The sequence below is a fragment of the Helianthus annuus genome, chromosome 10 (assembly GCF_002127325.2).
Source record: "Helianthus annuus cultivar XRQ/B chromosome 10, HanXRQr2.0-SUNRISE, whole genome shotgun sequence".
Lineage (NCBI taxonomy): Eukaryota > Viridiplantae > Streptophyta > Magnoliopsida > Asterales > Asteraceae > Helianthus > Helianthus annuus.
The window spans coordinates 48,760,492-48,904,670 of NC_035442.2; the positions used below are offsets into that span (position 1 = coordinate 48,760,492).

Genomic DNA, 144,179 nt, shown 5'->3' on the forward strand with positions numbered 1-144,179 from the left:
TTATTTACAAGTGTTAGAGTTATTTTTGAAATGTTTACAAAATATATTTCGCCATGACTTTATTTACAAATATTCGGAGGTGGGGTTTTCACAAAAATAAACTGTGACACCTGTGTCACTGTGACCGTCAAACAAATGCCAAAACAATGAAATTTTGTATTTCATACTTGGGAATTGTGAAAATATGTGTATCATTTGCACATATCAATTCTTGTTCGATTTCGGGTTTTAAGTCGCTTTCTAGAAGGTTATACACGATCTGATGCGTAAATATAACCAGTTTAATGCAACAAACACTCCGGAATAGTGACATAGGCTTAACATACCTTAAATAACCTTTACATAACTTAGAAATAAGTTTTGGATGGTTTGGTATGCCGAAATCAAGTTTATTCGCTTACAGGGACTATTTGCGTCAACTTGCAAAAGTCTGCCGTTTCGTAAGGCAACGTATAGTCCGGAACTTGATCATAAGTTAAACATACCATATATAACCTAAAAATGGCTTAGAAATAAGCTTTGATAGGTTCGGTGTGCGAAAACATGCTTATATGATCTTACAGGGACTAAAAGTGTCAAAAGCGGCGTAAGTTTGCATTTTCGCGCATATCTTACGTTCTGGATACATCTGGACATCTAAAATTTTTGTACACACTAAAATATTTTTGTTTTAGTGATCGCCATGCAAAAAATTCCATTCGTCGCTTAATTTGGATCGTTTTCGCGTCCGTTCGAGTTTCGTCGTAAATAACCGAACAACGTGACCGTACGACCAAACGAACCGACATCCGAGATATTTTTGAGCATGTTTTGAGTCCCCTATGCTTTAACTTCATTTTAGAGCCTTGAAATGAGGTTAACGGGGTTTAAACGCATCGAAAAAGGCTTTAAACACGTGCAGGGACCATTTCTGTCAATTTTGAAACTTTGCTGAACCTGATACATGCTAGCGTAGCGCGAGCCCTAAGGCCTATGCCCTAGCGCTACGCGAGCGCCTCATCTGGGCAGAAAGTGTGTTTTCAGCATCTGTTTGCAAATTCAGGGGCTGTTTTGGTAAATTCTTGGTGTGTTGAGCAAGTTTAAGTGCTCTCCAAGGCTTTGCACCTGCTCCTAACACTTGTATGGATGAGATTTATTCCTTAATGGCTAAACAAACCACTTGTGATGATCCTAGAGCATCACCACAAGTATAAATAGCCCATCCATTTCATTCATTCCTTGCTCATTCTTCTCATTCTTCTCTTCACATCTGCTTTGGAGCTCTCTCTCAAGCATTTGGGACTTTGTCTTCTTTGTAGAAAAGATAGCAAGGACTATTGTGAGCCTTCTTTCATTCTTTTTCTTGCTTTTTCCTTATGTAGTGCAGAAAGTCAAACACTTTGGCCAACAGTTTGACTTTCGGTTTTGACCATCAATTGGTCAAGTCAAAGTTCAATTGAACTTTGAAACGTGATTGTAATCACGATAGTTATAATCCTTCGCGGTTATAGCTGCTGATTACCACGTTAGCTAGTTGTAGTGTCGAGTCAAAGTTTCGGTCAAAATGCGTTTTAGCACGCATTTTGCCTCGGAACTATTTTAGGGTATCAAAACACTTTGTTTTGATACCAAATCAGTAGGTTAGACATGTTTTGACATGTCTAACACGACACTATTAGTTTGTGCTTGTTTAGGGTCGTGAGGTAAGCGGTCTAAACCACCGCTTAGCCTTTCGAACCCGACCCGTTTGGTCGATCTTTAGGATCCGACCAAGCTTAGTTAGTGATCATAGTTGCATAGGGAATAACCACTGAGGTTATACCTTATGATCACATAGGATTGGTTAGTCATTTGCTTGTTAGCTTGTATGCCCATAGGAAATGACCAAAATGCCCTTTTGAAGCTAAAATCCATATTTTTGCCTATGTGAACATATTTTTGACAAGTAATCTGATTTAGTAACATGTTTAGGGATAATTGGGCATGTAAGACTTGGCATAGCACATAGTTAACCATCCGAACATAGTTTTATGCTAACGACGCCTTATAGTAGCTTATGTTACCATAACGTGTCGAAACGGGTCAAAAGCACTTAGGTAGGCCTTTCAATCAGAATGTAGGGTCTATTAAATCATACCATATGAGTTCAATTACTCATTTGATTTATAGAACCTCATTCTATCCTATCTCCCGATTTAGGTCCGGTTATTTACATAGTTACCTATATAGGGTGCCGTTTGATTCCCTAATCACTCTAGCTTTGCTTGGTTGTTGTTCAAGACTTCTAAGCACCCTCATGTGAGTACATAGTCCCCTCTTTTACTGTTTTCAAACTGTTTTGGGGTGGAACACATGTGCCTACTTGATACTTTCATGTTTCCCATGTTTTTATATCATATACTTACTATGTTCAATAGTACATTATTAGTACACGATTTCATTATGTTTTGCTATGTATGTTCACTTAACATGCTAGCACATTGATTTCCATATACTACATTTTGTCGCATATGCTCATCCAGCATATGGACACATTGCTTTACATTTTAAACCGTTGTAACCATATGATCATTTGAACCGTTGTAACCATTTGATCATATGAACCGTTGGTAACCATTTGACTATGTAAACCGTTAGTAACCGTTGATTATGTGAACCGTTTGTAACCGTTGATTAGATGATCCGTTGGATTATGTGAACCGTTTGTAACCATTTGACTATGTGAACCGTTTGTAACCGTTGATTGACACGAACTGTTTGAATCTGTTTGAACCGTTGGGTTAGGGAAGTGATTAGGTAACGGGGCGGGTATAATGTGTTAAAAGCATGGTGGATACGCCGCTGGTACTTCCTATATATAAGTGCTTTTAATACATTATATATCGTTGCGTTATCTAGATCACTTGGGCAATGGTAAACAAAACAAAGTTGTAATACAAGGTTTTCCAACAATATATTATACTATTCGAGTTTTATTCCATAAACGATTTACAAATCTGGATTTAATTAAACAAATGTTTTGGGGTTAAGAATCATGGCTACGAGATTTTTATAAATTATAACCAATTTGATTTGAGTTGGTTATTTGTGTCGCAATACTATACTTTTCAAAACAAGGTTTTTAAATAAGTATTGCAATATGTAAAACGAGCCATGAATCTGAAACTCATACAAAACCTATGTACTCGCCGGCATTTTTATGCTGACGTACCTATTTTCACATGTGTTTCAGGTACAATAGTTGATGATGCTTGATTGATGATATTGGTGTATTCTCACATAGGAATGGACAAGGCCTTAGCGACTTTAAAACTTGGAAGATAATAGTTGTATTTATCTAATTTGTATCAAAACATTTAGTTCAATAATTCAATAAAACGAAACTATTTATTCCATGGTTGTGAAACAATGATTCTGTTACAACACTCCCCGACGTTTCCGCCACGTTTTGTTGTTTTACGTGGTCGGGGTGTGACAGAAAAGTTGGTATCAGAGCCAATGGTTATAGGGAATTAGGTTATTAGTAATGCTTTGACCTAGACTATAACCTTCCTAGGACCCTAACGCGAGTTTACTTGCGTTTAGTCATAAAACAATACCGTCACTTATCCTTAAGTGACAACCACAACGAGAACATAAATTTGATCTGCCTTGAAAACTAATCATCTGTTCTAGGATGATTTATTATAAGGTTTTGAACCCTTCCAGTTTGACTCATATTTGGCTTAGTGCCTTTTGAGTTTTCAAACTCGTCAAAGTTTGGGTCTAAATAATGTGAACACGTGCAAACTGGAAGAGTGGATGCCTGTACCCTGGGTCTTCTGTCTAAGGCTAGAGTGTTCGTACAAATCCGCAGTATCGGACCAGTCACTCTTACCTGGGAACTCTTGGGGTGAGTGTCCACTTATAGGCGAGCATGTCTTCGCGATACATTATATTGACCCGCTTACTTTGATTAGTCACTGTCTCATTTGTTTGCCTTTGGTAACAAACAAATGGTCACAATCTTCATGCGTTGTCATTCTCTTTTGGCTATCTTTTGCTTGTTTCCTCCTATGCCTTCCATTGTCTTCAAGATGCCTCTTCATCGCAACAACACCCAAATGTCCGAACCAGGTGCTGCAACTACCCAGTAAGTAGGCGTCGTACTCCAGAGGACCGTTGTTTTAGCTATCACCATGACTCGCCTCAGGGATGAAACCGTATAAAGGAGCTGCTCCTTGGTGAAATCAACGTAGCCGTCATCATCCGAATCAAATACCCTGTTTCAAATGTACCCACGGTGGACGATGGGGACATTTGGTTAACATCTGCCGCTTTGCGATCCAAAGCAAAGTTGTTACCAATCCTGCTGCTACTCAACCTTCAAAGTTCTGCTTCATATGTTGCCTTGGCATATCTAGTGCCTCAACCTCATGAACTTTCTACCTTGTGTATCGACGTAAGCACGCCTAGTGCAAGGTGTCGGAACACCTCTCGTTACACAAATTCCAAATCCATGTAGGATCTTTCTATCCTCATAATTAGATCCTTGTGGATGGGTATCGTTCATCGGAGCCCTTAATTGAATTCTTTGTATGATTCAATACGTACATTACAATTCAATAAGGACAAAGCCGAATTCCTATTAAGATTTTCCTATCTTCATAGATAGATTCTTGAAAATGATTAAAGTGCCAAATGAAATCCACGGATTGGATTCCTGGTATGCTTTAAGTATCCGCGTTCAAAGATAACAATTTAAAGGCCAAATTAAACAATTATGTGATTATATGCTTATGTTCTCCCTTTTATGTTTTTGTGATCCAATTTTGTTATCCAAATCCTCGTAGAATCTTCCATATCTTCGTATAAGGGATTCATAGTAGGATATCCAAAGGTACTATCTTAAATCCTTAATGGACTTCTACGTTGGAGTTGAGTCCCTTGGGTTATGAAGTACTATTCCATAATTAGACCCCTTGAGTGGTCTAGTTAAACAGATTGATCCAAAATTCTGGTTAGGAATATCATGTGATGATATAGCTGAAAAGACTCCTTGAGTGGTCTAATTAATGAGATCTTTTGTTGATCTAATTAAAAGGACCCTATGGTAGTCTAGCCACACTCATCACAGGTTTGATTTTTCTTCCCCTACACATTATGAAATGAACTGTGCAGACTGTGCAAGGAATTACGTAATTATGGAGGCCTACATAATTATGGAATTTAGTGCACAGAAACCACAGCGAGTTTTGTCATGCGTCTAGAGTGAACCCTGTTCATTTTCAATTCTGATGAAGCACCCGTTGAAGAAAAATGAACTAGCTACTCATTTTTCACTTCTGAAAGAATATCCGTTGATGGAAATGAATATCCATTTGTTTAATCCTTCATTTCCGTTCTGATGAAGAATCCATTGAGGAAAATGGATCATCCATTCATTTTTGCTTCTGAAGAATATCCGTTGATGGAAATGAATATCCGTTTGTTTAATCCTTCATTTCCGTTCTGATGAAGAATCCGTTGAGGAAAATGGATCATCCATTCATTTTCGCTTCTGAAGAATATCCATTGATGGAAATGAATATCCGTTTGTTTAATCCTTCATTTCCGTTCTGATGAAGAATCCGTCGAGGAAAATGGATCATCCATTCATTTTCGCTTCTGAAGAATATCCGTTGAAGGAAATGAATATCCGTTTGAATATCCTTTTCATTTCTGAATCTGAGGAAGCATCTGTTGAAAATGGATCATCCATTCATTTTCGCTTCTGAAGAATATCCGTTGAAGGAAATGAATATCCGTCTGATTATCCTTTTCATTTCCGTTTCTGAGGAAACATCTGTTGAAAATGACTCCGTCTGTTCATTTTCGTTTCTGAAGAATGTCCGTTAAGGAAATGATAGGATTATGCTTTGCATATCTCTAGGGGTTATTTGACACAAAGTCACAGACAGACTCCTACGAATAAATTTCGGGACGAAATTTCCTAAAGTAGGGGAGACTGTGACACCTGTGTCACTGTGACCGTCAAACAAATGCCAAAACAATGAAATTTTGTATTTCATACTTGGGAATTGTGAAAATATGTGTATCATTTGCACATATCAATTCTTGTTCGATTTCGGGTTTTAAGTCGCTTTCTAGAAGGTTATACACGATCTGATGCGTAAATATAACCAGTTTAATGCAACAAACACTCCGGAATAGTGACATAGGCTTAACATACCTTAAATAACCTTTACATAACTTAGAAATAAGTTTTGGATGGTTTGGTATGCCGAAATCAAGTTTATTCGCTTACAGGGACTATTTGCGTCAACTTGCAAAAGTCTGCCGTTTCGTAAGGCAACGTATAGTCCGGAACTTGATCATAAGTTAAACATACCATATATAACCTAAAAATGGCTTAGAAATAAGCTTTGATAGGTTCGGTGTGCGAAAACATGCTTATATGATCTTACAGGGACTAAAAGTGTCAAAAGCGGCGTAAGTTTGCATTTTCGCGCATATCTTACGTTCTGGATACATCTGGACATCCAAAATTTTTGTACACACTAAAATATTTTTGTTTTAGTGATCGCCATGCAAAAAATTCCATTCGTCGCTTAATTTGGATCGTTTTCGCGTCCGTTCGAGTTTCGTCGTAAATAACCGAACAACGTGACCGTACGACCAAACGAACCGACATCCGAGATATTTTTGAGCATGTTTTGAGTCCCCTATGCTTTAACTTCATTTTAGAGCCTTGAAATGAGGTTAACGGGGTTTAAACGCATCGAAAAAGGCTTTAAACACGTGCAGGGACCATTTCTGTCAATTTTGAAACTTTGCTGAACCTGATACATGCTAGCGTAGCGCGAGCCCTAAGGCCTATGCCCTAGCGCTACGCGAGCGCCTCATCTGGGCAGAAAGTGTGTTTTCAGCATCTGTTTGCAAATTCAGGGGCTGTTTTGGTAAATTCTTGGTGTGTTGAGCAAGTTTAAGTGCTCTCCAAGGCTTTGCACCTGCTCCTAACACTTGTATGGATGAGATTTATTCCTTAATGGCTAAACAAACCACTTGTGATGATCCTAGAGCATCACCACAAGTATAAATAGCCCATCCATTTCATTCATTCCTTGCTCATTCTTCTCATTCTTCTCTTCACATCTGCTTTGGAGCTCTCTCTCAAGCATTTGGGACTTTGTCTTCTTTGTAGAAAAGATAGCAAGGACTATTGTGAGCCTTCTTTCATTCTTTTTCTTGCTTTTTCCTTATGTAGTGCAGAAAGTCAAACAGTTTGGCCAACAGTTTGACTTTCGGTTTTGACCATCAATTGGTCAAGTCAAAGTTCAATTGAACTTTGAAACGTGATTGTAATCACGATAGTTATAATCCTTCGCGGTTATAGCTGCTGATTACCACGTTAGCTAGTTGTAGTGTCGAGTCAAAGTTTCGGTCAAAATGCGTTTTAGCACGCATTTTGCCTCGGAACTATTTTAGGGTATCAAAACACTTTGTTTTGATACCAAATCAGTAGGTTAGACATGTTTTGACATGTCTAACACGACACTATTAGTTTGTGCTTGTTTAGGGTCGTGAGGTAAGCGGTCTAAACCACCGCTTAGCCTTTCGAACCCGACCCGTTTGGTCGATCTTTAGGATCCGACCAAGCTTAGTTAGTGATCATAGTTGCATAGGGAATAACCACTGAGGTTATACCTTATGATCACATAGGATTGGTTAGTCATTTGCTTGTTAGCTTGTATGCCCATAGGAAATGACCAAAATGCCCTTTTGAAGCTAAAATCCATATTTTTGCCTATGTGAACATATTTTTGACAAGTAATCTGATTTAGTAACATGTTTAGGGATAATTGGGCATGTAAGACTTGGCATAGCACATAGTTAACCATCCGAACATAGTTTTACGCTAACGACGCCTTATAGTAGCTTATGTTACCATAACGTGTCGAAACGGGTCAAAAGCACTTAGGTAGGCCTTTCAATCAGAATGTAGGGTCTATTAAATCATACCATATGAGTTCAATTACTCATTTGATTTATAGAACCTCATTCTATCCTATCTCCCGATTTAGGTCCGGTTATTTACATAGTTACCTATATAGGGTGCCGTTTGATTCCCTAATCACTCTAGCTTTGCTTGGTTGTTGTTCAAGACTTCTAAGCACCCTCAGGTGAGTACATAGTCCCCTCTTTTACTGTTTTCAAACTGTTTTGGGGTGGAACACATGTGCCTACTTGATACTTTCATGTTTCCCATGTTTTTATATCATATACTTACTATGTTCAATAGTACATTATTAGTACACGATTTCATTATGTTTTGCTATGTATGTTCTCTTAACATGCTAGCACATTGATTTCCATATACTACATTTTGTCGCATATGCTCATCCAGCATATGGACACATTGTTTTACATTTTAAACCGTTGTAACCATATGATCATTTGAACCGTTGTAACCATTTGATCATATGAACCGTTGGTAACCATTTGACTATGTAAACCGTTAGTAACCGTTGATTATGTGAACCGTTTGTAACCGTTGATTAGATGATACGTTGGATTATGTGAACCGTTTGTAACCATTTGATTATGTGAACCGTTTGTAACCGTTGATTGACACGAACTGTTTGAATCTGTTTGAACCGTTGGGTTAGGGAAGTGATTAGGTAACGGGGCGGGTATAATGTGTTAAAAGCATGGTGGATACGCCGCTGGTACTTCCTATATATAAGTGCTTTTAATACATTATATATCGTTGCGTTATCTAGATCACTTGGGCAATGGTAAACAAAACAAAGTTGTAATACAAGGTTTTCCAACAATATATTATACTATTCGAGTTTTATTCCATAAACGATTTACAAATCTGGATTTAATTAAACAAATGTTTTGGGGTTAAGAATCATGGCTACGAGATTTTTATAAATTATAACCAATTTGATTTGAGTTGGTTATTTGTGTCGCAATACTATACTTTTCAAAACAAGGTTTTTAAATAAGTATTGCAATATGTAAAACGAGCCATGAATCTGAAACTCATACAAAACCTATGTACTCGCCGGCATTTTTATGCTGACGTACCTATTTTCACATGTGTTTCAGGTACAATAGTTGATGATGCTTGATTGATGATATTGGTGTATTCTCACATAGGAATGGACAAGGCCTTAGCGACTTTAAAACTTGGAAGATAATAGTTGTATTTATCTAATTTGTATCAAAACATTTAGTTCAATAATTCAATAAAACAAAACTATTTATTCCATGGTTGTGAAACAATGATTCTGTTACAACACTCCCCGACGTTTCCGCCACGTTTTGTTGTTTTACGTGGTCGGGGTGTGACATAAACGTGATAAATATTTATTCGATAAATATATTTTTCACAACACTGTTTATGATTATTTTGTGAAAATGTATAAATATTATTTTTAGAGTAAAAATAATATTTACTAACTTTGTCGAACCCAAAATAATACAAACGCTTATACGACAAACATATAAGTTACAATGGTAATTACTATTACCATTTAATCGCCAAAACGTAACTTACGCCTTATTCGGAAATATTCATGAATGCGCATCTTGTCAACGTATTATTTTGGAAAATATTATGTAAAGAGAAAATATATTATTTTTGAGAAAAATAATTATATTTTGGAATGAGAAATAAAATATATTAAGTGAGACTTAATATTATAAACACGCATGTATTAATTCCCCCATCCTTGGGAAGGAGATTTACTACCAAGTATATACACGGAACGGTTGTCTAACTGTTTCCCGAAAATGTAAACTATAAAGCTAAGGCACGGCCATCCGTCTAATAGAATTAGCACATGTAGGTCGTTGCGCAGCAGTTGGATATTTGGATTACTTGGTATTGTGACGCACTCACTGTGAGTTCATGTCCCCCTTTTCTCTTAACTGTTTTCAGTTTTATAAACTGCGGGGGTGAAATACATGTTACTATGATTATGAATATGTTTATACATGGTATGGTTAGCGTAAGGAGGTTTGTTACTCAGATCATGTGAGTGGGTAGGCACAACTTGAGGCCATTAATCCTCGTAGTAGGACCGAGGGACAGGAGCGGTAGATCTATCTGGGTGTAGCGAGCCCAGCCCCAGGTCCAGCATAACGGACCTCGGGGTGACTTAGTGCCCGACGCATAAATCCGCTAGGTTTGAGTCATCCCTACTTGCACTTCACACATATCAATGGCCTTGCAAACCATTGGTGATCTCTTTTTTTCCTTATTTGCTACATACCAGATTTTTGATAAAGATAAAGGTTGTTTACGCACTTTCGCATGAACTCGCTCAACATTATTGTTGATTTTTCAACTTACATGTATTTCAGGAAATTAACGATCTGGCGCGGTATGGCTTGTTTTCCGCTGCATTAGGCCCGAGGTCATCCAGGGTTCGAGGCTTGTGACTCTTTCCTGGACAAGTCACAGTCCTTGGATCATGTTTATGTTAAGTTTGCATTTGTAATGTTTAGACAAGTTATGGTTGTTGGGTGTTAACCCATTAAGACAATGTTTCATATTTTTATTTTTAATGGATGATCTTGCATATTTTTAATTCATATAGCTTGTTATGATTAAGCTATGGTATTAAGAAGTCACACCAAATTAACCACGCTTCCGCAAAGCCAGGGTGTGACATCACAACCCTTTCAGAAACCAGACGAGTACTACAAATGTGAATGCCCAGCAAGAAAACCGTGAAAGGAGGATTGTGGCAGTTAATAACAATCAGGGCCAGCCTGGAACTTCAAATCCCAATCGGGCTTTGGCTGTTCAAGCTGATGAGGGATGTGACTGGTCTGTGCAGTTTGGTGAAGGTGATCAAGGAAGTGGAACAGCTTGTTATGCAAAGATCATCAATCACATCGAGCATGTTCATAAAGAAGAGTCCTCTGAAAGTGATGATAGTTCTGGTTATTCTGGAAGTTCTGATGAAGAAGGCTCTGTTTCTGGGGATAATCAATCAGAGTCTGATGTGAAGGAGGAAGCAGGTTCTGGTGTTGAAGATTTATTGAATGAAGCTGATGATCTCATATGTCAGAAATCAATTCTGATCAAGAAGGCTGCTACTACATCCAGGGAAATGGAAAAGTTCTTTTCTGAAGACGGATCTTTTTCTTTTCAAACTGCTTTTATGACAAATGTGTCAGCCTCTTCGAGTCAGGTAAATTCTGAACCTCCTGCTCCTAATGTTTGTGAATCATGTGCTGAAATGAAGCTTGAACTAGAAAAGCTTCATAGTCATAATCAAAATTTGGTTATTGAACTTTCCAAATGCAAAGAGGCAAATATGGCTTTAACTCGGAACGAAAAAGATTTTAAATCAGTAATTGAAACATTAAAGAAGAATGTGTCCGAAGTGAACAAAGTAGTTTACCACAAGCAAGTAAGTATAAATGAATACATTAACATTGTGGAAGAAACTAAGAAGCAATTAGCCATTGCCCAATGCGAGCATGATGCGATCAAACAAAAATTGGAGAGTTATTCTAACTCCCAATTTGTGCTTGATCACATCATCGATGTTCAACAACCAAAAGGAAATCAGAAAGGCATAGGGTATAAGAAATGTCCGCCCCCTTTGATGAATAACTATACCAAGATGCCTGATGAGGAGGAAATGCCTCGGTATGAACCCAGTGTGCCTCTTGATGTTGAGGAGTTTGCTACTGGCCTAGGGTTCAAACCGGACAATTCTTCAAACACATCCTCTAAGCAACAAGAAACTTCATCATCCATGAAGCAAAGTCCTTCAATTATCGAGGACTATGAGACATCGGATGATGAATCAGAAATGGATGTAAGTGATCAGAATAAATCACTTAACAAGATGAAAGGAGTAGTTGTTCCACGAGAGAATCACATTCTTTGTGATCCTGATACTCCTGAGGTCTCATCTGTTAAGAAACAAGTGATTGATTCTGTCAAAGTTGATAAGACATGTGTGTCTACTGTTAAAAGCAGTAATGTGTTGTATACATTGGTTGGAGATGATAAAATCTACTCAGATCACGATTTCCCAATTAAAAATGTAAATCAATCTTTGATTGATAAAGTCTTTGAAGACAACACAAACAAATTTTTGGGAAAAACACTTCCGGGAATTGTTGTAACACAATGTGATCCAATTCCTAAGGCTGAGATTAGAAAACAGTTTGGTAATCAAAAATCTTCAACCACTCAACGACCTAGTGCTTCTAATGGTAAACAACCAGTCAAACGAGCTCAAAAGCATAAAGTCTCTCAGATGAAATCTGAAACAAAAGGAGCTCGATCTCAAAAGAAAGCAAAAAGTGTCAAATTCGTGGCATCCACAGGTACTGATAAGATTGAGACTTTTGAGAATAAATCAAACACAGATTTTGTACAACAAGTCACGATCTTAAAACGTAACATTGATAACAATTACACTCAACGCACAAATGGGTGTGATGAAAAGGCTAGTACCTCAGGTTCCACGAGTTCGACATCTTGTGGTCAATCAAGTTCTCCTAAGTTTGTTGAAAGGAGAACATGTTTTAAATGTGGAGAAATTGGGCACATCATCAAAAACTGCCCAAATACTCCAAAGAATAAATTTGTTGAGAAAGCTCCACCTGAAACAGTTCATCCTCAACGTCGGTCAGTTTCACCTAAACATGATAAACGAACTGTAAAAGAACAAGAAACTAAACAACGACGTAAGAACATGAAAACTGTTGAAAAAGCTTTGAAATCTGAAGTTAAAACAGTTAAAAGGGAACCAAGTGTGTCACAACCTGTAAAACCAGAAGTTTCAAAAACTGTTTACAACACTCAAACTGGTAGGCAAAAATAAACTTGGTTACCTAAGGCGGGTGACAATTCAAGGGGAGCAGTTGTTCTTGAAAACCATCAAGAGATTGATATCACGTTTCGTGATGCTCAGGGACGACCCAAGACCACTAAGGCTTGGGTCCCCATCCTCAACTGATGTTTTTAAATAACATGTGCAGGGTGTTCTAGGAGGAACTATTAATAGTCACTGGATTGTTGATAGTGGAGCATCCAGGCACATGACTGGCGACTTACGGCTCCTATACGACGTGAGAAATATTAGAGGAGGGTATGTCGCATTTGCGGGAGACAAAGGCGGATTCATCACTGGAGAGGGAAGTATCTCCAATGGCATCGTGTGCTTTGATAAGATCAATTATGTTAAGCAAATTGATCATAATCTTCTTAGTGTGTCGCAAATCTGCGATAAAAAATTCTCCGTGCATTTTGATGATGCCGGCTGCTATGTGCTGAAACCTGGATTCAAAATTCCACAAGAATGGATTCTCTTATCGGCTCCGAGAGTTAATGATCTTTATATTCTCGACATGAGCCAAGCGATTACAACATCTGCACAAGTCACTTGCTTTGTCTCGAAAGCCACGGAAAAGGAGTCTATATCTTGGCACAGAAGAATGGGACACATTCACTTGAGAAAGATGAACAATTTGGTGAAAAATAATCTTGTGAATGGTGTGCCTGTGAGAAGTTTTCATCTACAAGATATCTGTGTCTCGTGCCAAAAGGGGAAGCAAACAAAGAAGTCTCACCCTTTGAAGAAAATCAACACTGTCAGCATGCCTCTCGAACGTCTTCATATGGATCTTTTTGGACCTATGAAACACAAAACAACATTCGGAGATGCTTATTGTCTAGTTGTTACTGATGATTATTCTAGATTTTCTTGGGTATCCTTCATGGCACACAAGAGTGAAACTCCTGGCATCCTCAAGGATCTTCTTACAATGTTGGAGAATCTCTATTCGTTGAAAGTGAAGAGGATCCGAAGCGACAATGGAACCGAATTCAAGAATCAAGTTATGGATGAGTTTTGTACTTCTAAAGGCATTCTTCATGAGTACAGTTCTCGTTATACTCCACAACAAAATGGTGTCGCGGAGAGGAAGAATCGGACGATTATAGAAACTGCAAGAACAATGTTAGTAGAGTCGGAACTCCCTATTCAATTCTGGGGGGAGGCTGTATCGGCTGCATGCTACACGTTAAACAGAGTTCTTACAGTAAAGAGACATGGCAAAACTTGTTTCGAACTCCTTCAGAAAAGGAAACCGGATCTTTCTTACCTAGAACCGTTTGGTGCTCCATGTACTATGATTGAGCCGGATGGAAAGTTTGGAGCTAAAGCTATCGAGGGTTTCTTCCTTGGATATGCTACTCCGAATTTTCGTGTTTGGAATCTGGCTACCAAAAAGATTGAGCTATGGAGTGAAGTGAGAGTTCAAAGGTACACGAGTCCTGTTAGGGCTCCGGGTGATCCGTGGATGTTTGATTATGATGGACTATTTGACTCCTTTAATCTGCCAACCTTTGACGAAGAGTCAGCAGCGGCTAGGATGTTGTTGGAAAGTGACAACGTTGCTGTCTCGCCTTTGGTTAGACCTATTGTTGTTGACCCTCAAGCTTCTTCGTCTGTCAACAATATGATTCAAAATGAGGTTTATGAAGATGCTGCTGATTATAATGAATCTTCTGAAGATGATGAATATCATGATGCAGCTGAAGGATCTTCAGCTCCAGCTGCTCCTGTTCAAGGTGCCTCTGTTGATACACCTCATATGCAGAATTTAGACACTGCTGAAGGGAATGCATCCAACTCTACACACATTCCTGGTGTGGAGTTGGTTGTTGATCTTAATCTTAACAATTTGGGTATCAATGCACGTGTGTCAGAAAATCCTGAAATGAGGATTCATGATACCCACCCCCAGCAGAATATTATAGGAGATGTCCATCGCGGTGTGCAGACGCGTAATCAGCTGAGAAACAACCGGAATGCTGGTTTGTATTCAGCTATAAGAGAATCTGGTCTTCAGAATGACTGGTCCTTCGCGTGTTACGTGTCACAAGAAGAACCAAAATCGTGGAAGGAAGCGTTGAAAGACAGTGCTTGGTTGAAGCCATGCAGGAGGAATTGCAGCAATTTCAAAAGCTTGGTGTTTGGAAGCTTGTTGAAAGACCTGAGAACTACAAGAAAATTGGCACTCGATGGGTCTTCAAATGCAAGAAAGACGACCGTGGAGTGGTTATTCGGAACAAAGCACGTTTAGTCGTTCAAGGTTTTCGACAGATCGAAGGGATCGACTACAACGAAGTCTATGCACCTGTTGCACGTCTGGAAGCAATTCGGATCTTTCTGGCTTATGCCTCATTCAAAGGATTCAAGGTTTACCAGATGGACGTCAAAAGTGCATTCTTACATGGTGTGGTTGAAGAAGAGGTATATGTCGAACAGCCTCCAGGTTTTGAAGATCCTATCCATCCCGGTCGGGTTTGGTTGCTCAACAAAGCTCTCTATGGTCTTCATCAAGCACCGCGAGCTTGGGATGCAACCTTATCTACCTATTTGCTGGAGAACGGTTTTCGAAGAGGTCTTATCGACTGTACTCTTTTCATCAAAGAACAAGATGGAGATCTTCTTCTGGTACAGGTATACGTTGATGATATTATTTTTGGTTCTACTAATGATGTCTTGTGTAGGAATTTCGAGCGCATTATGCAGGATAAATTCGAGATGAGTGCTATGGGGGAAATGACCTTCTTCTTGGGCCTACAAGTGCAACAAACTGAGTCTGGGATATTCATCCATCAGACTAAATATGTTGGTGACATCTTGAGCCGGTTCCAGATGTCTGATGCAACGCCCATTGGTACCCCATTGCCACAAAATCACGGAATTACTCCAGACTTGAAGGGTGAAGCTGTTAGCCCCTCATACTACCGCGCAATGATCGGATCTCTTATGTACCTCACAGCATCAAGGCCAGACATAATGTATCCAACGTGCCTGCTTGCCAGATATCAAGTCAACCCGAAGGCCTCACATCTTGCAGCTGTAAAAAGGATTTTTCGTTATTTGAAGGGTTACCCTGACACCGGTCTATGGTACCCTAGGGATAATAACTTTGACTTGATCGCATTCAGTGATTCTGATCATGGCGGATGCAAAATCGACGGCAAATCCACAACGGCTGGATGTCAGTTTTTAGGAAATCGCCTAGTCACATGGCAGTGCAAGAAGCAGACGTGCGTCGCTACATCAACATGCGAAGCTGAATACATTGCTGCCTCAAGTTGTTGCTCCCAAGTTCTTTGGATCCAACAACAATTACGCGACTACGGTTTTGAATTCCTAACTACTCCTATTTACGTTGATAATTCTGCTGCATTACAGATCACTAGAAATCCTGTACAACACTCAAAGACCAAACACATCGAAATCAAATATCACTTCATACGTGATTGCTTTGAGAAAAGGCTAATCGATGTTGTTAAGGTCCACATCGATGACCAACGTGCCGACCTTTTTACCAAAGCATTTGACAAATCAAGATTTGACTTTTTATTATTGGTAAACGGCATTAAGGTCAAGCAAGAGTAAACCAACATCGGAAAATCATTTTTGTGAATACCTTTGTGTTTTAAATTTGTCTTAGTTTATTGATTTTAGGGGGAGTAAATCCAAAAATCTAAAAATCCAAAAACATCGAAAAATTTCAAAAACACAAAAACAATAGAAAAACAAAAATGAGTTTCCTGGCGAGCAAAAGAGAAATTGATAGTACATCAGTGGTCTATCCAAACCTCTTTAAACCTTAAATGAAAAACGATAAGCAGCTCTATATAAGATGTATCGGTAGGCTCACAATCATTTTAAAGTGTGCAGGGTGATATAAACTTAAATCGACTGAAGACCAGGTGGGAACCATTCATTGGCATATGGTCTTAGTACCGAAATTTCGTTTGATAGATTGCCGAGGTTCTGAGATATTCGGTCTTTATGCTGCTTATCATCTGGGTATCATGGTTGTATCTTTTACCGAAAAATAAGGGGGACACAAGTCTAGATCTTCCATGATACTATACATACGTGTACATATTACATACTGCATTCGACCTCAATAAGTGATAAACAATCACATGTCCAAATCAAATAAGTGATAAAATATCACATTTATCCGGGAGTCAAGTTCGTCTCTCTGCTGTACGAAAGTACTGACCTGTTCACGGACTTGCTCCTGTGCCCTCATGCTTATGAAAATCAAGTTCCTCATCAATAAGTGATTATATCACATAGGGCTTGTTTTCAAATCAAAATAAGTGAGAATCTCACATCATATATGGTCAAACAGATGATAATCGGTATACTCACCGGTAAGATGAATCCTCGTGCAAACCTTGATACGGGAATGTGTCGTGATGTGGATGAACACTGGTCGATAAGTATAAATCATACCTTAACGTATCCCCTCGCCATGATTACATCTGATAAGTTGAGCTTAAGTGGACAACAATACCGATAATTGTTATAGGATGCTTATTTTAATGTTAACTAACTGAACAACAAGAGTGTTTTGGCATGACCGTACACTGATATGATTCTCTTACCCTCGAAACTCGCAAAAAGAATGTCTGTATATATTTATTTACTGCTTAACTATTATTATTTTATTTTAAACAGTTTCGTCGTTTGGTGCATATCAACACGACATTAGCGGTGATGTCGCTTGATAACACTCAAAGGATATTAAAATTGTTGACTTTTCAATTTATTCAAAAAATACCAAAAAGATTTTAGGTGTGTTTTAATATAAACTTTATAAAAGCCAAAAAGATTTTATTTCTACTTTATTTTCGATCGTACGATGTTGGATCTCGAGTCTTCGTTACCTGAAACCTATCTGAAAACCGAATTGACTAAATCTTCATAAACGGTCGAAATTTGCAAGTCTTTGAAAGTTAAATCTAAAATTGACAAATTTATTAAACTTTCAAACTGTCGGACGGTGTTTGATTGAGACATGGTCATACGTGTGTCATTTGTTTATACTAACTATTCCAAGCAGTTGTTCTCATTACGCATTTAGATTTCTTGCATGTGCAGATTCTAAAGGCTAGGAGAACATGGTTGATGACAAGCTTCGGAATGAAGACACGACGTGAAGGCTCTCAAAAGATGAAGATGATCGAGTTGTCGCGGACCATCATCAACACCACAAGGATCTTAAGCTTTGAAGACCAAGTCATTCACGAGCATAACTCAAGGGGGAGCTTACGTTAAGGGGGAGTTTGTCAACACACTTCCTACATGATACGGGTAGTTTGTTGATACACTTTCTGCTTTCAAGACGTGAAGACTTTGAAGATCCTCCGACATTGAAGACTTGAAAGGACATTAGAGTCTTGAAGACACGAAGATCAAAGTTGATCAAGATCGAGACAAAGCTACAGCCAAGGGGGAGTTTGTTGGTGCACTTGTGTCTGTACTTTGTCTGTATTCGGTCATGATGTAAAACGATGTCCTTGTTAGTCCTGTAAGTTTGACCAAGTCAACCATCCTCCTGGTTTGACTTGGACAAACAGTTAGATTATGGTTGTATAATGTTTTGTGTCGAAGGATAAGTCATCGAAGGATTGTGAATATCCTTCGATGAGCTCGAAAGATATCATTCGATGGATGGACTTCGAAGGATATGCCATCCTTCGAAGTATATGGATCCTTCGATGGCTTTGTGATCGACAGATGATCTATCGATCAGTCAACTTGATCCTTCGACCATGCAACCTGTGCTGGGTATATATATACCCATGCAGTGTGTTCAATTAGTAGAAGACACAAGAGACAGAAAGATACACTCGAGAGATGGTGAGAGCTTTCTGTCAAGAACACACACACACACTTAGAGAGTTTGCAAAACTGATTTGTAAACATTGTGCTTGTAACCAGAACCTTTCATTCGCATTAATACAAGTGGTGTTAATCGGTGAACCTTGTGTGTCTTGTCTTTGTGCTTGCTTCAACTCGGTTGCACTCTAGCTTGGATTCCGCACTTGCTAGTGTGTTAACATAATAAGGTTAAGGTTTAACCTCATCCTTCGCGAGGGACCTACAATGTTTAAAACACTTAAAGACCCCTGAACAAATTTGTTCAAAACACTTACAAGTACCATCTTCAAAATCAGAATTCAATGTTCAACCCTTTTTCACTTCAAACAAAACAAATCAGAAGTCCAACAATACATAATGAAATTGAAATAATCTTTCGTTACTTCTATTAAAGAGCCTAAAATCCCTATGACAAGGACACAAGTAGCGTATAAAACAAACAAACAATTTTCGATGAAGAAAAGATCACCGACAGCCTGGCGGCGAAGATGACTGACGTCCAACAAATCAGAAGCATGACTTAAAGTCATCTCAATGAACAAATCAAAGTTGAACCCTTTGTCACTTCGATTCTTCGAATCCTTAATCAGCTAATGGCACTTCGAATGGAAAAAAATCAGAATCAGGGAGGTTGTTACCCGTCTCTCGTCTGGTCTCACTTCGTGGGGGTGGGTGGAGGCGGAACAGGGAGGGTAGACTTTAGGGTTTTGATTTCTTTTATTGTCATATATTTAAAAATTAAAAAATAATATAATTTAAAGTTTCGGATATCGGATATCTGAAATATCCGAAAATTTTCAAAATTACTATCCGAATCCGAATTTTCGGATATCCGAAATTTCGGGTATCCAAAATTTTGGATAATTCGGATACGGATTTTCGGATAATTCGGATTTCGTTTCGGATTCGGATTTTTTTGAACACCCCTAGTCCAAAGTTTCCATCAAATCTTGGAAATTCATTTTCTCTTGAGAAGTTTCGTTGTTGGTTACCAAAATGTGATATTTGATTATGAAATCCAAGGGGTGACACATTTCGATTTTCACATGAGGTTTTACATAGTTGTTATAAGAACCTCCTGAACAATAAACATTCTCTTTGACCGAACATTTTCATGATTTTGTTGTCAAAAGGCGTTTTCTGACGAGCACTTGTTTTGTAGCTGAAGTGTCCAGTCTAAAACCACTACAAATATCAAAAGGTTCTTCCTTTTGATCCTCACATTGTTGATTTTGTACTTTTGGTTTGAAAACTTGTTTAACCTCGTGTTTAACAACATTTGCTTTTACCACATTTTGAATTTTATGAACATTTTTCACAACTTGTTTAACTTCTTCTTGTGGTTTGTGACAAAAGGTTTTGCAAGTGCGAAAGCAACAATTTTTTTCCTTTTGAGTTTGAAGGACAGTTCAATGCTAAATGTCTTTTTTCACGACATTTATAACTTTTCCGTTTGTCCACTTACTCAACACTTTAAGCATTCATTGTTTTTTTCATCTTGTACATTCAAATCCTTAAAATTTACAAATCAATTACAACATAAATTTTCATTAGAATAAATTCTAAATCCTTATAACTTCAATTCCATTTTCATTTCCAATTCATTTAAAAAACATTTCACGAACCAAACAAAACCTAGTGGTAATAATATGTATTTCAAATTTAAATAAATAATGCGGTTTCAAAATTACCAATAAGTAAAATAAATAATTGCTGATAGATATACAATTAAGTTATAAGAAGCGAACTTTTAAATTGAGTTTATAAGTAAACTAATATGAAGCACCCCTCGCATTGCAGTGGGGGCAGGGGTTGCGGAAAAGCTTTGATTCACACACACTATAATGACAATATTGAGGGTTCATGCATATGACACCATTGGTCTAGCTTTAAATTTGTGAGGTGCACCTTTACTGAAATAAAAAGGAAAACAATGGTGTTATAAAACCCCACTACACCTTCACTGAAACAAAAAAAAAAGGGAAAAAAATACATATTTAGTTCATGTATGCAAGAATCCATTAATGTGCAATGGCAAAACCAAGTTTAAGGAAAACAAAAGAGAAACCCCAACTAGCAACATATTTAATCACTAATCAAACTAATCTCTCTATATTACCATACTTCTAGCATACTTCCATAGCTTCTACAGGTCAGCAGGCTTCGGGATGTCTAGCTTATCATTTGAACAATTATCATTGTTGATAGGGGTAGGAAGTGCTTGAGTCGGGTTGCAAAGCAAAATAGGGGATGTGGAGAAAGTAGGGGTGTCAAATGCTGACGAATAAGGCGTGTGTTAGATTGAGAATGGACTCGATGCCATCCGTTTTTGTATCGGTCTCTGTTAAAAGTGGATAACGATTCTGAATGTTTTGTAGCATCGTCTACAAACATAACCCTTGAGTAGCTTAAGCTTTCTGGTATCGATTCCCTGACATCCTGCAATTAGAAATAAAAATAAAGAAGATTTCAAATAGAGCTCTAGCCAAGTTCAGGCTTGACTCAGCTTGTTTATATTTCTAGTTTTAAGGTCAAGAAAACCCGATACGACCCCGTGTTTTCAACTTTGACATGAGCCTCCCACCCCATCCATTTTGGCAGTTCTAAATCTTAGAAAACACTTGTACAAAAGTGCCAGTTACTATAAAACTATAAAACTGCAACTTTTTAATGCAGCAATTAAATACGCATACTTTGTTATATTAAATGTTGTGGATGTTGGAAGTTTAGTGTGAATGAAAGTCTCAAGTTGGTAATTCACCTTGTCCCACATTGGTGTGGGAACAAAAAGATAAGCTATTTATAAGGTGCGACCTTAATGAAGCCTTTGAAGTCTTATGACATGTTTTACCACAAGTCCTACCCGCGCGCGCGCAGGGGGTGCAAAAAATGGAACCGGATTTAGTTGAACTCGCGTATGCCCGCACGTCCTGCGGACACGAATGCAGCTCCGAAAACCCGGGCTCGCGTGAGGTTGTTTTTGCACTCGAGACTCATAACCGATTCGTTTTTTTAAGTTTATAACTGAAATGATTATTAGTATTAATGATCATTATTTTCTATCAGTTTAAGTTAAAACTGCCATCATTATGAGAATTATTGTGATCATTATGTATCAGTTTTAACTGCTACACTAATGACCTTCATTATGGTTTTAATTCTCTGCAATGATGGTCATAATTCACTTATGCTTCGGTCACTATAAAAGGAGATCAAGCTGATCAGTTTAGACACACCTCAACAAACTTCTCCTCTCTCAATCTCAGTTTCTGCAATAGAGTTTCTTTTCTTTTCAGGCAAGTGTTCAGGTCCGGCAGTGCGCGGTGCTACTTCGAACCGGCGTACCCTGGGAACAGACGACGAATCTGTTTAAGGGAATTGTGTCAAACACAAGCCCAGTTCACTCGTTTATTATTTCTGCATTTTATTACATTCTGTTATTTCTGTTTCTGATTAATTTTGCAGTACTGATCAGTACCAGTTTTCTAACAAACTTAAACAGAATATCTTACTAATTGTTCCTGCATTTCTTTTCTTTTCAGAATGGCATCCCAGCCCATGCCTACTTCTGTTTCTGCAGTCATGACTGCTGTCATGACTTCCGCTGTTGCTGTCACAACCGGTCTGGTTGCACCACTGCCTAACGCAGTCTCGCATGCTGAGAAACCTGAGAAATTCAACGGTGTGAATTTCAAACAGTGGCAGAAAAAGATGTTCTTTTATCTGACCACTCTGAATCTAGCACGGTTCTTGACTGAAACTGTTCCCCATGTGGATGAAGGGGATATGAATGCTCAATCAGTGAGCGCGGTTCATGCTTGGAATCATTCAGATTTCTTGTGCCGCAACTATATCTTGAATGGTATGGTTGATACGCTTTACAATGTGTATTCTAAAGCCAAGACTGCCAAAGAGTTGTGGGAGACTTTGGACCGCAAATACAAAACAGAAGATGCGGGCACTAAGAAATTCATGGTGGCTAAGTTCTTGGACTTCAAAATGATAGACACTAAAATTGTCATTATCCAAGTCCAAGAACTTCAAGTTATTCTTCATGATATTCATGCGGAAGGAATGGTGCTCAGCGAGACATTCCAAGTTGCGGCTATGATCGAAAAGCTACCACCAAGCTGGGTTGATTTCAATAACTATCTCAAGCATAAGCGGAATGAAATGACCATTGAAGATCTTGTGGTTCGCCTTCACATTGAAGAAGATAATAAAGTTGCTTTGAAAAGGATTGATAATCCTGAAACGGCAAAGGCTAATATTGTTGAGCATGGCCAATCTTTGAAGGGAAACAAGAATGGTGGAAAAGGTGGAAAGAAAGCTCATGGGAAACGCTCCAACCTTGGTCCTAAGGGGGGAGTTAGGAAAAAGAAGTTCCAAGGAACTTGCTATAATTGTCAGAAACAAGGCCATAAGGCCAACGAATGCAAGCTTCCAAAGAAGGAAAATGCTCGACAAGTTAACATGGTTCATGAGGTTGATAACCTCATTGCTATGATCACGGACCTCTCGGTTTTGGTCACGGAAGTTAACTTGGTTGGGCAAAACCACAACGATTGGTGGATTGATACGGGGGCTACCCGTCATGTGTGTTTTGACAAGAACCTGTTTAGCACCTTTAAGGAGGTGACAAATGGTGAAAAGGTTTTTATGGGAAATTCCGCCACGACCGAAATCAATGGCGAGGGGAATGTGGTTTTGAAAATGACTTCTGGAAAGGAACTCACTTTTTCAAATGTGTTGTATGTTCCAGAAATTCGTAAGAACCTTGTGTCGGGGTGGCAATTGAACAAGTTTGGGTTCAAAATGGTGATTGAGTCGGATAAGGTCGTGTTGACCAAAAACGGAATGTATGTTGGTAAGGGTTATGCCCTAAATGGAATGTTTAAACTCAATGTAATAGTTGTGAACGCAATGAAAGAAACAGCTACTAGTTCTACTTACTTGATTGAGTCTTCAAATCTTTGGCATGGTAGACTAGGTCATGTTAATTATAATTCCATTTGTCGTTTAATTAAACTTATTGCATACCAACATTCGATATCGACTCAATTAATAAATGTGAAACTTGTGTAGAAGCAAAACAAACAAAATCATCATTCAAAAAGGTTGAACGAAACACCGAACCCCTCGAGATGATCCACACTGATGTGTGTGATCTAAAGGCAATTCCTACTCGTGGTGGGAATAAGTACTTCATCACGTTCATTGATGATAGTACTAGGTATTGCTATGTGTACTTACTTAAGAGCAAGGACGAGGCTATTGACAAGTTTATCTTGTTCAAAGCCGAAGTTGAGAATCAACTAAATCGGAAAATCAAAATCGTAAGGAGCGACCGAGGAGGTGAATATGTTTCTCCTTTTATTGACGTATGTGCAAAAAGTGGAATCATCCACGAACTCACGGCTCCTTACTCCCCTCAATCAAATGGCATAGCAGAACGGAAAAATCGTACTTTGAAAGAAATGATGAATGCCATGATGATAAGTTCTGGTGTAAACCAAAACATGTGGGGGGAAGCAATCTTATCGGCAAATTATGTGTTGAACATGATACCCAATAAGAAAAAGGATGTAACGCCTTACGAATTATGGACGGGAAAGAAACCACCATATAAATCCTTGAAAGTGTGGGGGTGTTTAGCTAAGGTGGTGGTCACACCACCTAAGCGCCTACTAATAGGACCCAAAACGGTGGATTGTGTATTTATATGATACACCCGTCCTTATGGTCCTTATCGTTTTCTTGTGCATGATTCTAAGAATCCTGGAATATGCAAAGGCACCATAATGGAATCTAAGGATGCATCATGGTTTGAACATATGTTCCCATGCTTAGATAAAAGTGATCTGAATTCTTCTAGACCGGGTGAGGAAATTGTTCCCGAGGGTGAAGTTGAAATCGATGATCCTTGAGAACAATCTAATACCGAGGAAGTTGAAATCAGGAAACGTAAACGGCAAAGGACTGAAAAATTGGCCCTGAGTTTCTTACCTATATGGTAGAAGATGAACCTCAAACGTACCAACAAGCGGTGCATTCCTCAGAAGGACCTCAGTGGAGGGAAGCAATCAAAAGTGAGATAGACTCTATCTTACAAAACCATACTTGGGAACTAGTAGATCTTTCTCAAGGATGTAAACCACTAGGATATCGATGGATCTTCAAGAAGAAGATGAAACCAGATGGGACCATCGATAAATACAAAGCAAGGTTGGTGATCAAAGGATATAAACAACGAGAAGGTTTAGATTACTTTGATACATATTCGCCAGTTACGCGAATAACATCCATCAGGATGGTACTTGCCATTGCCGCCATTAGAAATTTGGATGTCCACCAAATGGATGTGAAAACAGCTTTCTTGAATGGAAATCTAGAGGAAGAAATCTACATGGAGCAACCCGAAGGCTTCACAGCTATTGGGCAAGAAAATAAAGTGTGTAAACTTGTAAAATCCTTGTATGGATTGAAACAAGCTCCAAAACAATGGCACCAAAAGTTTGATCACGTCAAGCTTGATGCTGGGTTCAAAATCAATGAATGTGACAAGTGTGTGTATGTGAAGGACACAACTGATGGATATGTCATTTTATGTCTATATGTAGACGATATGCTCATTGCGGGAAGTGATGACAAAATCATAAAATCTGCAAAGAACATGCTAAAGGCAAGATTTGACATGAAAGACATGGGTCTTGCAGATGTGATTTTGGAGGTCAAAATCATGCGAACCCAAAGTGGAGTTGTTTTAAGTCAATCCCACTATGTGGACAAAATTCTTGAGAAGTTCAATGCAAATGACTCTAATGAAGCTAGAACTCCACTTGACACAAGTCAACATCTAGCCAAGAATAGAGGTGAACCTGTAAACCAGTTGGAATACTCAAGAATTATTGGTAGCTTGATGTATCTTATGAGTTGTACTAGACCAGACATAGCATATGCTGTGAGCAAGCTAAGTAGATACACGAGCAACCCAAGTTCAATGCATTGGAATTGTATCACTCGGTTGCTTCGTTACTTAAGATACACTCGGGAATACGGGTTGCATTATAACAGATATCCAGCAGTGATAGAAGGACACTGCGATGCAAATTGGATATCTGACACGAATGATTCCAGAGCAACAAGTGGGTATGTATTCACACTTGGAGGTGTTGCTGTATCGTGGAAATCGTCAAAAGAAACGGTTATCGCTAGATCCACGATGGAATCAGAGTTCATCGCTTTAGATAAAGCAGGTGAAGAGGCAGAATGGCTACGTCAATTTTTTGAGGATATACCAAGATGGCCTAAGCCGGCATCGGCCATTTGTATACATTGTGATAGCCAATCGGCACTTGGCAGAGCTCGTAGCACAATGTATAACGGTAGGAATAGACATATCAGACGTAGACATAATACGATACGACAACTAATCTCTACAGGAATTATCACTATTGACTACGTGAGGTCAAAGGATAATATTGCGGATCCGCTAACAAAAGGCCTAAGTAGAGAGTTAGTACAGAAGTCGTCCATGGGAATGGGACTCAAGCCCTTGAAAATATAAGTTCATATGATGGAAACCTAACTCAGTAGACTAGAGATCCCAAGAGCTGAGTTCAATAGGAAAACCTAATTGTATGAATTAGTAAGGTCACTGTGGGGGTTAACCCTATGTATATATATAAGGGAGTTTATTGCAAAGCTTAGTAAACCTCCTAGTCCATTCCTAAAAGTGACAAGTGTGAGGCTAAGCCTATGGCTTTTAATGATTCGACTAAAATAGTGAATCAGCTATGTGAGAGAGAAGTGGGGTCGCTTCGAAGGGTATTGTTGGGGCACAATACTTAATGGCTCTCGCAGAACCAGGCATCATGTTCATGACCATAACGAACATAACTATGAGGACTTGACTTTGTCAGGGAGAGTCTTGTGTGAAGTGCATTGTCGTCTCCACAAAAAGATAAGCTATTTATAAGGTGAGACCTTAATGAAGCCTTTGAAGTCTTATGACATGTTTTACCACAAGTCCTACCCGCGCGCGCGCAGGGGGGGTGCAAAAAATGGAACCGGATTTAGCTGAACTCGCGTATGCCCGCACGTCCTGCGGACACGAATGCAGCTCCGAAAACCCAGGCTCGCGTGAGGCAGGTTTTGCACTCGAGACTCATAACTGATTCGTTTTTTTTAGTTTATAACTGAAATGATTATTAGTATTAATGATCATTATTTTCTGTCAGTTTTAAACTGCCATCAATATGAGAATTATTGTGATCATTATGTATCAGTTTGAACTGCTACACTAATGACCTTCATTATGGTTTTAATTCTCTGCAATGATGGCCATAATTCAGTTATGCTTCGGTCACTATAAAAGGAGATCAAGCTGATCAGTTTAGACACACCTCAAGAAACTTCTCCTCTCTCAATCCCAGTTTCTGCAACAGAGTTTCTTTTCTTTTCAGGCAAGTGTTCAGGTCCGGCAGTGCGCGGTGCTGCTTCGAACCGGCGTACCCTGGGAACAGACGATGTATCTGTTTAAGGGAATTGTGTCAAACATAAGCCCGGTTCACTCGTTTATTATTTCTGCATTTTATTACATTCTGTTATTTCTGTTTCTGATTAATTTTGCAGTTCTGATCAGTACCAGTTTTCTAACAGTTGATATCCAATGAAGTTTGAGGAAGGCCAGTACACCGATGTCTTAAGCTATGTAACATGGTTTCTGCCCTTTGTGCTAAATAAGTGCTCTTCTCACCATGAAGAACTAAACCCTTAACTTTCCCGCTCCATGATGAATGGTTGTTTTTCGAATGATTATTTGTAGGCTTTTTGGAATCTTTTAATCCCCATGCATAAATTGCTCCCTCAAGCCAATTTGCTACTTCTAGACTGAGGTGTTCTGATGACAAGTCTAAACAATCAAGGAGATGTTAAGTAGATAACCTTTCTGGGGTAATGTAGTGATATATGATGTCCCCTAAACACGCTTTTCCATTATGTGATGTTACATAAGAACAATTTAGCCAAATTAGACAACATATTAGAAGGTATTAACTATTTAGTTAGAAGTCTATCAAGTCCAATTACCAAATTAGAAATCAAGTAAAATTATGTTGGAACTAATTGTAATTAGCCATTAGACACACTGCAATGATATATGCAATTAACTGTTTAACATAGCAAAAAAAAAAAAAAAATTAGGGCACACATGTAACAAATAACTTGATTAATTATGTCAAATTCTAAAAACGGTAATCACTAATAGAATTTGTTTGTTCCAAGATTAAAGGGTGAATTGTGCATATTGACTGTGATCATTAGTGGGAAGTCGAGGGATGAGAAGATCAAGATTATATTGTGTCATACAACATAGCCAGTCCATCTTGAGCAAGACCGTTCAATCTAGGCAGCAAGGTATGATTCCTTAGATAAGAATACCACCACCATCAACTAAAATATAATTCATTTCAATACAGAACATATGTGCATAACTGGATATATCTCCTTATAAAATAGTACAAATAATGATCATATTCTAGGGTTTATTTGGCCTTAGCTTATCTAGTCATTTACTTCACAAAACTTCAACTTTTTTGTTTAATGCAGAGGTGTATAAACCATATTTTTTTGGCCAAACTGGTTCGGGTCATAAACCTCATTACGGGAAGGGGGTATGCTTAGAAGCACTAATGTAAACTTCCATGTAGAAAGGTGGTAAGTTTGAAGCTGAACCTCAGTGCTCGACTGCTCGTATGTTGAAGGTGCACGTGAGTGCTTTTGGATGCAATGCTTGAATCTGGAACAAAGAAAGAAGCATATGTGAGCGAAAACACTTTGGGCAATAATCTAATAAAGTGTTCAAATAAACCAACTTCTCTAGATAATGATTAATTACTACCCAAATCATCTTAATATTTGGATTATGACCAAGTTATATTGGATCTTGATTGTATAGGCAATGACTTGCAGATTTTAATTCATTCAAATGAAATCTGATCATTATTGTAACAACTATTCTCAGGTCAGTGATTTTGACTTTGTTACACGATGATTCTGGTACAAATTCATAACATAACAAATACTTTCCATTGAGTACAAATATAATATGCAACTTTGAAACATAAGTACATGCTGGGTTTCAAGGGCCATATTAATATCAATTTGGTAAAGTCAACTTCAAACCAGACTCACCTGAGCACAATATACTGTCCTTTCACCCAAAAACATAACTTGTAAACAGTCACAATTCTCAGTCTCCTACCTAACAACATAAAATCACCTTTAGTTATGTTTCAAAGAAAAAATGTAAAGTTTTAATTACATTTGACTTGTACCTGATACAGAGTTGTATGGTTTCCTAAATTAGAAAAAAAACATACATTAATTCATCATATGCATCAATTCGGACCCAAATTTCAGTTATACATTTACCCAACTTTCAGGGAAAAGGCAAATGTAGCCAGGAAAAAAAACGCAAACATGCAAGCGAACTTCCGGTGACCGGAACCCTAGCCGCAAAGACACCACAACCTACAATCCAAAGCAATTAAACATCACTTATGCACAGATCACCAAAACCATCAACACATAAGAAACCAAAGGAAAATCAAGCCGGAAACCAGGCAAAATCTAGGTTTTTGAGGCCCAGAATTCCCCAAAAAATGGCTGCAAGGAGGGTTGCAGGTGTAAACCAACCGTCCAACATCCTTGTGAGACCATCTCCATTAATTTTCAGCAAAATATCGGAACTCATCACAACCATAACATCCATCAAACACAAATGGCACCATCGTAACCATAAATCAGAATAACACATTCCGAAGAGAGACCATCCACGCGAATAGCCATAATTGCCGCCATCAACACCGACACAAACATACGACGGAGACGGCAAAGGGTATCAACTCTAGACAAATTACAACCCACGCCGGAGGCGGCAAAGGTTTTCATCACTGTACCAATGGCCACAAAAGCAACCAGATCATAGCTTTTGGCAACCATAGGTCACCGGGGAACAACACAGCGGCAGAGAGAAGTAAAAGCGATGGAGTGGGGTTTAGAAACCCCAAATAATGTGCAGAAGAAAAATTATCCTCTTCATCAAAAGTTCAAAACACGCGTGGGAAGAAAGTACAACCCACAAAGGAGAGAGTATGACCCGAAACAACAAGAGAAACCCATTAAGCCTACCGTACAACCACCTAATACACAAAGCTGACGCAAATTATAGAGTTATATAATTAAAGATTCAAAATTTTCAAGTTAAACTTTTTATTTGAATATTTTGAAAACTAGTTTTTATATAAATAATTAAAAGGAAACTAGAATAAAAGAAAGGGTAAATTACATGTTTCGTTTTTTATGTTTGTATCGTATTACAATAGATCCCACTTTAACTTCAATAATTACACTTACAATCCTTTCTTTTAGAGGAAAAAAACATTACACCCTAGGTCTTTTAGTACTAACTTGGTTAATTTAAAACGTTAATTCTTGTCACATGCACCTCATGTGATGACGTTTATGTCATTTTACACCCAAATAATAAACATAAAAACTAAAAAACTAAATCCAAAAAAAAATTAAAAAACTATATATAGGGAGGGGCTCATGTGAGAACCACCCTTATTGTGAGAACCTTGAGAACCAATGTAAACACAACCTAAAATAGCTAAAAAAACCTAACCCCCCCCCCTAAAGCTAAATGCTAAAAACTAAACCCCCCCCCCCCAAGCTAAAATGCTAAAAACTAAACCCCCAAAAAACCTAAAAAAATCTAAATTTTTTTAATATTTTTTATGCTCAAATCGCTACTTTTAGTGGCCAAAATTTTTTTTTTGCTTCGAAAAGTAGCGATTTTTATATAAAAAATATTTAAAAAAAAATTTGTGTGATTTTTAGCTATTTTTAGGCATTTTTGATGTGTTCACATTGGTTCTCGCGGTTCTCACAATAAGAGGTGGTTCTCGCATGATCTTCTCCCTATATATATATATATATATATATATATATATATATATATATAAACACAAATACGTAGACCATCCTTTCTCTACCTCATCTTTCTTTCTCTAAATCTTGGTGCCCCTATTCTAACATCACCACCAACATAACAAAAAATAAAAATCACTCTCCTTTTTTCTCATCCCCTCCCCCCCCCCCCCCCCCTCTATCTGTGACAAAATCCCCTTAGACAAAACCACCCCGCTGCCATACCATAAAAAATCACTCTCCATCTTTTTTTCTCATCCCCGGCCTCTCTTCTCTACCTGTGACAGAATCCTCTTAATATGTGGGGGTGGGGGTTGTTTTTGAGAGAGAGAGAGAGAGAGAGAGAACTGAGATAGAGAGATTGAGTTTATGTCTTGTATATATATATATTTTATTTTTTAAAATCTAATTTTATTTATTTGTTTAAATATATTTTAAATAATTAGTAATATTACTAACTTATCATCATGTGTCATACTTAACAGAAAATTTTAACTGGATTAGGCCCAAATGATATGTGTTTTAAAAAAAAAGGATTATAAGTGTAATTATTAAAGTTAAAGAGCATCGATTGAAATTTAATAATGAAAAGTGCAATTTACCCAAAAACAAAAAGAAAAGAACATATGAGAGATTGACTCATCTTCACATGATGGTAGGAACCTTGGTCATCATGATGATTTAAAATCTTTCAGGTTTCAAAGACCCAGTATATAGAAACCCTTTCTTTATCATTCATTTGATTGATGGGTACTTGTTTTATATACAATTGATTTATGTAAATTAATATTTTTTTTGGCTCTATTGTGGGGACCGTGGGTGCTTGTTTTAAATAATTTTTTGTGCTTTATCAAACTATAACACATGTTATAAACTAATAAATGTTAAAAAAACTAGTTGACGTTACCCGCGCGTTGCGGCTGGATGTTGATTATAAAAGTCTTTAGTATCAATATATGAGATGCGAAAATTCTTAGTTTAGCCAAACTTTTTTTCTCATTTTGCTTTATCCGTAGGCTACATGCGCAATTCGTGAATTCTGATTATGTAAACGTTAGCCACTAATATACTTTATATGTCATCTAACGTAGACTGGGTTTTCAATTGTAAATCTACTAGTGGGGAACCCGCGCGTTGCGGCGGAGCCGACAATACACGATAACATGATATGCATCAGGCTATCACGTGGTCAGTGAAGTAACAATGTCATGGGATGTTGTACAACCTAATACAAATATCAAATTTAATCATACAAAAGGTTTATCCATTTAATAGTGTGATGAAAATATCGCATTCCTACAACGCATTGATGAAAATCGAAATCTTGCAGCCTTATTTCTCTTTTGTGTCTTCAATATAAGAAAAAAATGCAATGAAGGGTTCCCCATATTTGTAGCCATTCCATCTTCTTCGTATAAAACTATAGTGGCAAAAAAAGAAAACGATTCAACTCATTTACGTTTGGTTTGAGTTTGTGTTTGTCTTACGTGACTAAAATATGGATACAATTGAACAGATAATTACCTCGATCCGAAGGTGGTTCACTGTGTGTAATACGGTTTCTAGACCAAAAGTCAACTGACTGATCCAAAGAGTTCCTACTTTTATAATATGATGTATTTTATCTAAATTATAAGATATACATAATTAGTCTAACAAAATAGTCAATTTCCTAAGTATATCAATTTTTTAGCAGCAACATAATTTTAAATCTTAATCTTATCTTAATCTATTCATAGAGCAACAAAATGAATAGTGATTTAGACTTTAGAGGTGATGGCAGTCTTCTATTGGGCCGAGTTTTTAAAGGCCACGTGTATGAGTTTGTCAAGCCCACGCATTCAACACCCCACTGAAAACCACTGCTCATTCTCCATTTTTTCAAAAACCCACCACACGCGAGAGAAAGAGGGGGCTTGAAGGAACAAGATCTGGTGGCAGCTAATGACGACGATGATGGTGGATTGATGGTAATAGTGAGGGTTTACAACTGAGACAAAAATCAGCCACTTGATGTAGGGTTTCATGAAGGATTGGTTGTCTGGTAAGAGTTCCGGTGACCTCCCTGCAGAAACAACCAACAGTGGAGAGTACAAGGGTATTTGTAGGGGATTGCGACCAGTGGTTCCATTCCATGGGGTGATTGGTAGATTTGGATGGCTGTTGGCGCTGATTGGTTTACCTTGGCGGTTCCCATTAGAAATCCACCAAACCCACCGCAAAGATGTCCGATTTCCTTTTCTGCACACAATTTACAAAGGGGTTTTCACATTAATAATATTCTCCAATCTTTTTGTTTGATTTGCATAGGCGACAAACATGGGTTAGTCTTTGCATGGCTTTTTTCCCTTTTATATAGAGACACTGTATCTCTTTTGATAGGATTTAACTATTCAAGGGCTATTTCTGCTTTTATACATTATGTTTTAGTGAAATGAATTTTAAAATTTAAATATGCATACCACAATAATAAGCCTTTGTTTTGATATGCTTTTAAAATTTGCATACAAAAAATATATATACAGTAGCAGGCAGATGTACTAAAACAAGCATAATGGCTATAGTTATATAATTCTATCCATTTTCTATTGCATTGATCTTGATTAGTCGGCTTTTTATGCTATAAAAGAGGTCGATCAATAGTGGAAGGCTTGCATTTCTCTTGGGAGATGTAGGTTCAACTCCCACTTTGTGCGGAGTGAGGCACTTGTGAGCAATGACAGGAGAGTAAGGAACCTGAGTTCGATCCTTGAGCCAAACGGGTTTTACTGGTAATTTCACTGTCGTGCCTCCAGGCGGGTGGGTTACCGGGTTTTCCCTTAGAATTGGTGGTGGACTTGGGTTACTCTCGGAATACTCCGTTTGGTCCGGTGGATACCTGAGAGTGCTCGGAATTGATTCTATTGGCCGATAAAAAGATGCCAGTAAACAATTAGTTATTTTAATTATAGAAATTGGTTAATATACATTGCTTTTTGGTTGCTTTATGAATAGAAACTATATATGAAAAAAGTAAACAAATGGTTTTTCCAAATTTATAGGAAACAATAAGCAGGTTGTCTTACTTGGATTTACATTAGTGTTATCAAACCAAATACCATTCATGCAGGTTTAGGAACATATTTAACACGATTTCAATTCAAACAAGGAACACAATCATCCTAGAACAACTTCTGCAGTGCAACCCAGCAAAACACTTGCAACTACGCTTTCTTTGCACTGCCTCAATTACTAGCTGGGATGAACAGACAACTATACTTCATTTAAAGTTGTTCTCATATGATCTATCTGTATAGGTTAGTTTTTGTTGCCTTCGAATTGATGAATATTATTGTTGTGTTCGCTCCTCTCAAAATTGTGTCTTCAGGTAGGTTTGTGCTACGGATCCTCTATGGAACACAAATCGGATTCTTCGTCTTGGGAGCTAGCTTTGTTGCATTAGAGTGAAAAGAGTTGTTGTTTGATGCAGAGACAGAGTTTGCAACAACGCCTTTGGTAGTGGCTTCCTTGGTGGAGGAAGAAGCGAAAATCTGAACAAGGTTTAGGGTAGGTGAGTTGTGGCTCAATTCCTTTGTTTCTTATATCTGATTTTACATATATATGCATAATGAGTATTCATAAACAATCTAGCAGTAATGGTTCAACTACGTCGATTCAGGTTCTAATTTTATACAAATCCTCTCAATCTCATCAATTTACGCCAATGTATTCGTGTGGATGTATAGATTTGGTTGGAGATTTCATTGAATTTTCATTATTTCCTTATGTTATTTTGGTGTAGATGGTAATAGTAGGATAACAGGGGACAATGCAAAATTGTCTTTGCTCAATCGAATATAGAAAAGCCTAAACTTAAGCACGTGAAACACACTTGCTCAGCTTTACTTTGTTGATTGTATTTCATCTGTTGTTGACCGTATTAAGTTAGTATGGTTGACGCTAAAATGGAATGATATATGGCTAATGAACTTTTGTATGAAAAATGTAACATGTGATCATATTATATGCTATTTAGGCCATACCAGAGTTGCATGATCTTCTTCAGGGCATCAAACAAGCTGGAGCAGCTCTGCCAACCCGGCCAAATGCAAACCTTTGAATCTTTTTACTTGGTATGGGCGTCAGATGTTCATTAGTTTAGTCCGCACAACTAGCAACAGCTTCGCCAACCCGGCCAAATGCAAACCTTTGAATCTTTTTACTCGGTATGGGCGTCAGATGTTCATTAATGGTATTTTCATTTTCTTTAAAAATTTGGAATATCTTAAATTATAAAACTGTTAACTTTGGGGTGGAGTCTTCCTGGCATGAGTGGGAATGCACCTATGGATGCTACTAGCAATCTGTATTTCATGCGCAACAACCAACAGTTTCAAGCATTTTTATGTAATAGTGCAAGCTAATCCACACATCTTGCAGGTATTGAATGACACTCTCTTTTATATATATATTTTTATGTGTGTGTATGAATATGTGCACAACCAATGCTCCAAGAGTTGGGAAAGCAAGATTTTCAGCTGGTGCCTCCGGCTAATTTTCTTCCCTCAATTAACGAGCCCGCTGAAGGAGAAGAGTATGTTCTTACTTATAATTGCATTCATGCCAATCTACTTATTTACAGGCAACTGTGGGTTATTTTTTTTATGTCTTACGAGTAACAACGGCTCAAATATGTCAGAAGTATACCAGATTGAAACAGTTTTAAATTAGCCTATTCTGACCCGAACCCGTCTTGACCCATTATTTAATTTCTAATATCCATTATTGAAATACAAGTTAAATAATGGAGTGGGGTTAGTACTCTACGTTTAGGAGGGTGTGAAATCTCTCTCACAACATGTTAAAGATTCTCACCGTTCAAAAAAAAATCCATTATTGAAATACAATTTTGTGTTTTAAAGCTTTTCCAATTAGTGTTTCAGTCGAATACGATTGAAGAACTCATAATATTATATATATAACTAACATTTTGTATATTTTCAGTTGGTTGTTAAGGAGATTGCTGAACAGACCATGAAAAAGCGAGCCATGGTTGAAAGGTTGAAGTGTTTGAAGAAAAGAAGACCTGTTAAAGCTTCAACACCACCAACATCATCGAATATTAGCATATTTGCTATGGCCATCGCAGTTCTTTTTTCATTGTCTTGTCATTTTTCAAGGTAAACATATCTTAGGCATGTGCTATGATTAATATTCATTAATCTCGATGATTGGATGTATTAGAATTCTCTTTTGTGGAGACTCCTTTTTCATATATTGATGTCGATTGGTACATTTTTTTTGTGTTTGATACAATTTAATATGATTTTGTTTTGTTAAAGATGCATTTGTCATGTTATTACACCAAGAATGATTCAATTTAGGATGATCGTGTTGGGTTATAATGTAAAACGTAAATGTTATCATACCAAGAATGATTCGGTTGAGCGCGCCGCAACGTGGCACTATGTATAAAACTAGTTTTAAATAAAATCCTACATTTGATCAAATATTCCATATTGATATAGACGTTTATGTAAGAATGATTAATCATATCTTCGATTTAGTCAAACCTTTCTTGTTTCCTTTTCTTTTCAGAAAACCGTTAAAAAAATATTACAAACCATCTTTTGTTATGAGCAACCAAGTGGAGGTTTCTTTATTAAAAAACCCAAAGAAATGAACTTTAGCAAGATACTAAAGAAAACACGTACACGAAGGAAAAAAAGAAACGACATTTGACATTAACACATGGATCAACACACCCTATCTGTCTATTTAGACACCCTTTGCCTCGTATAGGCCTATACGAGGCGTATAGGGTTACATCAAACTCAGTGTCTGACTCATGTCAGTTTTGGTTTGACTGCTCCTATACGCCCCGTATAATATGCCTCGTACAGGCCTATACGGGGCGTATAGGACCCCTCGTATAGGTCTCATATATGACCCATGCCCCATATATGCCACGTATAGGCCTATATGGGGCGTATATAAGGTTTTTTTAACAACCATTTTATACAATATTAATCGTTTTAGCAAACTTTTATACAAAAAAAAGTTTTCTATAATTAATATGAGTTTTTTTATAATTAATATTAGAGTCATTATAATTAATATGAGTTTTTTATAATTAATATGAGTGTTATTATAATTAATATGAGTTTTTTATAATTAATATTAGTGTTATGGATATTAAAAAGAGAAAACAAAAAAATTAAAAATATATGCCGCATATAGGGCTAGACTGGGCTTATAGTGTGGTCCAAAAGACCATTATAGCCCTGTTTTGCCCTCAGTCTAGGCCTAACTCAGGGGTAAAATGGTAATTTGCGTTATATACATACCCCTCATACAAGCCTGTACTAGGCATATAAGAGACGCAAAAAAGACCAATTTACCCCCAGTCTAGGCCTAGCTCAGGGGTAAAATGGTCTTTTTTGTCTATACGCCCCATATAGGCCTATACAAGGCATATAAGACAAAATATGACATAATCAAAGATTCTCTTGGAAATTGAAAGGTTATACGCGACGTATAGACCTATACGAGGCGTATACGAGGGTGTGTAAATATGGACTAGGGTGTGTGAATATGTAGACCCTTAACAAAACAGGCCTCCTCAAACCTAACCTACTCCACACCTCCCTCCATGTTTAAACCCTACATATTACCTCTATGCCATCCACCAGTAGCATGAGCCGCATGAGCCTTCCTTAATTAACCATCTTACTACAATGTCATCTTCTTCCCCGTTATTACCATAATTTGCCGACAGATCTTCCATCCCTAACAAATAAAAGAGCGAAGTCCAAAGATAAAGGATTGATAAATATGTTCTAGTAATAAAGATTAAATCCAATTGGTTACCTTAAACCAACACTAACGACTCAGGAACTCGCGAATGAAAAGTGAGGTGCGACGGCGTTCATTTGAACCTCCAGTTCTCTATACTATATTATAAAATATTTCCCCAAGGACTTCTTAAAACTTAAGAGGTACAAGTAGAAATGTTTGGTATACAACACACGATACATATATTAATTAGGTTTGGGGGGTAATTTTGTCTTTTTCCCACAAGGAGCATGTTATTTATTATTTGTTACAAATACATGTGTGTATACAGTATAAATATCATTATATATATGGGGCGTTTTGAAAATATCTAATATTTTAATACGTTAATTTAGTTAACCAAGTGTATACATAAACTCTTGGCCTGTTTAGGAAAAATGGAATATTAAAATTATTTGACATACATTTTAAATTAGTTTGCACCTCCAGTTCTTTGCCGATTCGAACAAAAACTTAAAATCCAAACTTTCTGATCGATTTCTAAAAATGACAGGTTTAGTTTGTAGATCAATATATATATATATATATATATATATATATATATATATATATATATATATATATATATATATATATATATATATTAGAGAGTTTAGACGGAACGATCGCTTTATGATATGGTAGTTAATCAGCCAAAGTTAATTGCCCAATGATGGTCATTACTATAATAATTATTACATTCGGTTGCAATTCACCCCTTTGATGGCATTAACTTTTCGGTTACGGAAGAACTGTTAAATACGGCCGGTCACTCGGATGCCATGGTGTTTCTCAAACACTCCATTACAACTTACAAGCATAAAAAGAGATCAACTATATTTGTCGTTTAGTCCTTACTTGTTTTGAATTATGTTGAACCTTCACATTTTCTTTTCAATAATATATATTCAAGCATCTCATGTGTATCATATTTAACATTATTATTACTTATATTAAATTAATGTCCGATGGATGTTATGAAAAAAAGGAGTCGAAGATGTGACAACCGTCATTTTTCCGTATATTCCGTATACTAATTAAACAGTAATCTGTACTGTAATAATTATACATGATCTAGTTTACAAGACAAATGAATTTTTTATTACTGTTATATGCATACAATGGCATTTCAAATTCGTTGCTACATACAACAGATATAGTGCTAATAATGCACAGAACAGAATTGGCACCATTATTAGACAAACAAAAAAAAAATACTGACGATGTTCAGTACATAGACAGACAATATTTTGAGGCCCAGTACGAGCCAGAGACCAAGTGATACACTAGTATAGTGTGTAGGGAAGTAAGGACCACAAAACTGCTTTTCTAGGTGATAGATAAAGTGCATGAAAGTGCCTAAAACACACTAAAAGTGCAGAATTTTGCAGAAAATAACTAAAATTCAGCTATTTTCAGCATTTAAACATCTAATTATAATGCAGAAAAATGGTTTGATGGTCCAGAATACTTTCCTAAGTGTCGGGAAACGAAACTATCATAAAATATAACATAAAGCACACTAAATTGCACTCTTTAGCACTTTAACGAACCGGTAACCAACCGAACAACCGAACATTACCCGGAACACTAAAATATTACTAGAAGCATTGTTTTAATGTTATGAAGCTAGTTATGAACCCTAAACACTATATTACATCTTAAAAATCACTAAACACTAAAACACTAACTATTACTCTTACATTTCAACTTAACCAAGTAACTAACCATCAAGATCCAACTAGAAACCCCCCCCCCCCCCCCACTTTGATGACCGGTTAGGGGACATAGTTCCCACATTTGATTTCTTTGATTATTTTATTAGATCATGTTGGGGAATATACCCACAATTATGCCATATGCTATACTTATGTTGGAAGTTTATAAAAGAGACCTTAAGACTTTAACCCATTTCATCCAACATCTTTCAACAAGCATCACCCCTCTTCTTCTCTTCCATACTCATGGCCCCAATCACCCCTCTTCACACTTCCATTTTCAATCCAATCCCAAGTAATCCAAGGTAATTCTAAGGTGTCTCGGGCCTATCTAAGAAGGTTGTAAGCAACGAAATTGGAAGGACCTCTCTCTAGTGCTTTTATCCACCTCATTTCTTCTCTTGTTCATCCCTAGCCTTGAGCTAGTGGTAAAATCATCTAACTCCATTTTACACCTCATTTAGTTGGTTAAAGAATGATATAAGTAACTAATCTTGAAGAACACTATGAATCTTGAACATGAAACTTAAACATAAGCTTAAAAATCATAAGAAATCATGTTGTTAAGTGTTATTATGCTTCTTGATGATTGATTATTTGTGTTTATGATGTTGATCATAATAAGAACCTTGCTAAATGATGATTAAACACATGATCTAGCAAGTATAAGGATAGATCTTGAGAAAATCATAATGATCATCCTTTATGTAAACATGAACTTGAAAAAAAAAATGAAGTTATTTTTATGTATGATGAAGTATGAAACATGTTATGAATCTTCTAAATGGGTGATTACAAAACTAGTTTTCTCAAGAAACAAAGTTAAATTACAAGATTTATATAAACTTGGTTCTTAAAGAAACCAATCACATTTTTAGTGGTTAATCAAGTGTATAAACATGTATTTAACAAGAAAAATGCAAGAAGAAATATTTTTAGAAAAATATTTTACAAGTTGTAAAGATCTAAATTCTTCAAAAATGATGTTTTTAAATAAACAACCACACTTTAAAGGGTAACTAAGCTTACTAAACACACTAGTAGGTTACTACAAATTTTTGTAAATTTTCAAGTTCATGACATAGTGTAAATTTCATATTTTTGACATATGGTAAGTGTTGAATGAATTGTTGATGAATGGTGATGATTTTAAAAGAAAATGATATGCTTTGAAAGCATAGACACCTCCATTTTTAGGGGAAACTATGGCAAAATTTCTAAAAAAATATAAACACCTAGAAAAATATTTTCTAAACAAGTATTTGCAAGTGAGTTTTAGCTATGGTTTTCAACATAAACTTTGCCATAGATTTTGTTACAAAAATACAAGTATTGGAGGTTGGTTTTTGTAAACAAAAATGGATAAATATATATTTAGAATATATTTTATATTAAGACACTTGTGTGTGATTATGTGAAATAGTTATATTATTTTAGGATTCAAAATAATATAACTCACAAATATAAAGAGTTTACAACACCAAAATAATACCAAAAGTTACAAGGAATAAAGTATATAAGTTACACGCTTAAATATTGACAACCAAACAAGAACGTAACTTATAAAATATTCCGGAAAATACCATTACAAATATATTTTTGGTAAACATTATTTTGGAAACAAAAGAAGTGAAAATATGATTTTTATTATTACAAAGCATATCATATTTTCGACAAAGAGGAAATATATTAGTTTTGGAAGTAAAAATATATTTTCTTAGAATATTTAGAAGATATATGATTTTTTTGAAGAAAAATATATATTTTCTTGACGGTACATTATTTTGGACAAAACAAGTCTACGTATATCTTCTAAGTGAAAACATATTATTTTGGAGACTAAAAATGCAAGAACACAAGAATACAAGAATACATGCGTGAAATACTCCCATCCTTGGGAAGAAAACATGAAAACAAATACTTGAAAAGTATTATAACTCCGGATGACGTAAAGACATAAAGAAAACGTAACTCAAAACATGAATACTAAGGCAAGGCACGGCCGCTCGTCTAATAGACCCTAGCACATTGTAGGTATTTGCTGACGAGATTTGAGTTACGAGTATTGAAGACTCAAAACAGTGAGTTCATGCTCCCCCTTTTCTTTAACTGTTTTTGGTTTTATAACTCTCGGGGGTGAAATACATGTTACAAATGCTTAAACGGTATGAAACGCCTATGAAATACTAGATCATGTGAGCACAATCTAAATACTAAAAATGCCATAAAGTCTTGGTGAAAACTAGTACCAAGCCATTAAAAACATTCATTAATTAGGGACGAGGGTTAGATCTAACGGGTACGGCAGAACCCCACTCGTGGTCACAACTAGTACCTAGTAGTGCTTCGGAGTCCCAGTCGAGGTTAATCGACACAGTCGAGGTTAATCGACACAGTCGAGGGAAATCGACACAGCCGAGGGAAATCGACACAGCCGAGGGAAATCGACACAGCCGAGGGAAATCGACACAGTCGAGGGAAATCGACATAGTCAAGGAGTCAGAACGAGTACTCCGACAAGGAATCAAAACGAGTATTCCGACAAGGAGTCATAACAAGTACTCCTCATGTCCTCACATGCCTTAAAGTTCTTGTAAAACATTCATGTTCATACACGTTTTTCATACCTGTTTACAAAAGAGTCTCTCAAAGATTTACAAGATTACAGTACACAAACTAGACGAATGAACTCGCTCAACTTTTTGTTGATGTTTTCTAAAATTACATGTATTTCAGGTAACAAGATGGATCTTGGACGCATGTGTCGTAGCTAGAAGCTTAGATGTCATCCACTTTTGTTGTTTTGTAACCTAGTCGAGGGTTGTGTTTTAAAAACTTGAATAAACAATGTTTGTAATACTTAAATTTTATGAATGGATGAACATCGTTTTGATCATGTAGTTGTTTATTACGATTGAATGCAATGATATTAAACCAGTCACACATCATACGCTTCCGCAAAAGACAGGGTGTGACAGAAGAGTTATTAAAGTAATGTCCGATGGATGTTATGAAAAAAAAAGTCGAAGAGTAATTCCATTTAATACTATATAATCTCTCATTAACTGATTTACATTAATTCCATCTAATACTTATATCTCTCATTAAGAAGTCCTTGTGGGAAGAAGACAAATTTACCCCTAAAAGATAAATAATACATGCTTTTTGTGATGTATTCTAAGCATTTCTACTTGTACCTCTTAAGTTTTAAGAAGTCCCTAATGAAATGCTTTATAATATATATATATATATATATATATATATATATATATATATATATATATATATACTAGTCTAAGTACCCGTGTGTTACACGGGTGGCTAATAAGAAAAATAAATACTTTAACATTGTTGACGTAAATATTTTAATTATATGTACGTTGAAATATTAAGGAAAATGATAGAGAGTACACCAAATAATTGAGATTCTTTGTTGTAGTTCCGGTACTTGCTCGAAAAATAAAAAAAAGGCAAAAGATTTAATTTTTATACATTGGCACAATGGGCCTAAATGGGTCAGATTGTCTATCGATCCGTCTTGGGTCACATAAATGGAACTGTAACATCCGATTTAATGCATACATACATACATAATTACATACATAATGTAGATATGCCTTGTATCTTACATACATATACATACATAGGAAATTATTGTAATGGGCTTGGGCTAAAACAAACAATCAATCAAAACTAAACTGATATGTACACTTTTCTCAGAATCCCATATGTAATTTTTTTTAAAGAAAACCCTTATTTTTTTTTGTTTAATAAATGTAGAAAAAAAAGAACCAAAGATGTATGCTAGAAATTTTTCTAAACAGAAAAGGTAAAGATCCTATAACTTCAATTTTCTACCACTTGCTGCTCATTTCTATAATAAGAAACCAAAAGAACTAAGACTAAAAAGTCAAAAGTCAACCTCATGTTCTTGCCTAAAAAAGTCAGCAGCATCTCTAATCTCTATTATTTGGGTTGCCTTTGCTGCTCCAGTACTCCAAACATCTGTGCTCTGGATCGAGAGCCTCAATCGCCTGAAACAAACAACATTATTGAACAACAATATTAGTGAAATAACACAATTTTTGTTATCATTTTTCAAAACTAATTATTCATTTAAAGCTTCCAAAATGTGGACATATAAGTGTTTCAAAAAACTATATACCTTCATAATGGGGGGAGAAGATAACCCAAACATTTCAAGCCCATTAATGCTATGTAGAGGCTTTAAGGCCCGAAAGTAAGCAACATAAACTCCTGAGAACTTATCATCCTTTCTCAATTCTTGTTCAGATAGCTCCTTTGAAGCATATTGTCACTTTGATGATCACGAATAGAGGTGTAACCCTAAATCGGCTTAGAAACCGAACCCGACAACCCTATCCAACCCGAACCCGGGTTGTACCCGATTTATAGCCAACGCGGCTTGGACCCTTTTCAACCCGTAGAGTAGTACTCGGTTTGGATTTTTTAGCTACCCCGATCTTCTTCGACAGTTTATAACCCGCATGAAACAACCCGGTTTGTCAAATCTGTTTAAACCCTATTTAATGAACCCGCTCGACAAATAAGTAAACAACTATTTTACACACGGGCATCAATAGTGATGAAGAACAAATGCTAAACTACAAAAAAAAGTGACAATATGCTAAACTACAACTACGTTGAAGAAGATGAATTGTTTTGCAAAAAGCAAAAAAAAAAAAAAAAGTAACGATATTATGTTTTAATTATAAAATTATAAAAATATATAAAATATTTTAGTTATTTATGTTTATTATATTTTGTAAAGATTTTTTTAATAGGGTTGAGTTTTACAAACCACCCGAACTGGTTTCATAGGGTTGAGTTTTACAAACCACTAACCCGGGTTGAACCCAATCCGGTTTCACTCTCAACCCAGCTTGACATTTTTAATCTTCACTTCAACCCGGTTTGAACCTGGTTCAAGTTCAAACCCTAACCCGATTTGTTATTAGAAATGTAAACAGTTAAAAATGTAAGGTGCACCCGGTTATCAACAAAAACAACTTTTAAGAACAGACTTTTGATATGTAATGAGCTGTTTCTAAATGAAGTATGTTGAGAAAAAATATTAGGTTGTTTTTTTATGTGAATCTTTAAGTTATAAATATATCTGCAAATGCAAGACTTTTTTAATGTTTTATGTGAAAAAAGAATAGAAATTAGACACTCACAAATGCAGCAACTGAACCTATAGGATTCAACTAATCAAATTATGGTTACCTTCTAAACAATCTTCCTTGTAATGGAATCCAATTCAAGACATAAAAAGCTTTTTCATGAGTAAATCTATTGTAAGCGTTGTTTGGATGTAAAGTTCATTGAAGCAACATGTAATACAATTATATATTTCATGCTTTTTGTCAAAATACTTAATTTGAAAACAAACATCCAAACACCTAGACCAAAATCAAAGCATTTGTATTTTAAAACATCACGACAACTATCAATATTTGCAAATACTAACTGAAACTAAATGAAAAATATAAGCTAAATATACCTGTAAGTCTTACTTTTTTATCAAAAGAATTCACTCCAGCAGATGCATTGGCTCTTAGTTGATGTTTATCATCAAATGCTTTAGCTTTATATTAATGGCATCTTGCCTAATTGCTTAACCATTTGCCTCTCAATGTCCCACCTATGGAGCCACCCCATTGCTCGTCCACCAATGTCCCACCTATGGAGCCACCCCATTGCTCGTCCACCAATATCACTGATTCAGTCATTGATAATCCTTGGACAAAAGCTTGTTCAAATATACATGAGATTACACACATTAAACCCTAGTCATTAAAATATGAAAATATAATAGTAAGATTTACAAAAATACTAATCATATAATAAAAGGTTAAAATGGTTCATTGGCGATGGGGTTTGCGCCTAGATGCGCTTTGCGCTTAAGCGCGCTTAAGGCACGCTTTTTTAAACCAAGGTTTGACATTCACCTATATTTTCACATCGCGGCCACACCTGAATGAACTCCAAAATCTTCAATCTTGCTTGAAGATTTTCGTTTTTCGATATGATGCGTGTCTCTATTAGCATCATGATCGGGCTCTTTGTAATCCTGATCATAGGTTCTTCGATCCCTGCTTTCTTTTTCAGACCGCTTTCTCTGGTCCTTGTGAAACTTCATCGATGTTTTGTCATCCTCGTCAGCATTTAGATCCAGCTTGGGATGCGAACCGTTGATCCGATCTTGTCGGCTGCCTCCTCGTGGCTAATGTCATCACAAAGTCACAGCCTTAGTCACTTATGATAAATCAACATAGTGAAAAACTTGTAAAAATTAACTACATTACCTTGATATCCATTTGCGCCTGTTTATGTGGACCCATTGCAGAGCTCCGTTGTTCATCGTAACGGTGTCGTCCCAACGAAGCATTATGCGCGGATGCGGCGGCAGATGCATCTGGCATAAACTTTGTGAATTCGTCTAGAAGATCGGGTTGATCGTCAAAAAGTGCAGCAACTTCATGGTAAACTTCATTGATGCCCTTTTGTTCTTTCCGATACATGTTCAACATGTCCAAAAACGACTTGTATACATGATCATTGTTTTGGAAACGTTTCTCCAAAAACGACTTGTGAAATTTAAAAGCAAAACCTAACAAAATATACGAATGGTATATAAAATTGATAACATAAAACTTAGATAAATCTGAACAAAAAGGAAATTCATGTTTACATACCGGTCAAATGTTGATTTTTATTTAGCCAATTGGATTTTAACACCTCTAACTTTGAAGAGTTGGCCGATAACACCCGCAACTAACACTTTGATCTGTGACACCCGAAACTTTTAATTTTGTTTGTCATTTCACCACTCAGTTAAAAAATGACTAACTGAGTTAGTCTTCCATCCTACATGGCATCATTAATCCTACGTGGACTATATGACGTGGCTAAGACATGTTATAAGAAGCAAAATGTGAGGGACCCTGGCATTGTTCATCTGTTCGTTTTGGAGGGAACGATCAAGGAGGGCGACAGTGACCTAGCTTCTCTAAATCAAAAATCCATCAAGTTTAAACAACGATCAAGGTAAGATTTCACATGAACTAGTAGATTATGCAATGGGGGAAACGATTGATGTTATGCTTTGGTATGGTGGTTACATTGAGTTAGGTTTTGGTGTACCACAGTATGTTGGGGGTGAATCTAGGTTAATTAAAGTTGATGTAGACCACATTTCATACTTTGAGCTAGCAGATTATGCATTGGAAACGAAATGCTATAAATCAAGGAACTTTCATATGTATGGGTTAGATGCGGATGATGGTGAAATTAGGCATTTTTGTGATGATAGAGATGTGTTGGAGTTGGTTAAGAAGGTTTCTAATTAGAGTGAAACATTTATGGAAGTATTTGTTCAAGAACGTCAATTGAGTGCACCTGAAGCCCACTCCATTTCTACGCCAATTAAACCTGATACCCAGCCCAACCCTGTTACCTAGCCCAGTAACCCTGTTACCCAGCCCAGTAAACCTAAAGCCCAATCCAGTAAACTAAAAGCCCAATCTTCTAGGGTTTCCCCTGGATGCAGCTCTAACTCAATAGGTAAGCAAGCAGACAAGGATAGTGAAGATAGTGAGTTCATCGTGCAAGATGAAGAGTCAAATTCTGATGATGAAGATTATGATGAACTAGTTGAGACCAGTGATGAAGAGGAAGCTGCAGATGATGTACATGGATTAGAGTCAGACAAAGAGGATGTTGAGTGGATACAGTCACAACATGCAGTTAGAGAGGCAAACAAGATACATTTGGAAGCCAAAAAGAAAGTGCTTGATGAGGTAGTACATGAAAGACAAACAGAGGGTAATTTGCATGAAACTGAGGGTAATTTGCATGAAAGTGAAGAGGCAAGGGTAGATGGAAACAGTAGTTACGAGGAATCTGACGGGGAAATTTTAACACCTGGTGATAGTGAGGATGATGATATCATGGGCAAGAAGTACAAGGAAGCAGTCCCATCTGTAGGTGAACATACAAATTGGAAGAAATTTATTTGGAAGGTGGGAATAAGGTTTGCATCAAGGGAGGCCTTTAAAGAGGCAGTGAGGCAGTACTCAGTAGCTAATGGTAGGAACTTGTACCTTGCAAAGAGCGAAAAGACTGCATGTGGCCGTATTGTTGTCAATTGTGTTAAAGGGTGTTCATTCTTTATACATTGTTCACTTCATAAAGGGAAAGAGTGTTACTTGGTAAAGAGAGTGAAGCATACACATACCTGCCAAAGAAGCATGGTAAAGAATAGACAGCTAACTGCAATGTTCATAGCTAATGAGTTCCTGCAAGTGTTTAAATCCAAGCCCAACTGGTCGGCTAAGGAAATCATATTGGCTGTGAAACATAAGTATAAAGTAATAATCACCAAGTGGCTGGCCTACAAGGCTAAAGCATGTGCCCATAAGAAACTTCATGGATCAATGAGGGATCATTATAGCAAAATTGGTGCATTCATGGAGATTTTGAAAAAAGTAAACCCAACATCAACATTTGTGCTTGTTACTGCACCACCAGGTTTCATTAACTTAGATCCCACAACCACATGTGAAACTTTTTTCAGACTCTTTGTGTGTTTTGATGGTGTGAAAAGAGGATTTCTAGCTGGATGTAGGAAGGTCTTGTGTCTAGATGGTTGTTTTCTAAAGACCTTCCTAGGAGGGATGTTGTTAACTGCAGTTGGCAGAGATGCTAATGATCAGATGTATCCAATGGCATGGGCAGTTGTAGATGGTGAAAATAACGATAGCTGGGAATGGTTTATGGAAGAGCTCAGGAAGTGTTTGGGTGTAAGTGATGGTGGTGAGGCATGGACATTCATCTCAGATCAACAAAAGGTAGTAGCCATTGTCAATTATTACAATGAACAATTATGCAAATTGGCACGAGAATTTTAAGGATGAGGAGCTCAAGGAATTGTATTGGAAAGCTGCAAGAGCATACTGTGAACATGATTACCTCCAAGCCATTGATGAAATGAGGGCCATAAACCAGGATGCAGTAGAGGCAATCTTAAAGCAGGATCCCAAAGCATTTAACAGGTGCTACTTGAAAACTCACACTAAATGTGATGTCATAGTAAACAACATGGCAGAAATATTTAATGGTTATATCATAACTGCAAGGTCAAAGCATATTATATACATGCTAGAGGACATTAGGGTTCAAATCATGAGTAGGTTAGTTATCAAAAGAACTGAAATGGAAGCGAAAGATGTGGTCATTTGCCCCAATATCCAGGAGAAACTTGATTTCTCAAAAGATGCAGCCTTTAGGTGTGAGGTATACCCCTCATCTTATCAGGTTTTCCAAGTTAGAGATGTTGATGATGTTACAGTTGACTTGGAAAATAAGACCTGCACATGTAGAATGTGGCAATTAAGGGGGTATCCTTGTAAGCATGCGTGTGCTATGGCTGGATTTTTGCATAAGAATGCTGAGGATTATATTGACCCATGTTACCACTAAGAAACATACATGAGAACTTATGAGTACTCAATCCCACAATTGCCTAGTGAAAAGTTTTGGCCGAAGGTTGATTATCCAATGGATCCACCTCCAATCAAAAAGGCACCTGGTAGGCCTAAGAAAAACAGAAAGAGGGACCCACATGAGGATCCCAAGAAACCAGGCAAACTGACTAAGCATGGGGTTGTAATGACATGTGGGATTTGTGGAGAAAGAGGTCACAACAAGAGAAAATGCACAGTTAAAGGTGAACTCAATATATTCAGTTGGTTTATTGATTATATGATTGTTTCCTAAATTTGTTTAATGTTAACAGATTCTCAAAATGCGGCAGAAATCGGAAGGAAAAAAGCAAGTAAAAGGGGAAGGCCAACTAAAAGAGGAAGGCCAAGTAAAAGGGGAAGACCAACGGAGAAGGCTGCAGTTAGTTAATATGTTATGAATGGTTAATGGTTAATCTTTTGTTGGTTGTGTAATGACTATGTAAACTTATGACTATGTAAATTTATGACTGCTGTGCTGAATCTTTTGAATGGTTAAACTGGTTAAACTCATTTTGTAGTTAACTTATGTCTGCACATGTATGGTCACAGGGGTAGAATGGTCATTCTGCAGTTAACTTATGTCTGCACATGTATGGTCACAGGGGTAGAATGGTCATTCTGCAGTTAACTTAAACTCATTCTGCAGTTAACTTAAAGTCATTCTGCAGTTAACTTATGTCTGCACACTTGTTTTGGTCTGCATATATGGTCACAGGGGTATAATGGTCATTCTGCAGTTAACTTATGTCTGCAGTTAACTTAAAGTCATTCTGCAGTTAACTTATGTCTGCACACTTGTTTTGGTCTGCATATATGGTCACATGGGTATAATGGTCATTCTGCATACTCTGCAAACTTGTTTTGGTTTGCACATGTGGTTTCAAATGGTCTGCATGGTCTGCACACTTGTTTTAGTCTCCATATATATGGTTACAGGGGTATATGGTCATTCTGCATATATATGGTCACAGGGGTATATGGTCTAATGGTCTGCATATGCTGTATTGTTTTGGTCTGCACATGTGGTTTCAAATGGTCAAATGGTCTGCACACTTGTTTTGGTAGTTGTTTACTTGTTTCAAAGTCAAAGTCTCTTTTGGTCTGCAAATGGTCTAATGGTCTGCACATATGGTACAAATAAAGACATCAAAGCCCAACTTCACTACATTGTTTACTTGTTTCAAAGTCAAAGTCTCTTGTGGTCTGCAAATGGTCTAATGGTCTGCACATATGGTACAAATAAAGACATCAAAGCCCAACTTCACTACATTTATTCACGTCAAAGAACTTACAATAAAAAACAAGTTAAATTCGATACACTATGTAAAACAACATGGCAATGATAACAAACAAACTAAACACAAACTGCTGCTTCAACATGAATTCTTTCGCACAAATTTGTCGTTTCAACATATTGTTCTCTTGAGATAGCAAGTTGTTCCGCAATTGCAAATTATATTCATTCCCGGTCATAGCATCACTTCTTGTAACTGCACTTGAGCTGCAAGTTGAATGAACTTCGAATAATTTGTCGAAATCTTTTTTCCACATAAAGAACTTGCAGTCGTCTCGCTACAAACTAACATCATGTCGTCAGTTCAAAAACAAGTTAAATTCAATACATGGATACACAAGACTTACCGGCCATTGTGAGCAACCGTAAAATTCAGCACCACATCGAACACTTCTCCTTCCTGCTACGCGAATAACAGCTCTGATCTCGTGATGACAATACAACTTCCCATCCATGTCCACCTTGAATATTTTAGGGATTTGGATGGTATTACATGAAGAGTTGGAAGAAGTAGACATGTCGATCAGCCAATAAGTTGAAGGTTTGCTCTGATCTCGTGATGAGCAAATTAGGGAGCAAATTAGGGTTTGGATTTGTGATGTGTGTAAAATGCAACATATAAATTACATCAAATGAGGCATAAAACTAACCCTTTTTAAGTACTAATGTTGGAAAAAGAGTGCTTTTGTCTTCCTTTTGTATTTTTTAGGATTAAGTGAGCCCAAATTAACAAAAGAAGCAAAAAGACAACTAAATCTAACATAAATACAAGAAAAGGAAGATAAGTGGAATGCCCGACCCCTCGACAGCATCCTCCCAAGCAAAACAGAGAAAGCAGAAGACTGAACACGCCCCGTGCTCAGCCAGCACGGGACCGTGCCCAAGAAGCAGCAGAAAAGACAAACCTATAGAAGCTTCTATTGCCCACCCCGGGGCCGTGCCCAGTGAACATGGGGGCGTGGCGAAAGTACTGCAGGCGCATTAATTGTAATTGCGAATTACAATTAATGAGGAGAGAGATTGTCAGACGGGCACGGGGCCGTGTGCAGCGGACACGGGGCCGTGCCCAGGCTCCTGTTCAGCCTATAAATAGGAGTGCTTGGTTTCATTGCAACTCATCCCTTGGCACACCACCTCTCTCACACTTCATCCACCACCCCACCACCACCATAACACCATCATCCACCACCATCATCCATTGTCCATCATAGAGTGTGTGAGTCGTCTCGGGATCCAAGATTGATCGTAAGAGTTCTTGACAATCAAGGCCATGTTTGCCTAAGTCTCTTACATCACTTGGTGAAGGCAAGTGTTTAGTATAATACTTTTTATTTTTAATCTTTTGCACTTTTTAATTGGTTTTGTATTAATGACTTTAATAACTAGTTGCTTATGTTGAAGGTGACTTTTCCTTATCGTTTGTCCGTGGTGTCTTGGCATTCTTTTACTGTCTATATAAAATAAAAGATTTTCACCATTTATATCTCCACGGTCTATATGGAGGTATGTTGGCTACCTGGTCGGGGGTTAAGGGAACGGTTTGGTAAGGGTCTTGCCCTTGTTCAGCGTTTAGAGGTCCTGCAAGGGACCTGGGTCAAATTTAGTAGGATCTCCTTCAATACCCATAGGTATTGGATGGCGGGGATCCAAACTCTTTGACCCCCTCATAAGTTAACTACCATTAATACTATAACCCGGCTATTTAGGACTATATCCCTGCTGACTCAGACTACTTAGTCGAGGGTAACGTCACCTCCAAAAGAGGGGCCTACCATAATTTGCATTAATAACTTAATTCATTATCTTTCAATAATCCGACCCTTTAGGATTGTATCCTTGCTGACTCAAACTACTGGGTTGAGGGTAACGCCGCCTTCAAAAGAGGGGCCTACTACAATAACTAAGATAATCTCTTAAACAAGTGCAAAAGTGTGAAAATAATCAAAGGTTATACTAATACACGAGTCGGATCCAAGTGATTCATCTTGTCTATCTGTTTTTATTTTTATTTTATTTTTCAGCATTTAGTTAGTTTTTATTTTCTTAGTTTAAAAATCTTTTCCAACATTTTGATTTGGTTAGACGTTGAGGATAAACCGGTACTAAAAGCTCTTGTGTCCTTGGACGACCTCGGTATCTTACCAACACTATACTACGTCCACGATGGGTGCACTTGCCCATATGTGTGTTTAGTGTTAGTGAATATCGTGTTTTATAAATTTAAAACTTGGCTAAAGTATAAAAAGGGCTTAAAATATACATCTAAAACATATACACACTGACACGCATCAAGTTTTTGGCGCCGTTGCTGGGGACACAAGGATTTTAAGAAAGCTTAAAATCGACGGCCTAATCAGTTTTTCAAAACCTTTTTAAAACGCGCGCACATTTTTCTGCATTTTAGTTTAGTTTGCATTTACAGTAGCCTGAACACGGGGCCGTGCTCACTGAACACGCCCCCGTGCTGCATATTTTTAGTTAGATACCCAGATACAGAGACTGAACACGGGGCCGTGCTCACTGAACACACCCCCATGCTCAACGAGACCAGTAACTTTAATTAAAACGCCCAGATACAGATTCTGTACACGGGGTCGTGTCCATTGAACACGGGGCCGTGTCCAGCTTCTGTTTCCATTTTTATTTTTTGTTTTTTGGTTCCGAGAGTCAGTTGTGGTCTGTTGAGTGATCCGTATGGATCAATACTCAGGAGGTTACAACTACACCTATGAGGAGGATGATTATATGAGAGACTATTGCACTAATTGTGGTAACCCGCACTCGGTACAATATTGTAACTTGTTTCAACCGTCCACTTCATACAACCACTATGAGGAACCCAGGTATGAGCCATCAACTTCATACACATCCTATGTAGACCCAAGGTATGAACCTTCTCCTCATACTCATATTTTGATGAACCAAGGTATGAGCCTTCATACTCATACTTTGAAGAGTCAAGATATGAGCCACCACCTTCATACACTTATTATGAGGAACCATGGCGTGAACAACCCACCTCATATGAGTACTATGAAGAACAAAATTACGACCCTTATCCATTATATACTTATAATGAAGAACAATGGTGTGAACCATCTACTTCATATGGGTACTATGAGGAACCAAGGATCGAACAACCGGATTCAAGCTTTAAGGATCCCGATCCTTTCTCTATCACTGAAGTGACCGATAGGATATTAGAACACATTAAGACTATCGAACGTTGCATAAAAGAATCTCGCGCAAGGGAAGAGGAGTCCCGCGCAAGAGAAGAATTAAATTGTAATAATAACGTGGAGATAGTTGAAAATGTAAAAATGGAAGAACAAATAAGTGAAAAACCGACACATGAGTTAAACAACGAAAGGGGTGAGGTCGATAACGTTAAATTACAAGAAAAGTCTAATTTTGAAGAAATTAATCTCTTGTCACCTTCTTTTGAAAATCATTGTTTAGTTACCCTCATGCTAAGTTTTTAAAAGAGCTAAACACTAATACTAAAATTGAAGAAATGGTAAGTGTTAGGTTAACTAATGATCAAACTTCGCTAATAAAAGAAGATCCTTTTAAAATTAACATTACACCGGTTCCATGTTTCTTTAAAAATTCATTTATTAGTAATATCACCATTGATAAAGATCTTTGTGTTAACATAATGCCAAACTACATTTTTGAAAAGCTAAGTATTAGTGATTTTGCTCCACTTCAAATACCCGTTTTTCTATCCAATCGGAAAGTAATAAAATCAATCGGTGTAGTTGAGGATGTCTTGGTTCAAACAAATCAAATGGTTATTCCAACCGACTTTGTCATCCTCGATGACGCTCCTCTAGTCTTGGGAAAACCTTTTGTAAAAACTCATGAAGCTTTGAAAAACCGGAAATTTAACAATCTACCTCTTCAATTAGGGGCATTCAAAAGGAACATAGATCTTGAGCGTTCAATCAAATATCCTTTTGGCAATAATGACCCCCTAATTGAAGATGAAGATGAGCCACCCGATACAACTGAAGAAGATGACCACTTTGTTGAAGAAGAGGTCGCCATAGAACAAACCTTTAAGGTTCTTGACCTAGATGAACCACAAAATAAGGTGTCTCCTAAAGACCCACCCATTGAGCTCAAAGAACTCCCTAAAGGTTTGGAATATGCTTTTCTAGACAAAGGTGGTAATTTACCTGTAATTATTTCGTCTAAATTAAGTAGCGTAGAAAAAGAAAAATTAGTTAATCTTCTTAAAAAACACAAAAATGCGATCGCTTGGAAGCTTGTAGATATTAAAGGAATAAATCCTTCCATGTGCACGCACAAAATTTTAATGAATGATGACTACAAAACAGTAATACAACCACAACGAAGAGTAAATCCCAATGTGCAAGAAGTGGTTAAAAATGAGGTCATCAAGCTACTTGACGCCGGACTAATCTATCCTATCTCCGATAGTCCATGGGTAAGTCCCGTTCAAGTAGTCCCAAAGAAAGGAGGCATGACGGTAATAAGTAATGAAAAAAATGAATTAATACCGACAAGAACCGTCACAGGATGGAGAGTTTGTATAGACTACAGACGATTAAATGAAGCAACAAGGAAAGACCACTTTCCTTTGCCCTTCATTGATCAAATGTTAGAACGACTATCCCGTCATAAATTTTACTGTTTCTTGGATGGTTTTTCAGGTTACTTTTAAATCCCGATAGCACCTGAAGACCAAGAAAAGACGACTTTCACATGCCCCTACGAAACTTTCGCCTATCGACGCATGCCATTCGGTCTATGTAATGCACCTGCAACATTCCAACGTTGTATGGTGGCCATTTTCCATGACATGATAGAAAAGACAATGGAAGTCTTCATGGACGACTTTCTATCTTTGGAGACTCATATGACCAATGCCTCGATAAACTTGAACGAATGCTATCCCGATGTGAGGAAACTAACCTCGCCCTTAACTGGGAAAAATGCCATTTCATGGTAACATAGGGAATAGTACTCGGTCACCAAATCTCAAGCGAAGGAATGGAAGTTGATCGAGCAAAAATAGAAACTATTTCTCGATTACCTCCACCATCCTCCGTTAGAGCAATCAGAAGTTTCCTAGGGCATGCCGGATTTTATAGAAGGTTTATCAAGGACTTTTCGAAAATTTCAAGACCTCTAACAAAATTACTTGAAAAAGATGCACCTTTCATCTTTGACAAAGAATGCAATCAAGCATTTCTAACCCTCAAGGAAATGCTAGTCAATGCACCTATCATGGTAGCCCCTGATTGGAAATTTCATTTCGAAATCATGTGTGATGCAAGTGACTTTGCTGTTGGAGCAGTCTTGGGACAAAGAAAAGAAAAGCATTTCCACCCAATTTATTATGCTAGTAAAACACTTAACGATGCACAAGAAAATTACACAACTACTGAAAAAGAGTTACTAGCTGTGGTATTTGCTTTTGATAAATTCCGTTCTTACCTTGTTCTTTCTAAAACTGTAGTCTATACAGATTATGCAGCTATCTGATACCTCTTCAAGAAACAAGACGCAAAACCCCGTTTGATCAGATGGATTTTACTCCTCCAAGAATTCGACATTGAGATCAAAGACAAAAGAGGAGCAGAAAACACTGCTGCAGATCATCTTTCGCGCCTAGAAGACCCAGCTTTGGAGGCAACCAGGGACGAACAGATCAACGAAAAATTTCCCACAAAATCCTTGGAAATGGTGGAAAGCAGACAAGAACCATGGTATGCCGACTATGCTAATTACTTAGCTAGCGGTATAGTCACCAAATGATGGCCACATCATCAAAGAAAGAAATTCTTCGCTGAAGTAAAGCATTACTTTTGGGAAGACCCTTATCTTTTCAAAATGTGTGCCGACCAACTCATCCGAAGGTGTCCATGGTGGTGAAGCACGAAGAATTCTCCGTCATTGTCATGAAGGTCCATACGGAGGACATCATGGTGCCGCTAGTACTGCATGAAAGGTATTTGATTCAGGATTTTATTGGCCAACCATTCACAAAGATGCCCAAGATCTTGTAAAGACATGTGATGCTTGCCAAAGATCATGTAATATTTCTTCCAAGAACGAAATGCCTCAGAATGGCATTCTCGTTTGTGAAATTTTTGATGTGTGGGGGCTCGATTTCATGGGACCTTTCCCACCGTCAAAAGGAAACAAATATATACTTGTGGCGGTTGATTACTTGTCTAAATGGGCAGAGGCCGAAGCTCTTCCAACAAACGATGGAAGAGTAGTGGTAAAATTTCTGAAAAAATTATTCTCTCGTTTTGGAACACCAAAAGCTTTGATAAGTGATAGAGGTACCCATTTTTGCAACCATCAACTCGAAAAAATCTTAACAAGGTATGGGGTCTATCACCGGGTCTCAACAGGGTATCACCCTCAAACAAATGGACAAGCCGAAGTGACTAACCGAGGTTTAAAACGAATACTTGAAAAAACCGTTGGTTTAAATAAAAAGGAATGGGCTGATAAATTAGATGATGCTTTATGGGCTTTTCGAACTGCTTATAAAACCACTATAGGCACAACCCCATATAAGCTCGTCTATGGAAAAAGTTGTCACTTGCCAGTAGAAATAGCTCATAGGGCCTACTGGGCAATAAAAAGCGTAAACTTAGACTTAGAAACTGCAGGTAAAAATCGATTCTGTCAAATGAATGAATTAGACTAAGAAATTATGCATACTCTAACTCCGAAATTTATAAGGAAAGAATGAAAAATTTACACAAGCCTAATGAATTTCGAGTAGGAGACCAAGTTCTGTTGTTTAATTCACGACTTCGATTATTTCCTGGTAAACTAAAATCTAGGTGGTCAGGACCTTTTTCCATCACCCATGTTTTTCGTCACGGTGCAGTAGAAATTAAAGCTCGAAATGGTATTCCATTTAAAGTCAATGGCAACGGCTGAAACTCTACCGAGGATCCATTGAGGATGAAGAGGAAGAGATCTCACTTCAAACGGTTAACGAATGAAAAGCACCCACATCATACCTGATATGTTACGGACAAGTGAGTATACATCGAAACCGGTAAGTCTTCTAACCATGTTTTCGGAAAAAGGGGCACTCACACGAGCATAAAAAAATAAAAAAAATAAAATTTTGCACGGCACGGGGCCGTGTCCGCTGGACACGGGGCCGTGTCGACGCAACTGTCGGGATAAAACCCTCTTTTCCTAACAGTTACCTCATTCCACACGCCCCGTTTTGCCGAAAACGCTCTGGTTCAAGGCGATTTTCCGCAGATTTCCAACGTTACCTCCACGTTTAACAACATCAACGTATGATTCTATCATCATTAGTAGTTAGATTAGTTACTTGCATGTAGTTAAACATCAAAAATTTGGGGAAAAATCTAGGGTTCTTCAAGTTCATCCGGATCGAACTTCAACTTTTTGATATAATCTGTTAGTGTTAGTTTAGATTAGTATAATGGGAAGTAAATACACTTATATTGTTGATAAATTTGCCCGATTTCTCACAAAAACCTCAAACCCTTGTTTTTGAACCGAAAAAGATGAAATTGAAAGGGTAAACGGGTTGTTTTGGGAAAAACGGCACTTGGGGTTTCATTTTCGGGGGAAACCGCTCCTACTTGGCAAAAAATTTTCAGATTTTCGGAACCGGGACGAAAAATGAGGTTTTTGAGTAACAGACGTCTGGACACGGGTCGTGCCCGCTGAACACGGGGCCGTGTCCAGCCCACTGTTTGCAGTTTCTTTTGAAAATCTCACTGTTTCGTGCTAACTTTTGGTGTATTCTTTCAGATGTTGAAGTTCACAAGGTTTAACGCGAATGAGCTCGACGCTAGGGCAAGATACGAGTTACTTCAAACAAGGCCCGAGGAGTACCCCAGACAAGCATGCACGGACCTGTTAACCTTGGTAAACCAGCTGGACCGATTCAACAACATCGTTACGGGACCACTAAGAGTTGCATTAACCACTCGGCTTCGGTCAGTGCATCGGTGCACCATGGAGTTCTATAGTACTTTTACCTTCACTTCAAGGTGTGACCCATTCGATAATGAAGGGGTTGCATTTTGATGTGGTGGGACGAATTACTCAATCTCTATGGCACAATTCGGGTCAATAGTGGGACTGTACGCGGAAGAAGATTCGGGGAACGAGGAAAATACCGGGGGATTACGAGATTTGGATGAAAATGAACGTCAAGCCGCATGGGCCCAAATCGGTGAAGGAATCTACAACCCTAGCAGCACCAAGAGTACTAAGCTGAGGGATCCACTCTATCGCTACATTCACAGGCTCCTCGCTTACTCTCTTAGCCAGCGTCACGACAGTAGTGGCGTTGTGGGGTTGAAAGATTTGGTAGTCCTTCACTGTATCCACAACCGAAGGGCCCTCGATGTTCCATACCTCCTGCTGCGAAACATGCATCTGAACCGCCTTGCTCGTGCTCCAACACCTATCTTCTTTGGAGGGTGGGTGTACCGCCTCTTTAAGCACTTCACGCGCATCCCTAGATCCTTTGAAAGGAGCCCATGGTCGGGACGAGTTGACTATCACATCTGCCGAGCCATGAACTTACTTTATGAGGCGGAAGACGGGTCAGTGAGCTTTCAAAGGATGCAAGGCCATGCATGGAACCCACAGGAAGCCCTAGTTCTTCACGCTCCACCTCCTCATTACCAATATCAACCCCATGGTGATCCGGGTCAATCCTCCTCACAAGGAGGCAATTTTCCTAACTTTCAAAGTTTACATGATCTTTTGCAGGAAAACCTCATGTGCACCAGGAACACCTACAACCTTGCCAACAATACCTACCACCGGGTCGGAGCTATCGAACGAAACATCAACGATATACAAGACGACATCGGCAGCATCCGGGAGTATATGGCGGGTCAGGGGGATGGAGGTGATGACAGCGATGAGGACATGGACTAGGGGGTTGAAGGAGCAGGACCGGGTTGATGGCAAGCCCTTAGGTTAAAGTCCCTTTATCTATCGAAACTGTTTGCGGCCTGCGTGCCAAGTGTTGAACAATTTACTTTCCTTAACTACTTTTATTTTCTGCTTTATTTTTCTTTTACTCTATGCTTTGAACAATTAACTATGGTAATTTAGGATGTTGGTATTGCTTGGTGTGGTATTAAGTGATGAAACAGGTACAAACCAAGGCTTAGAGTGCTAAGCATTAGCACTCATGAAGCCAGGATGGGAAACCGAAAGGAGGAACCTATTTTTCAGGCTTACAGACTGTCCACACGGGGACGTGTCCAGCTGACACGCCCCCGTGCTCACCTCCCAAACCTGTTGTTTGGTTACTTTTCTGCAGATTTTCGCCAGACACGAGGCCGTGCCTCGCCAACACGCCCCCGTGTCCATCTTCTGTAAGTTTTCATTACTGGCAGTTCACCACGGGGTCGTGTCCAACGGACACGGGGCCGTGTCCAAACTGCCAGTAACATAAATTTTTGCTTTTAACACTATGTTACACATTCAATCAACCTAAAAATTTATTTTTGGGACACACTGAGGACAATGTGTAATTTAAGTGTGGGGGGATGCTAAAACCTTGAATTTTGCAAGTCCTAATAACAAGCCTTACACAAAACTCTATTGGAACCGCTAATCACCCCGAATTTTTTTTGAAAAAATTTTCATTTTTTTTATTTTATTTGTCTAAAGTTTAAGTTGGGAATTCTAAGACTAACAAGGTTATATTTTTACAAATTTACAACCGATAGCATCGTGATAAAAAGAACCAACATAAGAATATTATGAAACGGCATGACAAGCTTAGTTAAAATTCGATTATATATACTTGATCACACAAAAAAGAAAACTCATTCCCACAAAAAGTGAGTTTTGAGCCTTTATTGAGCATATAAATATACATCTTTAAGCTAAATGCTCATTTTTCGTTTCTTGTGTGAATAGCCGCTTGGTTCTTACGAATCTAGAACTTGCCACGACAATTCATTCCCGGTCCTTACCAACTTAAACCCAAGTAAGTAAATGATGGAGGCATTAGGACTAACCCTTTTTCTTTCAAAACCATTATTTTTATTTTTCTTTTCACCTACACAAAAACTCCCCCTAGTTAACCCCTTTGAGCCTAAACCTTTTCATTTCTTTACCCTAAAACCTTTTTACCCACCAAAAACCCTTTTTATTTTTACCGTTTATTTTAGTAACAAGCTCGGTTTTCGTGTGACTAAAAAAAATGAAATGAAGTTAGAAATAAACAAACAAAGCTCTTAAAACAAAAGCTTGTTTGAAGAAATACTTCATTAAGAATAAAAAGTCACTAAAACAAAATGTTTTACGAAAACCGACGCTTTTTACGATTTTCGCCCTTTTCTACTAACCGCTAACCCAACTACCCACCTTTAGCCCAAGCCTTTACCCAAAAAGTCCTCTTGATATTTACAAAGGTAAAAAGTTAAAAAGGAGGAGGATTGATTGCTTGGCAAGCCTATGGTAGGAATAAGTTCCATGCCGCTCTCGAGTGATTCACTAAAAATACACCTTCGGCCGAGTGTGAGTGATTTCCCCCATGAGGTATGTGAACTTATATATAAATGGAATTTTAAAAAGGCATGTTATGCCCAAATAAGTAATCTCTCTTATGAAACGTTCTAAATAAATCATAACGAATAGGATTGTAAATAAATAAAAATAAAACCCAATAAAGATCTTGGATTCCCGACACTCTATGACAAGCCAAAACCTTCTCTTCTACCCATTCCATTTGGGAGTGTAAGCCACATATAAAAGAGTTTTGCTTGAGGACAAGCAAAAATTCAAGTGTGGGGATATTTGATGTGTGTAAAATGCAACATATAAATTACATCAAATGAGGCATAAAACTAACCCTTTTTAAGTACTAATGTTGGAAAAAGAGTGCTTTTGTCTTCCTTTTGTATTTTCAGGATTAAATGAGCTCAAATTAACAAAAGAAGCAAAAAGACAGCTAAATCTAACATAAATACAAGAAAAGGAACATAAGTGGAATGCCCGGCCCCTCGACAGCATCCTCCCAAGCAAAACAGATAAAGCGGAAGACTGAACACGCCCCGTGCTCAGCCAGCACAGGGTCTTGCCCAAGAAGCAGCAGAAAAGACAAACCTATAGAAGCTTCTATTGCCCACCACGGGGCCGTGCCCAGTGAACACGGGGGTGTGGCGAAAGTACTGCAGGCGCATTAATTGTAATTGCGAATTACAATTAATGAGGAGAGAGATTGTCAGACGGGCACGGGGCCGTGTGCAGCGGACACGGGGCCGTGCCCAGGCTTCTGTTCAGCCTATAAATAGGAGTGCTTGGTTTCATTGCAACTCATCCCTTGGCACACCACCTCTCTCACACTTCATCCACCACCCACCACCACCATAACACCATCATCCACCACCATCATCCATTGTCCATCATAGAGTGTGTGAGTCGTCTCGGGATCCAAGATTAATCGTAAGAGTTCTTGACAATCAACGCCATGTTTGCCTAAGTCTCTTACATCACTTGGTGAAGACAAGTGTTTAGTATAATACTTTTTATTTTTAATCTTTTGCACTTTTTATTTGGTTTTGTATTAATGACTTTAATAACTAGTTGCTTATGTTGAAGATGACTTTTCCTTATCGTTTGTCCGTGGTGTCTTGGCATTATTTTACTGTCTATAAAAAATAAAAGATTTTCACCATTCATATCTCCACGGTCTATATGGAGGTATGTTGGCTACCTGGTCGGGGGTTAAGGGAACGGTTTGGTAAGGGTCTTGCCCTTGTTCAGCGTTTAGAGGTCCTACAAGGGACCTGGGTCAAATTTAGTAGGATCTCCTTCAATACCCATAGGTATTGGATGGCGGGGATCCAAACTCTTTGACCCCCTCATAAGTTAACTACTATTAATACTATAACCCGGCTATTTAGGACTGTATCCCTGCTGACTCAGACTACTTAGTCGAGGGTAACGTCACCTCCAAAAGAGGGGCCTACCATAATTTGCATTAATAACTTAATTCATTATCTTTCAATAATCCGACCCTTTAGGATTGTATCCTTGCTGACTCAAACTACTGGGTTGAGGGTAACGTTGCCTTCAAAAGAGGGGCCTACTACAATAACTAAGATAATCTCTTAAACAAGTGCAAAAGTGCGAAAATAATCAAAGGTTATACTAATACACGAGTCGGATCCAAGTGATTCATCTTGTCTATCTGTTTTTATTTTTATTTTGTTTTTCAGCATTTAGTTAGTTTTTATTTTCTTAGTTTAAAAATCTTTTCTAATATTTTGATTTGGTTAGACGTTGAAGATAAACCGGTACTAAAAGCTCTTGTGTCCTTGGATGACCTCGGCATCTTACCAACACTATACTACGTCCACGATGGGTGCACTTGCCCATATATGTGTTTAGTGTTAGTGAATATCGTGTTTTATAAATTTAAAACTTGGCTAAAAGTGTAAAAAGGGCTTAAAATATACATCTAAAATATATACACCCTGATACGCATCAATTTGGGTCGATTAAACCTGATACCCAGCCCAACCCTGTTACCCAGCCCAGTAAACCTGAAGCCCAATCCAGTAAACTAAAAGCCCAATCTTCTAGGGTTTCCCCTGGATGCAGCTCTAACTCAATAGGTAAGCATGCAGACAAGGACAGTGAAGATAGTGAGTTCATCGTGCAAGATGAAGAGTCAAATTCTGATGATGAAGATTATGATGAACTAGTTGAGACCAGTGATGAAGAGGAAGCTGCAGATGATGTACATGGATTAGAGTCAGACAAAGAGGATGTTGAGTGGATACAGTCACAACATGCAGTTAGAGAGGCAAACAAGATACATTTGGAAGCCAAAAAGAAAGTGCTTGATGAGGTAGTACATGAAAGACAAACAGAGGCTAATTTGCATGAAACAGAGGGTAATTTGCATGAAACTGAGGGTAATTTGCATGAAAGTGAAGAGGCAAGGGTAGATGGTAACAGTAGTTACGAGGAATCTGACGGGGACATTTTAACACCTGGTGATAGTGAGGATGATGATATCAGGGGCAAGAAGTACAAGGAAGCAGTCCCATCTGTAGGTGAACATACAAATTGGAAGAAATTTATTTGGAAGGTGGGAATAAGGTTTGCATCAAGGGAGGCCTTTAAAGAGGCAGTGAGGCAGTACTCAGTAGCTAATGGTAGGAACTTGTACCTTGCAAAGAGCGAAAAGACTGCATGTGGCCGTATTGTTGTCAATTGTGTTAAAGGGTGTTCATTCTTTATACATTGTTCACTTCATAAAGGGAAAGAGTGTTACTTGGTAAAGAGAGTGAAGCATACACATACCTGCCAAAGAAACATGGTAAAGAATAGACAGCTAACTGCAATGTTCATAGCTAATGAGTTCCTGCAAGTGTTCAAATCCAAGCCCAACTGGTCGGCTAAGGAAATCATATTGGCTGTGAAACATAAGTATAAAGTAATAATCACCAAGTGGCTGGCCTACAAGGCTAAAGCATGTGCACATAAGAAACTTCATGGATCAATGAGGGATCATTATAGCAAAATTGGTGCATACATGGAGATTTTGAAAAAAGTAAACCCAACATCAACATTTGTGCTTGTTACTGCACCACCAGGTTTCATTAACTTAGATCCCACAGCCACATGTGAAACTTTTTTCAGACTCTTTGTGTGTTTTGATGGTGTGAAAAGAGGATTTCTAGCTGGATGTAGGAAGGTCTTGTGTCTAGATGGTTGTTTTCTAAAGACCTTCCTAGGAGGGATGTTGTTAACTGCAGTTGGCAGAGATGCTAATGATCAGATGTATCCATTGTCATGGGTAGTTGTAGATGGTGAAAATAACGATAGCTGGGAATGGTTTATGGAAGAGCTCAGGAAGTGTTTGGGTGTAAGTGATGGTGGTGAGGCATGGACATTCATCTCAGATCAACAAAAGGTAGTAGCCATTGTCAATTATTACAATGAACAATTATCTTCTGCTATAATGTCTAAGTTTAATAATCATTTATCTGCAGGGTCTTTTAAATGTTGTGGCACTTATTTGGCCAAGAGCAGAGCATAGAAACTGTGCAAGGCACATCTATGCAAATTCGCACAAGAATTTTAAAGATGAGGAGCTCAAGGAATTGTATTGGAAAGCTGCAAGAGCATACTGTGAACCTGATTACCTCCAAGCCATTGATGAAATGAGGGCCATAAACCAGGATGCAGTAGAGGCAATCTTAAAGCAGGATCCCAAAGCATTTAACAGGTGCTACTTGAAAACTCACACTAAATGTGATGTCATAGTAAACAACATGGCAGAAACATTTAATGGTTATATCATAACTGCAAGGTCAAAGCATATTATATACATGCTAGAGGACATTAGGGTTCAAATCATGAGTAGGTTAGTCATCAAAAGAACTGAAATGGAAGCCAAAGATGTGGTCATTTGCCCCAATATCCAGGAGAAACTTGATTTCTCAAAAGATGCAGCCTTTAGGTGTGAGGTATACCCCTCATCTTATCAGGTTTTCCAAGTTAGAGATGTTGATGATGTTACAGTTGACTTGGAAAATAAGACCTGCACATGTAGAAAGTGGCAATTAAGGGGGTATCCTTGTAAGCATGTGTGTGCTGTGGCTGGATTTTTGCATAAGAATGCTGAGTATTATGTTGACCCATGTTACCACAAAGAAACATACATGAGAACTTATGAGTACTCAATCCCACCATTGCCTAGTGAAAAGTTTTGGCTGAAGGTTGATTATCCAATGGATCCACCTCGAATCAAAAAGGCAGAAAGAGGGACCCTCATGAGGATCCCAAGAAGCCAGGCAAATTGACTAAGCATGCGGTTGTAATGACATGTGGGATTTGTGGAGAAAGAGGTCACAACAAGAGAGAATGCACAGTTAAAGGTGAACTCAATATATTCAGTTGGTTTATTGATTATATGATTGTTTCCTAAATTTGTTTAATGTTAACAGATTCTCAAAATGCGGCAGAAATCGGAAGGAAAAAAGCAAGTAAAAGGGGAAGGCCAACTAAAAGAGGAAGGCCAAGTAAAAGGGGAAGACCAACGAAGAAGGCTGCAGTTAGTTAATATGTTATGAATGGTTAATGGTTAATCTTTTGTTGGTTGTGTAATGACTATGTAAACTTATGACTATGTAAACTTATGACTGCTGTGCTGAATCTTTTGAATGGTTAAACTGGTTAAACTCATTTTGCAGTTAACTTATGTCTGCACATGTATGGTCACAGGGGTAGAATGGTCATTCTGCAGTTAACTTATGTCTGCAGTTAACTTAAACTCATTCTGCAGTTAATTTAAAGTCATTCTGTAGTTAACTTATGTTTGCACACTTGTTTTGGTCTGCATATATGGTCACAGGGGTATAATGGTCATTCTAGAGTTAACTTATGTCTGCAGTTAACTTAAACTTATTCTGCAGTTAACTTAAAGTCATTCTGCAGTTAACTTATGTCTGCACACTTGTTTTGGTCTGCATATATGGTCACATGGGTATAATGGTCATTTTGCATACTCTGCAAACTTGTTTTGGTTTGCACATGTGGTTTCAAATGGTCTGCATGGTCTGCACACTTGTTTTAGTCTCCATATATATGGTTACAGGGGTATATGGTCATTCTGCATATATATGGTCACAGGGGTATATGGTCTAATGGTCTGCATGTGCTGTATTGTTTTGGTCTGCACATGTGGTTTCAAATGGTCAAATGGTCTGCACACTTGTTTTGGTAGTTGTTTACTTGTTTCAAAGTCAAAGTCTCTTTTGGTCTGCAAATGGTCTAATGGTCTGCACATATGGTACAAATAAAGACATCAAAGCCCAACTTCACTACATTGTTTACTTGTTTCAAAGTCAAAGTCTCTTGTGGTCTGCAAATGGTCTAATGGTCTGCACATATGGTACAAATAGAGACATCAAAGCCCAACTTCACTACATTTATTCATGTCAAAGAACTTACAATAAAAAACAAGTTAAATTCGATACACTATGTAAAACAACATGGCAATGATAACAAACAAACTAAACACAAACTGCTGCTTCAACATGAATTCTTTCGCACAAATTTGTCGTTTCAACATATTGTTCTCTTGAGATAGCAAGTTGTTCCGCAATTGCAAATTATATTCATTCCCGGTCATAGCATCACTTCTTGTAACTGCACTTGAGCTGCAAGTTGAATGAACTTCGAATAATTTGTCGAAATCTTTTTTCCACATAAAGAACTTGCAGTCGTCTCGCTACAAACCAACATCATGTCGTCAGTTCAAAAACAAGTTAAATTCAATACATGGATACACAAGACTTACTGGCCATTGTGAGCAACCGTAAAATTCAGCACCACATCGAACACTTCTCCTTCCTGCTACGCGAATAACAGCTCTGATCTCGTGATGACAATACAACTTCCCATCCATGTCCACCTTGAATATTTTAGGGATTCGGTTGGTATTACATGAAGAGTTGGAAGAAGTAGACATGTCGATCAGCCAATAAGTTGAAGGTTTGCTCTGATCTCGTGATGAGCAAATTAGGGAGCAAATTAGGGTTTGGATTTGGGTCGATTCATGCGTATGGCCTTAATTTAGGGTTTCCCTTGTTTGTGCAGGGTTAAAATCGAAGAAGAAGATGGCTTTTATACCATGAATGTGCCACATCTGCAATTATAGTCCACGTCATATAGTCCCCGTAGAATTAATGATGCCATGTAGGATGGAAGACTAACTCAGTTAGTCATTTTTTAACTGAGTGGTGAAATGACAAACAAAATTAAAAGTTTCGGGTGTCACAGATCAAAATGTTAGTTGCGGGTGTTATCGGCCAACTCTTCAAAGTTAGAGGTGTTAAAATCCAATTGGCCTTTTTATTTTTTGCTTAACAAATTTGAAACTCTTGATTCCTAAAACATGCAGGTTCTATTAATCATTTAAAACATCTACATATCAAGCCTATTTCACATTCAAAAGCGTAAATATTAATCGCTCTACACTTTTATATGACAATATGTAGTACAAAACTGGCATTAAGTAGTACAAAACCTTATACCTTATAGTATAAGAGCATGACCCTTTCACTATTTCACTTCTGAAAAATCAGTTTCAATTTTAGTTGATAGAAATAAAAAGATGATGAAAGGGACAGAAGATACCTTTCAGGTGCGCCAAAACATCATCCGAGATATCATTAAATCCTAAATCGAGCGCTTTAAACCCTTCAACCCGGAAAACACCAAAAAAGTAGAGTTATAAACTGAACATTTTAACGGAAAATTTTTAAACCAACATAATGTAAATAACACCAAAATACAGGAATTATTAGAAAGCAAACATCATATTTCAAACCAACATAAATTTTTAACTAAATTTATATCAAAACATAAATAACAATTCAAAAAGCAACTAAAAAATCTGTGATACCTAACTGAATTTCACATGATCTGCAATGTGGCATGAATTCTATACCCACTCCATATGCATATGTCTAAATGCGTGTGCACTTGCTCATATTAAGATTTAGCTAAGAAATGTGCATGCTCCTATTAAGATATAGCTAATCAATGTAGGTACCAGTTGAGGCACATTAACCAATCGTTCCATATTCGAGCTGATCTTTAGGAGCAACCTATTGCAATAACCCAAGAAATAAGTATGTACTTTATTTTTGACATCATTAATAAACAACTACCCGTAAAAAGAAAACTTAACCGAATACAATTATACACAATATAAATATTTATTTTTATCAGGTACATGACTAAATCCATCTCTGGGTATGTAATTGAAACTGCATAGTTTCCTATTGGTCGAATTTCTTTGGGCTCTACATCTTTAGAGATATCACCATGCTTCAGTTTTTGCTTGTTGATTCATTCATCATGTCTCGTGTGAAATAAAAAAAACATCTTTATAAATATAAATTTGTAAATTTTTCAACGTTGAAGGTTTTTATTTGTAATTTTACCACCTCTGTCTAAGCTGAGTATAAGCAACTGTAAATGTTAACCTCTATTCTGAGCTTAAAGGGTTGCTGGGAAGTAGCCCTATTTGTCCTCCTTTTCAATATGCTTCAACCAAAATTTGAATCTGACTCAGGGCTCTGCAAAAGGGAAGTTAAAATCCAGTTACCAAAAATCAACATACAGCAAAAGAAACAATCTCACATCTAATAATCCAATTTCCTTTAAAAGAGAACTTTCGGAGGTTTTATGGACATACTTATTTTAAAAAGCATGAGCAAGATTGCTAAAGGTAACACAAACTGCACCCGCAGTACCTATTAATGATATCTCCCAAATTTGGTCTTAAAAAGTCTTCCTTAGCAGATGCATTGTAGAGATAACTCAGATACCCAAGAGTATAGTTCACCTACCAAATAACACAGAAATTCAATAAATATTTGCATGCAATTATCTTAACTACTAACCTAGAGCCTGGAGGAGGTGGAGTGTGCACTGTTTCAAGCTTTCAACTTCCCTAGCCTGAAAGGAAAATTGAGTAATAGTACAAAGAGAAAAAAACGTAAAGTTTAAAACTTGATGGAGTAGTGGCAGTAAAGACAGAGTAATAATGCAAGGACTAAAAACAAAACGTTTAAAACATGACGGGTGAAAAAGGACTCTCAAGCTGTGATAAATCAACTTCAGAAGCCCTACAAAAATTACTTTCAGGGTAAAGGAGCATGTACAGGACAGCCATAAAGTAACATATTATTACATTGTCTGTATCAGAATTTACCTTAGCCGGTCTTCTTGTTTTTTAGTATCAGCCCATATATTCCCTAGAGTGATCCTTTTCATAATATACTTGTAGAAGCACCTGCAAGCATCCCATCTACTCCAAATGGTAAGTATCTATTGTACAAAGAATACCGGTACCAAAATCGCTAAACACAGATGGTGCAAATAGTAATACATTATGGTTAAACGACAAACATAAAACAAAATAAACTTCAAAATACAATGAAAAAACACAGATGTATAAATAAACAAAAGAATTCTTTATTATCATTTCCATTATGATTAAAAAGTGAAATCAAAATATAACCATGATAAAAACATTAATATTCCTAAGTTGCGTAGGTAATCATCAAGGTAGCACTATTAAAATAATAACGAAGTAGAAAAAGATATCCATCCTCCAAACCAGCTTGACGCATAAACTTTGTCCAACCTCTAAATGCATATCTAAGCTTTTTGTTACCGGTTGCGAAATGGAGAGCCAAAGTATTTGAAAAGCCATTTCCAGACACAACAGTCATGTATTCCATGTCGGCTAGGTTAACGTTCGCAGCAAAATCTTTTGGGAATATCTACATTTAAAAAACATAAACCAATATTAGTATGCAATAAAATCAACCGTATAAAACTAAAACATATTAAAAAATTATTAAAAGAAGAAACTTACAAAACGGTCCGTTAAAACCCATTTCAGTTCATAAAAATCACCCACATGTACAGGGGATTCTACTATACCATCTAAAATACCATGCTGTTGAACTTGAATTACTTCTTGTACTCTTAAAGGCTGTTGATGGATATGATGCAAACCATCTTTGTGGAAAACTGAAATACTGAAATCATTATATCCCAATAATTCAAATATAACAAAATCCCCTGTTTCCAGTTGAAGATCATTTGAAATATGTATCCAGTCAACGATACTATAGTTGGTACCAAAACGGCGTACGATGTATACCGTCCAAACCAATTTGTTTTGAAAACGTATTGTGAAACGACAATCCAAGGGATCATTCTTGAAATAATTTTCCATGAAGCCGGATTGAAGCAGCTGAAGAAAAAATATTTAGTAAACATAATGAAACAAAATAATTTAAAAAATAAAATACAAATATATAACATATAATGAATAATACCATATCTTTTGATTATGTATCCGTCATCACACAATAGAACATAGGATTAACATATGTATCGTGGTGGCATTTGATATGTTTCAATTTAAATGTTTTTATATCCACTTTTTCAAATACTATCAAATCATTCTGCTCAACAGCAAGCATTATAATAACTGTCACCCAACCTTGAATTATAAAAAACCCCCTTGTGCTGGATTCAATAACAACAGACCACTTACAACCACTATCTGTTATTAGATCTACACATCCGACAGGATAATTAGTAACATCTATCAATGAATTATACCCCTTAGGGAATTCCTGAAAACAAATATAACAATATGATTATAACAGAAGGTAAACAATATAAACATATAACTAAGTAAATTTATAACATCTAACAAAATAAAATTGGCAAATAAAGCAGAGTTCCTAACCAACTCAGATTTATACGGATCCGTCATATGAACCAGAAACCCAACATCCATATCTGAAAAGAAAATAAAAATACACACACAAAAATTGTAATTAGAACAATGTTATATTCAAAAAAGCAGAACAAAAATACAATTTTATTAAATTTTCAAACTCTGCAACAACATGGTAACATAAATCTGTCTACATAATCAAAAAAATAGCGATTAGGGTTTATGATGGAATGAATGAACTGTAAAAATAACAAAAGATGAATAACCAGAAACAAATAGAAATCAATTACGGTGTCTAAGAACAACAATAAACAGACTAATTACATCAATCAACTGGTAAAAATCTCATATCTAAAAGAATTAACAGATCCGTTAACATCAACAACAACATACAAATCATACAATAAAATTGGGGTTTTCTAATAAAAACTAAAAATCCCAAACAGAGGTGGAATATACTTACCGATGCTTGTATTTGGATGTCTGATGTTGATACACTTTGTGTGGACGCGACTCGGCTCGGTTCGACTCGGCTCGGTACGACTTGGTTTCGACTCGGTTAGGTCCGGCTCAAGCCCCAAGTTACGACATTCCTCCGTCGTGCGCCCCAAAGTTCGACACGCGAGGCACGGAACGCCGCAAGACATTCCCGTTTACACATCACCATGACATCATCATTGTGATGTCATGGTGATGTCACATATTTGTCATTATGTTGATATTACAAATTCAAATGAATGAAACAAAGTCTGGGCCGTAACATCAACATATGGGCGAAGACTTTAAAGTGGGCTTTTGACCTTTCCTCTTGGGCTTCAACAACAAATCAACGAAACAGAATGATATTAACATGTATATCGACGAAACAAAATGTGTTTCGTCGACTTTGTGTGTTTCGCCAAGACCTTTTGTGTTTCGTCAGTGTCTGTGTCTGTTTTAGTATAAATACCTCTCTCAGTTTCTGTGTGAAAACTTGGACGAGACAAGAGAGCTGTGTGAGACTTTGAGAGAGAGTCTATAAACATTGTTTGTATATGTTTGTATCTGTTCTCATCCCTAATCAATAGATATTGAATCTTTTGGTTACGCGTGTTCGTGTTTTACACTTTGTTTGGTTTGCACCGTCACGGGGATTCCGCACCCGTTACCGTGTTCTTGATAAACAAGGATAGGTTTACGTTATCGATCCACCGGAAAAACGGGACCTACAATTGGTATCAGAGCATTGGCTCTAATCCTTGTTTAAAACCAAACAAGTTTCGGTTTTTACCAAGTTTGTTCTTGAAAAGTTCATATTTTTTTTTGGAAAAAGTGGCTAAAATCTGTTAGATCTTGGTTGTTTTGCTCAAAAGTTTTATCAAAAACCTTGTAAGTTGATTGTTTACGTGTTAAACTAGGTTTTTAGTAAAAGTTTTAAGCATTTTCGGGTTTCGGAAAATTATTCGGTGACCGGAATCTTCAAATATTCATCAGATCTTCAAAGAGTTCTTGTGTTTTCTTTGTGCCATCCACTTTTTGATCCTTTGAGAAATCACTGTGCAAGTTGTTGTTGAATTAAAAAACTATGAGTTTGAAAATTGTGACATAAAAATGATGATGATCTGTGTTTGAAAAGAGTGTGGCCGAAAGTAAGGTTGAGTGTGTCAGACAACATCAGGATAAGATTTACTTTATCTCACCAACTCAGATCTTATCCAATCAGTTTCGTCAATCATCATTCCTCATTCAGTTTCGTCATTTCTCTCATCTGATTCTGTTTCGTCGCTTAACACACAAATCAGATTCGTCGATCAAGTTAAACAATCAGTTTCGTCGTCCAAGTCACTTCAATCTGTTTCGTCGCTGATCTAATTTTTCTGTCTCGTCGACCTTAGTTCAGCAATCAAATCAGTTTCATTCATCAACTTTCGTCGACATAACATACTGGCCATTGAAATCACATGACATTAATTACTCCCATGTGCATTTGAAGATTATTGGACAAAGGATTGGTCCAATCAAATTTTCTATAAGTGGTGGTTTGTGATAAAGGTCCAATAAAAAAAAAAAAAAAATTAATTAATTAATTATTAATTAAAACAAACAATCGGTAGTGGTGGGAATCAATTTTGGCAAAAACCATTGGGATCTTCTTCAAAGTGACTTTTTAAATATTTTTCAAGAATTTTATGAGAATGGACATATTAATCGATGCTGTTCGTCCTCTTTCATTGCTTTAATTCCTAAAGTCAATGATCCAATATCACCATCGAACTTCCGGCCTATTAGTCTTATCGGGGTTGTTAATAAAGCTATTTCCAAGGTCCTGGTGAACAGGCTTAAAAAAGTGGTTGGTAAATTAGTGTCGGAAGAGCAGTCCGCTTTCTTGTCTGGGAGAAATATCACTGATGGTCCGTTGATCCTTAATGAAGTTATAGCTTGGATGAAGAAGGTAAAAAAATCTGGTATGATTTTCAAGGTCGACATTAATAAAGCGTATGATTCTCTTAATTGGAAGTTCCTTGAGTCGGTCTTGGCTCAAATGAACTTCCCGGAGCGTTGGAGGGGATGGATTATGGCAACCCTTGTTTCTTCTCGAGCATCGGTGCTAGTTAATGGGTCTCCCACTATGGAATTTGAGTGCACACGTGGGCTGCGACAAGGTGATCCTTTATCCCCATTTCTGTTCGTTATTGCTATGGAAGCCTTGTCCGGAATCATGAAGAAAGCCGTATCAGAAGAAATTTTTAAAGGATTACGATGTACTACGAATGGCCCGGTTTTGTCCCATCTTATTTATGCAGACGATGTTGTTTTTATTGGGGAATGGTCGAGTGAAAACGCTCACAATTTACGAAGAATTTTGAGATGTTTTTATCTGGGATCTGGGTTGAAAGTCAATCTGTCAAAATGTTCCGTGTATGGGATCGGAGTGGATGATGTAGAAGCTCAACAGATGGCAAATATTCTGGTATGCAATAAGGGTTCTTTTCCATTTAAACATTTGGGTTTGGTGGTTGGTGCTAATATGAATCTAATTCGGAATTGGAAGCCGGTTATAGACGTGTTTAGTAGCCGGTTGTCTATTTGGAAAGCAAAGCATCTTTCGTATGGAGGTAGAATTACTTTGTTAAAGTCGGTGTTAAATTCGTTGCCAACCTATTATTTTTCAATATATAAAGCTCCGGCAAAAGTTTTGGAGATACTTGAAAGGTTGAGGAGGGTATTCTTTTGGGGTGGGTCGGATGTTGATTCACACATGAGCTGGATGGCATGGGAAAAGGTTATAGCTCCTATCGAGTATGGTGGTCTAGGTTTCGGATCCCTTCGTGATTCTAATCTAGCTATGTTATCAAAGTGGTGGTGGAGGTTTAAGACGGATAAAGACGGATTATGGAGAAGAGTTGTATGGGCTTTCCATCATAATAATAGATCTTGGGCTCCGGTTCCGGCAAAAATTTCTATGGCGGGTCCTTGGAAGCAAATTGTCGGAATTTGTGGTAAGCTTAACCAGGTTGGTATCGACCTCTCTAGCGCTATTCGGTGTAAAGTGGGCTGTGGTTTAAAGGTGGAATTCTGGTTAGACCTTTGGATTGGTGAACAACCGTTGTACACGAAATTCCCTCAACTATTTGCTCTTGAAAAGGTTAAAAATTGCAATGTGGCGGACCGTGTTGTGTGGGATGTTAATTCGGTTAAGCTGTCATGGGATTGGAGTCGACTCACCATGTCCGAAAGTGAAAAGGATGAATTGACAGAATTGATTCTTATCATCTGCGAATTTAATGCAAGTATCGGGCCAGACTTATGGTTCTGGAGTCATGACTCTTCGGGAGTGTTTTCGGTGGCCAGTATCAAAGGCATCTCCGCGTCGGCGTCGGGATCGGTTCCGGATTACTTATTTAAATGGAACAAACTTGTACCAAAAAAGGTGGGGATTGTCGCGTGGCGAGCTTTGTCGGAACGTCTTCCTACTCGGGCCGCTTTAGCTGCTAGGAACATACACATTGAAGACTCCCGGTGTCTATTCTGTGGTGAATATGAGGAGACCAGTGAACACATTTTCGTATCGTGCCATTTCTCTCAATCGATTTGGCTCATAGTAGCACAATGGTGTAGAATCCCCCCCATAATAGCTTTCAGCCTTAAGGATATCATTGAAACTTATATCACTGTTAATGGCAGCAAGAAGAAGCAAAAAATAATTAATGCTATTGTACAGGTTGTAATCTGGTGCCTGTGGAGGTTGCGAAACGATGTCCTCTTTGGTCAAGCTCTTCCGAGCATTACGAGGGTTGTTGAAGAAGCTAAATCGATGGCATATCATTGGATAAAAAATAGATCGGGTCAGTCTCAGTGGTCGTGGAATGAATGGCGTAGTTTTAATTTAGCTATGTAATTCAGTTTGTACTGGTCCGTTTGTTAGTGCTGTGATTTTTGTTGTTTGGTGATTGTAAATTTGGTGTCTAGCACCTTGCTAGTTCGATGAATAAAAAATTTTCTGTTGGCCGTTCAAAAAAAAAATATTGATTAAATTGCATGAACATGGCAGACAACTAGTTAGGCATAGGTGATGTTGGTTTTTGAGAAAAGGAAAAGCATGTTGTTGGAAGGATAAAATATTGATTTTAAAATATCCTTTGTCTGCTCTCATCTTTCAAGTCAACGAAATCACTTGACATTCAGTCAACGAAATCCCTCATCCAGTCAACAAAATCAATTTCAACAAAAAGCAGCACATGTGTTGGGCCCTATTTTCACTACTAAATTCATATATGGGCTGCACAATCCTAGGTTAAATGTTTTAATTTGAATCATGTGAGCCCATGATATTATATGAATTTTTAGCAAGCCGTATTTAAGAACTTAGATTATTTCACTTTGCGTCAAGGATTTCAAGTGAGTTGGAAAGTGGGGTCGGGTGTTCGTGAAATTTAGTTGAGCCGCGCTTCCAAATATCACGGTGTCATTAAAAAAAAAAAAGGATTTTTCACTTCTATACATCAAATATGAGTTGTACAAGTCCTTGGGACTGGAGTATTGACTCCCAATCTAGTCAAGAACTAACCTCTGCTGCAGCTTGGGCGAAAAGTATATTTCCACCGCCATCAATAAGTGCAAGTCAATGGGCTTTGGTGTCGAATCAAAATCAAAACACACAGAATCTTGTGGTAGCGAGAGGAGAAGGATATGCAGCTACTAGAAAGACACGCCAGGATCTGTTGAAGAAGAAATTCGAATCATTTCATTTCTTAGAGAATGAAACCCTAAATGATATAACTACTCGTTATTATCATTTGATGTGTGAAATGTGTTATTTTGGTGTTCTTGTATCTCAACAGGAAATGGTAGCACGGTTTGCTGATGCTCTACCTCCAAAGTGGAGCCCATTCATTGAGCTTTTAAAGCATACGGGCGTTCTAGATGCTGTCAATGTTAATATCTATGAATTCATTCAGAAGTTGGAGCACAAGAACGAAGAGGAAATTCGGAAAGCTAAAAGGATTGCACCTACTCAAAACACAGAAATGTATTTGCCGGGTTTTGGTCCTTCAGCTAGTTCTAGTTCCATTCAGCAACCGAAGCTTCAAACGGCGTTTGTATCAAATACAAGCTCATCCACGTTTCCACAATGGAATCAAAGTGCTTATATGTCACAACCCATACCCCAACCACAAGCCCAAGTTTCCACAACACAACCTCAATTTGATCCAAGTGTCGATTGTGGTCCGCCCATACAGTTGGGAAACGGTGATCAAACAGGAACTGCGTTTCTTGCTGAAATTGTCAAGAATGTCAATGATGGTGAATCTTCGGGAAATGATGATAGTTCGGGATACAGTAGCAGTTCGGATGAAGAATCGAATTTAAATGAAAGAACTGATTCTGAAGCTGATAATTTGCCGAATGATGCTAACAAGAAAACTGACTTGATCAAGAAAGCTGATGCTACATCGAAAGAAATGGAGAAGATTCTCACTGAGGATGGATCTTTCTCTTCTCAGACTGCCTTTGTGGCTAATGTCACAGCTTCTACAAGTCAGGTACAATCTAAAACTCCTAGCATATGTAGTGATTGTGCCGATATGAAACTTAAATGTGCTGAATTGAAACGTGAATCTGAAACGGTTTATAGTCACAATCAAAGTTTGGTTATTGAACTGTCCAAGTGCAAAGAGGCAAACATGGCGTTAACTCGAAACGAAAAGGATTTTAAATCTGTAATTGAAACCCTAAAGAAAAGTGTTTCCGAATTGAACAAAGTTGTTTATCATAAACAAGTTAGTATTAACGATTACATTAACATCGTTGAGGAAACCAAAAAGGAGTTAGCCATTGCCAGATGCGAGCATGATGCTATCAAGCAAAAATTGGAGAGTTATTCTAACTCCCGATTTGTGCTCGATCACATAATTGACGTTCAACAACTGAAAGGGAACATGAAAGGCGTAGGGTATAAGGCGTGTCCACCCCCTTTGAGACACAACTATACCAAAATGCCCGATGAAGAGGATATGCCTCGGTATGAACCCAGTGTGCCTCTTGATTATGAGGAAGTTACTACTGGCCTAGGGTTCAAACCGGACAATTCATCGGAGGGCTCATCTGATAACAAAGAAAAGTCATCATGTGCTTCAAATCAAAGTCCTCCAACCATTGAGGACTATGATTCTTCAGATGATGAATCAGATGTGAGTGACCAGGATGAATCACTTGATGAGACGAAAGCAGTAGAAATTCCAATTGAGAATCATATTCTTTGTGATCCTCCTACTCCTGTCGTGCAACCTGTTGCCAAGCAAGTGATAGATCCTGTCAAAGCTGTCAAAGATGTCAAGAATGACCAGGAAAGTGTGTCTGCTGTTAAAAGTGATAACGTGTTGTATACTTTGGTCGGTGATAGTAAAATTTATTCAAACAAAGATTTTCCAATCAAAAATGTCAATCAATCTTTGATTGACAAAGTGTTTGAAGATACTACGAATAAAGTTTTGGGAAAGACCATTCCAGGAGTTGTGGTAACACAATGTGATCCTGTTCCAAAATCAGAAATTAGAAAACAATTTGGAAACCAAAAGTCACCGACAAAGCAACAACCAATTGCTTTTAAGGGTAAACAACAACAACGAGCTCCAAAGCCAAAGGCTAAGGTTGAATCAAAAGGAGCTTGTTACAAGAAGAAAGCAAAAGATGTTAAATTTGTAGCATCAAAGGGTACGGATAAAATTGAGACTTTTGAAAACAAATCAAACACCGATTTTGTACAAAAAGTCAAGATTTTGAAACGTAATAGCGATAACAATTACACCCAACACACAAACGGGTGTGATGAAAGAGCAAGTACCTCAGGTTCTACAGGTTCGACATCTGCTAGTCGATCAAATTCTCCTAAGTTTGTTGAAAGGAGAACGTGTTTTAAATGTGGGAAGTTTGGGCACATCATTAAAGACTGCACAAACTCGCCCAAACCAAATTTTGTTGAAAGAACCCCTTCTGAACAAGGTCACTCACAACGTCGTCCTGTTTCACCAAAACACGATAAACGAACTGTTAAAGAACAAGAAACAAAACGACGTCAAAACGTCAAGGCTGTTGAAAAGGCTTTAAAATCTGAAGTCAAAACGGTTAAAAGGAAACCTAGTTTGTCACAACCATTAAAACCAGAAACTGTACATAATACACAATCTGGTAAACAAAAACAAACTTGGAAACCTAAAACGGGTGAAAGTTCAGGGGGAGGTGCTGTGTTTAAAAATCATCAAGAAATTGAAATTACATTTCTTGATTCTCAGGGGCAACCCAAGTCTATGAAGGCTTGGGTCCCCCTCTCCAACTAATCTCTGAGTGAGTGTGCAGGAAGTTCCAGGAGGAACTATCGATAGTCATAGGATTGTTGATAGTGGAGCATCCTTGCACAAGATAGGCGACAGAAGAAATTGTTGCCTTTGATGGAGAGAAAAAGAAAGGGGAAACAGAGTTGTCTGTTGAAAGAAAGTAATAACTTCGACAAAATGAAAAATCATTTCAAAGTGTGATTGTTAAAGGCTTTGATCGGGTCCCCGGGATAGATTCAAATCAAAATGTACGCTCCTGCAGCACGTCTGAAGTTCAAAATCAACAAGATGAACGTGCAGTGTACATTTCCTCGCGGTGTGATTGATGAAAACGTATTCGTTGAACAAACCAACCGGGTGTGCGGATGCCTTAGCTTGGATTGAACAACCGCACACTATTTCTGAAAGAGAAAGACAAAGACCTTCGCTGGTGCAATGTGGAAGACCAGCCGGACCCGGAGGTTTATGATCTTGTTGCTGTGAAGAGATTTCTCAGTAGCTACAAAATCGACTTTGAAATCCACACCGGGTGGATATCCAGTTTGGGAGACTACTCAGATTCCTGGCAATGCACGAAGCAGTTGCAGGATACAGTTTTGAATTTCTAATCTCTCCTATACTTGTCGATGTTTAAGCTGCTTTATAAATTATTATCATCTCGTACGACACTCTTTGGCCAGACACGTTGATCTCAAATATCACCTCACACGTGATTGTTTCAATATGAAACTAGTCAATGTTGTCATGGTCCGCACTGCTTACCGACATGCCAACTCATTTCCCCAAAATTCGATAAATCATTTCTGACTAAAATTAATTTTGGTAAACGGCATTGAGGTAAAACATGAGTTAACCGACATCGGAAAATCGTTTTTGTAAATACCTTTGTGTTTTTAAAATTTATCTTAGTTTGTTGATTTTAGGGGGAGTAAATCCAAATTTTAAAAAATCCAAAAACATCGAAAAATTTCAAAAACACAAAAACATTAGAAAAACAAAAATGAGTTTCCTGGCGAGCAAAAGAGAAAATGATAGTACATCAGTGGTCTGTCTAAACCTCTTTGAAATGAACCTAAAATGAAAAACGATAAGCAGCTCTATATAAGATGTATCGGTAGGCTCACAATCATTTTAAAGTGTGCAGGGTGATATAAACCTTAAATCGACTGAAGACCAGGTGGGAACCATTCATTGGCATATGGTCTTAGTACCGAAATTTCGTTTGAGAGATTGCCGAGGTTCTGAGATATTCGGTCTTTATGCTGCTTATCATCTGGGTATCATGGTTGTATCTTTTACCGAGAAAAAAAAAACGGGGACGCAAGTCTAGATCTTCCATGATACTATACATACGTGTACATATTGCATTCGACCTCAATAAGTGATCAACAATCACATGTCCATCACAAAATAAGTGATAAAATACATCACATATATCCGGGAGTCAAGTTCGTCTCTTTGCTGTACGAAAGTACTGACCTGTTCACGGACTTGCTCCTGTGCCCTCATGCATCGAAAATCAAGTTCCTCATCAATAAGTGATTCTATCACATAGGGCTTGTTTTCAAATCAAAATAAGTGACAATCTCACATCATATACGGTCAAACAGATGATAAACGGTATACTCACCGGTAAGATGAACCCTCGTGCATACCTTGATACGGGAATGTGTCGTGTGTGGATGAACACCAGTCGGTAAGTATAAATCATACCTAATCGTATCCCCTCGCCATGATTACATCTGATAAGTTGAGCTTATATGGACAACAATACCGATAATTGTTATAGGATGCTTATCTAAATGTTAACTAATTGAACAAAAAGAGCGTTTTGGCATGACCGTACACTGATATGATTCTCTTACCCTCGAAACTCGCAAAAAGAATGCCTGTAAATATTTATTTACTACTTTCGTTTCTGCATCTTCGTATATATTTATTTATTGTTTTCCGTCTTTACATTTGAAAAATGAAAAATACCAAAAAGATTTTAGGTGTGTTTTAATATAAACTTTATAAAATCCAAAAGGATTTTGCTTCTAGTTTATTTTTGATTGACTGATGTTGGAACTCGAGTCTATCCTACCCAAAATCCTGATCGTAAGCCGGAAAATAATTGCATCTTCATAAACAGTCGAAGTTAACAAGTTTTGAAACTTAAAGGATTAAAATTGATCATTTTCTAAACTTTCAAACTGTTGTCGGTCGGTGTTTGATTGAGATTTGATCTCATATGTGTCATTTGTTTAAATGTTAACTAAATTCCAAGCGGTTGTTCTCATTATGCGTTTAGCTTTCTTGCCTGTGCAGATGCTAAAGGCGAGGAGAACATGTTCGATGACAAGCTTTGGAATGAAGACACGAAGTGGAGGCACTCAAAGGATAAAATGATCGAGTTGCCGCTGACCCTTCATCAACACCACAAGGATCTGATGAATTGACAAGTCAAAATATTCACAAGCATGACTCAATGGAGAGTTCATTCTAAGGGGGAGTTTGTTAACACACTTCCTAAATGAAATGGGGAGTTTGTTGATACACTTTCTTCTTACGAAGCGTGAAGACTTTGAAGATCCTCCGACATGAAAGACACAGAAGACGAACATTCACAGAAGACGAACCATCACGAGTAGCGTCCAAGGGGGAGTTTGTTGATACACTTTGTGTGGACGCGACTCGGCTCGGTTCGACTCGGCTCGGTACGACTTGGTTTCGACACGGTTAGGTCCGGCTCAAGCCCGACGTCACGACATTCCTCCGTCGTGCGCCCCAGAGTTCGACACACGAAGCACGACGAGCCACAAACTTCTCCCGTTGCCACATCATCATGATGATGTCATGATGATGTCACCAAGTTTGACTAATCACTTCAAATCTTCAAATGTGTTTTACGTAAAGAAGCATGGGCCATTCATATCAACACAGAATGCATGATGGGCCATTAATGTTAGGCCTAAGCTCATTTCAACGAAACAAAAAGGGATCTTGAAGAAACAAGTTTGTTTCGTCAAACATGATCGAATTTCGTCAAATATAATGGTGATTCGCCAAGCTTCTGATTCGCCAAGTTTGATTCGTCGAGTCCTTTGTGTTTCGTCATATCTGTGTCTGTCTTAGTATATATAGCGCTCATTGTTTCTGTGTGAAATAGATGAGCACAGAGAGACTTAGTGAGAGTCTGTAAACATTGTTTGTATATGTTTCGGGTTGTACTCATCCCTAATCAATAGATATAGAATCTTTGGTTACGTGTGTTATTATCTTACACTTTGTTTGGTTTACACTGTCACGGGGATTCCGCACCCGTTACCGTGTTCTTGATAAACAAGGATAGGTTTACGTTATCGATCCACCGGAAAAACGGGACCTACATCTGATGATGAACAAAAAACAGAGCACGCTTCTTCAATGTTCGATTGAAACATCCGATTAAAAGCAAGATTTTGTATATATGCGATACAATTGGAAACGGTTCCAAAATTTCAATCGATTATTGAATAATATTAAAACCTTCCATATATAATCTAAAGAAGGCGGTTCAAGAATTGAAGGAAATTGAAGGAAATAGAGAGGAGAGGAAAATGCCGCCCAAAATCACAATTCTCTCGCCAAAGAGAATAGCCACCTCATATCAAATAGTCAACCATTATTTTGCTTTCGTATAAGATATATATATATATATATATATATATATATATATATATATATATATATATATATATACTAGTGGGTAACTCGCGCGTTACGGCGGAATAGCCAATTAGTGTGAGATTACCATAGTGCCCGTCTCAAATCCTTTATATAGTAAACGTACCCCCACACTACGACGGGGTGATGAACCGTGAAAATACATAGAAACTGACATTATATCATTAAAATATAGAACACATTAAGAAAATACATAGATTAAACCCAATTTGTGACCGGTTATAATAGTGGTTTTTAATCCTTAATAGTGGATGATATATAGATTATACATGTTAAAAAGCTATAAATTAGTATCAGTGGTGAAAAACATAAGCAAAAAAGTAAATCAACAGACATAATTTGACAACCTAAAAAAGCAACAAATGGCTGATGGTTACTTATAAATACTATAAAGGCCCAATTTTAAGAGACACCTCCATTTAAAAATATATACATGGATAAAACCGAATTTATGATACTCAACCATCTTTCATTCGAGTAGTCTTTCATATCATAGTAACTCAAAGATGCTTGAAGACGTGTTACCTAAATTTAGTACTATACATAAAACATATAATTTACATCACACTCTTGTTTCTAAATTGGTAAAAGTGTTACCTTTAGTGTTATGTACTTGTTTTAAATTGTAACTCGAAATACATAGATTTAGCATCATCATCATCTTGTGTTATGACTTCACTGGTTACGATATCATCATCACTCTGATGAGTATTGGTGATTATTTCACTCTGTTGAGCTTCTAAACACGCGTTTTCCGTCTACATTACATCTTTCTTTTGCGATGGTATGGAAACCCAATTCCGTTCATCCACTAAAAAATCACCCACGGGTCCATAACCGGATTTAAGGGTATCCATACGAAACGCATGAAGGCTGTTAACATCATTAACCGAGAAACCAATGTGAGAGCAAACATCAATTTGTATCAAAAGGCCAGAACTGAAAGGAAATGTAAGTGTGAATCCATGGTAGACTTTAGAAAAGAAGTCAACATGTACATATGCTATTTGAAAACACTGAGAATAAATGGGTGGGTCGCTGTTTTGATTTTTTTATGAGCATATTAGTGCATAAGCTGTAGAAACAGCATATGCAAGCCTATATAGCCCACGCGTGTGCAACTATTGGAATTGCACATTTGTCAAACAATCCAATTGACACATGAATCTGCTACAATAAGCAAAATGAATCTTGAAAAAAGAAGCAATGGATGTTAAGTTTAATGCCATGAAAAGTAACCGAGTTGTCTCGTTTAAGTTCGAGCTCGAGCTCGACTTTTCAGCTCAATAAAATAAACGAGCCAAACCGAGTTGTCTCGTTTAAGCTCGAGCTCGACTTTTCAGCTCGATAAAATATATGAGCCGAACAGAGTTGGCTCGTTTAAGTTCGTGCCGAGCTCAATCTGGCATTCTGGCTTGACTCGACTCGGCTCTATAATAGCCCTACTTGCAAAATGCGACTATTATTCGAAAGTCTTTAATACCCTTTAATAATTGATATCATTGAAATATACCTCATACACGGTCATTTATTTTCTTAACTGATCTTCAACTGAAGCCACTGATATGTTTCGGCTTCATCGTCTGCCCCCAACGCCTCATTATTAGTTACGGATTTGCCACCATCAGCCATGTGTTCCACCAGCGTATACAAGTGGTCATTTGAGTCAGCACCAGCATGACTGTTATTTCAGCAAGCTATAATAAAAAGAGAGCATCACATTAAACAAACTGACCACTTAAAGTTTCTATGTAAATCCTTATGCTGATTTCTTTTTTGAACACTTCGGCCAATGTTTTCACAATGCAAGATGTTTCATTGGTTCATGAGCAGAGAATATATTAGAAGTGGCAAAATGGATGGGTTGATTTGGGTTCGCTACCGGGTCAAAATGGGTTTGGGTCAGGATGAGTTGATTCTGTAACCCGTTCCTTTTTTTTCTTCTAAACCTGTTCGACCCGTCCCTTTTTAACTCTTATGTGTATATATTTTAACAATACTTATAATCAACACATCATCCCGAAAAATATAAAACTTGACCAAGTGTATACAGGTCAACCCAAGCTGACCCGGCCCATTTCAACATTACTTAAACGTTTGACCCTTACAACCTGACCCCGTTTTGACCCGTAACCCAGCCAATCCTCGTGCCGTATTACCACACGTACAGTTCTTTGTGTTACTCAAAATGGGGTCTTAAGTATTAATAAAAAAAATTACTTAATATACGTCAAAAAGTACCATGAGGTAAAAAAACATAGTGGAATAAATATATTTACCAAGAAAAATTCATGTTGGGGACGTGAGAGAACGGGCTTCTCGTTATAAGCACTCATAAGCTTCCTTTCAGCGGAACTCAACTGAAGATCCTCTAAGTTTGTGAGTCGGCCCAAGATGTTCAATCTTTCCCTGTAGGGTGCAATGGTATCTATCGGGAAACCTCTAATCCTTTCCACCTCATCGTCAATTATAAAACACATAAATACTCGAAATAAAATGTGTATAATAACCATATGAAAGCTTGAACGATGAGAAGATGAGACATGACTAATTGACCATCTTACCCTGATATTTTCTTTAAAATGAAGCGGAAGTTCCTCATAATTTTCAGATAGCTTGAAGTACAAAATAACTCATTCCTTCTCCGTCATATTCATTTTGAAATAGTGTTGGGTGTATAAAGGTATCTAATCTATACTACCTATATCTATACTATATATAATATACATATCCAAAGGACTTCTTAAGGTCATTAAAATTTCCTTAAAACACCCCTAAAGCATAATGTACAACTCTTTTAAGCACCAGAAAACATCCATTTCCACTTATACCCTTCAACCAAAAAACACGGATACATCACAGGGTTTCACTCTCATTTCAAAACATTTCAAAATGCCCGCTTCCTGCTCCTCTCTCTCTCTCTCTCTCTCTCTCTCTCTCTCTTCGGCGATTTTAGATCTGGATCTAGGGTTTTTCTCCATCACGTTTCTACTACTCCAATTCGTCATGTAAATCATTGGAATCAAACTCAAGTCTAGGTTTTGAACTTCACGGAGTAAGTGCTTTTCTGGATTTTGTCCAAATTCATTGGAATTTATATTGTAGATCTAGGTTTCAAACTTTTGATATGAACCGATTTCGTTGAGGTAATTATTGTTTGGATCTGTAAATATGAAATCCATACCATTTGTTTTGTTACGGGAGTTGAGAAAAGAGTCCCACAAAGATCGATGAAACTGAAAACACGCAGTGATGAACACCGATTTGTAAGAAACCCTAACTAAAGGTTTCTTCCGGTCTTCTCTTCTGATGGTTTCTTCCGGTCTGGTCTTCTCTGCTGATGGTTTCTTTGGTGCAACCTAACTCTCTTTACTGTAAGTCTTTTTTGTTTTGCATCCCCCTTTTGGGTTTACATTTCTGATATCGGTCTTACCCTTCGTGTTTTGAGTTCCTCAAAATCAACAACTGGTACATGTGCTAATGATATCACCGTTTGTGGAATTTCCAAACCTTTTTTTGTGACTTTTCTTTTATATAATTGCAGTCAAGTAAGTGGAACCGGAATGCAGAAATTGAGGGTCACTTTGGAGAAGGTTAAGCAGCATAATTTGCAACTTGCTCTGTCAAACATCTGAGTGATAGAGGTCTTTTTTCTTCACATAGGTTATTGAATTTTGTTATACATTTTTTTCTTGTTGTGATATACATTTAAATTTATGAGACATATTGTATCTATGTCATAGGAACTATGTTTGGTCAAGGAAAGGGTAAGTAATTCAGCACAATGCTAGGTAACTTGTCATTCTATTTGACTTTAAACAGTGGTCATATTCATATCGCTTTGTTTTATTGTTTGAGTCAGCAAAAAGATCTCTATCATGAGCCTGGCTGCAAAAATCGCTTGATTATTGCAAAAAAAAAACGTGGAGTTGGAGGTTAGTTAGTTAATATATTCTTCATTTGTTTGTACATCACATGATACATAGCTTGAACTGTATTTTGCAGATGGTTGGTGCCTCTGGGAACAACTTGATGTGTTATGTTCATTGAAGTCTGGTATTTCCGAGGAGGTCTTGAAGGCTTATGACGGCAACAATTCTCAAAAGCCTTCTCTTATGGCCATCGTAAGCCAGATCTACGATGTCTCACAACGCTGGTATAATAACATTAGGGTTTAGTTTAATTTTATATGTTCAATCTATAAATAACACTTTCTGTGTTGATTTGTTGTTCTGGATACTGGCTTATAGTAAAAATTAGGGTTTAGAACATAACATAGGGGGATTTTGGTGTATTATTTCGATTTACAATATAGTAGTAGTGTTTTTACCATCTTAAAGTCCAGTGTGTATAAATCTATTGAAGACGTTGCTGATCGGGATGTTAATATTAGGTATATTCTGCAATTTTTATTCTTTATTGAAGACACTGCTGGCAAAGTTGGTTCACAAATAGTAAGGTTGGTTACAAGTGGTAATAAAGTCTCATCAGACATTTTGCACTTGATTTTGAGAACTGTTAAATGACTGATGGTTCGTGCAGGGAGCATTTGACGTTAGGATTTAATGTTCGAGCTGCTGTACAAAGTACTCATAGCAGAATATTTGGTGAAAGTATGGCTTTTGATAATATATTTGAGTTTCTTGAACTGTAAATAAACAACCTAACATCACACCCGACGGTTCGGCCCAGCGGTGCACAACGGAGGGTTTCAGAGTTAATATTTTTGTTTGAGTTTTAGTGCGTACGGGTCCTAACCGGTCATTGTGTGCGCCATTTTTTATTTGAAATATAGCATTTGAAATGATAACCTAATTTACTGTTTTGAGCAGGTTGGATATTCGTGTTTTGCTAAACCTTTCCCTCGGCACAATCATGAACCTACCCCGATCCGTACCGAATTCGTCCTATCTAGCGAATCTCGAACCCGAACCGCGTACCCGAACCAGAGCGAACCGCGATTTAGGTGACTATGTTCTAAATCAACATGTCTTATTATTGTGCCTTTTATTCACTCAGGTACCTTTTACTTGTGTCTAAATCTATTTTACGTCACAAGTTTAATATATAATGTGTGTGTGATTAAACAATAATGATAATTTTAATCTGCAGGCTAACTCTGAGGTGTCTGCTTTACTTGGTCGTATACCATCTTCTGTCGGTTACCAACTAACTTTAGCTACGGATCTTGGAGGTCTTAAAGAGCGTATCACCACAACTAAAAAGGGTTCTATTACATTCGTTCAAGCTATCTACGTGCCTGCTGATGATTTAACGGATCCCGCTCCTGCTACAACTTTTGCTCACCTGGATACCACAACTGTGCTTTCCCAACACGACTTGTAGTTTCCTAAAAGGTGACCAAATTTCTGTTTCTGAGATCGTCTTTTGTAATGTGAATTGGTAAAAGTTGTTTTATGGGTTCATTTAATAATTTAGTGAGTAATGTGGACTAAACAACTAACTGCGTTTTTAGATGATACTCTTAATAACTTAACACGTGTTTCGTGACAGGTAACACGCCCTGTGCTTCGTACGCGCCAGGATTTGTTAACGCATGTTGTAGAGGTAACCATTAGATTTGTTTTAAAAAACAAGCATTAAAGCCTTTTTTTTCGTTTTAATTTTTGCTTTTAGATCTTCGTGGACACACGGGATACCCTAGCTCTATTTTTTTATACATGCTGATCTGATAGCATTTTAAGTACATGTCTCGACAAGCTATTTAAGTGGTTGCCCTATATTTTTTTCTTTTTAAGTATGAGGTCTTTCACATATATCTATATCTATACTATATATAATATACATATTGATTGGACCAAATTGATGCGTGGCACCTCATACAAATTTTATAATCAATACGCATTTTTCTTTGCAATCGAGGTGTAATTTACAAAAACTGTACATGTATGCATTATTTAAGCAAGTATTTACACAAATTAATTCTTTTCGGGTGGGGCAGTGGGTGTAATTTCAACTTTCATGTTGCTTGATTTGGCGAATTGAAATTGGGTTCGGGTTCGGCTTTTGTCATGGAACTGGTAAGTAGCCTTACCACAGACTATTAAATTGGAGAATCCAATTCCAATTTAATAGTCCGTACCAGTTCCATGACGTCCAATTTAATAGTTCAATTCCCATGGTATGCAACGTTAGCCATTCAAAAAAAAATTAAATTGGAATCCGATTAAAAGGGGCGGGTCGAAACAGACGCGATCGGGTTGACTTGCAGCTCAAATCAGTAGCAGAACTTGCATTTTGCTCAGTCAAATAGTCAACTACTAACGGTTTGTTAGCTTGTCATAACCATATAAATTTTTTTAATGTTTTTTTTTTTGCTAGAAAGATTAACTCTTTCTTATTTGTAGGATTTGAATTCTGGCAAGGATATCATGCAATTTCGTGTGGCCAATTTCCGTTTTCTTTACATGTCTATTATCAATTGCATTGACACTTTTTTTTAGTTTTATTGTGATTTAGCTAAAAGATTTGCAACGTCAGCTCGGATGCAAAAATGGTTTGCTCATAGCAAAAAAGCTAGAGTTAGAGGTCAGTGTTGCTCTTTCTTCTTTTAGTAGCAGATATGCTGGATATCGTCATATTGTTCTATTTTATGCTCACACGCATATTCCGTGTTATATCAGGGAAAAAGGAAAACTAAAGCATGTGAAACAAATGAAACCAAGGTTAGCGTGTGAATATTACATGTATTTTCTTGTTTTTTTTTTAACTAAAAATTAGATAAATATTTATATATGTTAATTTAACTGGTAGAAGGCGAAAGTATCCGAGCATGAGGAGATCGGAGTTTTTACGGTTCCCGAAAGCAGCAAAGACTAACATTCAAACACAAATGGAAGAAAGAAATCCAAATGTCAGTCTAATTAGTGTCGTGATGGTTTGCGGTTGCATAAACAGATTGTGCATCTGATCATTTTGAAATTTTTGATGTAGGTTTATGCTCTACGGTTAAAAAGGTTCAGGAGAAGGGTGCGGGTGACAATGGAAGGTTTGTGCACACGTGTTCTTTTGTATCTAATTATATATTTTTAGTTTTTTCTATTTCTAATATTATGTTTTACAGGTCGGTATCTAGAAGGCAATCTGCTCGGTTTAAACATGATGAACCGCAGAGGACATGCTCCATACAAACGAGATTGATGATAAAATGCAAGGGGATGATATTGCCGTTTCTGTTAAAAAGGAAGATGATTCGTTACCAAATAAAGTTAGTCAAGAAGGTTCATTCTATTTCAAGCCTGTCTCGTGAAGTAACTAAGAAGGTTCAGTCTTATAAGGAAATTGGCGTCAACGTAAAAATGTGCAGACCTGAGTGAGCGTTTTTTGAACTACTTGGTTTGAATTCTTTTGTAAAAGATCCTTTAGTGAATCTGTATGATGTTATTAGTAGATAAACTGATATAGTAGCTATATGGTAGCTGCTCTGAAGATGGTATAGTTTGATTATAAGTTGTATGTTCAATTGGTGGACCCTCTATTGCGTGGTCGATTTTCGATGCGTACGGTGCACCATATGGTTGCAATAACTGCGATGTGTCTTCAGGATGAAGCAAATTTTCGGCCTTTGATTAGTGATATTGTTGTTGGACTCGAGTAAGCTTCTCAAGCTGAAATGTGCAAATAACCATAAAAGTTTGGCTATTGACTCGTAACTTGTTACTTGTTGGATAACGTTAAAGTAAAGTAAAACCTGACTCGACCCGTTCCGACCTGGACCTGTTTCGACTCGAATCAAAACAACCCTTTTTTATAATTGACCTGTTTTAACCTGAACCCATTTTGACCCATTACCCGTCCTGTTTGCGAGGTCTATGACATATAGATAGATCAACTGGCGCCACTAACTCAAAAACCTAAGAAAACAATAAACATAATAAAAATTTATAGAACATCATACGAATAAGAAAATTAACCAGGGACAGCCCAAGCCCAAGTATTTTGAGGCTTGGGCTTTAGGCCTCCAAATCAATAGGGTCTTCAACTTGTAAAAAAATTATAGTGATATTTGGGTTGAGCTGAATTTATCTTTATACATATAAAAAATATATAAAAATACAAAAAAAATTAAATTAACTTCGCCAATAACAAACCTTTAAGTTTATTTTGCCGGCCCAAGCCCGAGTAAAGGAGGGTTTTTCTCAAATAATGTTTTTTTTTTTTGAAAAGAGGCATCAAGTTTTTAATTCGCTTTAGGCCATCAAAATGGTTGAAGACAGAAGTGGGCTGAAGACCGTATGGATGAGGTCGGTACCATTCAGTACCGAAATTCCCAAAAATGGGTACCGAAATTTTGACATACATGAGAAGTAATAAAATTACTCACAGATGTGTTTGTATAGAATTTATTTTATATCATAAAATCATAGATGCGTTTGTACAAGATTTTGTTCATTTCCTATATAGAAGAGTTACACAATATCATGGGCGAAACTTCATTGTGGAAAGAGGCGTCCCCTTTTCTCTTTGTAGTGTTAATTTTACCGAAATTTTCAAAATTTTATTTTGTAGTGTAACATATTGGATTTTGAGAGTATCTTAACCGAAAATTTAGATTTTAGTTATGGCCAAACTGAATTGAACCTTCTTATGCATACCCTTAGAATTACTAACAAGTGTTGTGTTTTCCTTTGCATCGCGAATTTGGTTTTGGTTATGGCTCAAAACCAAACCGCACCGTACATAGCCCTAAACTTACCAACCTAATTGATATGTTTCCCGCCGCATCGCGCGGGTAAACGACTAGTTTATAGACATAAAAAATCTGGTTAAGTAGAAAGGTAAACGATGAACTCATCTAAAAAGGTATACGCATCGAAATTTGACCTTATGATTTTTTTATGTACGAGATGAAATAAAAAATTAATGGTTAGAAGGGACATACTTGAAGATTTACAACAAGCAAATGAGGGATTTTTCCAGATGATTCAACTTTTGGGAGTTCAAGAAGGCGTGTGTTAGGAACCATATGTTTACTTTGCTATTTCTAGTATTAGGGAGGGGGTATTTGTAACTTTCTCTCTTATAAATAAGTATGGAATAGTTAGTAGTCAAGAAGAGAGTTTGTTATTCAATCTACCACAATTATCATATATCGATTCCTATCATTGGTCCGACTTGCCTCACCTCTGCTCTCTGATTCATATTCCTGTTCGGTTTTACTTGTTATCAGATCTAGATCTAATTTCTACTTCGATGAAGATGGACACGGAGGCGGTTCAAATCTCTGCCCGATTGGATGTTCATGAGCAACAGATTCAAAAACTTCAATCGGATGTCACTGAGATCAAGGATTCTCTCTCCGCGTTAACTACAGATCGGGAGGACTTCCGTCGGGTCGTTTTGGCTTGGATGAAGTCGCAAGAGACGAAGACCGGCGATGGTTCGTCGGAATCGGGGTTTTCCGGCGAAGTATTTACATATTCTCATCCTAAATCGGCTTCTGATATGGATTCTGGTCCCAAATCAGCTAGGGATGTGTGTAGTGGTCTTCCATCTCTAATAGATCAACTGGAATAGTCTCCAGATAACACTTGAAGGTTATACGTTCCAGATCTGAAGAAAAATCAATGGCGCAATTTCAGTCTCCAGGTAAGGTACTCAGATTGTTGACGTTCGATCGAAATTTCACGAAATTGAGGAGGAATCAGTTAATTCGATGGTGACTAATTCCAATCTTGGGATCGGTTTCACGTCTTCGTTAACTTCTTTTGACAACCAATCAGCCGACCAAGCCAAATTAGAGATGATAGGTGTCAATTGGGCCTTATCAGATGTTCTTAAGTGGAATTTGGGCTCAGAACCAATGGTGGGCCAAGGTTTGGAGCAGAAATTGGTTGTGGGCCTGATTTTTTCTGATTTAGACTTGTGTGAGAAGGGAAAAGCTCCATTTGACAGGGGAAAAGAAGTCATTGTCTCACCGTCCTCTCATTGGAATGCGATTGACGTTTTCGGCTACGTGGCATTTATGGGTCGTGCATGGGCAGCCTCGGCCACCGGATGACGCATCTAAGGACGCCTATACTGGGAAACCGGGACATGCTTCTGATCAAAGTCTTGAGGACAAGACTTTCTCTAAGGGGGGAGTATTGTTAGGAACCATATATTTACTTTGCTATTCTAGTATTAGGGAGGGGGTATTTGTAACTTTCTCTCTTATAAATAAGTATGGAATAGTTAGTAGTCAAGAAGAGAGTTTGTTATTCGGTTAGGACTCTATTGTGGAGAGGCTCCCTTGTGGAGAAGGGCGTAGCCCGAGATCACTTCGGTGATTGTTTATCTTCTATTTGTATTTCAATTCAATCTACCACAATTATCATATATCGATTCCTATCAGTGTGCAATATGATCAATCTTACGGGGAGATAAGAATACGTCAACACCAATAGGGTAATAAGCAGCTTGATTTGAAGCACATTCTTTCTTTTTATCTTTGTAAAACAGAAGGAACCACATGCCACTTTAGTAAGACAAATACAAACCCCTTATAAATTAGAGGGAAAAAATAAAGAAATAGTTTAATGTCAAGCTTATTTTACTTTAAATAATTACTAGATGGAAGCACCCACCGCGTTACGGGCGGGGGCTTACAAACTAAGACCACGTATTACTTTCATCCAGGATGATCAAGAATCCATAAATCAAAAGACGCAATAACACATGGTTTTTTATACATTCTATTCTTATTACGAAGATTCACTGGAACATACATCTGATGCCTTGGCGGGTTACAAATTAGAAACCGGATGATGATCAGCCATAAATATTTTCTAGTATTTTTTAATAATGAATGCTTCACATACATGATGCGCGCACATCACGCATTGTCTTTTGGCATAAAACACATCCGAGCGCACACACGATATGAAATTGAAATAAATATACAATATTTAGCGAAATTTACTGGCAAGGCCTTCATCTAGCTCTTCTCATGTGTCTTCATCCACAACTTCCCAAGAAATGTCAGTGACATAAGATCTATCTTTTGTTATAGGTAGACCTTTGCCAGCAAGAAGTTAACTTTTTTTGGTTAACTTCTTGTTAACAAAAAGTCTAGTGTTTCCAGCAGCACAAGATATGGACATTGGATGGTCAAATTCCTCAATAAATTGGTTGAAAATTGGTGATAGGTAGATTGACTTTTGAGGTTAAGCATATCAAATGGAATGAATTTTGAGCCCAAAAGGTGAAGAAACACTTATCTTATAGGAATAATGCCAAGGCAAGGCTGGTTCAACACACCCCGAAATCCTGCTAAGGAATCATACCTGGTTGGAAAAGAGAACGTTATAGTGTTTCCAGTAGGAGAAGATTATGGTTTGACTTTTAAAGTCAAAGAACTAATTTAATCAAATGACCTTATGTAATCTAACAATCATGTGTACCCAAACATCCAAACCTAGTTAAGTTGTTAGAAACAATATGATATTATGATGTGTCCCCTCTCTTGCAAGATAAATCTAAATAGCATATTGTTGTGCTACCATAAAATAAATTAGCCCACATGCATATTGTAACTGTATAAATGGTCCGTGGAATGTGTCCCTCGTACCGTTGGAGAGAGATGCATTGAAGATCAATCGAAATGAATATTGTAAATTTTTAAGACAGTAAAAAGTATAGACATATGTGTTAGAGAATCTGACCTTTTTGGATGCTGAGGCTTCAAGAAAGGCGATATTCATATACCAGCTTCATGAATAAGTTCATTAGGCCAGAAACAAACATTTGCATTTGCCTAAAATGAATAGTATTAGTTACCTACACTATTTAAATTTAATATCACCTATTCTTCTTAAAATTTCCCACATCAGATAGATTATAACAAAAGAAAAAAAGTGCTATACCAGTAACCTAAACAAAGATTAGGCAAGCAACTTTTTTGACAACAGATTATAACAAAAACCAAAAGCAGTTGACCTTTGAATCAACAGAATGCCACCATATCCATTTCGTATTGAAGACAAAGAACTAAAAAAGGCCTGTTCCAAACAAATAACACGATTCCCATACAAAACCACTTCTCACACTTCATACTTTATAAATAACATAAATATTTAGAAAAATTGTACCTTTTTTTTTCCAGAGATTGCATTAAGTCACCAAATTGAGCAAAAAAAGCCCAAACAAAAAAGACTCATCATCAACACATTAATAATCCAAGGAAAACCCCTCATCCATCAACCAATGATGTTCGATGCATGCGAAAAGAATAAAGTTAATTAATTCATTAAATATCATGAATCTTACTAAGCACATGGACCTTAATTGCGGTGGTTAAACGCGATGAAAACAAAACCTTAAACCCCAAAATTAAGGTATACACAAAAGTAAATAACAATAGGTATAATCAAGTAAATCAAACTGAATACAGTGGTAACCGTAAATAAAATAGATACAACAATTTCCAAACATACCAATCACAGATCAGGCGAAGAAGAAAGACAACCTAACGTCAAAGAAAACCAAACCGCTCTAAGCTGAATAAATATCAAAACTGTTAGCAAATAAACTAATAAAAACACTAAATCGCAAAAGAAGAAAGCACTACAAATCCCTTAGGGTTGACAAAAAAAATCAAACACAGCAAAGCACATCGAAATCCTACTGGGAAACCCTAGACTTGACGAGTTTGGTTCTGTGGATGGGAGGTGAGCACGCATCAGGGCCGGTCGCCGGGTACTCGTTGTCCCGCGTCTCTGTTTCTCTCTCTTACTGCTCTCGTATTGCCTCCCATTTCTCTTTCTTGTGTCTCTCTGTGTGTGTCTTTTGAGAAATTAGAAGGTGTTGATAATGACATAGAAACTAACCAGTGCTCCGTCTAATTTCTCCTTTTTTTTTCTGAAATTCACCGCTGTTATGAGCGTCACATCCCCGTCGTGAATCACAACCATTGGCGGCGGACCTTCCTCCGTTCTCTCTTCTCTCTGTCGTTGCTGGTGAGGAGGGGTAAATGGAGAAAAGCTGATTTAGCTTTGCAGCCCAAAACAGTTTACAAACCTAAAAACCCAAAGTACAAATAGCAAATGCTTTGAACGTCAGTAATGCACAAAGTATAACCCTGGTATGCCTTTTAGTGTTGCAAATTAGAAGTATATATAATGTCCCCGCACTTTAAAGGTACTTGGATCAAGCGGTGACCAAAAATCTGACATTTTCTTCTCTATCGGACAATACGGAACTTGAGAGCCTGCCATTGGTCTTTGCAAAATAGCCCTTGGAGACACTGAAACAGATCAAATATATGCAAAATTATAAGTAATGGGGTCAACTCAAACCTACGGATTTCGTGTTAGCTTCGTGCCGCATCAAGAAACAAAAAACAAAAAAAAAGATATAAGATTAACCTAGGAATAAATATTTATGACAGATGCTGCAGTAATATTACGTATTCAGTAAAGATGAACAAATTGCTTCCTACGATCGAAAAAATGAAGTATTGATTACTTGCTCATTATGAATTTGCGATTGACGAAGTCACACAATATAACTTAAAGTCATCAATTGTCTCTTTTAGTACCTTTTTCCTGCTCAACATGTTTGGCAACCACCATAACTTTTTCCACAAGTCGTCATCATCTTCTACGTTGTCTACTTCAGCCATTGCGTGCTCTGAGTCAACCCTAATCACCAAAGTCAAGCATGAAAATATTAAACGAGCATAAACCACTAATAATACATAAATGAAATGTTACCATCGCCTAGAAACAGGGACCGGACCTTTAGGAGTTTAGGTCGTGAGTGTGGGAAATCACGAGACAGAAGCAACTTCATGCGAATAACACCCCAGCTGCAAACCAACTATATTCAGTCAGAATAACATACATAATGTTCCAAAAAAACGTTACCTGGGCCTTAAATATCTGCATATATTGTTGGAAAATCATCATCGTTTACCCCTAAAAGGGCACCTTGTCAAAATCCCAGATGAAGGTTAAAGCAGCAATTATTCGATTTGTTAGAACTAAAATTCAGCATGCAATTGAATGTTGTCAATCAGAATCCTAGATGATGACTCGATCAGAACCCAAGACCACAAAAAACCGTCACCGAGCATTAGTAGTTACCAAACAAAACTGGGGCTCGATACGATAATTTAAACCCTTTTGTTTCCCAACTCAAAATTGAAAAATCATACCGGTGGTCTGCCGAATGTGTTGAATAATCTCGCCTCCGTTCGTCTTCAATCAGTCCGCAAACACCAACCATCGGGCCAGACGGTGGCAGTGGGGTTAGCAACGACAATGACGACAATGGCCATGAAGGGAAACCCTCACACCTCACTCTCCTTTATAACAATCTAAGAAACTGGATATAAATGGATGAAAACTTACTCGTTGTTCGTCTTCTTCACCGGGGAGAATTGCGATTGCCCTATCTTTGATTTGATTTCTTATGACGACCAAACTTAAAGGATCTAGGGTAAGTGAATGGGTAAACGGAGACCTTAGAGAACCTTTTGTGGTTGCAGAAGTGGAATTCGGAAGAGGTGATGCAACCCGTCCAACTTCAATTTCATTATTACACTATTAGGAAACGGAAGTAATCATTGAAACTTGGTTAAATGATGGGCAAATTTGGGAGTGGGGGATGAAAATAATGGAATTTAGCTTGAGATCTTGGACTGGCATCTTAAAAAATTGAAGGGAAATGACTTTCTTAGCCATGGGAAATGTTTTATATATATATATATATATATACTAGGTTATCTACCCGTGTGATACACGGGTTGAACAATTTAAGTTCTATAAAAAATACATTATGAAATGAAAAAGCATTCTTGACATAATTTATAAATATGTAAATATTTCTTTGTATACACGAGTTGAATAATGAAAATGATATCGGGTATTGTAATGTTATGAAAGGAAAACAATCATAGCAAAAATAAATTACTTTACAAAGTCAAGCCCAAACGAATATGAAAGATGTTGGTGTATATGTTTTAAGTATATGAAACAACCATCAAATGTACTTCGCCCTACTCTTCATCATACAATAATAGAAAGCGAAGAAAACAACATAATGATCATAATGTTTATAAAACTGAACTCCGCACCTTTAAATACAAGCAGTTTGAGGCTATAAATCAGTACATGCTAACGTATTAACTTCTTAAATAGCTTGAGCTTCTGCAGTATTCCTCCTTAATCTTTATTAGTAGGTGAATTCCTTTTACCTGTAAACAGAAAGGAATAATCAAAACCAGAAATCACTCAAAAACATTGTGTTTTAATTAATCATATTATTACCTTTGACCGCCACTTCATAAAAGTTGACCAAGGCTAATAATTGTCTTTTAATGAGACAAAAGATAGAAAATACCATCTGCCCTTTGCATCAAAATTTGCTGTAGTACTCTCCCTTGAAAATTAGAAAGAAGCTAATACTTTAGTTAATTCTGGCCATTTAGTCAGTTATATGTCCACTTTAAAAGACTCCCTTAATATTGACTTATAAAGTCAAAATTACCAGAATTGGATAAGCATATAAGTTACGGCTACTCGGCTAGAGTTATAAAAATTTTAATGGTGGCCTGAATGTCTAGTTATACACTCATCCCAGTCTGGATAGCTAAGTTTAATTACAAAAAAAAAAAAAAAAAAACTATATCTGCTTCGTTTTTGTTTACCATCTTCGTATCCCAAAACAGCCATTTTAATACCTGACCCGTTTCTAGAAGTTTAGTGACAAAATATTAGTGGGAATGTTTACATTTAGTGACACTCTTGAACTGTGGCCACAACTGACAAAATAGAACTTGCGATGTAGGTTGTTAGTTACAGGCGCATATGTACAAAATGGAACCTCGAATAGTTAGTAACAGAATTTACTTTTTGTTATCAGGACATTCTCTGTTTTTGCGAAGATGAAAAAAGCAGCTAACTAATTCCTGTTTGAAATGGGCCGGATTTTATTACCTGAAATACATTTTACTTATATTAGTGTCGTTGTCATTGTACCCCAGAAAAATGCTTTTCCCATGAGGTATTTCATCCAAGATTGTGCCTTCATACCTTGAGATATTCAAGAAAAGGCTGTAGGTCCCTCTCGGAGGATGACGAACCTAAACCTTGTTATACAAACCCACTAGCGAGTGCGGAATCCAAGCTAGCAAGCAAACCGAGATGAAACAAGTATAAACACAAACACACAAAGGTTCACCGATTAACACCACTTGTATTAATACGAATGAAGGTTCCGGTTACAAGCACAATGTTCACAAATGTGTTTTGCAAACTCTCAAAGTGTGTGTATGTGTTTCGGACAGAATGCTCTCAAAGTCTCTCTATCCTTCTGTGTGCATATATACTGAAATGAACACACTGCATGGGTATTTATACCCATACACAGCAGGTATGTTCCGAAGGATCCGATAGATGTCTCGAAGGATCATCTATCGGTGTTGAACCTGTCGAAGGATCAGGAATGCTGATCGAAAGATCATCTTTCGATCAGACTTTCATCAAAGGGTTCACAGTGACCTCGAAGGTTGATCTGTCGAGGTCCATCCATCGAAGGTTCAACTTTCGATCTCATCGAAGGATCTCACTATCCTTCGATGAGTTATCCTACGAGCCAGACATGTTACATTCATAAACTAACTGTTTGGCCAAGACAAACTAGGAGGATAGTTGACTTGGTCAAACTTACAAGGCTAACTTAGACATCGTTTATAACGTGACCGAATACAGACAAAGTACAGACACAAGTGCACCAACAAACTCCCCCTTGGCTGTAGCTTTGTCTCGATCTTTGATGTTTGCAGATTTGTCTTGACCTTGATCATCCTTGATCTTCATGTCTTCAAGACTCTGATGTCCTTTCAAGTCTTCAATGTCGGAGGATCTTCAAAGTCTTCACGTCTTGAAAGCAGAAAGTGTATCAACAAACTATCCGTATCATGTAGGAAGTGTGTTGACAAACTCCCCCTTAACATAAGCTCCCCCTTGAGTTATGCCCGTGAAAAAAACTTGATCTTTATGAAGTTAGATCCTTGTGGTGTTGATGATGGCCAGCGGCAACTCGATCATCTCATTATTTAAGTGCTTTCACGTCGTGTCTTCATTCCGAAGCCTGTCATCGACCATGTTCTCCTAGCCTTTAGAATCTGCACATGCAAGAAATCTAAACGCGTAATGAGAACAACTGCTTGGAATGGTTAGTATAAACAAATGACACACGAATGATCATGTCACAATCAAACACCGTCCGACAGTATGAAAGTTTAATAAATTTGCCAATTTTAGTCTTTAACTTTCAAAACATGCAAATTTCGACCATTTATGAAGATTTAGTCAATTCGGTTTTCGTTCAGGTTTCAGGTAACGAAGACTCGAGCTCCAACATCGTACGATCGAAAATAAAGCAGAAATAAAATCTTTTTGGCTTTTACAAAGTTTATATTAAAACTCACCTAAAATCTTTTTGGTATTTTAATTTTTTTTTTTTGAAATTAAAAGACAACAATTTTAATATCCTTTGAGTGTTATCAAACGACATCACCGCTAATGTCGTGCTGATATGCACCAAACGACGAAACTGTTTAAAATAAGACAATAAAAGTTAAGCAGTAAATAAATAAATATATACAGACATTCTTTTTGCGAGTTTCGAGGGTAAGAGAATCATATCAGTGTACGGTCATGCCAAAACACTCTTGTTGTTCAGTTAGTTAACATTAAAATAAGCATCCTATAACAATTATCGGTATTGTTGTCCACTTAAGCTCAACTTATCAGATGTAATCATGGCGAGGGGATGCGTTAAGGTATGATTTATACTTACCGACCGGTGTTCATCCACATCACGACACATTCCCGTATCAAGGTATGCACGAGAATTCATCTTACCGGTGAGTATACCGATTATCATCTGTTTGACCGTATAAGCTGTGAGATACTCACTTATTTTGATTTGAAAACAAGCCCTATGTGATATAATCACTTATTAATGAGGAACTTGATTTTCATATGCATGAGGGCACAAGAGCAAGTCCGTGAACAGGTCAGTACTTTCGTACAGCAGAGAGACGAACTTGACTCCCGGATGAATGTGATATTTTATCACTTATTTGATATGGACATGTGATTGTTTATCACTTATTGAGGTCGAATGCAGTATGTAATATGTACACGTATGTATAGTATCATGGAAGATCTAGACTTGCGTCCCCGTTATTTTTCGGTAAAAGATACAACCATGATACCCAGATGATAAGCAGCATAAAGACCGAATATCTCAGAACCTCGGCAATCTATCAAACGAAATTTCGGTACTAAGACCATATGCCAATGAATGGTTCCCACCTGGTCTTCAGTCGATTTAAGATTTATATCACCCTGCACACTTTAAAATGATTGTGAGCCTACCGATACATCTTATATAGAGCTTCTTATCGTTTTTCATTTAAGGTTTAAAGAGGTTTGGATAGACCACTGATGTACTATCATTTTCTCTTTTGCTCGCCAGGAAACTCATTTTTGTTTTTCTATTGTTTTTGTGTTTTTGAGATTTTTCGATGTTTTTGGATTTTCCGATTTTTGGATTTACTCCCCCTAAAATCAACAAACTAAGACAAATTTAAAACACAAAGGTATTTACAAAAATGATTTTCCGATGTTGGTTTACTCTTGCTTGACCTTAATGCCGTTTACCAATAATAAAAAGTCAAATCTTGATTTGTCAAATGCTTTGGTAAAAAGGCGGCACGTTGGTCATCGGTGTGGACCTTAACAACATCGATTAGCCTTTTCTCAAAGCAATCACGTATGAAGTGATATTTGATTTCGATGTGTTTGGTTTTTGAGTGCTGCACAGGATTTCTAGTGATCTGTAAAGCAGCAGAATTATCAACGTAAATAGGAGTAGTTAGGAATTCAAAACCGTAGTCCCGCAATTGTTGTTGGATCCAAAGAACTTGGGAGCAACAACTTGAGGCAATGTATTCAGCTTCGCATGTTGAAGTAGCCACACAAGTCTGCTTCTTGCACTGCCATGTGACTAGGCGATTTCCTAAAAACTGGCATCCAGCCGTTGTGGATTTGCCGTCGATTTTGCATCCGCCATGATCAGAATCACTGAATGCGACTAAGTCAAAGTTATTATCCCTAGGGTACCATAGACCGGTGTCAGGGTAACCCTTCAAATAACGAAAAATCCTTTTTACAGCTGCAAGATGTGAGGCCTTCGGGTTGACTTGATATCTGGCAAGCAGGCACGTTGGATACATTATGTCTGGCCTTGATGCTGTGAGGTACATAAGAGATCCGATCATTGCGCGATAGTATGAGGGGCTAACAGCTTCACCCTTCAAGTCTGGAGTAATTCCGTGATTTTGTGGCAATGGGGTACCAATGGGCGTTGCATCGGACATTTGGAACCGGCTCAAGATGTCACCAACATATTTAGTCTGATGGATGAATATCCCAGACTCAGTTTGTTGCACTTGTAGGCCCAAGAAGAAGGTCATTTCCCCCATAGCACTCATCTCGAATTTATCCTGCATAATGCGCTCGAAATTCCTACACAAGACATCATTAGTAGAACCAAAAATAATATCATCAACATATACCTGAACCAGAAGAAGATCTCCATCTTGTTCTTTGATGAAAAGAGTACAGTCGATAAGACCTCTTCGAAAACCGTTCTCCAGCAGATAGGTAGATAAGGTTGCGTACCAAGCTCGCGGTGCTTGATGAAGACCATAGAGAGCTTTGTTGAGCAACCAAACCCGATCGGGATGGACAGGATCTTCAAAACCTGGAGGCTGTTCGACATATACCTCTTCTTCAACCACACCATGTAGAAATGCATTTTTGACGTCCATCTGGTAAACCTTGAATCCTTTGAATGAGGCATAAGCCAGAAAGATCCGAATAGCTTCCAGACGTGCAACGGGTGCATAGACTTCGTTGTAGTCGATTCCTTCTATCTGACGAAAACCTTGAACGACTAAACGAGCTTTGTTTCGAATAACCACTCCACGGTCGTCTTTCTTGCATTTGAAAACCCATCGAGTGCCAATCTTCTTGTAGTTCTCAGGTTTTTCAACAAGCTTCCAAACACCAAGCTTTTGAAATTGCTGCAATTCTTCCTGCATGGCTTCAACCCAAGCACTGTCTTTCAATGCTTCTTTCCATGATTTTGGTTCTTCTTGTGACACGTAACACGCGAAGGACCAGTCATTTTGTTGACCAGATTCTCTTATAGCTGAATACAAACCAGCATTCCGGTTGTTTCTCAGCTGATTACACGTCTGCACACCGCGATGGACATCTCCTATTATGTTCTGCTGGGGATGGGTATCATGAATTCTCATTTCAGGATTATCTGGCACACGAGCATTGATACCCAAATTATTAAGATTAAGATCAACAACCAACTCCACACCAGGAATGTGGGTAGAGGTGGATGCATTCCCTTCAGCAGTGTCTACATTCTGCATATGAGGTGTATCACCAGAGGCGCCTTGAACAGGAGCAGCTGGAGCCGAAGATCCTTCAGCTGCATCATGATATTCATCATCTTCAGAAGAATCATTATAATCAATAGCATCTTCATAAACCTCATTTTGAACCATATTGTTGACAGACGAAGAAGCTTGAGGATCAACAACAATAGGTCTAACCAAAGGCGAGACAGCAGCGTTGTCACTTTCCAATAACATCCTGGCCGCTGCTGATTCTTCGTCAAAGGTTGGCAGATTGAAGGAGTCAAATAGCCCATCATAATCGAACATCCACGGATCACCCGGAGCCCTAACAGGACTCGTGTACCTTTGAACCCTCACTTCACTCCAAAGCTCAATCTTTTTGGTAGCTAGATTCCAAACACGAAAATTCGGAGTAGCATATCCAAGGAAGAAGCCCTCGATAGCTCTTGCTCCAAACATTCCATCCGGCTCAATCATAGTACATGGAGCACCAAACGGTTCTAGGTAAGAAAGATCCGGTTTCCTTTTCTGAAGGAATTCGAAGCAAGTCTTGCCATGTCTCTTTACTGTAAGAACTCTGTTTAATGTGTAGCATGCAGCCGATACAGCCTCCCCCCAGAATTGAATAGGGAGTTCCGACTCTACTAACATTGTTCTTGCAGTTTCTATAATCGTCCGATTCTTCCTCTCCGCGACACCATTTTGTTGTGGAGTATAACGAGAACTGTACTCATGAAGAATGCCTTTAGAAGTACAAAACTCATCCATAACTTGATTCTTGAATTCGGTTCCATTGTCGCTTCGGATCCTCTTCACTTTCAACGAATAGAGATTCTCCAACATTGTAAGAAGATCCTTGGGGATGCCAGGAGTTTGACTCTTGTGTGCCATGAAGGATACCCAAGAAAATCTAGAATAATCATCAGTAACAACTAGACAATAAGCATCTCCGAATGTTGTCTTGTGCTTCATAGGTCCAAAAAGGTCCATATGAAGACGTTCGAGAGGCATGCTGACAGTGTTGATTTTCTTCAAAGGGTGAGACTTCTTTGTTTGCTTCCCTTTTTGGCACGAGACACAGATATCTTGTAGATGAAAACTTCTCACAGGCACACCATTCACAAGATTATTTTTCACCAAATGGTTCATTTTTCTCAAGTGAATGTGTCCAATTCTTCTGTGCCAAGATATAGACTCCTTTTCCGTGGCTTTTGAGACAAAGCAAGTGACTTGTGCAGATGTAGTAATCGCCTGGCTCATGTCGAGAATATAAAGATCATTAACTCTCGGAGCCGATAAGAGAATCCATTCTTGTGGAATTTTGAATCCAGGTTTCAGCACATAGCAGCCGGCATCATCAAAATGCACGGTGAATTTCTTATCGCAGATTTGCGACACATTGAGAAGATTATGATCAATTTGCTTAACATAATTGATCTTATCAAAGCACACGATGCCATTGGAGATACTTCCCTCTCCAGTGATGAATCCGCCTTTGTCTCCCGCAAAAGCAACATACCCTCCTCTAATGTTTCTCACGTCATATTGGAGCCGTAAGTCGCCAGTCATGTGCCTGGATGCTCCACTATCAACAATCCAATGACTATTAACAGTTCCTCCTAGAACATCCTGCACATGTCATTTAAAATCATCAGTTGAGAATGGGGACCCAAGCCTTAGTGGTCTTGGGTCATCCCTGAGCATCACGAAACGTGATATCAATCTCTTGATGGTTTTCAAGAACAACTGCTCCCCCTGAATTGTCACCCGCCTTAGGTAACCAAGTTCGTTTTTGCCTACCAGTTTTTGAAGATTCTGGTTTTACAGGTTGTGACACACTTGGTTCCCTTTGAACTGTTTTAATCTCAGATTTTAAAGCTTTTTCAACAGTTTTCATGTTCTTACGTCGTTGTTTAGTTTCTTGTTCCTTTACAGTTCGTTTATCATGTTTAGGTGAAACTGACCGACGTTGAGGATGAACTGTTTCAGGTGGAGCTTTCTCAACAAATTTACTCTTTGGAGCACTTGGGCAGTTTTTGATGATGTGCCCAATTTCTCCACATTTAAAACATGTTCTCCTTTCAACAAATTTGGGAGAACTTGATTGACCACAAGATGTCGAACTCGTGGAACCCGAGGTACTCGCCTTTTCATCACACCCATTTATGCATTGAGTGTAATTGTTATCACTGTTACGTTTTAAGATTGTGACTTGTTTTACAAAATCAGTGTTAGATTTGTTTTCAAAAGTTTCAATCTTATCAGTACCCTTGGATGACACGAATTTGACATCTTTTGCTTTCTTTTGAAATCGAGCTCCTTTTGTTTCAGACTTCATCTGAGAAACTTTATGCTTTTGAGCTCGTTTGACTGGTTGTTTACCATTAGAAGCAGTAGGTTGTTGAGTGGTTGAAGATTTTTGATTACCAAACTGTTTTCTAATCTCAGCCTTAGGAATTGGATCACATTGTGTTACAACAATTCCCGGAAGTGTTTTTTCCCAAAAATTTGTTTGTGTTGTCTTCAAAGACTTTGTCAATCAAAGATTTATTTACATTTTTAATTGGGAAAACATGATTTGAGTAGATTTTATTATCTCCAACCAATGTATACAACACGTTACTGCTTTTAACAGTAGACACACGTGTCTTATCAAATTTGACAGGATCAATCACTTGCTTCTTAACAGATGGGACATCAGGAGTATCAGGATCACAAAGAATGTGATTCTCTCGTGGAATAACTACTCCTTTCATCTTGTTAAGTGATTTATCCTGTTCACCTACATCCACTTCTGATTCATCATTCGATGTCTCATAGTCCTCGATAATTGGAGGACTTTGCTTCATGGATGATGAAGTTTCTTGTTCCTTAGAGGATGTGTTTGAAGAATTGTCCGGTTTGAACCCTAGGCCAGCAGCAAATTCCTCAACATCAAGAGGCACACTGGGTTCATACCGAGGCATTTCCTCCTCATCAGGCATCTTGGTATAGTTGTTCATCAAAGGGGGGGACATTTCTTATACCCTATGCCTTTCTGATTTCCTTTCGGTTGTTGAACATCGATGATGTGATCAAGCACAAATTGGGAGTTAGAATAGCTTTCCAATTTTTGTTTGATCGCATCATGCTCGCATTGGGCAATGGCTAATTGCTTCTTAGTTTCTTCCACAATGTTAATGTATTCATTTATACTTACTTGCTTGTGGTAAACTACTTTGTTAACCTCGGTCACATTCTTCTTTAATGTTTCTATTACAGATTTAAATTCTTTTTCATTCCGAGTTAAAGCCATGTTCGCCTCTTTGCATTTCGACAGTTCAATAACCAAATTCTGATTATGACTATGAAGCTTTTCTGATTCAAGCTTCATATCAGCACATGATTTACAAACACTAGGAGCAGGAGGTTCAGAATTTACCTGACTGGAAGAGGCTGAACCGTTTGCCATAAAGGCAGTTTGAAAAGAAAAAGCTCCATCTTCAGAAAATAACTTCTCCATTTCCTTTGATGCAGTAGCCGCCTTCCTAATCAGAATTGATTTCTGACATTTAAGCTCATCAGCTTCATTCAGTAGATCTTGAATATCATCACCTCCTTCCTCCTTCACATCAGACTCTGAGTGATTATCCCCAGAAACAGAGCCTTCTTCATCAGAACTTCCAGAATAACCAGAACTGTCATCACTTCCAGAGGACTCTTCTTTATGAACATGCTCGATGATCTTTGCATAACAAGCTGTTCCACTTCTCTGATCATCATCACCAAACTGCACTGACCAGTCGCATCCCTCATCTGCTTGAACAGCCAAAGCCCGATTGGGATTTGAAGTTCCAGACTGGCCTTGATTGTTATTAACTGCCACCATCCTCCTCTCACGGTTTTCTTGCTGGGCATTCACATTTGTAGTACTTGTCTGGTTTCTGAAAGGGTTGTGATTGCCATGTTTTGTTGGTAGAGTGCACTCACGTTTGAAGTGCCCTTTATTACCACAGTTGAAGCATGTAACGGCGTTGATATCAAACCCATACTTCGTATCTTTCTTTCCTTCCAACGAAGTTCTACCAGTACGAGCCATGAAGTCTTTGGCCCTTCTAACCGCACTTGCAAAAGCCCACTTAATATCCATCAACTCCATTTCTTCCTTGTCGATCTGTTGATAATCTTCATTGGTCATGTTGATGTTTCCAAGCTGACCTGCTACCAAACCACAGTAAGCACTGACCATTGTATTGATAATTTCCATGTGCTCCTTAGCATCTTCAATGCTGAGGTGTGAAAGGTTTGAATTATCGACTCGGATTGTGTTAGGGTTTTGAGGTTGAGGATTGCTTGTATAGTGAGCCTGCTGTTGTTGTTGTGGAGGTTGGACTTGTGGCTGTGTTGGGACAGGAATGTAAGACCTCGGATCAAAAGCCGGAGCAGCAGTTGATTGAGGAAACGGAAGAGAACTTGAACTTGTGTTGGACACAAATGCGGTTTGCAGCTTAGGTTGCTGAGCTGCAGCAGATCTTGCCAAAACATCGAAGCCTGGAAGGTACATTTCTGTATTCTGAGGAGCAGGAGCTCGCTTTGCTTTCCTGATTTCTTCATCATTTTTATGTTCCAACTTCTGAATGAACTCATAGATGTTAACCATGTCTAGAGTTCCAGTATGCTTCAACAGCTCAATAAACGAACTCCATTTTGGAGGCAAGGCGTCAGCAAACCTATTCACCATATCTTGTTGAGTAGATACAACCCCATAAGCACACATTTCACTAATCAAATGATAGAACCGTGTTGTCATATCATTTAGAGTTTCGTTTTCCAAAAATTGAAACGATTCAAACTCTTTCTTCAACAAATCATGGCGAGACTTTCGAGTAGCTGCATTGCCTTCTCCTCTAGCAACTAAGGCATCCCACAATGTTTTCGTGGTCTTGCAGTAGGAGAACTGATGATAGATATCTTTGTTGAGTGCTTGTGTAAGTGTAGCAAAGGCCTTTTTCTCCAATTCATATGCCTTCTTGTCATTTTCAAGCATGTTGGCATAACCTTCTGAAGTGGACGCAGCAACCTCCAGATTGGCATTGAATGCATTGATGAAACACGTCCAAAGATCGGTGCTTTGCCCTTGAACATACGTGTGAAAACGGTTTTTCCATGATGGAAAGTCGTTCATATGATTCAACTTTGGTGGACGATTGTTGCTGCCCGTTTCGCTTTCACTAATCAAAAGGTTTTGAATGCTTTGACTTTGATTGGATACCAAAGCCCATTGACTTGGACTGATTGATGGCGGAGGAAACATACTTTTAGCCCAAGCTGCAGCAGAAGTTAGTTCTTGACTAGATTGTGAGTCCAAACTCCAATCCCAAGGACTTGTACAACTCATTTTGATCAAATACTAATAGAAAACCTACACAACCACAAACTGTTAAGTTCAAACAGACAAGAATTGAAAGATACAACCTTGTTCAAAAGATCAAGATTTGTTCGAAGGATCAACAGTGTTCGAAAGATCACTGTTGAGTTTCGAGCAAAAACTTCGAAAGATTCACAATTGACAGATCCTTATCTTTCGAGCAGTTACCTCGAAAGATTCACGGTTTGAAAGATCCTTATCTCTCGAGCAATTATTTCGAAAGATTCACAATTTGAAAGATCCTTATCTTTCGAATAACTATCTTTCGAAAAGATTCCCTGGATCGAAGGATAGATCTCTGACTTCGAAGGATGGGTCGAAAGATGATTATCTATCGAGCCTTCCTTGATCGAAAGATGGTCTTTCGACTTCGAAGGATATCCTTCGATCACACTGACACAACTGACAAAAAGGTGACAGGTTGGTGAGAAAGGTGATTGGTTGGTGTACCAACTTTCGGCAGAAGGGATGTTCTGCACACGACTTTTCACCAACTTTTTGACTTTCAAATAAAATTTCCCAAAATGGCAAACCTTATCTAGAAGGTCCGGTCACCGGAACACACCGGAGATATGGCCGGAAAACACCAAGTTACTTAAAAACAGGTTTTTAAGTTACCCAACCCAACCTTGAACACTCCCGAAAGGTTTAGAACCCGTTTTTCAGTTTAAAAATGCAAGAAAACCACCAAAAACGGGTGCTAAACCAAGTGTCCAAACACACCAAGAACTTGAACAAACCCGGTTTTAAACAAGGTAAAGAGCCACGGCTCTGATACCACTTGTAGGTCCCTCTCGGAGGATGACGAACCTAAACCTTGTTATACAAACCCACTAGCGAGTGAGGAATCCAAGCTAGCAAGCAAACCGAGATGAAACAAGTATAAACACAAACACACAAAGGTTCACCGATTAACACCACTTGTATTAATACGAATGAAGGTTCCGGTTACAAGCACAATGTTCACAAATGTGTTTTGCAAACTCTCAAAGTGTGTGTATGTGTTTCGGACAGAATGCTCTCAAAGTCTCTCTATCCTTCTGTGTGCATCTATACTGAAATGAACACACTGCATGGGTATTTATACCCATACACAGCAGGTCTGTTCCGAAGGATCCGATAGATGTCTCGAAGGATCATCTATCGGTGTTGAACCTGTCGAAGGATCAGGAATGCTGATCGAAAGATCATCTTTCGATCAAACTTTCATCGAAGGGTTCACAGTGACCTCGAAGGTTGATCTGTCGAGGTCCATCCATCGAAGGTTCAACTTTCGATCTCATCGAAGGATCTCACTATCCTTCGATGAGTTATCCTACGAGCCAGACATGTTACATTCATAAACTAACTGTTTGGCCAAGACAAACTAGGAGGATAGTTGACTTGGTCAAACTTACAAGGCTAACTTAGACATCGTTTATAACGTGACCGAATACAGACAAAGTACAGACACAAGTGCACCAACAAAGGCCAAGTAGAATCTTAGATTAACTTTCATATATGCATAATGTGCAACAGATAACAATATTTATAATGATTAAAAAAGTTGAGTGACCAAGATTAGAAATGAAGTATTGTAAGTTGCTAGAATCATCATACATTTCGGAATTTCTGATACTAAAAGGCATATTTAGAAAGACACGAACTGAAATAATGGCAAAAGTATCTTGAACACTCCAAGTATCTAAGCAACACAAAAGCACCTTATCGAAGCAACAATGAAAAACTTTTGAATACTTACCCCTTAAAAATCATGAAATTACTTAATTACCAAAAGAAAGATTTTTTAGATGGGTTTATAAAATAAACATAAAGGGGCTCTCAATTTAGATTAATAAGTGAATGAGTTATTTTGCATTATTCTTAGATAAATGCTTCATTGCAGACTTAGAGCTGATATAAAACCAACTATTTGGCCCCTATAATCAGCCCTCGAACTATTTTATCTAGAAAATACTAATTATGAGTTCCCAAATGCAACTCCGAACACTCAAAAAAGTAAACCCAAGGCTATACCTAGGTTCGTGCTCCATCACACTATCTCATGTATATGAAGCGTAAAATCAGATCTGAATATCATACTATGGATTACCAAATCCATGTGTAGAGAGGGAGGGATGGAGAGGACTTAGGATTAGGCTGAAATCGATGATGCCAGAGAGAGAAATAATAATGAAGGTGCTAGAGATAGAAAGTTCGTCGTATTGACCGACCATCATGACAGAGATAACCTGCAAAAACTACTATTACTAAAGTCACAACCACAATCGGTAATCACTAAAATCAGAATCACTTATCAAAATTGAAATCAACATATGAAAGGGAAGCAACGATATAAGCCCTAATATTTATACAGTTTCAAAATCAAAAATCAAAAAGAGAAATCTACATATGAACATGGAGATGTGTTGATGATAAAAGAACCTGTTCAAATCCAAAAAACGTGCAGCGATGAAGATAGAATACAAGTGTTTCAGTCTGAGAAACCGATTAGGAAGATTGGATATATTTAGGGTTTAGTTTAACGATTAGGAAGATTGGATAGATTTAGGGTTTAGTTAAAATTGGTGGGTCATGGGCGACCCAAAGCACAGCGCGTTGCTCCATTTAAGAAAATGGGCATTAGGCGGGAAACCCACATATCTGATGCTCTCAATGAGAGACACCTGTCCCAAAGCAGGTTTTATTTATTAGATATAGTAGATATATATATATATATATATATATATAGATATATATATATAGATAAATCTATAATAAGTTCAAAAGAAATTATTTTCTGACCCAAATATGGAAAACTTGTCACGTACAAAAAGCACATAATACATGATTAAAAGTTCATGAATATTAACATTTTTGGGACATTTGTCATAATGACATGAAATATAAGAAGACTTGTAGCATACTTGGATGAGTTGTAAAAGCTAATTCGTCATAATGAAATGAATTAATAGAATATCCTTAGTTCGTACATAAACTGACACCCTTAGAAATCCCAACTTTGTTCTTCATCTCTCTCAAACACACACCCAAAGGACAAAAAAGCCCCTCCGCCTGATCGGAGTGTCGCGCTCCGGTCAAAGATAATATTTATGAGCCCTATTTACCCTTAACAAATAGCTAGTGGTAGCAAGGGGTCGAACCACGAAGAGTATGTGGTTTGCGGATAGATTTGGATGAATTCTCAAAAGGTGTCACAATTATGAAGCTTGCTATCTTGTTTTTGTGTATTTTTGTTTGATTGAAAAGATGTGAATTAAAATTACTAAAGTAATTGGGTTGATAACTACTAATGATTAACAATTGCAAGAATGTAATTAAAGGTTTAAACAAGATTAGAAAACAAGGCTCACACCCGGTTCAGTAATTGCAATCCTTGGGTATTTACGCGTTTTAAATTTGATTCACTTGAATATGTTATTAACGGATTTCTTTCATCAAAGCTTAGTGCCAATTGCTATCAACGCATATCACGGACCACAATGCACTTCGTTACTTCGGACAAGTAAAACCTTTTGAATGACAAGGCATAATTGCACAAACTTGTTTCGCAAAGTCAAATTTCATAACTCACTCGACAATTCACAAATATAGTTCAAATGCAAGACAATTGTCAATCAATCCAAATACAATTCAAGTTGTCACAAAATCAAACTAAAACATTGTTCAAACCCTAGACTTACAATAACCTACACCGGGGTGAAACCTCCAAGGAATTAGCCGTGTATGATTTATAGGACTTGATCACCGGATGAAGAGACCTTGAATATCATCATCTTGAAGCCTTGAAGTGGTGGAAATAGTGATTAGGGTTTGGAATGATTGATGGTGATGAATGGATTGGAAAGGTGAATGATGATTAAGGTTGTGGAAGTGATGATGATGACCGAATCGAATGATTGTCAATCGAATGGATGGATTAGAGGATGAATTGGTGGTGTATCTTGGCTCCAAGAGGTGTTTCTCACTTCAAAATAGAGTGTAACTCCCGTTTATGGGTCAAACAATGTGTTATAACTCGTCCCACATCAAGGAAACTCAAAATTCACGATTTGCAGCAGTAAGGGGCGTCGCCGACGGCCCCCTGGGCGTCGGCGAAGGTGTGCCAAACTTCCGACGGCTTATCTTGTTGTCTACGGACCTTTTTGCACGACGGACATATCTGTGGGGCGTCGCCGACGGTGCCTCTAAATCCTGTTTTTTGTTTTCTTCATAACTTCTTCCTTATAGCTTCGTTTTACTCACCGTTTTCGCCCACGTACTCGTAATTCAGCCCTCTATCATGCCATCTTCCAATATGTTCATTGTCAATCCATTAATATTCCACAAAACACATCCAATCTTCGTGATTAACGCGGTTTTGTTCATTTCACATCCCCGGTTGATCCGATTCACGTCCAGGTGCTCCGTTTAGCTCCCGATTAGCTACTTAAACTCTTTTAGACCTGTAAAACACAAATCCCATTAAAAGTGGGCTATTCAAGATTAAAAGCTACGTAAAAACATCAACTTAAGCACAAACGATCACCGGTTTTCGACCGCGTATCACATCCCCACACTTGTCGTTTGCTTGCCCTCAAGCAAATCTGTTTTTCACTTTTACGTGGGTTGAACGAGAAATACACTCCCCATTCCCGAGACTAAGGTTAAGGTCAATTGTCATGCCCAAGTTCAAACTTTTTATAATTTTCACATATTTAGCAATAAATGATTAATCATGAAAAAGTGGTTATCCAAGATTAACCCGCCCGTGAAACTCACATTTCATGCATATCCCTCACAATGTTCACTCCCCTCGGTTTACAAGTTGGCTAATTTTCATGATGTATTAGCACTTTTAAAAAGTAATCGCTCAAAACCGATTAGAACACATATCCGCATAGGCTTGCAACTCAATCATTCTCCACCACCGAACACGAATACTAAGCACAAGTCAAAAGGTCTTTGTAACGGTTGTAACGGGGCAAGGCTAAGGGTAGGAAATAGGATATTTTAAAGTGGCTAAGGTGATGAAAATTCGATTTTTATTACAAAAGACTACTCTAAACAAAACTAAACTATAAACATCAACTACAAGGCAACAACTTTAGCCTTTTATTTCTCAAAATAAGAACATATATTTTTGTTCTTTTCGCAACAATTTTCTATCTTTTTCATACATTTTCTGATTTTTTCTCTCTCTTTATATATATATATATATATATATATATATGCAAACAAACAAAAACAACTATACAAACTTTATTCCTATAATCGAATTTCCATCACACGGGTTTAAAAGAAAAGGGTTAAAGGTTATGGGCTATAGGGTGGTCAAACGAAGGGATTAGGCTCAAAATTGGCTACTAAGGGATAAATTTTTGGGTAAGGATATTAAAATGGTTTAAAATGGAAAAGGTTTACCTAATGCCTTAATCATTCTTGTGCTTGTATTCGGTCTATGGTCTCAAACGTATCAAAAGTCGCAAGTTCTACAATACGTGACTAATGGTCCACTCAAACAAAGAAACATAAGCATGTGCTCTATAATGTAAAAGTGGCTCAAAACCTCACATATGTAAAGGGTATGATATGTGACATGCATAAAATGCTAATTTCTTAAGCGGATTATTCCCAAATAACCAACCGCTAAATACCCGTCATGCTATTACTTTGAACTTGACCATGACAAAAGACCAACTGGGTTGTGCCATCCCTTGTTGACTTAGTTACTTGTGCTTTTAAGATCGATTTTGAAACAAGAAAATTTTGAAAAATTTTTGAAATTTCCCCCCATCCCCACACTTGAGGTAAACATTGTCCTCAATGTGTAGTGTTTAAATGAAGGGTCAAAATCGAAAACTTTTACTACTCACACTTGAGATAAACATTGTCCTCAATGTGTAAGAACTAGAGTTTTTTTAAATCGCACGAGAGATGTGACACGGCTAACCTCCCCAAAATTTCACCCCGGAAAAATAAAATACAAAATACAATCTACTTATTACTAAACTAAGAATCAAGGTAAAAAGGAAACGCATGCACCTGATTTTTGTCGCTTGATGCCCATATCTTCTTCTTCTCTTCATAAAAACGGTTGTCCCGTGAACATCATGTACCTACAAATCTTAACCCTTGTGTAGAAGCATGCTTCTCACAACCATTGAAATTTGTTAGGTGATTAGTTCTACCATTTTTATGAAAATGTTACCAAATCATGTGTTAAGTTACCTTGATTTTTTGTGGAAAAATAATTTACAACAATAACAATCCTAACTCACTTTCGTAGGAATCATGGTTGCATTTAGCTTATGCAACAAGCCCTTTTAAACCCCCCAATAGGTTGGGAGGACGAGAGGTCTCGTGAGGGTTATATAGGGAACACACCCACAACGTTCATTTAACTAGGCAAAAATAAATAATAACGAAATAGAAATAAAGAAACTAAAGTATACAACAACAACAACACAAAAATACAAAGAAAAACTAAAACTAATAGTGAAAGAAAATATACAACAACAATTGACTTACCACCTCATGGTGGTCGAATGGCGTGCTTGCCGCCTACGAACTCCTCGAAATCACCCACCGGTGATTCATACCATTTGTTGCCAAACGGTCCAAACTTCCTCACCTCCTCTTCCTTCTTCTTTTCTAGAGGTGACTTCTTCTCCTTCTTTTTCTTGACCGTCTTCTTCTTTGTTTCTCCAAACCTACCAACCATAGCACATACCTTTTTGTTTGGATTCATGTCCTTTTTAGGACACTTATCCTCACCGAGCGGGTTAGTGAAATTTGGAAAAACATTTAAATTTAATCCCTGGTCCCCAAATTTCATGCTTACCGTTCCCGTTGCACAATTTATTATGGCATTAGCAGTTGCCAGGAACGGTCTACCCAGTATAACTATCGGTTGGGTGTCTTCAACACACCCAACACAGTCTACTACCAAAAAGTCAACTGGGTAGTAGCAATCATCCACCTTAACAATCACATCTTCCACCATCCCCCTTGGATGCGTGGGAGTCTGATCGGCCAATACCATGGAGTATCAAATTTTTTTAATGGACCAAAATCGTATTGATCATACAAACTCCCGGGTAAAATGCTCACACAAGCTCCAAGATCGAGGAGCGCCCTCTCAATTTTAAGTGTTCCAATTTGAATTGGAATAAGAGGATCTCCTGGATCTTGAGCTTTTTGGGGGAGGGCACTTGATAAAACGACACTAACATGTGATACCAAATCAATCGATTCGGTTAATTTATTGTGCTATTTTTCAATGCTCAACTCTTTCAAGCATTCCACATGAGCCAGAACTTTTTTAATGTCATCAAGTAACGGCAAATTAATTTTTGCTTGTTTAAAAATTTCCCACCTCTCGTCCTTTGGTGGGCACCGTTCTTCAAGCTTTGATGCATTACTCGAGTTAATTTGATTTAAACAATTTTCACAAAAAGAATCCTTAGTCATGTTTTCAATTTTAATTTGTGAAATCGTTTCTTGTTCATTTTTACTTTCCGACTCATCACTTGTATTTTCCACTACACCATCAACGCATTGTGGTGGTGGAATGCTTTCAACACTACTACAAACCTCATCATTTGAAAGGAGACTTACCGCGCTAATGCGTGCATTCCTCACGTTGCTTGTGCTAGAACCTTGATGCTTCGGGTTCACTGTAGTGTCACTTGGAAGCCCTCCTCCGCTTCCACGAATCTGAGCCATCTCTTGTGCAAGTTGCCCCACTTGCTTTTCCAGCGCCTTATGGGATTTATCTCGTACCTCAAACTCTTTCTTCATCTCTTGATTTGAATGGTTGATAGCATTCATAATAGCATCAAGTTTAGAGTTTAATGAATCATCACCTTGAGAGTTTGATGCACCACCCCCATTTCCACTTTGGTTGTAACCACGTTGATAATTGCTTTCACGATTTTGATACCCTTGGTTACCTCCTTGGCGAGTTTGGTGCGAATACCCACCTTGATTTCCCAATTGGAAATTCGGGTTCATTTGGTTGGAGGCATTACCATACCTAAAGTTAGGATGGTTCCTCAATCCGGGGTGGTAAATGTTGGAGTTCATATCGTATTGCTTCCAGTCTCCATACACTTGATTCATATCCACAGTGGCTTGACAATTCTCGGTCGGGTGACCGATGTCGCCGCATTCTTCACATACGGTGTATTGCACCGCACCCACTTCTTTTTTCTTCATGCGGGCCAACTCCCGCTCCAGCGTTTCAATCCGATCCTTAGAACTCGTATCGCGATCGGGCCAAGACCTTGAGGTAGGGTGCTTTTTGGCTCGGACGGCCGATTCTTTCGCCTTTGACCTCTTGCTCATCCTCTCGAGGAACTCCCAATCATCGTCCTCGTGATTACTCAACAAAGTTCCATTACTCGTCGATTCAAGGTGGTTCCATGTCTCATCATCCAACCCTCGCACAAAACATTTGACCAACTCCCACTTTTCAATTTGATGATGTGGGCACTTCCGAATTAGTTCCTTATATCGGGTGAATGCTTCGTGCAATGGTTCTCTCGAAAGTTGGCGAAAAGACCTAATTTCATCTCTAGCATCATCGGTCTTCGCCATCGAATAATACTCATCAAGAAAAACTTGTTGCATTTTTCCCCATGTACGAATACTATTCGCCAAAAGTGTGAGGAACCATTGTTTCGCCTTATCCTTTAGCGAAAATTGAAATAACCGAAGCTTGACCTCTTCCAATGCAAAATCATGCCCTCCAATAGTACTACATATGGACGAAAACTCCACCAAATGAGTGTATGGTTCATCATTAGATCTCCCATTAAAGTGGGGAAGTATATTGATGTAGTGGGGCTTGCAATCGAACATCCTTCTTTCACAAACTATTGGAGAGTCATTGTCGGTGACCACCGGCCTAAAACGGTCATTTACTCCCCATGGGGGTTGTAGACGACGGTATGGACCGTTAACTTCTTGATCCACCGGCCTTCGATTATCTCTTCTATCACCCCCCTATCACCTCTTCGGTTTCCACCTTGATTACCTCTTTGATTACCTCCTCCCACGAAACGAGGAATCCGATTAGGGTTAATATTATTGTTGTTATTGTTGTTGTAAAACCCATCATTCCGGTTCCTTTGATTATTGTTTCGTGGTTGACGGTAGTTTTCGTAACCGTCATTTCGCACATTCCCGTACCCATAGTTATTGTTCCCCACAAAGTTGGCATTTTGGTAGCCAAACTCATCATCTTCAAAACCTCTATCATTGTAGATGTTGTCCCGATTCACATAACCCATTCGTCATCATCTACCCGTTCATTATAATTACCCCCGTCATCCGAGTATTCCGAGTGAATACTCACGTGTTCCAGCGATTGATAACCGGGAACGCTATACGGTTCGTCATCGGGGATAGCATTTCTCAAATCGTCTAAATTAAAGAACGGGTATTCATTCGCAGGATTGCCGCGATCTCGGTTGCCTCTACGGTCGGAATTAACATTCCGATCATCAAGGTTGTTGGGTAATGAGTTATGTCGGTGAATGTTTTGTTGTTGGGGTTTTCTTTGGGTATTGTTGGTGTTTTGGTTTCAGAAAGGTGGTGTGGGTGGTCTAGAGTTGTTATTACCACCCGGTTGCTCTTGAGGTATAGGTTGGATATTTTGAGCGGGATTGAAGTTGCCTCGGTATTGGAATTGGTTCGGATTTTGGTTTTGGTTGAGGTTTTGGTTTGAATTTTGGTTTGCCATTGAATCAGTTTCAATGGATGGTGTGAGTTGTGGTGTTTGGGTGACTTGGTTAGAAGCAAGTGTTGCTTCCAACCGGCTTGCTAAATTTCTTCTTGCAACTCTTTCGATTTCCGGTTCGTAGACTAACGGTGAAGTCCTCCCGGAGTTCCGCGTATGCATGCACTACCTGTAATTTGCACAAGTAACACACCCTGCGTAACAAGGAAAAAGACAAAGTACAAGAAAAGAAATTATGCAAATTAAATAGTTAATCACACAAATTCAAACAATATCCAAACACAAAGCACACGCACTCCCCGGCAACGGCGCCAAAATTTGATCGGAGTGTCGCGCTCCGGTCAAAGATAATATTTATAAGCCCTATTTACCCTTAACAAATAGCTAGTGGTAGCAAGGGGTCGAACCACTAAGAGTATGTGGTTTGCGAATGGATTTGGATGAATTCTCAAAAGGTGTCACAATTATGAAGCTTGCTATCTTGTTTTTGTGTATTTTTGTTTGATTGAAAAGATGTGAATTAAAATTACTAAAGTAATTGGGTCGATAACTACTAATGATTAACAATTGCAAGAATGTAATTAAAGGTTTAAACAAGATATAGAAAACAAGGCTCACACCCGGTTCAGTAATTGCAATCCTTGGGTTCTTACACGTTTTAAATTTGATTCACTTGAATATGTTATTAACGGATTTCTATCATCAAAGCTTAGTTGCCAATTGCTATCAACGCATATCACGGACCACAATGCACTTCGTTACTTCGGACAAGTAAAACCTTTTGAATGACAAGGCATAATTGCACAAACTTGTTTCGCAAAGTCAAATTTCATAACTCACTCGACAATTCACAAATATAGTTCAAATGCAAGACAATTGTCAATCAATCCAAATACAATTCAAGTTGTCACAAAATCAAACTAAAACATTGTTCAAACCCTAGATTACAATAACCTACACCGGAGTGAAACCTCCAAGGAATTAGCTGTCACAGCCCCAAAATCCACACGCGGAGTATCACCGCTTAGGAGCGTGACTGACCAGGATCAAGCCACCAATCATATTGAACATAGTATTTAAAATATTAAAAGTAATCAACACAACCCATCACAATATAACTGATGTTCAATAAAACATAATTTGAGTAGCGGAAGCATAAGTATGTAACCCAATGTAAATCATAAATTCAAAAGTTTAAATGTTTAACATGGCATCCTCGATCCATGTCCCACAACGACCTGCTCCTCCCTGTGCAAGCTCCCAAATGTACCTAAGGTCCTGCAAGGCATGCAGCAGAGAGTCAACAACTAGTTGAGCGAGTTCACAGTTAATAGTTCAGTAATTGTAATAGTATAGTAAGCCTTGTGTTTGTTCATTAAGTCATGTATCGTATTAGTTCGTATTGCGGCCCTCTAGGCATGTATGCGAAGATTAGGGAAAGTTCCCAAGTATTCTAGACTAGGTATATTTGTATCGCGCCCCCCCGGCATGTGTGCGAAGTTTAGTATATAGTTCGCGGCCTTCCTAGGCATGTGTGCGAAGATTAGTCATATTATCGCGGCCAACCCCGGCGTGTGTGCGAAGATCAGTTCTATAAGTATCACTAGTCTAGTCGTATCTTATCAATAACCCTTCCTCACCCGAGGACCACATAACTAAGTTCCATAAGCTAGGTAAGTACATGTAAATAATCCAAACCCATTCCCACCCTGGGAACCCCATGCCTTGGCTGTGTGAACTCACCTTGGTTTGCTCGGTATGCTAAGTATGTGCTCACAGTTTATCAATCAAGTCCTAAATTACGCATGTGTATATCGTTAGTTCGTATTCACGTAGTTCATGTATAAACAGAAACAATAATCACCAAGTAGCACATTTCACATACTCAAGATCATGTGAGTCATGTTCATCATCTAACGGCAGTTAGTTAATGCAGTTAAGTTTTAACGGAAATAGTTACTGTGCAAAATACCCAAATCGGCGAAACACAGAATTGGCGAAACACATTCTGTTTCGTCGTGATCTCCTTTGGTGAAACATATACTGTTTCATCAATTACCCTTTGGCGAAACAAAGTTCTGTCTCGTCGGCTGCCCCTTGGCGAAACACGTTCTGTTTCGCCGAGGGGTCTATTTCGTCAAGTCTGTTTCGGGGTGAAGTCAGTTACGTCAATCAGTTACAGCGGTTACGCAATATCACAGAAACCCTAATTGCCGTCATCATCAAGAAGCAATTATACGTCAATCATTAACACAGAAGTCATCATCTAATCATCATGGAATCAATCAATCATAATAGGCCAAACATTAGCCTTAACAAGCTATTCATACAACGAGCATAACACGAGCACAATCCATCATATTACTAGGTGTTCATATGATTAATACTAGTTCCGATTCGTGGGTTCAAGGGATCATCCTATAATCAAATCTGACATACAAAAACCATAACCAACCATAGATTCCATTTACCCAATCATCAATCATTCATGAACACAACATTATCTATCATTGATTCTAATGAACTTGAACTAAGAACAGTTTACGATGATAAAATCAAACAATCATGCAGGGATTCAAACACTAACCACAATGAACGGAAATAGTAATTAAGTCATTTCGGGGTTCCGGGGCACACGATCGCCGTCAATCAGAGAAGATGGAGCTCTAGGGTTTCTTATTTTTTTGCCAAACGTATGAAACATAAGTCTGTGTGTGTTAATATATGCGTTTTACCGTACAGGGCCCGTAATGGGCTTCGGCGAACATGTGGGCCGGCGAAACACTTTGGTTTCGTCGAAATTGAAATGGCGAAACAAACTTTTGTTTCGTCGAGTTATTATTGGCGAAACACACCTTGTGTTTCGTCGAGCCTATTCATGTGTTAACAGTTAATGCTTTTCTACTAAGTCTCATTTTATAATACAATCACGTACATGCAATAATCACAACGCGTTTCATTATAGCACAACGTATACAGTTACAAGTCAAACAAGTCAAACAAGTCAAACAAGTCAAACAAGTCAAACAACTAAACAATCAAAGTCAACGTGCATAAATGTGAAAGTGAAAGTCGGAAACTCGAGTTGTCACATTATCCCCAACTTGAAAGAAATTTCATCCCGAAATTTAGCGTACGATTACTGAGGAAGCTATGTAAGTTGTATCGTTCACTGGTTTCCTGGGGTGTCACATCATCCCCCCGTTGATTTGGAATTTCGTCCCGAAATTCCACAGTAGTAGCTTCAGCCTCAGTAGTGGTTGCATTGGTTTCGAATAACTGGGGATACTTGAGTTTCATTTGATCTTCACGCTCCCAGGTGAACTCTGGGCCGCGACGGGAGTTCCAACGAACACGAACAAGAGGGATTCTGGTGTTCTTGAGGACCTTAACATCCTGGTCCGTGATTTCAACAGGTTCCTCGACGAACTGCAACCGCTCGTCGATAGTGAGCTCCTTCAAGGGAACTATGAGGGTCTCATCTGACAAGCACTTCTTCATATTCGACATGTGAAAAACATTGTGAACTGCACCGAGTTCAGCTGGTAAGTTTAGTCTGTAGGCCACTTTGCCTATTCTTTCTGCGATTTCGAATGGTCCGACATACCTCGGATTGAGTTTGCCCCGTTTGCCAAAACGAACCACACCCTTCCAGGGTGAGACTTTGAGTAAAACCCGGTCCCCGACCTGAAATTCCAATGGCTTCCTACGCTTATCCGCATAGCTTTTCTGACGGTCGTGAGCTGCCGCCATGCGTTGTCGTATTTGTGCAATCTTTTCCGTGGTGTCCACTATAAGTTCTGGACCCATGATTTGACTATCCCCCACCTCTGCCCAAGAGAGAGGTGACCGGCATTTACGCCCGTACAATGCCTCGAATGGAGCGGCTTGAATGCTGGTGTGATAACTGTTATTGTACGAGAACTCCACCAAAGGGAGATGCTTTTCCCAGCTGTTTCCGAAATCAATAACACATGCCCGAAGCATGTCTTCTAGTGTTTGAATCGTGCGCTCAGACTGCCCATCCGTCTGAGGGTGATAAGCCGTGCTCATGTCTAATCGAGAGCCAAAAGCCTTGTGCATTGCTTGCCATAGTTCTGATGTGAATCGTGCATCACGATCCGAAATGATAGATGTGGGCACCCCGTGCCTTGAGACTACTTCTTTCAAGTATATGTCTGCTAGTGTGGAGAACTTATCAGTTTCTTTGATTGCCAGGAAATGAGCCGACTTGGTGAGTCGATCCACGATCACCCAAATAGTATAGTTCCCACGCTGGGATCTAGGTAGGCTTGTAACAAAATCCATGGAAATTTCCTCCCATTTCCATTGTGGTATCTTTGGTTGCTGAAGTAAGCCTGCTGGTTTCTGATACTCTGCCTTGACTCTTGCACAAGTCAAGCACTTGCTGACATAAATTGCTATGTGGGCCTTCATGCTAGGCCACCAATACGTTGTTCTGATGTCGTGGTACATTTTATCCGACCCTGGATGTACCGAGTAGCGAGACTTGTGAGCTTCATCCATTACCAGCTCGCGTAAGTCTCCAAAAAGTGGGACCCAAATACGCCCTGTTACATAGTAGGCGCCGTCTTCCTTCTGTTCCAATCGTTGCTTTGAGCCACGTAAGGCTTCAGCCCTTACGTTTTCTGGTTTCAATGCTTGTACCTGAGCATCTCGTATCTGTGCAGGAAGACTAGACTGAATGGTGAGCTGCAGAGCTCGTACACGCCTAGGTGTAGTGTCTTTCCGACTGAGGGCGTCAGCCACAACATTGGCTTTGCCTGGATGGTACTTGATGGCGCATTCATAATCATTCAAAAGTTTGACCCATCTTCGTTGACGCATGTTCAAATCCTTTTGCTTAAGGATATGCTCGAGACTCCTGTGATCGGTGTAAATTGTGCACTTGGTACCGTACATGTAGTGTCGCCATATTTTAAGCGCGAAAACAACAGCTCCCAGCTCTAAATCGTGCGTCGTGTAGTTCCGTTCATGAACCTTGAGTTGATGAGAAGCGTAGGCAATAAATTTATTCTGTTGCATCAATACACAACCCAGCCCCTGTATTGATGCGTCACAGTAAACCACAAAATCATCCGTGCCTTCTGGCAATGAGAGAATAGGTGCGCTGCAAAGCCTATCCTTTAAGTACTGGAAAGCGGTTTCCTGGGGATCTCCCCAACAGTAGGTGACACCCTTTTGTGTCAGTAGTGTAAGCGGTTGTGCAATCTTTGAGAAGTCTTTGATAAACCGTCTGTAGTAACCCGCCAAACCCAAGAATTGGCGTATTTCCGTTGGAGTGCGAGGCGCAGGCCAATTTCTGATTGAATCTACCTTGGATGGATCAACATGAATCCCATCCTTGTTTACCACGTGGCCTAGGAAATGAACTTCATGAAGCCAGAAGTCACATTTTGAAAACTTGGCGTACAACTGTTCCTTTCGTAGAAGTTCCAAGATAATTTGTAGATGCTACTCGTGTTCCTCCTGACTCTTGGAGTAGATCAGGATGTCGTCAATAAAAACTATCACAAATTTGTCTAAGTAGGGCTTGCATACCCTGTTCATTAGATCCATAAATACGGCAAGCGCGTTTGTCAACCCGAATGACATGACAAGAAACTCGTAATGGCCGTAGCGAGTTCTGAATGTTGTCTTAGAGACGTCCTCGTCCCGGACTCTCAGCTGATGGTAACCTGACCTCAAGTCTATCTTTGAGTAGTAACTCGACCCTTGCAACTGGTCGAATAAGTCGTCTATACGCGGAAGAGGATAACGGTTCTTCACCGTCACCTTTTTGAGTTCCCGGTAATCTACGCACATCCTGAAAGTGCCATCCTTCTTTTTCACGAATAACACTGGAGCTCCCCAAGGCGAAGAGCTTGGACGAATAAAGCCCTTTTCCAAGAGCTCTTGTAGCTGCTTTGACAGTTCTTCCAGTTCAGTTGGAGCTAAACGATACGGTGCTCGAGCTATTGGTGCTGCTCCTGGTACTAGCTCGATTTGAAACTCGACCTGGCGATTAGGAGGTAAACCAGGTAAATCTTCAGGGAACACCTGAGGGTAGTCACATACCACTGGAATATCTTCCAATTTCTTTTCCTTTGCTGATGCATCAGTAGCAAGTGCCAAGATGGCAGTGTGCCCCTTTCGTAAACATTTCTGAGCCTTCAAGAAAGAGATGATGCCAACCACAACACCACTCTGTCGCCTTGAATTTCGAGAGGTTCCTTGCCCGAACGAGGAATGCGAACTATCTTTTCCTTGCATAAGATTTCTGCCTGCTGTCGGGACAGCCAATCCATCCCAATAACGATGTCGAAGCTTCCCAAGACTATGGGAATAAGATCGATGGAGAACGCTTGACCGGCTAAAACAATATTACAACCCTTGACTACATGTGTGGCTTCTAGACTCTTACCATTACCTAATTCTACGACATGTTTGGTGTTTAGGGGTGTTGGTGTATGTTTTAACAATCTAATCACTTTCAAAGATATGTAACTTGCATCCGCACCCGAATCGAACAAAACAGTAACATAAATATCGTCGAGAAGACTCTTACCCATAACCACATTGGGATCATTCATTGCGTCGCCCTGACCCAGCACGAAAGCACGACCCCGAGCTTCGTTGCCATTGATGTTGTTGTTTCCCCCATTGTTGTTGTTCCCATTGCCCTAGTGATTGTTGTTGTTGCGATTCTGGTTCTGGTTCAATTGGGGGCAATCACGTTTGAAATGACCTTAAGCCCCACACTGGAAACATCCCCGGTTTCCTCGCTGTGGCTGCTGCTGCTGGTTCTGTGGAGCTGGTGGTGGGAGTTGCTGATTCTGGTTCGCAGGTCGCGCACTCCTGCAGTCTTTAGCTTCATGCCCTAACTTGAGACATCTCTGACAACGTTCCTTGCGACACCGTCCACTGTGGTGTCTGTTGCACCTATTACATAGTGGGTGAAATCCCCGATATCCACCCTGCCCCTGACCACCTGATGATTGCTGGCTCGGATTCTAGTAGTCATTTGTCTTGCGTTGCTGTGCTTGAGACTGAACTGAGACTGAACCTTTACTGGAATCCCCATCCCACTTTCTTTTGTTGTCGCTGGGTGTAGCAGAAGTAGCAGCTGGAGTGGTAGCACTGATGCGTTTGGGCAGCTTGTTCTGCTCCACTGCTTGATCGGTGAGTCGATGAGCAAGACGCTGGATGTCTTGGATATTGTCGAGGTTAGCCGATGTCACATGGCTCTGAATCTCGGATGCTAAACCCTTGAGGTACAGCTCGATGCGTTTGATTGGAGGGTCCACCATGGTTGGACACAAGATGGCCAATTCGTTCGACCGTTTCGTGTAAGCTTCAATCTCTGACTCCGTCATTTTCAAATGGTAAAGCTCTACTTCCAACTTGTGGATGTCATCGCGTGTGCAGTATTCCCTTTTGATCAGTTCCTTGAAATCGTTCCAAGGGGTGGCGTTAGCAGCTGCCAACCCTAGGATCTGTACTTGCACGTTCCACCAAGTTAGCGCGATTCCTTCCAAAGTACCAGTGGCGTACTTCACCCTGCGAGCCTCACGGCATTCACACATTTTGAATAATGACTCTAGCTTCTCAAACCAATGGAGTAGTCCCACTGCTCCCTCTGTGCCACTGAATGTGCTTGGACGACAGTCCATGAAGTTCTTGAATGTGCAGACAGGTTGTGGAGCGTTTTGACCTATTGTGCATAGAATAGGACAATATTAAATACAAAGGTTGATTTAGGAATGTAGGATTCAAAGATCCTAATGTGTATCCCATCCGCAGGGTATACTACCTGCTTGTGCAGCTGCAAGTGCCGCAGCTACTTGTTCAGCAATGAGAGCCGTTAACTGGGCTTGAGTCATGTTCACACGTCCAGACATGATCTTCATAGTAAAAGTAGAATAAGTGAGAATGGTTCGCGAGTAGTGCAATGACAGAAGAGTGTAAGCACATAGGTGTTCTCATGTAATGGCGTGTAGTAGGCAATCTAATCTAGGCATACTACGAGCAAAGTTCTATGTAGTTCTAACAAGCAGGTAATAAACATAAACCTTATTACCTAAGATGTTGAGTCTTGCACGTGGAGCGAAGCGTCGTTGTGGATCGTTGAGAGCACTGTTCTGGTTATAGTCTGGTTTTAATAAAAACGTTTTCCCCATATTAAAACCAAGTTCTCTATAACCAATGGCTCTGATACCAATCTGTCACACCCCCAAAATCCACACGCGGAGTATCACCGCTTAGGAGCGTGACTGACCAGGATCAAGCCACCAATCATATTGAACATCGTATTTAAAGTATTAAAAGTAATCAACACAACCCATCACAATATAACTGGTGTTCAATAAAACATAATTTGAGTAGCGGAAGCATAAGTATGTAACCCAATGTAAATCATAAATTCAAAAGTTTAAATGTTTAACATGGCATCCTCGATCCATGTCCCACAACGACCTGCTCCTCCCTGTGCAAGCTCCCAAATGTACCTAAGGTCCTGCAAGGCATGCAGCAGAGAGTCAACAACTAGTTGAGCGAGTTCACAGTTAATAGTTCAGAAATTGTAATAGTATAGTAAGCCTTGTGTTCGTTCATTAAGTCATGTATCGTATTAGTTCGTATCGCGGCCCTCTAGGCATGTATGCGAAGATTAGGGGAAGTTCCCAAGTATTCTAGACTAGGTATATTTGTATCGCGGCCCCCCGGCATGTGTGCGAAGTTTAGTATATAGTTCGCGGCCTTCCTAGGCATGTGTGCGAAGATTAGTCATATTATCGCGGCCAACCCCGGCGTGTGTGCAAAGATCAGTTCTATAAGTATCACTAGTCTAGTCGTATCTTATCAATAACCCTTCCTCACCCGAGGACCACATAACTAAGTTCCATAAGCTAGGTAAGTACAAGTAAATAATCCAAACCCATTCCCACCCTGGGAACCCCATGCCTTGGCTGTGTGAACTCACCTTGGTTTGCTCGGTATGCTAAGTATGTGCTCACAGTTTATCAATCAAGTCCTAAATTACGCACGTATATATCATTAGTTCGTATTCACGTAGTTCATGTATAAACACAAACAATAATCACCAAGTAGCACATTTCACATACTCAAGATCATGCGAGTCATGTTCATCATCTAACGGCAGTTAGTTAATGCAGTTAAGTTTTAACGGAAATAGTTACTGTGCAAAATACCCAAATCGGCGAAACACAGAATTGGCGAAACACATTCTGTTTCGTCGTGATCTCCTTTGGTGAAACATATACTGTTTCGTCAATTACCCTTTGGCGAAACAAAGTTCTGTCTCGTCGGCCGCCCCGTGGCGAAACACGTTCTGTTTCGCCGAGGGGTCTATTTCGTAAAGTCTGTTTCGGGGTGAAGTCAGTTACGTCAATCAGTTACATCGGTTACGCAATATCACAGAAACCCTAATTGCCGTCATCATCAAGAAGCAATTATACGTCAATCATTAACACAGAAGTCATCATCTAATCATCATGGAATCAATCAATCATAATATGCCAAACATTAGCCTTAACAAGCTATTCATACAACGAGCATAACACGAGCACAATCCATCATATTACTAGGTGTTCATACGATTAATACTAGTTCCGATTCGTGGGTTCAAGGGATCATCCTATAATCAAATCTGACATACAAAAACCATAACCAACCATAGATTCCATTTACCCAATCATCAATCATTCATGAACACGACAATATCTATCATTGATTCTAATGAACTTGAACTAAGAACAGTTTACGATGATAAAATCAAACAATCATGCAGGGATTCAAACACTAACCACAATGAACGGAAATAGTAATTAAGTCGTTTCGGGGTTCCGGGGCACACGATCGCCGTCAATCAGAGAAGATGGAGCTCTAGGGTTTCTTATTTTTTGCCAAACGTATGAAACATAAGTCTGTGTGTGTTAATATATGCGTTTTACCGTACAGGGCCCGTAATGGGCTTCGGCGAACATGTGGGCCGGGGGAACACTTTGGTTTCGTCGAAATTGAAATGGCGAAACAAACTTTTGTTTCGTCGAGTTATTATTGGCGAAACACACCTTGTGTTTCGTCGAGCCTATTCATGTGTTAACAGTTAATGCTTTTCTACTAAGTCTTATTTTATAATACAATCACGTACATGCAATAATCACAACGCGTTTCATTATAGCACAACGTATACAGTTACAAGTCAAACAACTAAACAGTCAAAGTCAACGTGCAATAAATGTGAAAGTGAAAGTCGGAAACTCGAGTTGTCACATTAGCCGTGCATGATCGATAGGACTTGATCACCGGATGAAGAGACCTTGAACATCATCATCTTGAAGCCTTGAAGTGGTGGAAATAGTGATTAGGGTTTGGAATGATTGATGGTGATGAATGGATTGGAAAGGTGAATGATGATTAGGGTTGTGGAAGTGATGATGATGATCGAATCTGTCAATCGGGTGGATGGATTAGAGGATGAATTGGTGGTGTATCTTGGCTCCAAGAGGTGTTTCTCACTTCAAAATAGAGTGTAACTCCTGTTTATGGGTCAAACAATGTGTTATAACTCGTCCCACATCAAGGAAACTCAAAATTCACGATTTGCAGCAGTAAGGGGCGTCACCGACGGCCCCCTGGGCGTCGACGACGATGTGCCAAACTTCCAACGGCTTATCTTGTTGTCTACGGACCTTTTTGCGCGACGGACATATCTGTGGGGCGTCGCCGACGGTGCCTCTAAATCCTGTTTTTTGTTTTCTTCATAACTTCTTCGTTATAACTCCGTTTTACTCACCGTTTTCGCTCACGTACTCGTAATTCAGCCCTCTATCATGCCATCTACCAATATGTTCATTTTAAATCCATTAAAATTGCACTAAACACATCCAATCTTCGTGATTAACGCGGTTTTGTTCATTTCACATCCTCGGTTGATCCGATTCACGTCCAGGTGCTCCGTTTAGCTCCGGATTAGCTACTTAAACTCTTTTAGACCTGTAAAACACAAATCCCATTAAAAGTGGGCTATTCAAGATTAAAAGCTAGGTAAAAACATCAACTTAAGCACAAACGATCACCGGTTTTCGACCACGTATCACCGCTCTTCTCTATGTCGCGTGACACGTGTTGGGCCAGGATGCATTCTCACACTTTATCCCGTTTCATAATATCAATAAACACCTAAACTCAGTCAAACCAATCTGAGATTCAATGTAGACAATTCGAAATCCTCGAATGTTGCACAGAATTAACGAAAACTGTTCAAAGCAGTTGATAATAGCACCAAATGAAATCGAATCAGTCTGAAATGAGCAGTATTTGTTCCGAAACAAACCGAATTAGTCCGAAACTCTCAATCGAAACAATCCAAAACTAGATCGAAATACGAATCGCCACCAGCTTCTTTCAGCAACTCAGATTCAGATCCGTTCATTCAAGTTTAAAATGATCTGATTTTGATTCGAAAATCACCAAACTCAACTGAAATCAGTTCGAATATGATCTAAAACCAACAGAAACTTGATCCGATATTCACCGAACTGATCCGAACTTCATCGAAATCACACGAAACAATCTGCACATTCAATTTCAAATTGTCTGCAATTCAGATTCCCCTTTATGCAATTAACAACTCAAATCTCATGTTCTTCTCAGCCGATGATCGATGATAACAGTCCAAATTGACCAAACAAACTGTAAATGATGCGATAGATCAACTGCAGATCACATGCGTTATAACTGTCCGAAAATGATGATAATTTTCCGAAAATACTCAAACTCACATCATCGAGAAAAATACAAAACTCAGTCAAAGCAGTTTTATATTGATCCAATTCAGTTCGAAACTCACTCAAATTAATCCGAAATCGATGAAATATACAAACCAACCGTGGCTATAAATTTCTCCCAGCTGCTATCATCTCAAATATCTCAACAATCAACAAAAATACAATTCAGCTTTATTTTTACAAACTGTACCAGAACAACTCGGATTTAGAAAACGATTATGATAACTCTTCAAACACTAAGATCTGAACTCAGATTCAAAACTAATACTTCAATTCTTTTGAAGAACATTGACACATGATTAACTGTTGATAATGCACATCTTCATCTTTAAAAAAAAAAAAAACAGTTTCAGTTATACACTTGAAGTTTCAAAAATTTTCACCGATTAATCTAAAACTTGATCAATACAGTCACGTATTCCATGCAAACAGTTCAGAATGTATAAACGGTGCACCGAATGGATCCGAAACAGTCCGAAATGTATGAAATTTTAATCGTATTCGAGACTCCTTATTGGCATATGCATTCAGTTTAATGTCTACACTACTGCAGAACTAGTTCAGGATCCGCAGAACTAGAATGGTCTACACCAAGGTTTTAAAAAACGGAAACGAGTATCGAGGCGTTTTCCCTTCGCCTCACGAGGCGTAAGTATTGAGGCGGAACGAGGCGTAAGGCTGAGGCGGTATTAATAAATAAATATTAAAATTATATATATCATAAAATAATAAATACTTAACATCAAAAAATGACTTTTCTCATCAAATTTCATTAGATTCAGGAGTTAAAAACATAAAAAAATCAATAAAAATCAGCCATAACAAAATCAATAAAAATCAGCCATAATAACAAGATCAATTAACAATCACCAGCATCAATTATTAAGAAACAAAATAGTTCCAGATGCAAGAAAGCAGTGAAGAAAACTTACCTATATTGAAGATTGAAGAAGATTGAAAGAAATGGTACTGTATTGAAGATTGAAGAAGATTGAAAGAAATAGTTCCAGAATCACGATTGAAGAAGATTGCAGATGCGTGTGTTTTTGGATGTGTATAATGAAAAACCCTAAAGCTATTTAAAGAAACAAAAAATAATGGCGCTATTATATGTTTTGGCACCTAAAAAACCCTAATCCATCATTTAATCCCACCTAAAAAGATATACGTACGCCTCGCCAAAATCGTTCCGCCTCGATCTGAAACTTACGCCTCACTCCACTGAGGCGTGATTTCTGACCCTGAGGCGCCGCCTCATATACGTTTTTCCTCCGTTTCAAACTGAGGCGTACGACCTCCTCGGCCGTTTTTTTAAACCATGGTTCGAATGATCAATATTTCAATCAAAACACACTGAAAATCACTAAATCAGTCCGAAAATCAACCGAAATTCGATTTGATTAAACTGAAACTGATTCAAAATCAATGGAAATCGACTGACTTGATCCGATAAACTTCGAAACATCACCGAAACAGTTTGAAGTTTTCCGAAAATCAATTCGCTCGGATCAAAACTCGTCCAATTCAAACAACGATTACACGCAGAGCATCCGTAGCTCTGATACCACTTGTGATTCCAGGATCCGGCGAGTTTGACAGAGTTTTGATCCCGAGATGATCGGTTCGGTGACAAGAAATGAGTAGAGGATAGAAACGACACAGAGCAATCACTTATAATCTGGTCTCTATTCATATCTGAAAGTTACAACGCTGTGAGACCAGTCGGATAGCATGTCCCCTCAGGGATCCAAAAGCTTGTCCAATTGGGAACCCCAACTCCCTATTTATAGGCAAAGCCTATGTCCGAATGAACCTATGTCCATCCGTCCGGATGGTCATTTACAATGCAATACCTACATTCAGATGGGGTTTGGACTAGAATTGGACCTTTACAGTATCAACACCGTGTCCAACTGATCCTATTATATACAATATTCAACACACACTCTATCTAGCTATTCGCACAGTGGCAGACGTTCGAAATATGCACCAACAGGTTCACATACGGTATTATATTTCCCCACAGATGAACAGTAACTCAAACAACCTTACAATCGTATAATTTATTGTGCGATCCATTAGCATATGGCCCATTTAGAGTGTGCGCCCAATAATGTGTAAGGCCCAAGTGAGCGTGTGACCCATTATCAGGTGTGTGGCATGCCAGAGAGTGTGCGGCCACCTGATAGTGTGTGGTCATGCATGAGTATTTTGTACCTTTGTGCATCAAATATTTGTACAATCATAACTGTGCGGCCAGTCAGTGTGCGACTTTGCACAACCTGATTGTAATTTGTGTAACCAACAGTTGTATATTGCCCAGGTGTGCGGTTTGACAGTGTGTGGTGTGTATCAAGGGTGTGTACGGTGTATAGTCTAGAGTGTACTTTTGGGAGTGTGTGAAATGTTAATGCATGATTATAGAATGACATAGTGTGCGGCCTCTCAATGTGCGGCCCACGAGTGTGCGGTCTGGGGAGTGTGCCACTCCTATTGTAAGGCTGACCAAGTGATTACTTGGTCAATTTGTAACCGTCCAAATTTATAGGATCCCACCCCAATTTCGTAACCGTTTCATACCTGTTTCATACCTGTAGACGTATTCGTAATATTTTTCATTGACTTACACACCCTCTAATTAATACTAAATCATCAAGTTTATGAGCCTTTATCATCAAATGCTATCCCCAAACGAAATCACAGTTTTCATGCATCTCTATATTGATTCACATGAACCCTAGTTTCACATGTCATACTTGTTCGTGAATCGACAATTCAATCAAATCTATTACTCCAATCATTGTAGAGAATCATGCACCTTCAATCATACAATTCACATAAATATACCAACATAAAATCCCTAGTTTATATAAATCATCACACTCAATCGTTAGGAACAATCTACCCAAACAACATCACTAGGATTCCTCAACCACTAATACTATTGATAGCAAGTGCGGTACAATCAGGTTAGATTAGTCATATGGGTCGGGTTGAACCAACGGGTCAACATTAACATAATTCAAGTGAGTCAAACCGGACTACCATTCACGTTCAAATGGGTTGATTTCATACCATTCACATTCAAATGGGTCGATTTCATCCATGCATGTATTCCCCCACGTTCACCCATGTTTTCCAATATCCTTATTTTCCTTTTCTCAATTATTTTTATTTCTTTTTTTATAAGTTATGTTCCGTAATAGTAGCATAGTGGTGTGTTGGTTAACTTTCTTTTCCTATATGTAAACGTATTATCTTAATGAAAGAAGTTAGTGAGTTTTAGAATGATTTTCTTGTGTTAATTATCTCATGTTTGTGGGTTAATTAATTCGTCTATGCTAGCTCAACCGTGGCGCGTTGGGTGGTGAACTTAGACACGATTCTCTAACCGTAGTGGTGTATCTGTATCTTCGGTTAGACGTCGCAGCCCTACCGTTTCGTTTTAGTGGTGAATCTGTATCCAAACGAGCCGTAGAACTATCTTTTCTTTTACCATTTGATTTGAACCGGTGAGTCAGGACGATACTCCTATCAACTATGCAACCGTTATTACTCATCAGTATCTATACAATTCAATATATACGAAACATGATATCTTATCAAAACTTAAATCATAATCAGTGCATCGATTCATCAAATAAACGAATAGCAATTAAGAAATGATGGCACACTAACCGAGATACAAGACGGAAAAGAAGATGCTTGTAACAATGAAGAGAGGGCTTCGAAAAGGAGGAGGGATTGCCGTCGATTACCAGGGAGAAGGAAGAGAGTACTAGGGTTTGCTATTTTGTGTTTGCAAGATTATGAGAGCCACATACACAAACCCATATGTGTGTATGCGCTCTATTTAGTGAGTCAGGCACTGAGAACCAAAAGGGACATAAGGGTGTGGAAGTGTACGGCTGGAGTGGGGGTGTGCGACTCGGATTAATGTGCGGCTGGACTTTTATAGAATATAACCACTTAACCTTTTAACAACTTAAATCCTTTACTCATAGATGTTATCATGTATGATTAAACATAATTATATATAACGCGAAACATGAAGAGTAACGATACGAGTTAAAGGTTTCGTAATTAGACGATGCTAACCTTGAAAGTTCGGGTTGTGGTGCACGGTGGTGACTATTGTGGTGGATGAGAGAGAGAGAGACGGGAGAGAGAAAGATGAGTTGTTTGAGTATTTCTTTTTCTAAAAAAGCAGATATATATATATATGTTATGATAGGGAAGGGTTAGATAGAAAACCCTAAGTATTTGAGAAAACCTTGGAAACCCAATATCATCCATTGATTGTGTTTCATCTAATTAGATCAATGGCTATCATATTTTTGGGTAAATATTAAATCTAAATTAATTCTTATAGTACATAAAGTACAAGTGAAGGGGCAATTTAGGTATTGGAAAAGGGGTTTTTTGGGGCTTTGGAATACACAGAGTACTGCACAATGCTGTACATGTCTAATCAAAATAGAAAATTTCCATTTATCAATATCTTCTAACTCACCTTCTATATCATCCAAAACAAATTCATCTTCAAACCTATCTATGAGTTCCACTTTCTTTTTCTGATAATACCTATATTGAGTAGGATCACCATCTTGCATAAAAACACCACATCCGGGACAAACAAGCCCTAAAGCTTTGTCATCGTCTCTTCCCTCACTTAAAAGTGGTTGCTTTTTATATATTTTTCTTGAACTTTTACCTGAATTGTTGATTGTTTGTGTTGTTGATGAGCTAGAGTTTAGTGATGATGTAATATATGGGTTTTTGTTCTTGATGGGTTCATTGTTTAACTCAAACGCTTAAGGAAGATGAAGGGGTCGAGTAAAAGGTAAGTTGTTGTAATCGATTTCGCGTTCAATGTAGTCGTAATATTTGGTTAGGGTTATAGTTCTTGTGCAATCGTTCCTGTAAAAGGGGTTTTTGGCTGCGAATATGGAAACTGATTTTGTCTTGCTTTTTACAATATAGGAAGAGAAGAAATAAATTAGGGGAAAAAAGTACCAGACGACATAGTGTTGTTGTTATATCCGATGATAGTGTAGGATCGTTTTCTGACCCGACAGAAGAGTTTTCGCTCAATATGACAGGCGGAAACAAACATATTGAGGTAATTCAGCTTGTGATTCATTTTAAACTGTCTTTTGATTGATTTGACAAAGATTTACAGTGAGTAGTCACTTCGGCAGCAGTTCGGTACTAAAACCGGAAAGTTACAAATGAAATCATCAAGGCACCTATATATAGGCAGTTGGTTTCGCACGAAATGGCTCAAGCGAAATCAACTTCATGCGAAATCACTATTTCGTACGAAATAGCAAGTTGATTTCGTACGAAATGACACATTGTCATTTCGTGCGGAATAGCCACCAAACATATGTTTGACATTTTTCTCGTACTACATGCCCTGATCTATCTATGCTAATACAAGACTCGATACAAGACGAAGTCGACAGACGTATGCACCAACAGACTCCCCCTCGGATGCTGAGTCTTCAATCTTCAGTCTTCCCGTACTCTATCAAAATATCTAACAATGTAAAGTATCCTCAACCTCTCTCTTCTTTTCATCTCCATGATCTCGACCTGGCTCTTTCCTCACTCTAATTCTCTTGATCAGTTCTCTTAATTCCTTAAGTTCATCAGCATCATCAACTCTTCTCCCCCTCGAATGTTGATCTACTAGCATGAACTTCAGATCTAGAATCAGAACTTGGCTCTTTTCATCTACAGACTCCCCTTATCAATAAGCTGAGATCAGGATCGTGACCTGGCACACACTCTGCTTAGGATCAAAACCTAGCTTTCTCTAATCATAAACTCCTCAGGAATTGACTAACCCAGCTCTTACTCATACCTGCACAAACTCTACCCCACAATAAATTTCACAAATTTAAAATTTGATAAATTTATATACCACTTGCAGGTAGACATCAATCAATTGATTTTACAATATTAATCTCTGATGAACCACTTTTAGGAAAAACATTTTCTTTCAAACGCATTTCTTATTTCAAACAGACTCCCCCTCACAGTTTGTCCATCATGTTTAGCACTTGGAATTTTGAAAATCAGCTTTTCAACATCTGTTGTCGAAAATAAGACGAAATAAAATCTTTATGAATTTTTCAAAATTTATGCTAAAACACACTAAAACTCTTTTTGGATTTTTGAACTTGAAAGAGAATGCAGTAAAGAAATATTTACATACAATATTTTTGTGAGTTTGTGTAAGAAGATCATATCAGTTTTTGAGACAAATCACAAACACCATTAAGCTTTAAACGTTTTAAGTTCTAAACAATTCACTTAGATTGTCAGTATACTGATCCTCTTAAATTTTCACACAAAGTTCAACTGTTCCGAGATACGAGATTAATGTTTTAAGTACTTAAACTTATTCGCGTGTCCCACTTCAGAATATACTCCCGTATCCAGATCCTAATACTCAGTCTTACAGGTGAATATAATACCTAGATGATATCTGTAAAGGGTTAAATGCGAAACCATGAGAGCTCAGGCTATTGCTTCCGCAAAATCAGAGAGATGATGGTTCGACTTTAGGTGTGTTCCCTTTAGAGAATCTTTTCTTCAACAGCACCTAATTAGCATTTTTCAATGTTTCATCATTTTTGTACTAAGGGCGAGCTTTAGAATTAAAGCAAATGCAAAGTATTATACGGGGACTAGGCCATTGCTTCTGCAAAATCAGAAGTCCCAGGATAATATCCCAGATATCACTGAGTATAAAGACCTAGTATCTCAGGAAGAGGGACCTTTCAAACAAGATTTCGGGGTTACCCATATATCCGAGAGATGTTCCCCACGAGATAAGAAAGTTTGATGTTTATGTTTATATCTCGAAAACAATCTACTAAATGTATAAAAACCTACTGGCATATCCACAGTGAGATCATTTATCACATTTTGACTTTCCAATTCTTTAGCGTGTTGTAATAGTCACTGAGGGTACTATCATTTCCTCTTTTCTCAACAAAACTCTTTTTTGAATTTATCATGTTTTTGGATTTTCAAATTTTCTAATATTTATGGATTTTCTAAAATTTCTTACTCCCCCTAAACTTCAAAAACATTTAAAGAAAAAATTGAAAACAAACTTGTACAAGTAAAGTGACAACTGTTGTGAATTGCTCGATAGACAATGACTGACCCTTGAATAGGTCACATTGTACCGGGGGAGAGTTGTTAGTACATGTATTACATGTGTTAGTGGTGCACGCAGCAGCAGAAACACCAAAGCTGTAAACTGACATGTGCTGATTCATAACATGTGTTACGCCCCTTTTCGAATGATATATAACGTGTGTTAACATGTGATCATGCAGAAACACCAAGCTGTAAACTGACATTTGTTGATATATAACATGTGTTAAGCGGTTGTTATAATTCTTTTGTAACCTGACATGTCATTTGTTGTATACAGGCAGGTTACTATACAAAACCTTGTTTAGCAGATATGACATGTGTTGAGACTCTATTATAACGTGTGTTAAAACTACTAGAAATGGATGCATGGTCCCACTAGTAACTTAAGAAAAGCGGAGTTAAAGAAGAGGTCGACTACAAGACAAAAAACTGAAGTAGACTTCAATACGCCCAAAAAGTCTTAACAACACCTGACAGACAAAATAATTAGAGTCTAAAATTACATAGTACTAGTCAAAGAAAACACAGAGCAGTAAGACAAAAAGCTGAGGTGGCTTCCATTAACGGTGTGCCTTCGCTGTTCAGCGGCTATCTTTGTTGTCTTATATGTTGGCTGAAATTTTAAAGTCAACAGAAGTCCCAATAACAATGTGATGACCAACTCTTGGTGGCACGAGACATCTATACGCACTGAGGGGTCGTATACAGTTTATACTCGTGTTGTGAATGAATTGCTTGCAAGGAATGAAACACAGAGGGTGGTGGTGTTGTTTCTGCATAAACAAAAACACATGTTACAGGTTTATAAAAATGCGCATGCATGGAAAGTTATAACAACATGTAACATGTAACACGTGTTACGTTGAAAAAAGTGTTATAAAAATGTGTTTTCATGTAACATCTAACACGTGTTATGAAAATGTGCTTTCATGTCACATTTAAACACATACATGTTACTATGGTTTAGCTGTGAAACAGGAGTTCAGACTATAACACGTGTTACGTTGGTTGTGCTGTAAGACAAACTTGGCTTAGCTGTGAAACAGGAGTTCAGACTATAACACGTGTTACGTTGGTTGTGTTGTAAGACAAACTTGGCTTTTCGTTTCTAAAAACAGATGTGCCGATTATTAGACGTCTAAAAATAAAAAAAAAATCGGGCATGTGTTAAACACGTCATAACTATAATAATTTAAACTGTATGGCTATGTCTAATAGTATAAAGTGTAACGTGTATTAGGGTATGACGATGTAAACCAATATAATTATCAACGAAACGTGCCGGTTTTATAAACATGATGAAAAACACGTTCTTCATTGTTTTGTGTCGGGCTTGTCATCATGTAGAACCAGGAAAATCAATAAAAAGAAAAGAAAAAACAGACAAAGATACAACCATCAGAAGGCATTTGATTAGACCCCGAACCAACACAGGGCAGTTGATTAGATCTAGAACCATCGGAAGGCATTTTTGGATAACGGACTTCATCGGAAGCAGCATGTGTATCCGCTGAAAATGAAAAAACAACATCAACTAAGGATACAGTGAAGAGAATAATGAAAAAAAAGTGTTATAAAAATGTGTTTTCATGTAACATCTAACATGTGTTATGAAAATGTGTTTTCATGTAACATTTAAACACATACATGTTACTCTGGTTTAGCTGTGAAATAGGAGTTCAGATTATACAAATACCAAGGCTACACTCAACGATACAACTCTTTAGTCGAACAGATTGTCCTAAATATATACGATTTAACACATCAAATGCACAAATCATAGCCGGAAATGACCAGTGTCTTTATCAAATGCACAACAGCCATCACTAAACATTAAATAGTTATACAGAAAAAAAACATCATAACACGAAATCATAAAAACCGATACAAATCTACCTTCAAACAACAAAAATCAAATCAACCGGAATGAACTACAACCTATAGATCCGAAACAGCTATCACTAAACATTAAACAACCATGAAGAAGAACATCATAACACAATAGCATAAGAAATCATGCTAATCTACCTTCAAACAACAAAAACTACTTAAAATCAACCAGATCAGAACAAAATCAGTTACCTGCATGTTACATTTCACAAGATCAAGAGGAGTAATCGTCATATGAGCGAGTCCACAGCTGAGAATACCTCCAACAGTACAAGCACCATAAAACCGAGGAGAATACATCTCGATCTTGCCGAGAGGCTTATTCGGAGCAGGAATCACGAAGCTATTTTGCTGTTTAGTCGGTGAAGTTGAAGGAAACAAGCTAGTGTTTGATGTTTTCGTCATTAACAGGCTGCTAGGAGAACTGGAAGAAGTGTAGATGAAATTAGGGATGAGAGATTGACGAGAGTTGTCAGAAACCGCCATTGTTGTGGATCGAAGAATGCGATTTGAGTGATGACGGAGACGACGACGACTCAAATCACTGAGATTGTGTTCTCCGTTACGAGAAAGGTAATGGAAATGGTTGCCTTTTTATTTACCAATGCAGACATGATCAAGGTGGTATAGAAGAAAGGGAAAAGAGGATCTTGGATTTTGATTTTCAAATGGATTTGAAGAGGGAGAGAGAGAGACACATCAAGTTTTAAAAGAGAAATGACATGTTGACAGTGGAGAGAGAATGCTAGGTAAAATGTCTAAAATGCCCCTCCAGTTTAAAGGGTTGGAATGTCTAAGATGAAGATGGCTGGGACACATGGCCAATTGTAGGCCTTGTGATGGGTTTCCAAGGTTTTCTCAAAATAGAGGGTTTTCTCCCTAGCATTATCCTGTTAGTATAATTATATTAAAATTACTATATATATATATATATATATATATATATATATATATATATATATATATATATAGAGTAGGGTTCCTACGGAAAGTGTGTTTTTCCTAGAAAGTCTAGGAAGCGATCTTGTCCATCCGATTGGTGTGTTTAAGGGTTGAGATCAAATCAATGGCAATCTTGTAATAATTTACTATATTTAATAGATGGTTTTAAATGAGGAGGGGCAATTTCGTCCTTATGTGTGTTTTAAATCCATCAAAAAATAACCGTCAGAGATATCACATCTCCTTAATACACGCCATTTTCCCTCTCTCTCTTTCTCTCTCTAAAATCATACCAAAAATACAACGAAAACCCTCTAAAATCATACCAAAAATACCTAAAATCATGGATCAAGATAAGAGATTTACCAACTTCTATATACGTAAGATCTTCCCAACATTGTGTTCTGTGTTTTAGTAGGCGATTAGGGTTCAATCGTGTTCTACATTGAAATAATTGATGTTTGAAGGGAAGAGATTCAAAGAACAGAAGGATTTGAACAAGATGGATGGAAGCAGAGATGAAGTCGCCGGAAGAAAAGTTGAAGTTGCTGGAAGCACAGTTTAAGTCGCAAGAACCCTAGGTGTGTGTTTAAAATAACAAATGTTTGTAGGTATTCCGTTTGTTGTGGATGACTCTGCTTGCTGGGGCGAAATCTGCTGATGTAAAACACATTTGTATGAATTTGCTTGCTGTTAAAACACAGCTGTATGAATCTGAATTGCTGTTAAAACACAGCTGTATGAATCTGAATGATAAAACACATTTGTATGAATCTGCTTGCTGTTAAAACACAGCTGTATGAATCTGAATTGCTGTTAAAACACAGTTGTATGAATCTGAATGATAAAACACATTTGTATGAATCTGCTTGCTGTTAAAACACAGCTGTATGAATCTGAATGATAAAACACATTTGTATGAATCTGCTTGCTGTTAAAACACAACTGTATGAATCTGAATGATAAAACACATTTGTATGAATCTGCTTGCTGTTAAAACACAGCTGTATGAATCTGAATTGCTGTTAAAACACAGTTGTATGAATCTGAATGATAAAACACATTTGTATGAATCTGCTTGCTGTTAAAACACACTTGTATGAATCTGAATGCTAAAACACAACTGTATGAATCTACTTGCTGTTAAAACACAACTGTATGAATCTGAATGCTAAAACACAACTGTATGCATCTGCTTGCTGTTAAAACACAACTGTTTGAATCTGAATGCTAAAACACAACTGTATGAATCTGCTTGCAGTTAAAACACAGCTGTATGAATCTGAATGTTAAAACACAGTACCAAGAACATGCTGATAGATTCCAGCAAGAAAACGAAGGAAAGATTGATATTAAGTGAGATAAAAAATCGAAATCAAAAAATTCCGAAATTTATGGATAGTTAGTTATTGAAGATAATTTCCTAAAATAAAAATAGATTGTGAAAGTACATAAATGCCCTTTTAGATAAAATCCTTCAATGCCACATGTCGCGTTCTTATTGCTTCCTAGACTTTCTAGGAAAAACACACTTTCCACCCAACTCCTACTATATATATATATATATATATATATATATATATATATAAAGAAAAAAGGCAATTTAGAAACTTCTTTTTTGTAAATGCCAAAAATACCCCTGGTTATAACCAGGTTTTTAGACTGAGTTAGGCAATGTGATCAAAATGACAAAAAAATGGAAAACTCAGGGACACAGAGGAGAAAAAAACTATTTGGACTAAGATGGCAATTTAGGGCAAACCTCGGAGACTAAAATGGCAATTTACTCTTCAGAAAATGAAAACATAGGACTAATTTATTTTGTTTTTCAAAAATATGGCCAGAACATTATTTTGGCTTTTCTTTAAATGTTCCCCTTTGATAAATATCTATACTATATATAATATACTTATCCAAAAGACTTCTTAAAGTCATTGAAATTTCCTTAAAACACCTTTAAAGCATAATGTACAACCCTCTAAAGCACAATATAATTTACAATCCCAATTATACACTTCACTCAAAAAAACACACGGATACACAAATCAACTTTAGGGTTTCTGGTTCTCTTAGCATTTTATCCGCCCCCATAGAGATGCTTTCTCTCCAGGCGATTCAAAAGGAGATCTAGGGTTTCTCTTGGCAAGCAAGCTCTGGCTTTCTCAATGACACCAGATCAATGAATCTCTCTCTTCTCTATACGATACCCAATTGACTGAGTTTGAAGGTGGTGAAGGGTTCGAATTCGATTTTAGGGTTCTTCACCTCATACCATCACAGGTGCGTATATGTTCTTTATAACTGATTATGCTTTTGTATTTCATATTGTTTGGTCTTAATCTGTGCAGTTAGTGTGACAATGAATTAGGGTTTTTACTTTGGGGGAAACTTTGCAACATTTTCAGATTCGGCTGATTTTTTCTCATCAGGTTCGGTTTTTGTGATTTCAAGTTACCAGTTGTGATGTTATCTAATTATTCACGGTGTTTTAGGAGTTATTTGATTTAATATGTGATGTATTTAATATGTGATTTCAAGTTACCAGTTGTGATGTTATCTAATTATTCACGGTGTTATCTAATTGTTCATGTTTATACTGAACAATTTTGAAAACGATCTCATGTGTTATTTGGTAGATAATATTTATTTGATTGTGTGAAAGTTCTGATCGTTTAGCATGTTGTGAAGCTGTGTAGTCATCGTGTTTGCAGTTTTTTTATTAAGTTGTTGGTAATATATTTGTGGCAGTTTATATAGGTTGTTAAAGTGAAAGGGAAGTATAATGACATGGAGGATTTAGAGAGGCAAGAACACACGTCAGCAACGAATAGCAAAAGCTGAAAAAGATTTAGCAGACGCTGAGCTGGAACTACAAAACGTTCCACCATATGAAACTCTCCGAGAGCAAATTGTAAGTCGAATTTATTTCACTCAAATGTTTATGCATATGAAAATATTTATCTTAATATTCGAAAAAATTACTTTGTATTTGCAGGAAAAGTTAGGTGCTGAAATATTGGAGCTGGAAGCTTCTGCAAGAGAGAAACGATATCAAAAGAAAGAAAAAGAGAAGCTTTTAGAACGAAATAAATAATTAGCAAGGCAAAGCGCAGATAGGTGAATAATCTGTTCTATGCCATGTCAGCATTGTATGCGCATAATAATCTTCTTTGACGCCCGGTTTAATATTTTCACCTGTATCTTTTGTAGATTAAGGGAGATGGAAAATATTAAAAATAAATGTTTACAGGCGTTAAAAATTCTGAAGCTGAAAAAATCTTTGATGCTTATCAATGGGTACAATCACACAAACATGAATCTAAGAAGGAGGTGTATGGGCCTGTATTAATTGAGGTTACTTCATGTTGTGTTTTGAATTTTCTGTATGGATATCTTTTTATTATTTATTTTCTTAAATTGATTTTTAATCGTGATTCAGGTCAACATTTCAACCCAGCTCCATGCTTCATGCTTCATGCTTCATACTTAGAGAGTCATGTTCCTTATTACATTTGGAAGGTACCTTAAAATTTTGAAATTTTCAGTATGGATATTTTTTTATTTATTTTCTGGTTGTCTATCGTTTAATTCCTTTTTCTGTCTAAACGCAGGCTTTTATCACGCAAGATTCTGCTGACCGTGACCTCTTGTTCAGAAACCTTAAGTCATTAGATGTTGCTGATGGAAATCACAACCCAGAGCCGTTTAATATTTCTCAAGAGGCAAGTGATGTCGTTTTTATTTAATATTATACGCTTCTTATGCAAGGTTTAAAAAAACGGAAACGAGTTTCGAGGCGTTTTCACTTCGCCTCACGAGGCGTAAGCCTCGAGGCGAACCGAGACGTAAGCCCGAGGCGGAATTGAAAAATAAATATAAATATTATATATCTTATAAAAATAGTAATACTAACTAAATTAATCATCAAATTCATCAAAATAACAAAAAAACACGCATAAAAAGACATAAATTGCTTGAAATTGACACAAAAACGCAAAAACATCAAAAACAAATATCTAGAACCTCCGAGGCGCAACCTTTTTAGCGCCTCAGCCCCTTTGAGGCGCACAAACAGTATAAACCCCCTGAGGTCAGAATCGTTTTTTGGCCGTTTCGCTTTGAGGCGCGCCTCGAGGCGCACGCCTCAACCGTTTTTTAAAACCATATTCTTATGGAGCTAATTTGTTTCCAATCTGATGAAACAAGCAGATGTCATCCATGGGCCTATATTCAAGGCTTGACCAAGTTTTTGACGCTCCACATGCCGTCAAAGAAGTTTTGATTGGGCAAGCGGGTCTTGAACATTGAGTATGTTTTTGACTTTTTGTTCATATCCAGTTTAGTTTTTTTTTTTAATATTTATAATAACGGTATGCTAAAGCATGCTGATCTTGTATAATTGTACCAGCACATAGGGTCTAAAAAGAGTGATGAGCAACCATATTAATGGATTTTTAATAGAAAATAAATATTATTAGTTAATTACCAACTAAAAAGATTCAGTTGTTGATTTGGAGAATCTTAAATCGCTTGAAATATTTAATAAACAAGAAACCAATAGCTGTTCAACTACCTGACACTCTCTAAGGCGACTGCTTATCTGCAACTACCGCCTCATGTCCTCTCATTGAATCGCTAATTCTAATGTCATGCCCATCTATTGGTTCTGACGGACTCTTGTCTCTCCGCCAGCTTAAAAATTTGACATCGCTCGATCTTTCCTACACGTTCTTAACCAATTTGCAGCCTGTATTAGCCTCCTATCTACAGTTAAAGGTTTATTTTTTGAATGCTGAATTTTTTTTTTGTTTTTTTTATATTTATACAGTAAAATACCATTTTCGTCCCTGATGCTTTCTCAATCTCAGGTATTA

The 144,179-nt window shown here is 38.0% G+C and overlaps 6 protein-coding genes and 5 long non-coding RNA genes across 27 annotated transcripts; 3 read left to right on the plus strand and 8 right to left on the minus strand.

The window, feature by feature from the left end:
* Nucleotides 1-32,532: 32,532 nt before the first annotated feature.
* On the plus strand, nt 32,533-35,989 carry LOC110884937. Of its 3 annotated transcripts, none has more exons than XR_004868784.1 (5): nt 32,533-33,024; nt 33,811-33,997; nt 34,069-34,247; nt 34,717-35,274; nt 35,685-35,989. It is a non-coding gene; the product is annotated as an uncharacterized LOC110884937 (long non-coding RNA). The 3 variants fall into 3 exon arrangements; XR_004868782.1 differs by having other exon boundaries at nt 34,073-34,251; XR_002561725.2 differs by having other exon boundaries at nt 32,534-33,024; nt 34,069-34,251.
* Nucleotides 35,990-43,032: 7,043 nt separating this feature from the next.
* On the minus strand, nt 43,033-43,473 carry LOC110881679. Its single transcript, XR_002559849.1, has 2 exons — nt 43,398-43,473; nt 43,033-43,266 (listed from the first exon to the last, which is right to left on the minus strand). It is a non-coding gene; the product is annotated as an uncharacterized LOC110881679 (long non-coding RNA).
* A 1,739-nt stretch (nt 43,474-45,212) lies between these two features.
* LOC110881555 (paired amphipathic helix protein Sin3-like 2) lies at nt 45,213-45,800 on the minus strand. Its single transcript, XM_022129777.2, has 2 exons — nt 45,562-45,800; nt 45,213-45,479 (listed from the first exon to the last, which is right to left on the minus strand). The coding sequence occupies exons 1-2, from the start codon at nt 45,784-45,786 to the stop codon at nt 45,213-45,215; spliced, it is 492 nt and encodes a 163-aa protein (XP_021985469.1). The 5' UTR covers nt 45,787-45,800.
* A 4,231-nt stretch (nt 45,801-50,031) lies between these two features.
* LOC110881678 lies at nt 50,032-50,664 on the minus strand. The gene is made up of 2 exons (XM_022129868.2): nt 50,422-50,664; nt 50,032-50,352 (listed from the first exon to the last, which is right to left on the minus strand). Exons 1-2 carry the CDS (start codon nt 50,590-50,592, stop codon nt 50,086-50,088), a joined length of 438 nt encoding a protein of 145 aa, XP_021985560.2. The 5' UTR covers nt 50,593-50,664; the 3' UTR covers nt 50,032-50,085.
* An 8,327-nt stretch (nt 50,665-58,991) lies between these two features.
* On the plus strand, nt 58,992-65,178 carry LOC110881554. Its single transcript, XM_035978186.1, has 4 exons — nt 58,992-59,037; nt 62,710-64,016; nt 64,096-64,899; nt 65,053-65,178. Exons 1-4 carry the CDS (start codon nt 58,992-58,994, stop codon nt 65,176-65,178), a joined length of 2,283 nt encoding a protein of 760 aa, XP_035834079.1.
* Nucleotides 65,179-82,358: 17,180 nt separating this feature from the next.
* On the minus strand, nt 82,359-84,555 carry LOC110884936. The gene is made up of 4 exons (XR_004868630.1): nt 84,466-84,555; nt 84,181-84,349; nt 83,415-83,598; nt 82,359-82,774 (listed from the first exon to the last, which is right to left on the minus strand). It is a non-coding gene; the product is annotated as an uncharacterized LOC110884936 (long non-coding RNA).
* Nucleotides 84,556-84,777: 222 nt separating this feature from the next.
* LOC110884933 lies at nt 84,778-89,487 on the plus strand. 12 transcript variants are annotated; one of them, XR_002561722.2, is made up of 16 exons: nt 84,778-85,275; nt 85,446-85,545; nt 85,645-85,668; nt 85,764-85,836; nt 85,907-86,057; nt 86,295-86,360; nt 86,444-86,514; nt 86,734-86,920; nt 87,014-87,258; nt 87,416-87,469; nt 88,096-88,188; nt 88,270-88,450; nt 88,546-88,587; nt 88,676-88,775; nt 88,856-88,910; nt 88,986-89,487. It is a non-coding gene; the product is annotated as an uncharacterized LOC110884933 (long non-coding RNA). The 12 variants fall into 12 exon arrangements; XR_002561720.2 differs by lacking the exon at nt 88,096-88,188 and having other exon boundaries at nt 84,779-85,275; nt 86,444-86,617; nt 88,366-88,450; XR_002561714.2 differs by lacking the exon at nt 88,096-88,188 and having other exon boundaries at nt 84,779-85,275; nt 85,446-85,564; nt 85,645-85,692; nt 88,366-88,450; nt 88,986-89,485.
* Nucleotides 89,488-92,623: 3,136 nt separating this feature from the next.
* On the minus strand, nt 92,624-96,558 carry LOC110884935. Of its 4 annotated transcripts, XR_004868799.1 has the most exons (5): nt 96,253-96,558; nt 95,639-96,099; nt 95,439-95,541; nt 93,565-95,144; nt 92,624-93,186 (listed from the first exon to the last, which is right to left on the minus strand). XR_004868799.1 is itself a non-coding variant. In XM_022132637.2 (4 exons), the coding sequence occupies exons 2-4, from the start codon at nt 95,470-95,472 to the stop codon at nt 94,724-94,726; spliced, it is 342 nt and encodes a 113-aa protein (XP_021988329.1). In that variant the 5' UTR covers nt 95,473-95,541; nt 95,639-96,558; the 3' UTR covers nt 94,379-94,723. The 4 variants fall into 4 exon arrangements, 1 of the variants encoding a protein (XP_021988329.1); XR_004868797.1 differs by having other exon boundaries at nt 95,639-96,558; XR_004868798.1 differs by having other exon boundaries at nt 95,614-96,558.
* Nucleotides 96,559-96,934: 376 nt separating this feature from the next.
* On the minus strand, nt 96,935-97,957 carry LOC110881676. Its single transcript, XR_002559848.2, has 3 exons — nt 97,840-97,957; nt 97,171-97,282; nt 96,935-97,097 (listed from the first exon to the last, which is right to left on the minus strand). It is a non-coding gene; the product is annotated as an uncharacterized LOC110881676 (long non-coding RNA).
* A 17,054-nt stretch (nt 97,958-115,011) lies between these two features.
* On the minus strand, nt 115,012-116,604 carry LOC110881553. The gene has a single exon (XM_022129775.1). The coding sequence runs from the start codon at nt 116,602-116,604 to the stop codon at nt 115,012-115,014; it is 1,593 nt and encodes a 530-aa protein (XP_021985467.1).
* Nucleotides 116,605-116,663: 59 nt separating this feature from the next.
* On the minus strand, nt 116,664-117,035 carry LOC110881552 (putative uncharacterized protein DDB_G0284715). Its single transcript, XM_022129774.1, has one exon. It carries the CDS (start codon nt 117,033-117,035, stop codon nt 116,664-116,666), a length of 372 nt encoding a protein of 123 aa, XP_021985466.1.
* Between the last annotated feature and the right edge of the window lie 27,144 nt (nt 117,036-144,179).

Bases quoted from the DNA above. Each gene is read 5' to 3' on its own strand.
- LOC110881555 (XM_022129777.2), bottom strand. From the start codon at position 45,786: ATGTTGAACATGTATCGGAAAGAACAAAAGGGCATCAATGAAGTTTAC. The intron at 45,480-45,561 runs GTAATGTAGTTA...TGATGACATTAG, and splicing joins AGGCGCAAATGGATATCAAG to CCACGAGGAGGCAGCCGACA.
- LOC110881678 (XM_022129868.2), bottom strand. From the start codon at position 50,592: ATGTCTACTTCTTCCAACTCTTCATGTAATACCATCCAAATCCCTAAA. The intron at 50,353-50,421 runs GTAAGTCTTGTG...GTTAGTTTGTAG, and splicing joins ACGGTTGCTCACAATGGCCG to CGAGACGACTGCAAGTTCTT.
- LOC110881554 (XM_035978186.1), top strand. From the start codon at position 58,992: ATGAGGACATGGACTAGGGGGTTGAAGGAGCAGGACCGGGTTGATG. The intron at 59,038-62,709 runs GCAAGCCCTTAG...CTAACTCAATAG, and splicing joins GGAGCAGGACCGGGTTGATG to GTAAGCATGCAGACAAGGAC. The intron at 64,017-64,095 runs GTAGTAGCCATT...ATTTATCTGCAG, and splicing joins TCATCTCAGATCAACAAAAG to GGTCTTTTAAATGTTGTGGC.
- LOC110884935 (XM_022132637.2), bottom strand. From the start codon at position 95,472: ATGGTGGTTGCCAAACATGTTGAGCAGGAAAAAG. The intron at 95,145-95,438 runs GTACTAAAAGAG...GATCTGTTTCAG, and splicing joins ACATGTTGAGCAGGAAAAAG to TGTCTCCAAGGGCTATTTTG. The intron at 94,919-95,031 runs GTGCGGGGACAT...TTGGGTTTTTAG, and splicing joins TTGATCCAAGTACCTTTAAA to GTTTGTAAACTGTTTTGGGC.
- LOC110881553 (XM_022129775.1), bottom strand. From the start codon at position 116,604: ATGTTCGATTGCAAGCCCCACTACATCAATATACTTCCCCACTTTAAT.
- LOC110881552 (XM_022129774.1), bottom strand. From the start codon at position 117,035: ATGGGTTATGTGAATCGGGACAACATCTACAATGATAGAGGTTTTGAA.